At 37.6% G+C, this 144,179-nt stretch overlaps 1 protein-coding gene and 1 long non-coding RNA gene across 3 annotated transcripts; one reads left to right on the plus strand and one right to left on the minus strand.

Annotated features, from left to right (window-relative positions):
* Positions 1–18,805: 18,805 nt before the first annotated feature.
* lrfn1 (leucine rich repeat and fibronectin type III domain containing 1) lies at positions 18,806–103,343 on the plus strand. The gene is made up of 3 exons (XM_065282005.2): positions 18,806–18,895; positions 84,980–86,372; positions 100,166–103,343. Exons 2-3 carry the CDS (start codon positions 85,000–85,002, stop codon positions 101,061–101,063), a joined length of 2,271 nt encoding a protein of 756 aa, XP_065138077.1. The 5' UTR covers positions 18,806–18,895; positions 84,980–84,999; the 3' UTR covers positions 101,064–103,343.
* LOC135771789 (uncharacterized) lies at positions 65,808–66,133 on the minus strand. 2 transcript variants are annotated; one of them, XR_012337142.1, is made up of 2 exons: positions 65,990–66,133; positions 65,808–65,953 (listed from the first exon to the last, which is right to left on the minus strand). It is a non-coding gene; the product is annotated as an uncharacterized lncRNA (long non-coding RNA). The 2 variants fall into 2 exon arrangements; XR_012337143.1 differs by having other exon boundaries at positions 65,986–66,133.
* Positions 103,344–144,179: the final 40,836 nt, after the last annotated feature.

The raw sequence follows: 144,179 nt of genomic DNA on the forward strand, positions 1-144,179 counted from the left end.
TTAAACTTTCGTTTACAAAGACGTGAAACTCACCGAGTGGTCAGGGGTGTTCACTGATATGCTCACACAAAAATCGCTCCAAAAGACGCATTCCAACAGGTTTTATCGTAGTTTTTACCAACTCCATTGACTGTATTAGACGTCCTGTGAGGTACGGTATTACTCCGCGCCGGGAACTTTGTTTCTATTCTTGCAATTGGCAAAGGCGGATTAGCGCCACCACCTGGGCTGGAGTGTTTATTATTCAAGCTCTAAGCGGAAGAATGTACGGGTGTGAGGCGTTTGGGGAAATAGGTCCACAAGTTAACAACGAATGCTAAAACATCTGTTGGAAAGCATCTTTTGCAGCGATTTTTGTGTGAGCATATCAGTGAACACCCCTGACCACTCGGTGAGTTTCACGTCTTTGTAAACGAAAGTTTAATGCATTTTAGGAAGGATTGTTCCAGTGCACCTATAAACCCATTGTAGAGGTCTGAGCTGAAACACAAACACGCGAAAATTCTCAGGGCAGCCGAAAATGTCGAAATTTCAGTCAAAACCATTCTATTTGACCATAAACAATCTGAAAACAGGGCTTTAAGTCTAAAATACCGAACTTGTCCTTTAAATAAAGTTTGTCCTGTTTTTAAATAGTAGCATATTTGCTTTCTAGTTCTTCTCTGAAGATCTTATGTTTTGCTCCAGTGTTAAAGGAATTATTGTGAAATGGTTTGGTTTTGACAGACACGCACACACATCTCGGCAGTGTAGTAAATGTTTTTCTCCTGTAGATTTGGCCCTGCAGGTTTGTCCTGCTGTTATTTCTCAATCTGTCACCTGAATGATGAGTGAAGTACATGTTTTTCAGAGTCGGTGGAAAATGCCAGTTCAACCCAGACGACCGTGTTTGAGCACAATGTTGTTCCTGTAGCCTTGTTGGAAGAGCATTAGCAGCATTAGCAGCACAAAAGGCTTTAGGTTCGATCCCCAGGGAATACACACAGTGAAAAATATATAGATCGAATGTACTGTAGTCGATTTGGATAAAGGTGTCTTCAAAATGCATAAAATGTAAATGCAAAGGTCAGATTTGTTCCAGATGTTCCTGGTCAAAATTTTTTGTTCCTGGACAAAACATTTTAGGTCATGGGTTCGAACCCAGAGTACAGATACTTCCCTTGTAATGCACTGTAAGTTGTATAAATCTAATTTAATGTAACCTGAGTCAGTCTAGTGCAAAAACTGTGTTACCAGTCGGAGAAGACAGAAGATTTGAAGAAAAACAAACTAAATGATCAGAACAAGCTGATATGAGAAACCTGTTAAGAATACTAAATTATGTACATTTAAAACTATATGTAAATATATCTGTTATGATTGGCTTATATCTATGTCCTAGCATTCTTTAGGATGTTGCTATGTAAATGTGGATGGTCCCGATGTCATAATCATGAAGATTTGTGACTCTTGACCACAAAATTATAAAGGTCAATTTGAGATTAAGATACATCATCCAAAAGTTGAATAAATAAGCTTTCCTTTGATGTATGGTTTGTCCTGATAGGACAGTAGTTGTCCAAGATACAACTATTTACCTTTAGCTCTTTCCTCGCCATCAACGAGTTATCTCGCCATTAAAAAATGCAATTTGTATTAATGACGCTCAGAAGCAACGTGGGATTATGGTATTTGGTCTTTAACTTAAACGCTGATGGCCATCAATCAGATGGGAACGAGAAATCATGTTAACCCATGAGGTAAAGTTTTCAAGTTTTATAAATGTTGTGTTTGATGACATTGATTTATTTCATTATGTAAGGTTTTATGTAATTTTCAAAACGCAATTGTTAGTCATAGATGTAACAGTATTAGTCAAATACAATGGTGTGTTAACACAGCACAGAATTAAGTGTTCAGATAAACAAATTTACCATAAACAAGCAAGTGGCCCGACAGACGCTATTACTTCCACATTTGTCCACGACACTGTTGTCATGTGATTTTTACATCAGTAAAGGCGGTAACAAAGGGTTACTTCGATATTTTAGTCATTTACAGGCGACTGCACTGCCCTGTGTCTCTGTTTAGGGCAGGGATTTTCTCATAATTTACAAGTTACAAGAAAACATTATAGATATTGTTAGCAATCAGCTGGACAAAATATATAACACTGGACTACTGTTTTTTGGATATTTTACTGCAAATATCTTACAAATTGTACCTTTAAAGGTGCTCTAAGCGAATTCACGCGTTTTAGACCATAAAACATTTTTTGTTACATACAGCAAACATCTCCTCACTATCTGCTTGCTACCTGACCGCTGATCAAACTGTAAAAAAACGCGATCTCTGTAGACAGCCCAGCCTCCACAAACTTCAATATAAACACAGTGGCCAAACCTGCACCACGAAACAAAACAAAGTGTTCCAGCCAATAAACGACAAGAAGGATTTGGGGGTGGGGGTTTGGGCACGTTCATGAAAGCATGGAAGGGAGGGGGAGAAGTTAGCTACGCTCCATTTGTTTGAAAACAGTTCAAGCATCAACAAAAAGTGACGTCTCACAGATTCGCTTAGAGCGCCTTTAAGAGAGATTACGCTTTAATGACGAGTTTATACGGTAAACTGTAATTCCACTATTATCCACTAGATGGCTAAATGTATAAAAACTGAAGCAAGAAACCAATTTAATTAATTTTAAACTCCGTGTATGTTTTGATAATCGTTCTGAATCTGATCACTAACAAAATTCCTTTACAAAAATGCAATTCTTTCAACTTTTTGCAATGTAGATAGGTATAAATGTTTTTTCACGTTTTGTTTGTTTGAAAGCAGAGGGTCTGTTCTTTCATTTGATATATTTGTATGTTTATATCAACCCATTCTCACCAAAAAGCGTACAAATGACACGCAGTGTGATTATCGTGCAATAGATACGCCAAATTCCGATTTTGCGTGCATATGATACGCCAGTCCTTCCCATTCACTTTTATGGTGAATCGTTTCGTGACGTTTTATTTATTGTTTTCTCATTTGTTTTCTGTTTTTTTTACCATTTTCGCTTGGGTTTAGGGTTAGAACAACTTTTTGTTATATAAAAATTACATCCTAACCCAAACCCCAACTCTAACCCCAACTCCAAGCGACCATGGCTTAAATATAGATAAAAACTTAGAGAAACCTGTATATTAAATAACCTGCTTAAACAAATGTGAAATCTAACCCTAAACCCAAGCGAAAATGATTTAAAAAACAGAAAACAAATGAGAAAACAATAAATAAAACGTCACGAAACGATTCGCCATATAAGTGAATGGGAAGGACTGGCGTATCATAGGCACGCAAAATCGGAATTTGGCGTATCTATTGCACGATAATCACACTGCGTGTCATTTGTACGCATCTTGGTGAGAACGGGTTGGTTTATATATTTATAGAAGAAAATTTTCCTGGAAGGCATTTTGTGAAACTTTTGTGAAAATTACAAAAAAACCTGGCGGGGGAATAAAAGTTAATTAAAAGGAGTTAAAGTCTCCAAATGAAGTCCTTAGCAACTGCATTCCCTCACAAAAATAGTTTTTATTTATTTACAGTAGGAAATGTACAAAATATCTTCATGTAACATGATCTTTACATGATATCCTAATGATTTTGGCATTAAAGAAAAATCTATAGTTTTGACTCATGCAATGTATTGTTGGCTATTGCTATAATTATACCCATGTGACAATGGTCCAGGGTCACATTTATGTCCTGTTTTGCTGTTTACTTAAGTTTAATTGTCTGAACAGACCAGACTTAGAGTTCTTTTATTGCAAAAATCCAATAATAATCCTGTTTTACATCATTTGACCCAGTTTGCTTTGTTTTCAAGGTTATCTACCTGTATCTTTCTATTATAAGCTTGTGTAGAATGCATGTAAGAGACAAACAGAGAGGAATGAAGAATAAATCTATAATGCAGATGTAAAACGCCGCTCCTGGTGCATTATGGGATGTGATTTGCATACAGTACAGCTCAGCAGATTACGACTCTACAGACAGTAATGATCCGACAAGAGCTACTTTATCCAAGAGACTAAACTCCTTGTGGAAATACAGTGTTTTTAATCTTGGCAATATTCATCTTGTTAAACTCTGTGTGTCATGTTTGTCCTCTGTGTGTGTGTCAGAGAGAGACGAATTGGCGGTAATAAAGTTGTTACCATTATAAGAGTTTTACTCATGAATATTAACTGGGTGGCATGACATTCAGACAATAGTCCTATATGATATGATGCTTGCATACAGTAGCAAAAGTGTTATGCCAGAGTTAGCAATAAAGCTAGTTTGCATCAGTACCTGAGCAAGATGTTTTATAATTTTATTTAACAACTTGAACTACAATATACAAAGAGAAAAATAAACAAGAGAAATGGAAAACAATCACAATTTCATTAAATTCATCATAGTCACAGATTCCTAACCATAGTAAGATGTGTATATGAGAGAGATGTTTGTGAAGTCTGTTGTGGATTTAGCAGCATTAAATAGTTATTTTAAGTTAAGTAAGTATGGAGCTAGAAGAGTCTCAATTAAGATAAATGCACACACTACATTCACATATGCACACACAGGATTCATAAATACACACACAGGATACACAAATGCGCACAAAATTCACAAAGGCAGACACACAATTTAAGAAGCACAGAAGATTCACAAATGCACACAAAATTCACAAATGCACACAAAATTCATAAATACACAATCAATTCAGAAATGCAAACAACATTTACAAATGCACTCAAGATTCACAAATGCACAGGACAAGATTCAGAAATGTATTTCTGATGCACACACAAATATATCTTGATTTACAAACTGCATTTGTAAATGTTGTTTGCATTTCTGAATTGGTTGTGTAGTTATGAATTTTGTGTGCATTTGTGAATCTTCTGTGCTTCTTAAATTTTGTGTCTGCATATGTGAATTTTGTGTGCATTTGTGTATCCTGCGTGTGTATTTATGAATCCTGTGTGTGCATATGTGAATGTAGTGTGTGCATTTATCTTTATTGAGACTCTTCTAGCTCCATAAGTAAGATTCACTTTAATGTCTGAGATTCGCCACCACAGTTATTAAAACACAAACACACCACATCATGAGTTCAGATGGCATTGAAGAACACAGCGTAATCCTGCGGAGATTACACACATAATCTGGAGGAAATGACAAAAGCATCTTTAAGTGAGCGTGTGGGCTAATCCACGGCTTAAAAATGTTTTTTTTATGGGAATAAATTGTGGCTGATGTTCATGAGTTGGGCTTAATGTGTTTATCTTTCCTAAAAAGGATCTTTAAAAAATGTTGATGCTCTTCCAAGACGAACTGCGAGGATGCGATGGAGAATTGTTGTTTTTAATTTGTCCGCCGCTGCCAAAAGACAAAAATAAACCACGCACAGATGAGAGCTGCTGTACAGTGAAATGACACTGTGTTTACTGTGTAGGACTGTCGCAAGGCAGTAAAATGCAACACTGCAATGAGAGAGAGACAGAGAAAGAGGGTGTAGTCTTGTAAAAACAGGTCACACTAATGTTCCCTGTAATAGGCTTTATGCCCAGATGCACTACTTCCTGAACTTCAGCCAGCTCCTTGTTTCCTGTCTGCCATTATTGGACAAACTGATTAATACAGGTGTGCCTGATTATTGTTGTTGTGACTACTGAGGTCAGGCACACCCGGATTAATCAGTTTGTCCAATAATGGCAGACAGGAAACATGGAGCTGGCTGAAGTTCAGGAAGTAGTGCAGCTGGGCATAAAGCCTATTGTTGTTCTTGCTGAACTTCTATTGGTCAGATCCCCTGGTCATCTGAGTAAAAATCCCAGGAACCGACCTGTTCAGTTACTTTCTCTATTAAAACTAGATTATTTCGTTTTCTCATGCCAGTGTGAAAAGTAAAGTTTTGTATTCGTGAGGAGTTTATGGAAGAATGGCACTTTGGGAAGGGGAAGCCACATAAACGCTCGCTCTGGATAACGAGAAAATGACGTTGTTTTTCATTGCTCGGTTCCTCAAGTGTATTTTAGTGGGCCATAGTATGAGACACAATTGTGCAACTCCCTTTTTTATCTTCGATGGGAATTGAGGATAGGGACGATTATTTCCAATTGAAATTCGCCCTATGTCCTCCTGTATGTTTAAAAGCAGTCAGTATTATGATCTTTCAAAGAGAATTTAAAAATCAATTGACATTAATAGAACTGCAAACCATTTGGTGAATGGATTAGATTTGTATTTAAATGGTTTCGATTCAGTTTCGATTACTTATCAATTTCATTGTTTTGCAGACTGGAATCTCTTTAAATATCAATGCTGGTAACTGAAACCCTCCTACTACTGTATATCACTGAAATACACATTTACATTAACAGTATGGACACACAGTTGTTTGATACTTATAACTTTAACTCCGAGTAACAAATATTGTTACAAGAAATTGTAACACTTTACTTGAAGGTGTGTTCATAAGACTGACATGACACATTTATTATCATGACATGAGAACATGAAGGAGATTTTATGCACATTTATGACAACTGTCATTAAGTGTCATTCGTTCAATTATGTCATTTTTATTGCAAAGATGACATTGTTTGAGATGTCTTTATAATGTCAACTTGACATTAACCAATACATCATAACTTGTCATGACAACTTGACATTACCAAGACAACACAAAAATACTTTGCTGCCTTAAAATTGTTTGTTAAATCAACTCAGATTTAAGGGTCATGTAAACTCAACTTAATTTTATAAGTTATAACAACTCACCTGTAGTTATAACAACTCATCTCTAGTCAAGATAAATAATAGTAAGTTGAAATGACTTGTAAATCCGAGTTCATTCAACAAAAAATTTTAAGGCAGCAAAGTATTTTTACATTGCACTTTTTACCAGTGATACAAATTGAATTTGTCATTAAAATGTCATTAAGTGTTAAAACTCTTTCATATAGTTTTATAACAGCATCATTAATATTTTTCTTGACCTCAACTACAGTGGTAAAAATATAATAAATGTCATTAAGTGTTAATACTCTGTCATATAGTTTTATAACCGCATAATGAATATTTTTCTTGACCTTAACTACAGTGGTGCAAATATAATTTGTCATTAAATATAGTGTTAAAAGTGTTAATACTCATGAACGCCATGAAAATTCTTCAGTTCATTATATTTTTTTAAGTTTCCATGTGTTTAATGGATAAAATCAATCATTCAATAATAATAATAATCAATACTAATAATTCAAATGGATAAAATTAGTTTTTATTTCATTTGGAGACAGATTCACCTAAAATGTATTGAAAACAGTTCAGTAATCGGTTAAGTCATGCAGCGTTGGGTCCATATTGCTGCAAAGTTAATCATATTAAATTAAATTGATAAAAGTTTTTTTTTTAGTTGTCAGAAAGTGACAGAACCCTCTGTGTGAGGAAGAGCAAGTTCTGTTAGTTGTCAGTTTTATAATATATATTGTGCACATATATAAAGTTAAGTATAATCTTTTGACATGTCTATTGTATTTTGTTAAGATATTTGAAATTATTTGACAGTATTAACACTTAATGACATTTAAATAACAGTTTAATGTAATGTTAACCTATAAAGCTATGTAGTTTCTTAAGTTTGATATTAATTCTGCTATGTCATGTTTATGACAGATTTATGACAAGTTATGATGTATTGCTTTATGTCAAGTTTTTAACAAAGACAATTCAAACGATGTCATCTTTGAATTAAAAATGACATAATTGAACAAATGACACTTAATGACAGACGCCATGAATGTGCATAAAATCTCCTTTATGTTCATGACACATGTCATGTCATGATTATGAAGGTGTCATGTCAGTCTTATGAACACCCCTTCAAATAAAGTGTTACCCAAGAAATCATAAACATGTGCATGTAGTCTACACAAGGTCCACAAACTAAACAATGCACAATATTGTAAAAAGAAAAAAAAAACATTGTAAAGTGCAACAGTGAAATTTATTAATAACTTAAAAGATGTTTACAAAAATCATAACATATTAAAACATGATCATAAAGCCTGAACATTGCATATGAAACAATAAGTCAACCTCATATTTCGATATCTTCAGGATGAACATACAGATAATAAAGATTCACATCCTCTGCATTAAAGCATGCACATAAAGAATCAATTCAGGGATTTCTCAAATCAAGTATTTGTAGATATATCTGATAATCAATATTTTTTCACCCAGCCGACATTACGATACGTTTTGATACTAGCAATGTTTTAACATACAAACAAACTTGTTTTCATTGCAGATGTTTCTTGTGTCTCCTTTCACCTGTGATTTTGTCTGTGTTATGCTGTAGGTGTTTTAACTCTTGTTTAGTGAATTACTTGAGATGTTTCTCATTTGTAAGTCACTTTGGATAAAAGCACCTTCTGAATGAGTAAATATAAAGGGAAATATTGATGTCTCACCTTATCCACAGAGTTATTTTGGTCCAGTAAAATGAGCTTCTTTTCCCAGTCATTGATTGGTCGCGACAGACGGACGGTCTATTCCTCTGTTGTGTAAGTTGTCCAGTGTGGTTTACAGTAATAGTATGCTTTGAGTAAGTTGGTTTTAATAATGCAGTCATCAGAGACGTCAAAGTAGAGAGATGTGACACACAAGTCTCCTGTAGATGTGAACATAATGGCCATCACCTTACAAATCTACAAAGTGACATGCATTCAGCTGAACAACGCACAGGTCAGATTTCATGCTTCTGCATTAATCCCTGACAAATAAATCATTCATGTGGGTTTTATAGCGACGGACGGCAATAAATAATACAGTCCTGATGTGATACAGAGCTGTTATGGACGTAGTAAGGCGAGACGCTAGAAGCAAATGTGTGCTAGAACTAATGCACCTGACACGTGTCTTTCTGTGTGAAGGGGCACTCAATGAATTATGGGTAATGTGCATGTGAGTATTCTGCACAGAACAGTTCATTCATCATGTCCCGTCAGATGTGACTAGTTTTTTAGTATAGCACAGACTACTTATTTAAAACAATTATTGTTAAAGTAGATGAATCTTTTTTAAACTTTGTGTAAAGTCATTTCAGAGAATTGTTTCTAAATACATTATAAATGTATTGCTGAAACGGGTTACAAAGACTGTGAACTAGTACTGAATTGTGGACCTACAGTACACCGCTAAACAGTTTTTCCACATTTCTGTATTCAGGATTATTTGGGCGGGGCTAAACCGGTGACTAGATGATGCACTGGAGCCACCGCGCAAGGCAACGCCCCTAACGCAATTGCAAGCATCCATTCAGGTTGTAGCTATGTTTGGTTAAAATTCAAAGACACAGATGCTTTCTCGTGAGTGTGGGTGTGGTTTCAGAAAAGTGGGTGAGTGGGCGTGGTTTCAGCAAAGATAACAGACACGCCCCCAGCCGGGAGCAGAGAATAATAATGTGCATGAGAGTTAAACCCTAGTTTTAGTTTGGATGGATCTCATTCACTAAGCATGCTAACGCACAAATTTGTGCGTGAAATGTGTGTCTGTACATTTAAATCATGATTCAACAAAAACTTAAGTACTAAATTTCTTCTAAATATATGAAAAAAAGGCAAGAACAAGTTGTGTATATAATAATGTAATATATCATTTGATATTAGGGCAGTAACGATTAATCGTGCACATGCACGTTTTCCCAATGAATGAATTTTAATAAATTATGGTGAAATCCCGGCACATCCAAAAGCCAGAGGGCGCTCTCGTGCAGAAACTCCAATTCTGCCACAGAAAAAGTAGCATCACAAACACTATTCCAGGAAATGCCTATAAGAATATTTTTATCACCTCTCTTCAAATTGTAGGTATTTTCATATATATATTTTTTATTGAATGATTTTGTTTAGCGAGTGTTGCTTTTTCAAATGCACGTTATAAATGACTCTGACTCATAATGATTTTGTAAGGGATAATGTAGAGGCAGCCGGTAGTTATCGGGAAATAAGCCCAGACAGTGTGATCACGCGAAGCAGAGGGTCTTGTATCACACTGAAGGGGCTTATTTCCCGATAACTACCGGCTGCCTCTACATTATCCCGCTTATTACACGGCTACTTGCCACATAAGAAAAAAAACTGGACATGAATATGAATTTGAAACATTTTATTGGCATATTTGTTTTAAATTAACATTTTTTTCCTTCCGCGAAACTTTGCACAGATGCATAAAATGATCGTAATACCTTATTAAGATCCTCTGCTTCATACTTGTCTGTCTCCATTTTTTCTCTTTTAGACAGTCTTTGAGAAGTTTTAATGCCCATTCTGTATTTTTTGTGTGTTGGCTTCGTAGCTGTCATGCTCTATTTTGTCAAGTTCAGTCTCAGTAAGCTCTCTGTGTCTTGTCGTTGTTCGTTCTTCTATCCACTGTTTAAATGTTTAGTTTTTTCCGTACATGTTAAAATTAATGTCAAATTTTCCATTCTTAATTGTGGTTGTCCAGTGTTTGTCACAAGATGGCGCCAAACAGTAATCTTTATTGGCGCGGAGCGATTTTAATCGTACAAGTAGTACCGGCTATGCGTTATTACTTTGGAGCGGTTATTATTTGAAAAGAACGAACCTGCAAATGTCTCAACTGACCAATCAGAATCAAGCATTCCAGAGAGCCGTGTAATAAAAATTGATAAAGACTTCTTACTGACCAAAACGCCGTTGTACACACACAAGCTTTGCATGAAACACAAAATCGCACCCTTGCGATTCAGAATAGATTTCAGACAGGTATTTTTAATAGGACCCATGATTTATCATTACAACCCCTGTTTGATAAATAATATTTACTCATATTTTTATTATTATATTATTTCTACACATATAAGGATTTATTTTATAATAAAAAGACATTAAACTTTTTGTGAAAATCATGAAAAATGCTGGCGGGGAAAGAGTTAATGTGAATGTAACGAGACGTTCAAACGTCAATCATTTGATCCTTCGTTATCGCATCCCATATTTCATGGTCTTGATCTTCTGAAATTGATTGTGTGTGTGCGTGCGCGCGTGTGTGTGGTTAAACCCTAATTGTACTTCTATACTTCTTCTCTTTGATGTCAGCAGTTTTCTCTCCAGAAAGGTTTGGGTGAGGAGGTGGCCGGGGTTTCTGAAGAACACATAGGCTCTGTAGGGAATGAAATATTACTACAGTACGCTGCACAGTATGCATTAAATACCCAGAAGACCTACCTGTATACATAGCTCAAATGTGCAGTGTACAGCTAGAGTACCCTGTAAGGAATACTATATCCCACAATGCAATGTGAATTTGAACTTGTCATTGCTAAGCTGTAAAATAACTGATGTCGACCTGTTATTTTAAAGCATTGCAAAATACATAATTTTATACATGATCAAAAGAAGCAGATAGCAGTTTTTAGTGTTTAATATGGAAGGAATAATTAACTACCGGCCGTTGAATTATTCAAAAATAATAATATAATAATTTTCAAATAATTCAACGGCTCATTGTCCATTATTGCGCTTAAACCACGATTACCAAAGACATTGCTCTGGTGGTTATTTTAAGACATATGACAGGTCAGGTGTGCGTTTATCGAAAAATAATGCATGCCTCAAAGGGGAACTTTAACAATGTAACTTAAAAGGTAACACGATGTAACCTTGCTCTCACTTGTGGTTTCCAGTTTCAATTTGCAGTTTCAAAGTGGCTGGATGCTATGGTGCATTGAAATAAGTAAGGAATAATTGACAACAGGCCATTGAATTATAAAACAATATGAATTTGAATATTTTTGAATAATTCAAAGGACATTTCTTTTGTGGTTATTTTAAGACATTTGAGAGGTTAAGTGTGCGTTTTACATAAAAATAATGGAACATTTCTCTGTCAATCAGAATAAAGCATTCAACAGTAACCTTTGTATAAAGTTTAGTATTTGTCAGTGACATTATGTGGTACTGTAGCAGTGGTTCAAAGATTTTTATATAATATCTAAAAAAAAGGGGTATATCCTTAGATTTCTATTAATTGTTTTCACTGCACATTCCAGTCATCTTTAAATGTGGTTCAGATGATCTTCAGACCATGTCAAGTTGGATCTTTGATATTTAGGGCCTGAGCACACCGGGGTGTGAGGACCCTATTGTTCTTATTTTTCTTTTTCTTCTCCGACTTCAGCGGGACTTTAGAGGGCCTAAACATACTCGAAAACTCATGAAATTTTGCACAGATGTCAAGAGTGATGAAAATTTACATGTGGTGTAGGCTTTAGAATTAGGCGTGGGAAAATGGCTCTATAGCGCCACCTACAAATTTTCAACGAAGCAGCCCTCGGACTGTGTTTGACGTACAATTAAGAAATTCGGTACGCTTCTGTAGCATGACAAGACCTACAAAAAAGTCTCTTGGAGCGAAGCCGTAAACCAAACAGGAAGTCAGCTATTTGGAGTTATTTTTGTGATTTGGGCGCAGTTTTTGTCATTTCCAGGCGTCATACTTTAACTAACTCCTCCTACAGTTTTCGTCGGATCATCTTCATATTTGGTGAGTGTCATCTTAAGGCCTTTGTGATGCTAAATTGCGAAGGATTTGACTCTACATAAAAATTTGTGCCGGTTCCGGCTTGACAAAGTTTGATGTTTTCCAATGAAACAGGAAGTTGCTGGAACTCATGCATACAATGTCCGATCTGTCCCAAATTTCACATGATTGCTAAGAGTCCTGACCTGAACACATCTACATGTCAATAGTCACTTATGGTTATAGCGCCACCAGCTGGCAACAGGAAGTGACATGTTTACACTGATTATGCAATGTCTGATCTTTCCCTAACTTCACATGATTAATAAGAGTCGCTCTTTGGTCATATATTGTTTGTTTTCTGTTGGATTTAAATGATACACAGGATTAAAGGAAGATATTTAATCAGAAAACGGAGTAGGCTACGTGGATTGTTTTGTCGGACGGACACAGAGCGAGTGGATTGTTTGTTCGGATACGGAGAGACTGAAACTAAAACTAAAAGCGAGCTCACACATACTATGGAGTTTTAACACGGGTGTACAATCGCGGATCGTTCTCTTCCATGAAGCCGATGTAAACATCTAAGAATATATGAACATTTCTTAGATTTATTACCTTTGTGGACTACAAATGCAAGTTGATGTCATACTGCGATTGCTTGGTGAAGATAATTTACAAACATGAGAACGGATGGATTATGACTTTTTTTAAGGTATGTTGTCCCGTTTAGATTTTTTATGTTCATTCTATATGCACTGTCAGCTATGATGAAGTGTAATTAATCATTGCGCCGCCAACTACTGTCCTGCGACGTCAGATATGTCTTGTCTATTTTTTACAAAATAGAGTAACGCGAGTAACGAACTTATTTAAATTTCAGTAATTGTAATTGCGTTACTTGATTTAAAAAAATACTTTGTTACATGCTCGTTACTGCTAAAAGTAGTGGAGTTACAGTTACAGTTACTTTGTAACGCGTTACTCCCATCACTGATAGTCACTTATGATGCCAATAGTCAGTTATGGTCATAGCGCCACCAGCTGGTAACAGGAAGTAACATGTTTACAATGATAAGGCAATGTAGGATTTGTCCCAAACTTCACATGATTGATAAGAGTCCTGGACTGAACACATCTACGTGCCAATATTTACATGTAGTCACTCATACTCACACACACTCGCTCACTCTCTCTCTCTCTCTCTCTCTCTCTCTCTCTCTCTCTCTCTCATGCTATCTTACACGATGCTACCTCTCTGTCATTTGTAATTAGCAATAGGAAATGTGACACATTTGTCACACATGTCATGTGTGCGAGGGCCCTTCCATCACTGCTTGCAGTTTTAATTTTAACTATTTTTCTTTTACACAAGAACAGAAATTGATAACAGAGCTGTGGATAGAAGCTGTAACTTTATGACTCTGCTGATCAAAAGTTGTTGAAAACATTTAAGTGATAATCTTAAAATGCATTTCTGCTGTCGTCTGTTTTTCTGGATTCTGCTCAAGTTGCTGTGCATCTTCCGACTCGTAAATGCTGCCTGCAGCTTTATTTTCCTCTACAGAGGGGAACGTTTGCATTTTTACCCTCCGAATCTCAGAGATATTCTCTCTAATCCAGTAAAAGCAGATTTTCAAGTGTCCCGGCTGTAGGCTGCAGCTCTGGGGAGATTTATAAGCGGCACACACAAAAAAGGTTTGCCCTTTATTGGAAGAGCTGGATAAGAGAGTATAATGTGATGATTTGAGGAGAGTTTAGAGGATTTAAGCAGAAGAAATGCATTCACAAGTGTATGAGAGAGACTTTGATAAGCTGAAACAGCATTTGTAGACATTGTAGTGGTTATCTTGCTTGCCCAGAGGCGCACATGTGTGTGTGTTTGTGTCTTACAGTTACATTTACTGTACATTTGTGACCCAGTCTGTGAAAACTCATCTAAAGTTATTTTATTTGTGGTTTTCTACATCAAATCATCCTACATAATGTAAATAACTTTCTGTAACGATATAATTTTGATATTTTAATGTTGATGTCAATCGTTGAAATTAACTTTAATAATCCAAATCTCATCATTAGATTATGAGACTTTAAACTACATTTCACAGTTTACCAGTTCATTTTAGATCAGGGAAAAACATTTTTGTAACACATTACAATAAGGTTGCAACTAAAATGTTTTTGATGTAAATTTGTGTTTGTTGTAGTTCAAGAAAAGAGATTTACGTTGGAGACGGTAACTCGCATCATCGTTTACTTTAGGGTTTGTGCCTTTTGCATATTTTTAACATGTACTAATACACACTTACACACCAAAGGAAATGTAATATCCTGAATCGGACCATAGGTGTTCTTTCAGAAAATAAATAGCCAACAGAGCAGTACGATCAAACCCGAATGACCACTTAAGATCGGTAGAGCAGATTATTTGAAGTATACGCTGTGTTCTTTCGGCAGGGTTACGTCCTCTCCATCAGTCTTAATGTGGACAGGCTGATGACTTTAAGATCACAGTCTGGCAGGATGATAAATGTCAGATCAAACACTGATCTGCTGACATTTCACCCTCCGAACAGATCCGGAGAAAGATTTCCTCCAAAATATCCAGCACTCGGGTTGAACAGAATGAAAAATGTCTCTGTTTCCCCGAGCAAGACTCATTGTACAGCGGGGTGCTGTTACAGACGATGAGCCATTTCCACACATTCAGAGTCAGAGATGAGCGCGCTAAACATATCACTTCAGAGAAAGCACGGTTATGCATTTTGCATGGCATGGTTGAACGGATGCTTTCGGCATATGTACAGAATGCACAATGAGTTTCAGGTGAGAGAAAAGACAGAGAGCTGTTTGAATATAACTGAGAGTTTAATGTGAGATGAAAAGCTCTATACACACACATATATCATTTTATCACAATCAGTGTTAGCAGTTTGTCTGTGTTCATCATTAATGTCTCGTATCACTTTACGTAATGACACTCAGTAAATAAATCATCCTTAAAGTGTGTTTATCTTGATGCTGTGAGGTTTTCTGTCTGACGTGAAATCTCCATCAAATCATCTTCATACATAGATATGTACACTAGATGTCACCTTGGCTGTGGCAGTTCATTGGGAGCCCCGCATCAGCGTCATTGTTGGTAATGGTGTAACGGAAATAAAATCACCATAAATCGCCATGAATGCGATTTTCTTGGTTTTCGTTTGGTTCGTTTCAACAGACAGATATGTATTTAGCATTGAGTCCAGAAGTTTTGATATTATAAAAATCTACTTTTTCTAACTGTAATGAATAGTGCTAGTAGGCCTAACATCGATACGCAGCACAAAAGTCCGATATCGTCCATGAATTCGAAGTACAGGCGGAGATAGCAGCGTTACCTATAATTAATGCTTTAATAAAGCCTACAGTATAATACAAATAGTGTATTAACTATTTAAAAGAAAACATTTGCATAAAAAAGTGTTCCTGATGAGGTTTTCTGTTAATCTGTAATACCGCTATTATCCACTAGATGGTGCACTTACCCAATTTATAAAAAACTAACGCAAAAAAATTTACTAATTTTAAACTCTGTGTATGTTTTGATAATCGTTCACAAAATTCCTTAAAAAAAAAAAAAATGCAGAGAAGAAAAGTTCGCACACAGTAATCCAAATAATGTCCAACATTTATTCTGTGCCATTATTTGGATTACTGTGTGCGGACTTTTCTTCTCTGCATTGATCTAATTTTTTGGAGTTACGCACTGGAGTTACCACTGTATTGGACTAGAGGCGGGGACGCCATCCCTTCACACGTTCAAAAAAAAAAGAAATCAAATATTTCAGCTTTTTGTATGTATTTTTTTTTAAGAAAAATACCCATATATAGGAGTTTATAAGCAGAGAAAAAATATAGATAGGAAGAAATGTTTTTGTCCCGTTTTGTTTGTTTGTTTGTGGGTTTATTGTTTGTTGGAAAGCAGAGGGTCTGTTCTTTCATTTGATATATTTGTATGTTTATATATTTTTTGAAAAAAATTCCTGGAAGGCAGTTTGTGAAACTTTTGTGAAAATCACCAAAAAATGCTGGCGGACAACTTTTCAAAAAATGGCTGGTGGGGAATGAGTTAATATCAAAGCCATGCAACACATTTAAATTTCTACAAAATAACACTATTGTATCAAACAGGTTATTGCACAAAATAATAATTTTTAATAAATAGCTGACTGGTAATGAGAAGCATGTGTGTGAAGTGATTTAGCAAAATAACATTGCCGTATTTGTTCATATTGGTGTTTTCTATATTCGCTTGTATCGCTTAGAGATATATGAACACAGTCAGATACACACCAATAAAATTATACTAATAATAATACTAGATATTATATACTGCACTTTTTAACTCATTCCCCGCCATTGACAAGTTATCTCGTTAATTAATAAGAGAAAACATTTGCATAAATAAAACGTGTTCCTGATGAGTTTCTAAGGTAATTTGTAATACCGCAATTACCAACTAATTTGTCACAAAAGGTGGCGCAATAGATGACATTTTACCCAATTTATAAAAAAATGAAGCAAAAAATAATTTTTTTATACAGCTTTTTGCAAAACAAAATTATTTTTGAAGAAAAATATGCATATTTAACCTCCTAAGACCCGAGCTTTGATTTGTATTTTTTATTTTTTTATTTCTACCAGCTATTTTGGGGTTAGGAAGAACCAATAAATACAATAACCAAATATTTTTCTTTAAACATGAAGCAGTGTAATTGTCGTATGTCGACGTATGTGGACATCCAGGTTATAGGAGTTTATAAACAGAAAAAAAATAAAGATAAGATGATACTTTTTTCCCGTATTGTTTGTTTGTTTATTGCTTGTTTAGAAGCAGAGGGTCTGTGCTTGATATATTTTTATTTTTATTAATTTTCCTGGAAAACATTTTGTAAAACTTTTGTGAAAATCACAAAAAATGCTGACGGGCAACTTTTCAAAAAATGGCTGGCGGGGAATGAGTTAAGAGGACAGCCATTTAGTAGGGGTGTCCAATAGGGATGCACTAAATGTTCAGCAAACAAAAATAGCAAAAAAGCATCTTTGTGTGCTTTCACACTGTCGACATGTTTGCTGCATTTGTAAAGCATGCACGCCTCTCGCTCCACACTGGTTGCAATTTGATCCCGTCATGATTTTTTTTTTGTGTGTGTAAAATGTATGTGGTCTTTTGACTCCACAGCTATTTTCTGCCAAGTACTTTTGATTGCTCAACATTTGGTGCATCCCTAGTGGCTGAAATCATAGTTGACATTATCGAGTGCACTTCAATCCCATAATACTCCACAATAGCAAGTGAACATCTGATGGTCACTCAACAGCTATGCCCACTATCTTTTTGCTGTGAATTGTGTGCCAAATGAATTCTAGTGTCTTGACACAAAATGTCACCCGTACCACTCCCACTGCGCTCAGTGTCCGAATTCACTCATTTATTTCAGTCACTCCTTTAAGTTGACTATATTAGCGGATGGTAAATAAGGGTATAGGGGGCTATTTCAGACACATTGGTTCTGATGTAGAGGTGAAGTTGCTGTGAACATGTTGCTATGGAGGATGCTGAGGTGTTCTGGTTGGTTGCTAGGGTGTTGTTATGCAGTTGCTAGGATGTTAACTAGGAGGAAGTGTTGTTAAAATGATTGACACTCAATATTAGTAATCGTGATGAGCATAAATAATAATTATAATAATGAATGGACCCCAATGTCCTCAAAACTCTGTGTCAATGTTTTGAAATTGTCGTCATCTTTCCATTTTGGTCTTTGCTTTGTGGATCGGTAATGAAATATGAATGCGATGTGTACTGAAAGATATTTCCCCATCACAGCTAATGTATTGCATTATAGTTTAGTGATATAAAAACACTTAGTAATGATGAATGTTTATCAAAGAACCTAATGTAGACAATGATACAGCATCACACAACACGCCCGACAGTTCAGTAATGCCATCTGTTCTGCCCTTCTCTCTTCTTATCCATTTGTCCTCTTCTATTTTTTTCTCTCTTCCCCATTTTCTGCATCCCTATATTCTTGTCTCATTCAGCTACCACAAACAAACTGTGATAAAAGCAGAGATTTAATTGAGATTGTCCTTTTTTTCTTGTTATATTCGAGTCTAAGAAACAATTATATGCACTGAAAACCTTTCTCTCGCTCTCTCTCTCTCTCTCTCTCTTTGTTGTCATGGCTACAGGTGGCATCACTCCAGTTACCCAGAAGACCTTGAAAAGACAAGAGATGGCCTTTTGAGATGACTGACACTGGAACAGACTTCATATCTGGTGAGAGTGTCAGCCGTTCACAATAACACACATCCTCTTTCTCTCACGCTTCTGTTTTTCAGACACTGTGAATATGACATCTGTTGTCCTTTGCTATGGGAGTTCTGGGAAATAAGGGATCGATTTGTGCAGTCAGAAGCAACAACAACACACACATATGCAATATCCAAACCTAATAACATGTAATAGAAAGTTGACCTCATACAGATTAATGACATCCCAGCAGATGATGTGGCTGTGCAGAAAGGTCTGATGTTTTGAGTCTGATGTTTTCCTGTAAGGAAGGTTGATAGCTATGACATCATGGTTGACCTCTTTATCATCTCTAATGCATTACGCCTTTAAGGCCTAATCGCTCAAGCGCATAGTATCTGAGCTGCGCCTATAGTAAATAATAACCTACAGGGTGGTGTGGATATCTGACACAGATTGATCAGTGCACAGCTTTCTTGCATGACTCAGTGGATCCAGGAATGGTTTGTTTGTACTAAACGAAGTTGACTAGCACAGTTTAATTCCAACCTAATGGCATCAGTTATTGCTAATATCAGTCCCTCCAGAAAAACGCGATTATGCGATCGCATGATTCAAAGCATGATCTGCCAAAGTCCGCATATTTTGCAGTATAAATTGCAGATTTCCATGCACAAAATATGTGGGGCTTGCATGATTTCGTAATCCCCACATTTTCGTAGCAAAAATCACATATATCTTAAGTTTAAGTTTAAAATGTTGCATTTACTTCACATAAGCGCAGCCATGTCCCCTGTTGCCATGGGAACGTTATCATCATTCAAAAGCTGCAAACAGTTTTTGCAAGTTCCCCGTAATTTTTGCAAGTTCCTGTAATTTTTACAAGTTCCCCACAATTTTTGCAAGTTCACGCAATTTTTGCAAGTTCCTGCAATTTTTACAAGTTCCTCGCATTTTTTGCAAGTTCACACAGTTTTTGCAAGTTCCCTGCAATTTTTGCAAGCTCCCCTCAATGTTTGCAAGTTCCCGCAATGTTTGCAAGTTCCCGCAATGTTTGCAAGTTCCCGCAATGTTTGCAAGTTCCCCGCAATTTTTACAAATTCCACGCCTTTTTTGCAAGTTCACACAATTTTTCGCAAGTTCCCCGCAATTTTTGCAAGTTCCCCTCAATTTTTCGCAAGTTCCCGCAATGTTTGCAAGTTCCTGCAATGTTTGCAAGTTCCCGCAATGTTTGCAAGTTCCCCGCAATTTTTACAAATTCCACGCCTTTTTTGCAAGTTCACACAATTTTGCAAGTTCCCCGCAATTTTTACAAGTTCCCCTCAATTTTTCGCAAGTTCCCGCAATGTTTGCAAATTCCTGCAATGTTTGCAAGTTCCCGCAATGTTTGCAAGTTCCCGCAATGTTTGCAAGTTCCCCGCAATTTTTACAAATTCCACGCCTTTTTTGCAAGTTCACACAATTTTTGCAAGTTCCCTGCAATTTTTGCAAGTTCCCCTCAATTTTTGCAAGTTCCTGCAATTTTTGCAAGTTCCCCTAAATTTTTCGCAAGTTCCCGCAATGTTTGCAAGTTCCCGCAATGTTTGCAAGTTCCCCGCAATTTTTACAAATTCCACGCCTTTTTTTGCAAGTTCCTGCAATTTTTACAAGTTCCCCGCATTTTTTGCAAGTTCACACAGTTTTTGCAAGTTCCTGCAATTTTTGCAAGTTCCCCTCAATTTTTACAAATTCCACGCCTTTTTTGCAAGTTCACACAATTTTTGCAGGTTCCCCGCAATTTTTGCAAGTTCCCCGCAATTTTTACAAATTCCACGCCTTTTTTGCAAGTTCCTGTAATTTTTACAAGTTCCCCGCATTTTTTGCAAGTTCACACAGTTTTTGCAAGTTCCCGCAATGTTTGCAAGTTCCCCGCAATTTTTACAAATTCCACGCCTTTTTGCAAGTTCACACAATTTTTGCAGGTTCCCCGCAATTTTTGCAAGTTCCCCGCAATTTTTGCAAGTTCCCCGCAATTTTTGCAAGTTCCTGTAATTTTTACAAGTTCCCCGCAATTTTTGCAAGTTCACGCAATTTTTGCAAGTTCCTGCAATTTTTAAAAGTTCCTCGCATTTTTTGCAAGTTCACACAGTTTTTGCAAGTTCCCCTCAATTTTTGCAAGTTCCTGCAATTTTTGCAAGTTCCCGCAATGTTTGCAAGTTCCCGCAATGTTTGCAAGTTCCCGCAATGTTTGCAAGTTCCCGCAATGTTTGCAAGTTCCCCGCAATTTTTACAAATTCCACGCCTTTTTTGCAAGTTCACACAATTTTTGCAAGTTCCCCGCAATTTTTGCAAGTTCCCCTCAATTTTTCGCAAGTTCCCGCAATGTTTGCAAGTTCCTGCAATGTTTGCAAGTTCCCGCAATGTTTGCAAGTTCCCCGCAATTTTTACAAATTCCACGCCTTTTTTGCAAGTTCACACAATTTTTGCAAGTTCCCTGCAATTTTTGCAAGTTCCCCTCAATTTTTACAAATTCCACGCCTTTTTTGCAAGTTCACACAATTTTTGCAGGTTCCCCGCAATTTTTGCAAGTTCCCCGCAATTTTTACAAATTCCACGCCTTTTTTGCAAGTTCCTGTAATTTTTACAAGTTCCCCGCATTTTTTGCAAGTTCACACAGTTTTTGCAAGTTCCCGCAATGTTTGCAAGTTCCCCGCAATTTTTGCAAGTTCCCCGCAATTTTTACAAATTCCACGCCTTTTTGCAAGTTCACACAATTTTTGCAGGTTCCCCGCAATTTTTGCAAGTTCCCCGCAATTTTTGCAAGTTCCTGTAATTTTTACAAGTTCCCCGCAATTTTTGCAAGTTCCCGCAATGTTTGCAAGTTCCCCGCAATTTTTACAAATTCCACGCCTTTTTGCAAGTTCACACAATTTTTGCAGGTTCCCCGCAATTTTTGCAAGTTCCCCGCAATTTTTGCAAGTTCCCCGCAATTTTTGCAAGTTCACGCAATTTTTGCAAGTTCCTGCAATTTTTGCAGGTTCCCCGCAATTTTTGCAAGTTCCCCGCAATTTTTGCAGGTTCCCCGCAATTTTTGCAAGTTCCCCGCAATTTTTGCAAGTTCCTGTAATTTTTACAAGTTCCCCGCAATTTTTGCAAGTTCCCGCAATGTTTGCAAGTTCCCCGCAATTTTTACAAATTCCACGCCTTTTTGCAAGTTCACACAATTTTTGCAGGTTCCCCGCAATTTTTGCAAGTTCCCCGCAATTTTTGCAAGTTCCCCGCAATTTTTGCAAGTTCACGCAATTTTTGCAAGTTCCTGCAATTTTTAAAAGTTCCTCGCATTTTTTGCAAGTTCACACAGTTTTTGCAAGTTCCCCTCAATTTTTGCAAGTTCCTGCAATTTTTGCAAGTTCCCCTCAATTTTTCGCAAGTTCCCGCAATGTTTGCAAGTTCCCGCAATGTTTGCAAGTTCCCGCAATGTTTGCAAGTTCCCCGCAATTTTTACAAATTCCACGCCTTTTTTGCAAGTTCACACAATTTTTGCAGGTTCCCCGCAATTTTTACAAGTTCCCCTCAATTTTTGCAAGTTCCCGCAATGTTTGCAAGTTCCTGCAATGTTTGCAAGTTCCCGCAATGTTTGCAAGTTCCCCGCAATTTTTACAAATTCCACGCCTTTTTTGCAAGTTCACACAATTTTTTTGCAAGTTCCCCGCAATTTTTGCAAGTTCCCCTCAATTTTTGCAAGTTCCTGCAATTTTTGCAAGTTCCTGCAATTTTTGCAAGTTCCAGCAATTTTTACAAGTTCCCACAATTTCAGCGCATAAAATTGCATAAATATCACGTATATTCCATTGCATTATTTAAGAAAAAGTTCCGCAAGATCAAGGATTTTTGCACGCAACAATCACCAATAAAACTGTTTTAAAAAAGTTTTTCTGGAAGGACTGTAATTTAATCCAACATGCTAAAATGACTTTCTTTCAAATTTAGACTTTTGTCGAGGGACTTTATATAAATCATACAAATTTTCTATATCATGTGTGTAATGAGTTTTACAGATTTCAAGATAAGTTTGGCAGGGTTCATTATACAGTTTAAAGGCATACATAACATTTATTGAGTTCATGCAAGGTCTCCTGATTTGATTTTAAGTTGGTGGTCCATTGTCTGCCAAGATTCTCTAGCAGATTAACACACCATCATAATCTTCATCAATAAATGATCCGGAATTACTTTAACAAATTGTACTGCATTAGCTCTTTTATACATCAGTGCGGTCTTTATCTTGTGTTATCAGTGATCGTGGCTAATGCCTTTAAAGTACCTCTACCTCTAGGTTTCTCTCATCTGTTAGATGATGTTGTTGTATAGGCGGACAGACGTTTGTCCGCTTCCTACGCCAGTCATGAAGAATTCATCACCCGCTTCGACATACAACAGCTTATTGTATTATTCATAGCGAAGGCTAACGGGTTTATTCTGTACAATTTCACTGCAAGGTTGTCATCAAGGTGATGGATATAATCATATATGTGCATTTATAATGAGCTTCATTAAAAGATGCCAGAAGTTGCACACTTCACAAATAAGTGGTTGTATTGATAGAGCCTTTGTTCATCGTTGAGTGCCATTCTCTGTGTGCACAGAAACTTTTACTGTACCGTCTACTAGTGTTGGGCATTATGCCCCATTTTGAGAGTGTGCTATCGTCAGCATGTGAGATCGCCGATACACAATGGTATTGGGGGCGGGGCAATAGTTTACTTATTTATTTATTTGTTAATTTTTTACTCATTTATGACAAAGGCACTTGATTGGTGGACAAAAAGAAGCAGATTTACTCTAAGGGCCACATTGTCATGACCGCAACCTTCTTAAAACTGATGCAATTAATGGGAGCGCATCTAACAGCATGCAAGAGCTGCGTGTATTACAAGCTCATGTGCGAGCCGAGGAAGAGTCAAAGTAATGCACATTACAAGTTCAGGTGCTAGAAGCAGTCCATGCCGCCGTAGCTATGGGTGGGCCCTGTCAGCTAGGCCCACCCACCTGCCTATCCAGTAAGGCCTATTAGTTATCCTAATGAGTAAATTATGTTGCAATCATCACTATACTTGACCTTTAAAATAAATCATATATTTTTTAAACTCTTGTTTGCTATTATGAGAAGGAATAAGTTAATTTTGTAATTAGTAGTGCAATAAATAGCGCATTTCGAACAGCCTCCTCGCCCTCCCCCACCCCACATCATAGATATGAACACCCGGTTTAAGGCTGACACATACAGAATAATGAGAGCTGCCGCTCCTTCATTGTCTTATTCAAAGACCTTCGGTGAGAAGACTTTATTACAGCTTGCTGGTCCACCCTTTATCATCACTGTTGAGGATTCTGAACATGAAGTGTTGGTTCAGCAGCTAAAAAAAGAAAAGTCTTTCCAGATAACATTTGCGCTCAATTTTGCGCCCATGAGCCTTCTGGTCTGAAATCGAGGTGTGATCAGGCGCATTGTTGGCGCGTTGCTATTTTGAGGCAAATAAAATAGACTACGCCACTGACCAACTAAAACCTGCTCTAAAGTCAATGGAGCAATATTGCTTTTGTTATTTAATGAGCGCGTTAGTAATATGCGCCTATAAACGGGACGACAACGCGCATTTGCTTGTCACATGGATGCGCAGCAGCACACAAACGTTTAAAATATGAAAAATCAAAGGATTAAAATGTTAAAATGTTTAAAAAGATTATTATTGAATGCTTGGACATAAATGAGGACCGATTATGAGACGTTAGAAGGCTTAAAGAGCTGCGTCACCTGTAGTCTGGTAAGTAATTAAATGTTTTGCTTTAAACAAATGCAATTATTGCATTTTTGTAAAAAAATGTTAATGCTACCCCACATATTTATTATTTTTGATGACGTTGTACCTAAGGATATGATGAGATGATAACCATTTTTATGTTATGCTTACATTTCAAAACACCCACGGTGCTGTTCTAGTGCTGAAACGGCATGTTTGTAAATTATCTCCTGTTTGTTACAAATAAACTATTTTTGAAGTACAAACCTTATATAACTTACATATTTGTAAATTTTTCTTTGAGATTACACTGATCATGAAGGCTCCCCTTAGTTTTTTAGTTTAACAATTCTGCCAAAATAGGAAATTGGGATGGCACCAGCGCAACTGGCTTTTAAAGGGGATGAGACTCTTATTGGTTTATTGCACATTGCGCTTAGATTGTTAAAATAGGGCTCATACAGGCTTTTGTTCTTATTAAACGGTATTGAAGCTGGTGTAGTTGTGTGTTTGTATATTTTGATAACAGATTCATTTTTGGCTAGGCCCACCTGATTTTCTCTGGGGCCACCCACATTGTGAATCCTGGCTACGCTAGTGCCACGCGCGTTCACGTCCGAGCAAGAGTACTGGTGCATTAAGTGACCAGGTGCACCAAGTGAAGCCCAAAAACCCGCAGAGGTGTGGCACTCTTGCAGTGGACGTTTTGACGTACAAAGAAATGCAGCGCTCTTGCAGTTAATGTTTGGACATGCAGAAAAGTACAGCACTCTTGCAGTGAATGTTTTGATGTGTATAGAAAAATAGCACTCTTGATGTGAATGTTTTGATGTGCAAAGAAATGCAGCACTCTTGCAGTTAATGTTCTGACATGGGGAGAAATGAAGAAATATTGTAGTAAATGTTCTGACATGCAGAAAAGTGCAGCACTCTTGCAGTGAATGTTGTAATGTGGAAAGAAATGCAGCACTTTTGCAGTGAATGTTCTGACATGCAGAGAATGCAACACTTTTGCAGTTAATGTTCTGACATGCAGAGAAATCCAGCAGTTTTGCAGTTAATGTTCTGACATGCAGAGAAATCCAGCAGTTTTGCAGTTAATGTTCTGACATGCAGAGAAATGCAGCACTCTTGCAGTGAATGTTTTAATGTAGAAAGAAATGCAACACTTTTGCAGTGAATGTTTTGATGTGTATAGAAAAGCAGCACTCTTGCAGTAAATGTTCTGACATGCAGAAAAGTGCAGCACTCTTGCAGTGAATGTTGTAATGTGGAAAGAAATGCAGCACTTTTGCAGTGAATGTTCTGACATGCAGAGAATGCAACACTTTTGCAGTTAATGTTCTGACATGCAGAGAAATCCAGCAGTTTTGCAGTTAATGTTCTGACATGCAGAGAAATCCAGCAGTTTTGCAGTTAATGTTCTGACATGCAGAGAAATGCAGCACTCTTGCAGTGAATGTTTTAATGTAGAAAGAAATGCAACACTTTTGCAGTGAATGTTTTGATGTGTATAGAAAAGCAGCACTCTTTCTGTGAATGTTTTGATTTGCAAAGAAATGCAGCACTCTTGCAGTTAATGTTCTGACATGCAGAGAATGCAACACTTTTGCAGTTAATGTTCTGACATGCAGAGAAATGCAGCACTCTTGCAGTTAATGTTCTGACATGCAGAGAAATACAGCACTCTTGCAGTGAATGTTTTAATGTAGAAAGAAATGCAACACTTTTGCAGTGAATGTTCTGACATGCATAGAAATGCAGCGCTCTTGCAGTTAATGTTCTGACATGCAGAAAAGTATAGCACTATTGCAGTTAATGTTCTGACATGCAGAGAAATGCAGCACTCTTGCAGTTAATGTTTTGATTTGCAAAGAAATGCAGCACTCTTGCAGTTAATGTTCTGACATGCAGAAAAGTATAGCACTATTGCAGTTAATGTTCTGACATGCAGAGAAATGCAGCACTCTTGCAGTTAATGTTTTGATGTGCAAAGAAATGCAGCACTCTTGCAGTTAATGTTCTGACATGCAGAGAATGCAACACTTTTGCAGTTAATGTTCTGACATGCAGAGAAATGTAGCACTCTTGCAGTAAATGTTCTGACATACATAGAAATGCAGCGCTCTTGCAGTTAATGTTCTGACATGCAGAAAAGTATAGCACTATTGCAGTTAATGTTCTGACATGCAGAGAAATGCAGAACTCTTGCAGTTAATGTTTTGATGTGCAAAGAAATGCAGCACTCTTGCAGTTAATGTTCTGACATGCAGAGAATGCAACACTTTTGCAGTTAATGTTCTGACATGCAGAGAAATCCAGCAGTTTTGCAGTTAATGTTCTGACATGCAGAGAAATGCAGCACTCTTGCAGTGAATGTTTTAATGTAGAAAGAAATGCAACACTTTTGCAGTGAATGTTCTGACATGCAGAGAAATACAGCACTCTTGCAGTAAATGTTCTGACATGCATAGAAATGCAGCGCTCTTGCAGTTAATGTTCTGACATGCAGAAAAGTATAGCACTATTGCAGTTAATGTTCTGACATGCAGAGAAATGCAGCACTCTTGCAGTTAATGTTTTGATGTGCAAAGAAATGCAGCACTCTTGCAGTTGATGTTCTGACATGCAGAGAATGCAACACTTTTGCAGTTAATGTTCTGACATGCATAGAAATGCAGCACTCTTGCGGTAAATGTTCTGACATGCAGAAAAATACAGCACTATTGCAGTGAATGTTGTAATGTGGAAAGAAATGCAACACTCCTGCAGTGGACATTTTGATGTTCAAAGAAATGCAGCACTTTTGCAGTTAATGTTCTGACATGCAGAGAAATGCAGCACTCTTGCAGTGAATGTTTTAATGTAGAAAGAAATGCAGCACTCTTGCAGTTAATGTTCTGACATGCAGAGAAATCCAGCAGTTTTGCAGTTAATGTTCTGACATGCATAGAAATGCAGCACTCTTGCGGTAAATGTTCTGACATGCAGAAAAGTACAGCACTATTGCAGTGAATGTTGTAATGTGGAAAGAAATGCAACACTCCTGCAGTGGACATTTTGATGTTCAAAGAAATGCAGCACTCTTGCAGTTAATGTTCTGACATGCAGAGAAATGCAGCACTCTTGCTGTAAATGTTCTGACATGCAGAAAAGTACAGCACTACTGCAGTGAATGTTTTGATGTGTATAGAAAAGCAGCACTCTTGCTGTGAATGTTTTGATTTGCAAAGAAATGCAGCACTCTTGCAGTTAATGTTCTGACATGCAGAGAATGCAACACTTTTGCAGTTAATGATCTGACATGCAGAGAAATCCAGCAGTTTTGCAGTTAATGTTCTGACATGCAGAGAAATGCAGCACTCTTGCAGTGAATGTTTTAATGTAGAAAGAAATGCAGCACTCTTGCAGTAAATGTTTTGATGTGTATAGAAAAGCAGCACTCTTGCTGTGAATGTTTTGATTTGCAAAGAAATGCAGCACTCTTGCAGTTAATGTTCTGACATGCAGAGAAATGCAGCACTCTTGCAGTAAATGTTCTGACATGCATAGAAATTCAGCGCTCTTGCAGTTAATGTTCTGACATGCAGAGAAATAGAGCACTCTTGCAGTTAATGTTCTGACATGCAGAAAAGTATAGCACTATTGCAGTTAATGTTCTGACATGCAGAGAAATGCAGAACTCTTGCAGTTAATGTTTTGATGTGCAAAGAAATGCAGCACTCTTGCAGTTAATGTTCTGACATGCAGAGAATGCAACACTTTTGCAGTTAATGTTCTGACATGCAGAGAAATCCAGCAGTTTTGCAGTTAATGTTCTGACATGCAGAGAAATGCAGCACTCTTGCAGTGAATGTTTTAATGTAGAAAGAAATGCAACACTTTTGCAGTGAATGTTCTGACATACATAGAAATGCAGCGCTCTTGCAGTTAATGTTCTGACATGCAGAAAAGTATAGCACTATTGCAGTTAATGTTCTGACATGCAGAGAAATGCAGCACTCTTGCAGTTAATGTTTTGATGTGCAAAGAAATGCAGCACTCTTGCAGTTAATGTTCTGACATGCAGAAAAGTATAGCACTATTGCAGTTAATGTTCTGACATGCAGAGAAATGCAGCACTCTTGCAGTTAATGTTTTGATGTGCAAAGAAATGCAGCACTCTTGCAGTTAATGTTCTGACATGCAGAGAATGCAACACTTTTGCAGTTAATGTTCTGACATGCAGAGAAATGCAGCACTCTTGCAGTAAATTTTCTGACATGCATAGAAATGCAGCACTCTTGCAGTTAATGTTCTGACATGCAGAAAAGTATAGCACTATTGCAGTTAATGTTCTGACATGCAGAGAAATGCAGAACTCTTGCAGTTAATGTTTTGATGTGCAAAGAAATGCAGCACTCTTGCAGTTAATGTTCTGACATGCAGAGAATGCAACACTTTTGCAGTTAATGTTCTGACATGCAGAGAAATCCAGCAGTTTTGCAGTTAATGTTCTGACATGCAGAGAAATGCAGCACTCTTGCAGTGAATGTTTTAATGTAGAAAGAAATGCAACACTTTTGCAGTGAATGTTCTGACATGCAGAGAAATACAGCACTCTTGCAGTAAATGTTCTGACATGCATAGAAATGCAGCGCTCTTGCAGTTAATGTTCTGACATGCAGAAAAGTATAGCACTATTGCAGTTAATGTTCTGACATGCAGAGAAATGCAGCACTCTTGCAGTTAATGTTTTGATGTGCAAAGAAATGCAGCACTCTTGCAGTTAATGTTCTGACATGCAGAGAATGCAACACTTTTGCAGTTAATGTTCTGACATGCATAGAAATGCAGCACTCTTGCGGTAAATGTTCTGACATGCAGAAAAGTACAGCACTATTGCAGCGAATGTTGTAATGTGGAAAGAAATGCAACACTCCTGCAGTGGACATTTTGATGTTCAAAGAAATGCAGCACTTTTGCAGTTAATGTTCTGACATGCAGAGAAATGCAGCACTCTTGCAGTGAATGTTTTAATGTAGAAAGAAATGCAGCACTCTTGCAGTTAATGTTCTGACATGCATAGAAATCCAGCAGTTTTGCAGTTAATGTTCTGACATGCATAGAAATGCAGCACTCTTGCGGTAAATGTTCTGACATGCAGAAAAGTACAGCACTATTGCAGTGAATGTTGTAATGTGGAAAGAAATGCAACACTCCTGCAGTGGACATTTTGATGTTCAAAGAAATGCAGCACTCTTGCAGTTAATGTTCTGACATGCAGAGAAATGCAGCACTCTTGCTGTAAATGTTCTGACATGCAGAAACGTACAGCACTACTGCAGTGGATGTTTTGATGTTTATAGAAAAGCAGCACTCTTGCTGTGAATGTTTTGATGTGCAAAGAAATGCAACACTTTTGCAGTTAATGTTCTGACATGCAGAGAAATGCAGCACTCTTGCAGTGAATGTTTTAATGTAGAAAGAAATGCAGCACTCTTGCAGTTAATGTTCTGACATGCATAGAAATCCAGCAGTTTTGCAGTTAATGTTCTGACATGCATAGAAATGCAGCACTCTTGCGGTAAATGTTCTGACATGCAGAAAAGTACAGCACTATTGCAGTGAATGTTGTAATGTGGAAAGAAATGCAACACTCCTGCAGTGGACATTTTGATGTTCAAAGAAATGCAGCACTCTTGCAGTTAATGTTCTGACATGCAGAGAAATGCAGCACTCTTGCTGTAAATGTCCTGACATGCAGAAACGTACAGCACTACTGCAGTGAATGTTTTGATGTTTATAGAAAAGCAGCACTCTTGCTGTGAATGTTTTGATGTGCAAAGAAATGCTGCACTCTTGCAGTTAATGTTCTGACATGCAGAGAATGCAACACTTTTGCAGTTAATGATCTGACATGCAGAGAAATCCAGCAGTTTTGCAGTTAATGTTCTGACATGCAGAGAAATGCAGCACTCTTGCAGTGAATGTTTTAATGTAGAAAGAAATGCAACACTCTTGCAGTTAATGTTCTGACATGCAGAGAAATGCAGCACTCTTGCAGTTAATGTTCTGACATGCAGAGAATGCAACACTTTTGCAGTTAATGTTTTGACATGCAGAGAATGCAACACTTTTGCAGTTAATGTTCTGACATGCAGAGAAATGCAGCACTCTTGCAGTAAATGTTCTGACATGCATAGAAATGCAGCGCTCTTGCAGTTAATGTTCTGACATGCAGAAAAGTATAGCACTATTGCAGTTAATGTTCTGACATGCAGAGAAATGCAGAACTCTTGCAGTTAATGTTTTGATGTGCAAAGAAATGCAGCACTCTTGCAGTTAATGTTCTGACATGCAGAGAATGCAACACTTTTGCAGTTAATGTTCTGACATGCAGAGAAATCCAGCAGTTTTGCAGTTAATGTTCTGACATGCAGAGAAATGCAGCACTCTTGCAGTGAATGTTATAATGTAGAAAGAAATGCTACACTTTTGCAGTGAATGTTCTGACATGCAGAGAAATACAGCACTCTTGCAGTAAATGTTCTGACATGCATAGAAATGCAGCGCTCTTGCAGTTAATGTTCTGACATGCAGAAAAGTATAGCACTATTGCAGTTAATGTTCTGACATGCAGAGAAATGCAGCACTCTTGCAGTTAATGTTTTGATGTGCAAAGAAATGCAGCACTCTTGCAGTTAATGTTCTGACATGCAGAGAATGCAACACTTTTGCAGTTAATGTTTTGACATGCATAGAAATGCAGCACTCTTGCGGTAAATGTTCTGACATACAGAAAAGTACAGCACTATTGCAGTGAATGTTGTAATGTGGAAAGAAATGCAACACTCCTGCAGTGGACATTTTGATGTTCAAAGAAATGCTGCACTTTTGCAGTTAATGTTCTGACATGCAGAGAAATGCAGCACTCTTGCAGTGAATGTTTTAATGTAGAAAGAAATGCAGCACTCTTGCAGTTAATGTTCTGACATGCAGAGAATGCAACACTTTTGCAGTTAATGTTCTGACATGCAGAGAAATCCAGCAGTTTTGCAGTTAATGTTCTGACATGCAGAGAAATGCAGCACTCTTGCAGTTAATGTTCTGACATGCATAGAAATGCAGCGCTCTTGCAGTTAATGTTCTGACATGCAGAAAAGTATAGCACTATTGCAGTTAATGTTCTGACATGCAGAGAAATGCAGCACTCTTGCAGTGAATGTTTTAATGTAGAAAGAAATGCAACACTTTTGCAGTGAATGTTCTGACATGCAGAGAAATGCAGCACTCTTGCAGTAAATGTTCTGACATGCAGAAAAGTATAGCACTATTGCAGTTAATGTTCTGACATGCAGAGAATGCAACACTTTTGCAGTTAATGTTCTGACATGCAGAGAATGCAACACTTTTGCAGTTAATGTTCTGACATGCAGAGAATGCAACACTTTTGCAGTTAATGTTCTGACATGCAGAGAAATGCAGCACTCTTGCAGTGAATGTTTTAATGTAGAAAGAAATGCAGCACTCTTGCAGTAAATGTTCTGACATGCAGAGAAGTGCAACACTCTTGCAGTGAATGTTCTGACATGCAGAGAAGTGCAGCACTCTCGCAGTTAATGTTTTGACCTGCAGAAAAGTGCAGCACTCTTGTAGTTGATGTTCTGATATGCAGAGAAATGCAGCACTCTTGCAGTTAATGTTTTAAATATGAGACCAAGCAGTTGATTGATATCATGGCTAAAAGCTTTTTTATGCTGCAGTGCCAAGGCTCATTTTGTAGTAGCCATTTTCTCCGTGTTGACTTTTATTCTATGAGTTCATCAGCTCCATTAGACTCAAATGGCAGCCAGAAGAGTACAGAATACTTTAATTATGATATCTGTACAAGATAAACAAAGAAAATGGAAGGGATGCCTGTCTATATAAAACTGACTACAATGAAGCTGAGGTGATCTGAGGCGTCTCCATGGCATTGATTGTGATGATGTTCCCAACGGCCTCCAGACTCTTGCTTCAGGTCTTTAGGTATAACTCAGGTTCTTTCTTCACTGTCACTGTTTCCAGTGTTTGACTTCAACGCTTCATTTCTAGCTGCCACTCAAACTAAACATTACATTTTTTAGATGAGATCATTATATCAATCAAATCACATCAAATGTTGAAGAACTTGTTGTTTTTTCCAGCAGTAATAAACAACAGATCTCATCAGTGCGTCATTAATTTCATTTAACCTGTCAGTGTGGTTTCTAGTGTTTGTGATTAGCCATACCCAGGACTCTCTGTGTCTCCGCCCTGCAGGCGTCACGCCTCTAAACCCTTCATCCTCATTACAAGACTATCAAAATTAACTGTGCATGCACAAATGACTAATTATAGCCGCCTGATTCACATCATCTGAAAGATCTCAAAGCTTTTCTTTGTCAAGAAAGTTGCAAGAAAACGATAACCTCCAAGTAATGTGCATGTGAACTTTTGTGCTGGCATTTGTCTTTATTGTGTCTGTTTATAGTCATTGTCTCTCTCTCACGTCATACTGAACATTTGCTTGATATACAGTACTGTAGTAACCTTGAACAACCTCTCCTAACTTTAGTTTAATTATTTATCAAGATGATAATCAATATTTTATAAAGACTTCTTATGGAGCAATTATGAGACAATTTACAACGTATCCTTACAAATGCATTACCTGCCCTTGGCTATAGAGATGTTGTCACTGTTCTCTAAATTGGAGGTCTCGTCTCTTTATCATGGGTGTGTGTTTCCTGCTTAAAACAGCCAATGAAACTCAAGGTCAGTTGTGAGGAGCGTGAGGAAGGTGAGTTTATTGTCCAACACGTGCAGATTAGTCTGATAGAAACACGTGTAAGCCGTGTCATGTAGGCAGGAGTGCAGGTGTGTGCCAAAAAAAACAAAACAAAAAAAATGTGCAGTTTATGCTAAACAGATACAGAAACATCGTGCTCCTGCATGTAAAAAAAACACATTGCGTTAGCACAGCAAAAGGCCATGTGTTCGAACCCGGGGAATACACACACAGATATAAAATGTCTACTTTATAAAATCTCATTGGACAAAAGCATCTGCAAAAACATAGATGTAAATGCATACTGTAGACATAATTTTCCTAAACACTGGTTTCACCTATTTCTTGTAGATTTGTCACATTATGGTTTCACAGAAACATATGGCTGTAACAGTCAAGCGAATGTATATTTGCTTAAAACAGACCTGATGTGCCCTTAACTGCTTTACAAATCCACTGACGAGGTTAAAATCTCAACATTCATTCCTGCATGTCATTTAACAGGTTTTATTTCACACCGTTGCTGATTCTTACCGTGGTATTTCATCATGCGGGCGGCTGATGCTGACTGTGTGTTCAGGAGGAGGCCGAGCTCACTTTCCAAATGTCATGTGTTAACAAACCCAAAACAAATGTGTTAAATGTGCAGCGAGTTCACGCTTACAGACTCATAGATGATTACAGCGTTCTTCACCAGCTGTCGCCGTCGTCTGATTACATCAATGACGGGCGATCACCGAAAGTGCAGTTGAGCAAAGATGCACAACTACAGATAAGGAGGCGGAGCTGCTTTTCTAGGTTGGATGATCTGCCAATTATGTGTTACGGATTCCTGCGCGTTGGAGTTTGCTTCATGTAAGCAGAAAGTTACATCACTTTCAGGATACTGAATGAAAGTATTTTACTAAGATCGGAAATGACTTTGCACAGTCTTTTACCTACACTACAGAAATTGCTGGGTTGTTTTAGTCCAGGGATTTTCAATTTTTTTTGACAGCCGAACACTCATATTTACTTATTTACTTGAAGCACCTCCTGAAATGTTAAGTAAATGTTTTAATAATTTAATAGCACATTTGCATGCTAAACTTTAAAATAACTTATTAACTTATAAACTTATTTTTCATCTGTTTTAAAGTTTTAATGAGTAGTAGTTGTTATTATTAGACCATCATTTTGTGATTTTCTTTTATTGCTACATAAAACGTATCTATTCATTTTGCATGAGTTTTCTGATATAGTGTAGTGTTGTGTAATGGTCGCTACATGCAGAATAAACAAACTAAATATATAATTTTGTTAGTAAGTGTTTTATTTAGATTATTAATAAAAAAAATGGTGGTGGGCAATGATTAATCGCGATTAAGTGCATGGAAAATAAGAGTTTGCATAATATATATATATATATATATATATATGTGTGTGTGTGTGTGCGCGCGTGCGTGCGTGCATGTGTGCGTGCGTGTGTGTGTGTGTGTGTGTGTGTGTGTGTGTGTGTGTGTGTGTGTGTGTGTGTGTTTTGAGTGTAATTATTATGTATATTTAATAGTGCTGGGAAAATATTAATCCTGATTAATCACACACAAAATAAAAGTGTTGTTTTTGCATAATATATGGGTGTGCGCTGTGTGTAATTATTATGTATATATAAATACACACACAATTATGTATGTATTTAAGAAACAATATATATTTATTTATATTTTTATATATTAGATATTAACAATAAAAATGGATATATAAATACAAATGTTCTGAAATGTATATATGTATGTATATGTGTGTGTTTAAATATTAGGGCTGGGCATAGATTAATCTAGATTAATCTCATACAAAATAAAAGTAATTTTTTTGCATAATATATGAGTTTGTGCTGTGTGTAAATATTATGTATATTTCAACACACAAACATACACATATATACATTTAAGAAATGTTTAATTTATATATAGTTTTTTTATTTATATATAATATAGAATTTATAAAAATATAAATAAATGTATATGCATATGTAAATGTTTCTTAAATACATACATGAATGTGTGTGTATTTATATGATATATTAGACAAAAATGCACTTTTATTTTGTATGTGATTAATCGCGATTAATCTTTTCCCAGCACTAATATTTAAACACAATACATTTCAGATTTTTTTATATATTTTAATATATAGTTTTTATATATTATTTCTTATATATCAATGTTTTTAATTTATATATAATAAAAACATTTAAAAATAGAAATAAATATATATATATACACATTAGTGCTGGGAAAAGATTAAACGTGATTAATCGCTTACAAAATAAAAGTTATTTTTTGTATATTATATGTGTGTGTGCTGTGTGTAATTATTATGTATATTTAAACACACTCACATACATATATACATTTCAGAACATTTTTTTTGTATATAATTAAAAAAAAAATATATATATATATATATATAAATATATATACACATGTAAATGTTTCTTAAATGCATACATGAATGTGTGTGTATTTATATATATAATAATTACACACAGCACACACTCACATATGTGACCCGTCACGGAAACCAGGGACGCAAGTCGGCAGCACAAGTTTCGAGAAAATGAGAAACAAAGTTTTTTTTTCAAAATTTGTGATTTTCGTTTTATTGCAGAATCTGTTAGTTGAGATCACGAAGAAGCCTCTCCATGTTTGAGATAGTAGTTTTTGTATATTTAAAAGCGTACATTTTGCGGTTAAAATAGGCTTGTTTTTCCGGAGATTCTAGCGTGCAGCGGGGGGCGTCATTGTCTGTGTGTATATTTACATACTGTATAAGCTTTTGTTTTCGCCTCCGCCCCCAAAGGGAACAGCGTGACTACTAAATAAGGATAGTTCGCCCAAAAATGAAAATAATGTCATAAATGACTCACCCTTATGTCGTTCTAAACTCGGATGACCTCCGTTCATTTTCGGAACACAGTTTAAGATGTTTTATCGTTAGATTTAGTCCGAGAGCTTTCCCCTTCATTGAAAATCTATGTATGGTTTCCATGTCCAGAAAGTTAATAAAAACATCATCAAAGTAGTCCATGTGACATCAGTGGGTCAGTAAGATTGTGTTGATGCATCGAAAATACAGTTTGGTCCAAAAATAGCAGAATTACGACTTTATTCAGCATTGTCTTCTCTTCCGGCTCGAGCGTGAAGTCACGTGACTGTAGTGACGCGCTGCCCTGTATCTCAGACATGTTTGCTAAGTTTTTTTTTTCAAACTTATAGCGTGCGTCTCCCCAGACTGTAAAGCTCGGGCGCACAAAACAAAAGAAAAATAAAAGAAGCTGGGGCGGAACAAATAACAGTCAGCCGCATCGTACGTCAGCCGCGTCACTGACTTTATGCGGTGCCGCAGTAGGATGACGTCAAAGTACCGCGAGAGCGCTTCAAGAAATCTTACGGAGTAGTTTAATTTCGACTCGCTCTCGCGGTACTTTGACGTCATCTCTATGTCAGTTCTTGCAGCGCAGCATGAGTCCAAACACACAGAAGTTACACAGATATCGTTGTATTCTTCATATAATTGGCTACATGTTTTGTCTATCAATATTTTCCACGAAGTCATTGGCTGATGGAGGAACGAGCGAGCCATTGGTAACATCTCTAAAGGATGTCACGTTTTCGACGGCGCTGTTTGGATGATCTATTATACTACTTCCCTATTTTAAATACAAACTTTGAAGGCGGGTTCATGTGTTTAAAGAAGTGTAAGCTCATATACCCTTACATGTTACGATTTAAATAGTCTTCAGATTGTATATTATATTGTATTACCAGACATTCATGCGAAATCTGATGTAAACAATCTATATTTCACGGATTATACGCATTTGTGGACAAAATGGTCATTGGATAATCTGAAACAGACTGGATTCGACTTGTGATCCCCACAAAGGTAAAAAGAGTCATGTTTATTTTTGCGTGTTGTCATTTGGTCATAAAATACTACATATGATGCTAGAACATCTCAAAAAGGGTTTTACAGGGGGCATGGCTTAGCTAAATGAGATGTAAATGAGCCCTATTGTCTCCCCCAGCTGAAAAGAAGAGTCCCTTTCGTCTCGATTTTCTCTGTTTGAGTATTTCTGAGTTCCTATATTCAAATGGCCACAACTTCTCCAAATCTTATCAAATTTCCATGTGTCACACATCGTTGGAAAGCTTAGAAACTGCACTTTCAGAATATGTGAACAACTCAAAATGCCCAGATCCGACTTGTGTCCCTACTTTCCGTGACTGGTCACATATTATGCTAAAAATCACTTTTATTTTGTATGCGATTAATTGCGATTAATCTTATCCCAGCTCTAATTTACATATAAAAGTTTCTTAAATACATATATAATGTGTGTGTGTTTATATATACATAACAATTACACCCAGCCCAAACTCATATATTATCCAAAAACTCGCTTTTATTTTGTATGTGATTAATCAGAATTAATTGTTGCCCAACACTAATTTATTTACATTTTATGACTTAATTAAAGTAATTTATTGCTTTACATTAACTCACCAACCCCTTGCAATTTCTCCATGAACCACCAGGGAAACCCATATTGGAAACCCATATTTATTGGGTTAAATATTGACAAACTCAAACGCTGGGTTTAAATTAAAGTATCTTGGGTTGTTTTGGTTGGTTCAAATATAGACAACACTTGGTTGATTTAAACTAACAATTGGGTTTGTCCATATTTTACCCAATACATGGGTTAAAAACAACCAAGCCATTTTAAGAGTATGTGAATGATGTACACACATGTTGTCTTTGCATGCTATTTTAGAAATGGTGAATGATTTTAAAATATTCTTTATACAAAATAAAAGTGCTTCATGACGCCATAGAAGAACTATTTTTTGGCTAAAACATTTTGGCTAGTATTGTAGTACTCTAGTCCGGTCTCGAGACCCATTTCTGCTTTCTGGACTCGTCTTGGACTTGTTCCTTCAAAGACTCGGTCTTGACTCTGTCTCGGACCACAGTGGGAGGAGAAGGACTCATAATTTCAGACCGAGTCCTCGAGATCAACGCATTTTTTATGTTCATATAAAAAAACACACAACACATTAATAATAAACACAATAATAATAAAATGCAATGTTGACAGGCATTATTTAAAAATGACATCCCATGGTGCAAAGATACTGCCATCAGAGCCGTTTATTTATCTCTAGAAAAATAGGCAGAAGATGATGCATGTGGTAAGGATTTTTATAATGAAAGTAAAAGCATAGTCCACATTAAGACGTTAAGACTGCTCCTCTAAACAATTCCCAATCTAGCTTAGTCTGTTGATTATTAACTGGGGTGATATTAAATTATGAATATGAAAACTCCTAAAGGACTTGGTCGCGACTCAGACTTGCTTCCTCAAAGACTCGGTCTTGACTTGGACTCGACTGTATTTGAAAACCCACGAACTCGGTCTCGACCCTTCAAAAACTATGTCTTGACTCGGACTCTGCATAGGTGGTCTTGTCCCCATCACTAAGTTTGGCTTTAATGTTAAAGGGATAGTTCACCCAAAATGACAATTTCATCATAAATCACTTACCCCTGTGCCGTACTAAACCACCAAGTCCTTTGATTGTCTTCAGAACACATTTTTAGATATTTTTGATGAAAACCAGGAGGCTTGATTTTCACAATCAAGCCCAGAAAAGAATGAAAAACATTGCCAAAAGGTCCAGACGCCGTCAGTCGTTCAATAATAATATGATGAAGTGGCGAGAACACTTCTGTGTGCAAACAAAAAACAACACAAACGAGTTTATTCAACAATTTGTTCTTCTCTTTGGTCCTTCAGTGTGCGTTCACGAGTAGACTACAGCACATTCTGTTGACGTAATTGCCAAGTTTTTTTATTTTTTTTATTTAAGTCATTAAGCAAACATTGTAAACAATACTTATGCAGCCCGTATAAATGCACAAATTACTTATCAGCGTCTTCTGTCTTTGCAGCTCACATCAGAAGCACGCGCCAGAACACTTCTGATTCATAACAGTTTTTTTTTTTGTAAAAAGGATTAGATTATAAAAGGTATGAAGAAACGGGTCTTTAAATAACCTTTGTCTGTATGTTTATTTCAGGAACCAATAATGTTTCCTCTATGGCATCGCTTTAAACCTTTTAAGCACCTTTATATTGAAGAGTGACGGCTTCGCTCACCACAGAACGAAAAGCAGGAAAACTGTAGATAATGATGAGATAACCACAGAGATGGTTAAGAATATTAACATTCTGACTCATCCAATTGGTGTGAGGTCACAGATGGCCTGGGGTCGGCCACGGTGGCCGTTTGTAGTTTAAATCTGCAGACGTGTGAGGCCATCCTGGGTCCCGGCTGAAATATGCCTGACGTCCAGGATCCTTTGTGCTGTTCGTTCTATTTAAAGTGCCCTGTTTTATCTCGGTGATTTGCATGAGTCTGAATATGTCAGCGCTTAAGGAGAGAAAGATAAAAGGGCAGCGAGACAGCTCAGATGTTTCTCATGTGGATTATACTTAAAGGTGCCAAAGAATGCATTGAAATGGCCTATGATTACCTTATTTGAAAGGGTCATGAATAATAATGTTGAGCTCTGCTCTGATTGGATGTTTCACACAGCAGCTCCTTTCAGTAGCTCTGTGTGTGTGTGTAAACAGATGTTATGTTTGAGTCTGTATTAGACGAAAAATAATCAATTGTTTGGAGATTATTAATGGATGTTTCTGAGAGGTAAGTTTGTGTTTTTATGGACCTGCAAAACGTAACTGTAACTTCAATAGTAAAACTTCAGCCTAAATGTTAGCATAAAGCATTAACTAGCATATAGCGCTAACTCAGCAGTTAAACTTTGTTTTTAGCATTGTAACAACATTATGATTGATTTAATGTGTAATTTAATGTTGGAGGCTGTACGACTGTACGTCACATTTGGTGTTATGTTGAGAGTGGCTTGTTTTCAGCTCTTTTGCATGCACAAGGTTTACATAAAATCCTAGCTGTCTACACCGAGCATTTTGGAACATCATAGACACATTCCCTCTGCAGAAACCGTTCCAAACCATGGGCATCATAATTGCGCCGCAAATGTTTTTTAAAGCAGCATCGGATGCATCATCTGCAATCCCAGAATGCTTTGCAACGAGATCATTTGTCAAGCTCTTTTTAATTGAATTGTTAGTTTATGTACCATGTGAAGTTTTTTGCCTATGAAGAGCATTTCACAGCGCATCAGTTAGGAGGTTCTGTTTCAGTGAATTTTAAGGACGCTTTAATTAGAAGTTGTTTGTCAGCCAGGCTGTTAGGACCAGATTTTATCCGGCTCAGTCCAACAAATCTCCACACCTTTGATGAAACCGTAAAACACACAATAACTTGGGATAAGAGCAGAGAACAATGCTGTGGATGCAGAGTAGCTGATAATTGGAACGGGAGCAATGCTGCTGTTTATTTATTTACAGATTTACAGAAAGAGACACATAAAACCTTCGGCCAGTATAAACTTTACCTGAATATAGGCAGTTCTGGATGTCAGTGGTGCATCGTGATGCTGTAAATGGTTGCTATGGTGTTGCTAAGGTGTTCTGTGTGGTTGTTTCCACGTTGCTTTGTGGTTGCTGTACTGTTCTTGATCATTGGTATATTGATACTTATAAGTTCAAGTGTTTTTCCATGTGATGTAATTCACCGGATGAAAATCAAATTTTTAATCATTAACACTCGAGTTTTTAATATGAGCAGTACCACACACACAAACACACATACATGCTGAAGTTTATGTATCCAAGTTTTCCTGTAGGAAAGGCAACCGGAAGGTCATGTGAAGTTTGGATGTGTGTGGGGACAGATGTCTCGACTGATTTGAATTAAATTAACAGTGAAAAGATTGAAAAACAGGCAGATGTGTGAGCAGTGAAGCGGTTACTTCAGAGGAAAAAAATATCTCCTAAGTTTATTTAATTTTAGAAAATCTTTAGTGAGACACATGGTCTATGTTTCTTCAGTAAAAATAATGTAAAAATATAAAGTTGATCATCTTTGAGTTAAGTCCTTTGCTATTTTCTGTCATCTCTGTGCATAATTATGTGCGACACAAAGTCAGCAGTAAATACAGACATACAGTAGTTCTGTACATTCATAAACAAACTATATTATCAATATTATCTGTGGATTTGATCTGTAGGCGGTTGAAATAATGAGAAACCAAACAGTTCAGTAAACTTTTGTAAATTACTTCTCAACCACAAAGAATGAATGTTAGCTGGTTTTAAACAGTTTCCAGTTTTTAAAAGCTGATCTTTAGCTGGTTTTGCAGTACTGTAGTTTGTTAGGTTTGTTAGTTTGTGATGTCAATAACCATTTGTCAATGGTGATGTATGATGTCATTATAATTTCTTAGAATATATATATATATTAAAGGGGTCATAGCATGAAAATCTGACTTTTTCCATGTTTAAGTGCTATAATTGGCTCCCTAGAAAATGTGAAAAAATATCAACTTAGTTTTGGTAAACCATTTTTTGCAAGCACATGAAAAAAATAAGTTGTTCAGATTCTGACTGTTTTGTGAGGTACAGTAGGTAGCAAGGCCAATTACAATAATACCACCCCTTAATCTGCACTATCCAACCACAGCACTGCCATTTAGTGCAGAGAGAGAGCGAGAGAGAGAAAATTGACAGCACAATTGAATTTCATCATTGTGATCAGTGTTTGCATTTTATCAGCTCATTTTTGCTCGAACCCAAAAAATGGTAATTTGAACATGCTCATAATAAATTATCTGTGCGGTATTTTGAGGTAAAACTTCACATAAGCCCTTTGGGGACACCAAAGACTTATTTTACATCTTAAAAAAATCTCATAATATGACCCCTTTAAAAATTAAGGACTTATGAAGTGCTTTTTAATACTATAAATAATACTTCATGAAGTCACTGGGTACCATTATGTAAATACCTTCCTTATTAAGCCTCAAATCACTTTTATTAATAACAGCCAACTGCTGCTATATAAACACTTAAGCACAGTCAGGATTCAGGATTTTGGTTTTAGTTGAACATCTGGTGATTGAGAAGATGGTGATAAAATAGTTATTTTAATAAGAATGTCTCCTCTTTTTGATTTCATCAGCCTATTACATAAAGAAAAATTGCTAGCACCTTATTTTTTATTTACACAAGTATCGCATTTGCTTGTTACCTTAATTTTGGTTAAAGTGTGGGACAGTAAATACTTAAAAGTGTCATTTTGCGGTACTTTTTACACTCTTAGATGTCATAATGTTCTGGGAGTGGAATGTGTGATGTCCTAATGAACTTTCAGTACAAAATGTGTTTTCAAAGTGTTCTGGCAGTGGAATGTGTGATGTCATAATCTTCTGGCAGTGGAATGTGTGATGTCATAATCTTCTGGCAGTGGAATGTGTGATGTCATCAGGCTTGTGCACAATTCAGAATTGAACTGAGAATGAGTTCTGAATTCCAGTTCAATTCTTGAATTTGATTTGAATTTGAATTGATGTCAAAAACAGGATCTAGAATTACAATTTGAATTTTGAATTAAAGGAAGCAGAATTGGAATTCAATAGAAATTCTAAGAAGTTCATATACATATTATACAGTAAGTGAAGTGTTAAAAATGAAGCTTTACAGTATATGTCTCAGATATGATTGCATTACAGATTCTATAAATTATATTAGTTTGAAATACTAAGTACAGATTACATTAACAGGAAATGTTTCCCCCCAGCAATTAATGTTAAAAACTCTAGTCACATAACAAATAATTAAGTTAGATTTTTTTTGTAATTGTAATTTTGTGGAACACAATGGAACATGACTTCATTTCCCAGAATGCTTTACTTTAACCAAGTATTTAAAATGGTTGCCAAACAATTTTCCAAAGTAACTTTCTGTCACGGTGATCCGTGTCATGTTTTGTTTGTGTCTCCGATTACGTCACCTGGACAATTCACGGACTGATTCATCACACCTGTTCCCTGTTAAGTGTTGTGTATTTATACTGCTGTCTGTTTCTCACCTGTCGCCGGATCATTGTCATTGTCGCCGTTCCACGTCTGTTCCTGTTGTTCTCTGTATTGGATGTTCCTGTGTTGCTGTTTTACTCCTCGTGTTTTGTTTCTGTTCGTTTTATATTAAATGTTATTTATTTCATGTGAACCCTGCGAGTGCGTCCTGATTCCTGTTCCCAGTCATGACACTTTCATAACAATGAATGTATGTGAGATTCTTTTTGTTCTGTGACTGTGGAACTCCTTTGAATTGCCATGAATTTAATTCCACTTCCTTTCATTCCAATTCCAATTCAACTTCCTGTAGGGCGGAGTCAATTCAATTCAAATTCCAATTCATGAATTGAATGGAGGCCAATTCTGAAATTCTGAATTGTGCACAAGCCTGGATGTCATAATGACCTTTAAGTACAAAATGTGTTGTCGAAGTGTTCTGGCAGTGGAATGTGTGATGTCATAATCTTCTGGCAGTGAAATGTGTGATGTCATAATGACCTTTAAGTACAAAATGTGTTGTCATAATGTTCTGGCAGTTGAATGTGTGATGTCATAATGAACTTTCAGTACAAAATGTGTTGTCAAAGTGTTCTGGCAGTGAAATGTCTGATGTCATAATCTTCTGGCAGTGGAATGTGTGATGTCATAATGAGCTTTAAGTAGAAAATGTGTTGTCATAATGTTCTGGCAGTCGAATGTGTGATGTCATTATGAACTTTCAGTACAAAATGTGTTGTCAAAGTGTTCTGGCAGTGAAATGTGTGATGTCATAATGTTCTGGCAGTGAAATGTGTGAATTAATAATGCTCTTGCATTGGAATGCATGCTAATAGCATCCAAGTTGGAAAGGAGTTTGGGTGAACAGATGAACTTCGTGTGTTAATAACTCAAAAAAGCATTTTACTAGAAATAATGTTTCACAGGTGTCTGAATCCACTGGGCATAAAAGACTTTGAGGACAAAAGTGTTCAGTCAGTGACTATAAATCATTTGGCTGCCGTATTCCTCGTTTTAGGGACAAGCAAAAAGATGTAGTGGGTCAGGTTCATCGCATAGTGAAGCGACAAGCGGATGATTCATCTCGACACATCATCATTCAGTTTCTGATACGGTTGTACTATGAGATCATCTGGAGAGAAGCCAAAAACTGCATCTGCATTCAAGCGATCATGAAGTCTCTAACCAGGATGGATAATGTTGACCTCTGGTCTGAGCTTTAAGTGTTGAAGGGGATAAAATATGTTTTTAACAGGCCTTCGCTTACATAGCAGAATCATAAAGAGTTGTCTTACATCCCTCTTAGCCAACTTAATATATATGAGTCTTTATTTCACCCTTGCTCAGGTTTGCCCTGTTTGTCACATTGCCAGAAGCTTTTATGATGTAGTGAACACATTTCTTTCCTATTCACTTAATAAAATGAATTGTGAAACATTAAACCTCTAGGCAGCTTTAAAATGGATTTGTTGTTATTTTTATTTGCATTTTTCAGAATTTCCATATCCATGACATTCAGCTCCTCTGTCGCTATCATTAGCCGCGGGCGTCCTGAGTCAGCTCGGTCTGTTGTACAAGGCTCAGAGCCAATCAGATTCCTCATCAAAACTCCACAGGACACCAGCTAAAGACGGATCGCAACAGAGGGGTGCAGTATTAAAGTAGCTCCTTTCTGCTGTATGTGAGATTAGCTCAGCCCTGCATCTCTCCAAGCGTCCTCATTAACAGAAGGTAAATTACAGCTCGCCTGAGAGTAAAGAATCATTTCTGGGGTAGTGCATTTTGGGTCACTGTTCTTGTATTAAACAGAAATAAGACCACTTATTGCTTTTACTTGCACTTGCAAGGACTGTGAGGTGGTAAATTAAACTTGAAAAGGGAACACTATTATAGTTCAGTAATATTGTGTATGAACTACATTTAGGGTCTTGGGGTGTAAAGCAGTGGTGTGCCTGATGTTGTATTCAATTTGCAGTACAGTGTGGTAGGAAGATTTATGATGTTTATAAGCCTTTGGCTGTGGGAGTGTGTGATGTTTCAGTAGGCTACACTTTTTTTTAGAAATGGGAAGGAGTGATGTCAAAAGGCTTTGGTAGTTAGATTGTATGATGGCACATTTTTTTAGCCGTGACTGTGAACCCAGTTTAGTAGAGGAAGTGTGTGATGTCAGACATGCACTTTTAAAAATAAAGGTGCTTCACAGCGATGCCATAGAAGAAACTTTTTTGATTCCACGAAAAAGTGTGTGATTGTGTGATGTCACGTGTTTGGTTGTGGGAGTGTGTGATGTCACACATGTTTGGCTGCAGGATTGTATGATGTCACACTTGTTTGGCTGAGGTAGTGTGTGATGTCATACGTTAGGCTGTGGGAGTGTGTGATGTCACACATGTTTGGGTGTGGGAATTTGTGATGTCACATGTTTGGCTGTGGGAGTGTGTGATGTCACACATGTTTGGCTGTTAGAGTGTGTGATGTCACAAATGTTTGGCTGTGGGAGTGTGTGATGTCACACTTGTTTGGCTGTTAGAGTGTGTGATGTCACACTTGTCTGGATGTGGGAGTGTGTGATGTCACACATGTTTGGCTGTGGGAATGTGTGATGTCACACATGTTTGGCTGTAGAGTGTGTGATGTCACACATGTTTGGCTGTGGGAATGTGTGATGTCACACATCTTTGGCTGTAGAGTGTGTGATGTCACACATGTTTGGCTGTGTGAGTGTGTGATGTCACATGTTTGGCTGTAGAGTGTGAGTGTGTGAGTGTGTGATGTCACGTGTTTGGCTGTGTGAGTGTGGGATGTCACACATGTTTGGCTGTGTGAGTGTGTGATGTCACATGTTTGGCTGTAGAGTGTGTGATAAAACAACATGTTTGGCTGTGTGAGTGTGTGATGTCAAACATGTTTGGCTGCTGGAGTATGTGATGTCACACATGTTTGGCTGTGTGAGTGTGTAATGTCACACATGTTTGGCTGCTGCAGTGTATGATGTCATACAAGTTTGGCGGCAGGATTGTGTGATGTTACACATGTTTGGCTGTGGGAGTATGTGATGTTACACATGTTTGGCTGCAGGAGTTAAGGCAGGGAGCTACACTGCGACCAAAATGGTCGCATATGCGACCTTTTGAACTGCCGTTGCGACCCTAATTTTTAATGGGTCGCAAATGTGCTACCTAATGTTTTAGACAATATGCTATGATTTACTATGAGCATTTATTAAAACAGAAATGTGGATCTTAAGAATACGTTTTATAACATGCTCTGAGCCATCAACACGTTGGCTTCATTTTGCGTGAAAGCACGTCGTGTCTCTCCCTATCAGTGTGCGTTTGCGTGCTCAGCTGTTTCTCAATGAATTGGATGGGACGCGACGCAAGCGCAGTGTCTTCCTTGTTTCTGAACTTGAGCAGAGGTCTTTCTTCACTGAGGACGCGGGACTCGTATGGTTCCGGGTTTATATTTTAAATGGTCTGTCGGGTCCGGTTAGGTCCTAGTTTAATTACTTTGGGTCCCAAGTCTGATTAATGTTGTGTTTATAACCCGAGTCGATCGGAAAACGTCCATGAGCGCTAACATTACCGCGCTAAAGCTCGAGTGCAGTTTCAGCGTGCCTTTGGTTTCTATGGCGATCAGGCGATGGTTCTTGTTACGACCACGCGCTGCATTTTCTTTCTCACATTTTTTTTAATAATCGTATTATTAATTAACCATATATTTTCTAAAACCATATCCATATTAAGTTTGGACAGAGATTGTAGCAGAAAGCAATGCTAATGTCAAGCCAATTGCACTGAACGAGCAAAGCAATGTAAAGTCTGTCACCGGGACAGCAAGTAGACTTTTAAATCTGAAATAATGAGTGGATTAAGCTTTTTAAATCGGCAAGAGAGAAATAGAAAGATAGAGCAGAAGCAGTAAAAGTGCCTATCTAATAGAAATTATTACCATTATAACATCAGTCACATTTATAATCTATAGACCTGCACTGTTTATTAATATACTATACATTGTATTGTATTATATTGAGTTTGATAAAAGGGGTCTAATTGCTTCATATATCAGTGCAAAAACAGTAAGTGTTTTCGTGGTGCTTTGACAAACAGTGTCAGCTTTGTTAATGGCAAAGAAAGTTTGGGGTGGTTAGATTGATGAAATATAATGTGAAATTAATATTAATTTTCAATGAATCAAAGTATTGTGTTGTGTCACACATTATTAGTTCTACATCACATGTATAGTAGACCATTATTTGTCAGTGGGTAATAATTGCCCTTTTCACCGGCTACCACCACCAAGTAAATTTCAGATCTATGGGAAACACTGCAACGTTTAAGAAAACAAGGCGGCATGTGGTTTAAAAGATGGCAAGTAAAATAAAAAGCATATCTGTATGCAATTTCATTATTGTTCATTATTATCCAGAGCGCCTTAATATAACTTGAAAAAAATATGTGCGACCAAATCATATTTTGCGCCAGTAACTGAAAAAGTTGGTAGCGCAAGTGCCACCAGTGGAAAAGGTTAGTGTAGTTCCCTGTAAGGTCATGTTTGATCTCAGAGACAGCAAATCGATGTGTCTAACATTAGAAATCTTTTCTCAGATGGATGGTCTGAAGGTTTATTTACACTATAAGCTGTGGATGTGATGTGTGTTACATTAGTGTAAATAATATTCTTCTTCTCCGAACTCATAGGAAAACATCAATGATAGGCTCTAACTTTATAATTTAATAAAAGTAAATGTCAAGAGTTTAAAAAAATGATTTAATGATGTTTCAGTTTCTCTTCTGTGCTCTTAAAGTTAAAATGCAGACAAATATTACTAGTCATTTGTTTTAATTATTAATGAGTGTTTAACAAATGCACAAAGTCATTAGAGTCATTTTAAGTTTATTTGGCTCTAGTGTTTACTTTGTTTTTCTCCTTTTAAAAATGTCATTAAATGGAGTGAGATATAATAAAGCAAATATGTTTTTATGAAGTCATTACTAGCAGATGTCGGGCTGCCTGTGCTTCAGAATCTAACCTACAGAATCATACAGTTTTTAAATGACAAAATATTTCCTTTTCTGGCAATTGTGCTGCTTTATTACTCTGTATTTTAGTCTTTATTGGCCATAGTTACGGACATTGAAGGAGAAATTAAAGAGCAGAGCTTTTCACCACTTCAGGATATCTTCATCCTAAACTCGGTTTTAATCCATTCACTCAGCTCTTTGGTCCCAGAAAATATCCGTAAAATTGGCAGAGAGGCTTCTGTGTGAACACAAACGCATGTTCTGGGATCGCTCCCGGAAAGAGGACCTATTAAAATTCCCAAAAAGATTACTGTGTGAACAATGCCGAAAGGGGCGTGCCGTAGTGAGGATGCACGTGTCCTCGCAACATGAAGTTATGATACATCTTTTTAAAATGAGGGATTTACATGCAGATTAAACTTCATGATTAGAAATGCGCTCTTATAAGCTTATAATAAACAAAAATGCACTTGCGTCATCGCAACAAGAAATATCAATCAGCTTTTTAAAATGAGGGGTTTAAATGCACATTAACATTCACAATGAGAAATATCTGCAAACTGGAATGAAGCAGAGATCAGCTCATCAAATATCTAATCTGAAGCTGAGATCATTCAGCATAATAAAACAGTGTCACGCACTCCTTTATAATCTTATCATAAACAAAAATGCATGCAAGTGATTTCTGGAGAGAGAAATAACGGATAATAAGCAAACTTTAGATGCTGCAGAGAAAAAACCTACCAAGTGCAATGCTTTAAAGATGCCACATGCCTTTACGGGATCTTTACGGCATTTGTGTGCATCCACACACAGATTCCAGAAAATCATTGGCAGTGTGTGAATGAACAAATCCCGGATGCATTTTCCGTGTATTTTCCGTAATGTCTGCGTGAAAAGGGGTTTAGTAATTGAAATGTGAGGTTATCACTGTACTGTACCCAAGGTTATGAATCCTACTTTGAAGCAGGTTTAATCCTGCATTGTGTGCCAAATGCATGCTGTGTTAAACAATGAGGCTTTAAAATGTTACAACACAATGCTTGGAATCCAAAAACATAAATGCACAGAAACTCTGTGTGCCATCGTTTTCTTTTTTTCAAGGAAAAGTAAAAATATAATGTCAAATGGTGATGGAAAAAACATTGTCTCAGGAGTCTTAAAACAGCCAGGAGGATTTGTCTGGTGACATTTTCTTCTCACCGATGTAGATGTGTGAGACATGAAGTTATTTAAAGAGTTTGTGCTTTATTTATGTTGCAAATATGCAAATTAGCCAGGGTTAAATAATGTACACTGTGAAACATCAAATTATGAATACAGAGGCCTATTTCTTGGGAAACATGAAACTGGTGTAAAAATTTCCTTTAAAAACTCTTTTGACGTATTGTATAAGATACTAGATAGAGAAATGTTTATCTGCATCAGCTGTATATCATCAAAGCGTTTTGAAAGACTGAATTGGTCTGTGAAGTTTTGTTGAAGTTACAGTAATGTATATGCAATCTGTCAGAGATTCAGGGAGCTGTTGTGACATCACTTCCTCTCTTTGTCTACTGTAGTGACGATATGAAATGTTTTTGAATTAGGCTGTGTTGGAGGAGAAAGTTAAAATCCTCTTCTGTGACTTTGGTTTCTGACTTTTGCCTAAAGGAAACGTTCATAAGAACAAAACAAAAACCACGAAGAAGCTCTTTTCTCCCCAGGCATTTCCTAGAAGTCCTTTCAGAAGTCATTGGAGGTTTTCTAGATCTTATTGCATCTCTTGCTATTGATTATACATTGAACATACCTGTTATACCTGTTGATGAGTTAATGTCCATGTTATTAGTCAGTACTTGACATGATATAAAATGCAAAATAGCAATGTGTGAGCAAAATCTCATTCATTAATGTATTTAACCTTTATAAATCCCTTGGGGTCAATCTTACCCCCAAGCCACTTTTCTTTGGTTAAAAAACGTGGTTCCCTTCATCTCAGTGGAATAAGATTTTGTGACTTATCTAGACCAGTGATTCTCAAACTTTTTCAACGTGCGGCCCCCCTTGTGTATGTTGCATTCCTTTGCGGACCCCCAAAGAAAATTTATGACAAATGTGTTCTAAAACTCAACATTTTAATGAAACAAAACATATTAAATTATACAAAGTATTGCTTCTGGTTAGTAGACTTTTTTTTTAGGTTTCATTTCACAGAATTCATGATAAATTAACGTATTTTATAAAATGTCATAAAACCGGGGCCCCCATGGCACCATCTCGCGGCCCCCCACTTTGAGAACCACTGATCTAGACTATCTGTCAATATTCATATAAAAACCTGGCCTTGACTCGGTCGTCCCAAAGATGTGTAAAAAAATTAACAAAAGGGGCCCTTTGGGGGTAAAAATGACTCCAACTGAAAATGAATGGGAAATGCAAAAAAAATTTAAATTTTTATTTGTCAAAATAACATCAATGCATCTAGAATAAATCTGAAAATGTCAACACAGAAAAGAAGGCTTATTACTAGTGCACAAATGCAATATAGAAAAGACATGCTCAATTACACACAAACACGCAAAGGTTTGACTGCCACAGAGCATTTTTTTACAGAATTTGGAAAAAAAACAGCCACAGATGTAAACAAAGATGTAAATTAATGGGCTCTTATGCTCACACAGGTGCATGCGCACACACACATGCACACACGCACGCACAAACACACACACACAGGCTCACACACAAAGTCATGGTAAAACTTACACACACATAAAGACACAAACACACAGAGACAAAACAGACATTTCAAAATGCATCAAAAACTACAAAAAATCTACTATTTGAAATAATATTTATTTTTAATGTCCTCTCTAATGTTTATTTGAACATAAATTCACAAAATGCATCACTAAAGTGGTGATGTGAGCAGTTGGCTACATTCAGTGAAATGAATGGGTCTCTATCGGCCTCTGCTGGTCAAAATGATTTAATTCCTTAACTGTAATTCTTTTATGTTTTTTTCAAAACATCTGATGACCAAATTTAACCACATAGATCAATATCTAGATTTAAGATTTCAAATTAAGATCTTAATTTATATGAATTTTTCACAAAAAATTATATTTTACAGGCAAGAAAATGGTGTAGTTGAGATATTTAGTTGTAAACAGGTACAAAAGTACTTCATATCTCCCTAAACACAGCATTAATGTATAGATAAGAAGTACACAAAAAATATAATATATTATTTGTATCATTAAAAATGTATATATTTTTGGGGTCATTTTTACCCCCAAGGAACTCTAACGTATACAGGAAAATTGGGGCTTATGAGGGTTAACTCGAATCCTTTCAAAACAGATCCGTGACTCCAAGATTAAGGAATAATTTATATGGTTCAGCAAAGGTCAAAACTCAGTGGCTCAAATTGCTCCTGAAAAACTACCCTACCCATAATCCCTAGAGGCAGCTGTTACCATGAAAACGGGAAATGCAGAACCGTCTGTTCAAGCGTATTGATTTGTGTCAATATTAAATATCATATAGGCGTCATCACAGTGAGCAATGAAAAATCATTCAGATTTGCAATCCAGTCCAACTCATTTGAGTCCGAGTAGGATGACTTGAATAAGTTGGACTCTACTACAACACTGCAAGCATGTTTTTGGGTCTCTTTACAGTGAGTGTTGGTTTGTGTATGTTGACACGTGTGTATTATTTATAGATTGACATGCTTTTCACACTCTTTTTACGCTCACGAGAGCAGAACTGAACTCGTGTAGGACTCCCTGCTAAGATCACGTCAGTATCTCTTCACATCTTCCTCTCCGTGCGATCAGACAGATGTTGTCAACAATGCACTACACACGAATATGAACAACATGTGACAGATACGTTTTCAGGATCGTTCTGTATGTCAGTTTACGAAGAAGAGACATTCTGGTTTCCACCGCATGATATATTTTATACAGACCAGTCAGAATATATGTTACAGTACATAAATATAACAGGAAGATGTGTTGATGCAGGACAGGGTGCTAAAGATGCGGTTGCTAGGTTGCAGTGAGTTACACATCAAATACTTTCTTCACTAACCCGACAGTAATGCTGATGCTTGCCATAGCGAACACCATCGAACACGACCCTTTGAAATCATCCCAGCATAGAAAACCCATTATAATGGACCTGCTATGTTTACATACCCATAATGCGACGTGAAATGCGCTTTTTAAAGCCAGAAAGCTTCACATCTCGTATAAAAGCACTTCTCTGCAGCGGGCGACACGAGGAGGAAAGCGCTGTGTGTTCTGCTCATTATTGTAAATGTAAAAGAGGGATGAGTTTGTTCTGTCTTTGACATGAAACCTCGCATCTGTGAGGGGTCGCGAATAATGCAAAGAAAGAAACATCTGAAGTTCTGTGTTAGGTCATTTCTGACATTGGAATGGCGACGCGTCCTGGTGTTAAATTTCATAGCCGTGGTTTCTGGATGAGAGGAGTAGCTTATTAAAGTGCTCATTACAGATGGGGGAATGATTCATCTGGTTAAATTTACCGTCATAATAGCCCGTGACTGATGAATTAGACCGCACTCGGACACAAACTCCCACATTCCCCAGAGGAGCCGTCTGTTTACCAAGGCGCATGAATGGGAAAAAAATCGTCCAGGAAATTTAAATTGCAAACGGCTCTCTTTCTGTTTTAGGATAGCAGTCATCTGTGTGGGCTGCGAGTCAGAATAACCGGAGGCTTTTAAAGAAATCCAGCCGGCGTTTATACTTTAAAAGCGTGAAGAGTGACACGAGTCGCCAATAATTGTGCAAATTTCCAAGCTTAACCATAAAAGCGAATTACATTTTCTTGCCTTCTGTCTAATGAGTATTTTCACTTTTTCATGTCCGTCTGCCTCTAATGAGCTTTTAAAGCGGTTGCCAGATATCACAGGTTTTTGCATATCATAATGACAGTCTGTCGAATGCCTGAATGTGAGATAATGGAAATGTTATAAAAGAAGGAAGGCCTGATGGTTTAATTATATATAAAGCGTGGTAGTGATAGGACTAGTCACAAAAAATGCCACACCTATTTAAGGATGTAAATGATAAGATATGATATTGATATGATGTTTGCCGATACCTTGTGATTTTTACCTTGTGAAATTTGTGGTATGGTTTCGATTCGATTCTGGGGTATATTGATCGATTTATCTAGCAGACAAAGTTTTCTGCATCTGTCTTTTCACTGTTGCCACCATTTTGCTTTGCATCGCAATCTGATGCACAGTTTGTCAGTAAACAAAAATCTGTGCTTTGAAAACGCATTCACAGAAGTTGTGTGAAAAAGTAAACAGTGCCAAAATAAAAGGAATCTTATATCAATATTTTGCATGCGGCATCGATACATTGCATCGTTAGACATTTGATCAAAGCATTATCCATACTGATATATTGTTACACTCCTAACACATATCATAACAAATTTACTAGCCATGAATATTTATATATTTGGCTATGAAAGTGTAATGCCTTTTGACAATCAGACTTTTTGCACTAAAGATATATTTGTTTTTGCATTTTTTAATTGTGATGGCAAAAGAAAAACTTGTAATAAGACCAGGGCTTAAAATTGCGACCAATTTGGTTGCATATGCTGCTGAAATTAAATCGGCGCCACTTCAAAATTTGTTTGGGAACATTTTTGCGAGTGCAAATATTTGTTGTGGTGAGACCTGTTTTAATTTCTTTACGAAACATTTGCATATACTGTGGAATAATTAGCGACCGTCTCCTACAGACCAATGAAACTTTACTGTTTTAGCATCCGAGGACATAAATACATGAAGTTCATATTTAGAGCTACTGTAAGAGTTCATGCGGATTTCATTGTTTCATTGAGAAATGCGATCGTCAAATACATTCTGACAACCCAAAAATAAAAGTCTGTTAAACATAATGAAGTTTACGGAAATATATTACTATTGTATAGTAAAATCTATTTATAAAAAAATTATTTTAGATATTTAAGTAATATAATCACACTCGTACTTTTACTTTCATTTTAAATTTCAAACAAATTATTTGCTATGCAGCACTTTGACAAAAAATAAAAATGCAATGTTTGGATAAAAATTAATTGGTTTATTTTTTTTATTAAAACTTTATTCCAGACTCCGTGTCCATCAAAAATGATGATGTCATCCGTTTAGTCGCATCCGACCCTCTGCGATTCTAAGGGCCTTCTCTCGCCATCTTCTTTTCTATCCTGGACTTGTTCTTTAAGTTTTTCTATGGGTTTGATGATCATGCCTGCAAGCGACATCTCCGGCTTGATGCACTTCTTTGTTGGTGACCATTGCAGTCCATGGAGTCTGCCAAAATACATGAAATCCATCAAAAATACAACACTACAAACAAATACAACAATAACAAATTAAAAAATCAAATAAAAATACAGCAAAGGACAACAAATATTTCCAAAAAAAAAAATTTAATATTAAAAAGGCAATTAGTCAAATGCTTCCTCATAAAATCTTGGGTCAGATGGCACCTTAATGATAGTGTTCTGTGATGTATCCAGCCTACGAGTAAATTTATACATCAAGTTCCTCATTAGCGCTGGAAGGGATTGTACTCTTGTCTTACAGAATAACTCACTAGCACTACTCCACCACGGTTCAGTATGATTCTCACAAAAAAAAGATCTGAAATTATCTCATCAGCATATTTGCTTAAGCATATAACATATGGCGCTGCCTATACATATCCTCATCATCACTTAAATCATCATTAATTGCATGTCCCAAATATTTGGTTTTAGTGCATGTGCACAACACTTGCTCAGATAAATACAAATCTGGAAACTGGAGGTCTCTGCGTTCTTTAATTCTACATATCATTGCAACACTCTTTTTCGCATTATATTGCATCATACCTTTACCCATAATCTGAGCATATATTTAATAACTGTTGAAAACCCACACATAAGGTGATTCACTAAGGAGTTACTAACCATACATCCAGTCTAACAGTTATTTAGATCTTCTGACAGGTCATTCACATAAATATTAAAGAGAGCTGGTGAGAGTAGACTTCCTTGTCGTACTCCGTTGCTCACTTAAAAATGGTCTGACACACAACCACCCAATGTATCTGCATATTTTGATTTGAATACCAGGACACCAGAATTCTCAAAAGGCACCCCTCTTTGTTGAAGTTTATTAAAGCAACACCAAAGAGTTTTTTTTTTACCTTAAAATAACGTTTCCAAAAAAGTTTCAGTGGTTCATCCACTCAAAACAGGGTGAATGGCACTTTCACATTCGCTTTGCAGCCCTCTATCGGCCAAAACCGCACTAAAGAAGTTTCCAACTGTCGGGTAGCGGTCCTGTAGTTCGAGTGAAAACTACAAAAACTTGCTTTACGGCAGACCTACAATCCAATCAGAGCCAGCTATGCTGCAGTATTTACGACAGTGGTAATGAACAATAACGCTTCTAACCTGTAGGGGGAGCAAAGAGCAATAAGTCTTTAGTGTTGCTTTAAACAACTTTTGATGATTGACTTGATCAAATGCTTTGGAGGCATCAATAAAGCCAAGTATTACAGTGGAGTTTAGGGTTGTGCCTATAGACATTAGCATCGTGTATCAATGATCATCAGACATATCGCCAATAGCAGGCTTTCATGACGATAGTTGCCGATGATTATTATTATTATCATCATAGTTTCATATTAATATGCACATTGCGTGCTTTTCCTCGCATGAGAGGGTTTGTAGGCTTCACTATGCATGAGAGAGCTTTTAATGCAAGCAGATTCCTTCTTGCACGCATCTGGACGCGCTTTTTTGACTCTTGCTCGGACCTGAATATGCGCGGCATGGACTCCTTAGCACCTGAATTTATAATGCGCATGACTCTGACTGTTCCTTGCACATGAGCTTGTAATACGTGTGGCTCTGATATTTCCTTGACCTAGAGAGGTTGTTAGGAGCGCAGGGGTTTAAAACCAGCGAGGACATGCCATGCAAGACATTTTATAACGTAATGACACGCTTGGATTAATCGCATCAGTTTAAATTAGGTTGCCGACATGACAGTGTTGCCCTTGATTCTTTTTTTTCCACCAATCAAGTGACTTGTCATAAATAAGTAAAAAATTAACAAATAAATAAATGAGTAAACTATCCCGTAAATCTGTCTGACGCACCCACTGCTAGCTTAGCATAGCACAAAGACTGGAACTAAATAACTATATAAATCACAACATATAAATAGGAAAAGGATGGTGTTATTTTGTCACTTATTGGAAGCAGTAAGCTAGCTGGAGCCATTTACTTCCAGTCTTTGTGCTAATGCTAAGGCTAGCCGGTGGGTGCGTCAGACAGAGTTACGTGACGCATGGAGATGAAAAGGGTGACTTATCTAACTCTGGGGGATACTATGAATAAGCTAAAGTCCCAAAAAGTCGGTGTGTTCCTTCAAAACCAAATTGATTTTCTGTGTTCCCAAGATAAGTTGATATCTGATCTAAAATAATTCTCTCCAAATCTTTAGATATAATGCTGGCTAAAGCAATTGGTATATAATTTTGCAAACTACTTTGCTTTCCACCCTTATCCTTAATAACAGGTGACAGGGTTTCTGTCAAAATAGTTGTTGGTTGCAGCCCATGTGATATAAAACCAGTAAAGCAGAGTGCATGAAAAACTGCAAACCTAGGGCTTTTTCCCAACTGTTCAGATGTAATTTGATCTGCACCCCCATCTTTGAGCTGTATTATTGCATGATACACCTCATTTCTGGTAACTCTCCCTATATCTAACCCTGAGATTTCGTCAATTTTAATTGTCTCACTCTTTATACAATCAAATATAATAGAATAATGTTGTCTGCAATATTCTCATCTTCAGAAACCCCTTCTATCGAGTATGGTAGTGTTACATTACTTCTATTAATTGATCTTACATCCTTCCAGAATTCATTCACATCATTGCAAAATAAATTTTCCGCCATGGAATCAGCTCTCATCTCTTGCTCATGTTTACAAATAAATCGAATTGCATATTTATACCTGGCATTGGCTAACTTTTTCTGAACTAGTTATGGTCCTTGACTTGGCCTACCAGCTATATCCCATGCCTTAAATGATTTCATTGCTTCTTTATGGTATACAGAAACATACTTTTTCCATCCAGGCTTATTAGACCGTGTCAAACATGGTCTACTCACCTCATGCAATGATCCCACAATATCTTTATACATAGAGCACAAAGCAATACCAAGAGAGGGGTTATTACAATTCATATCTGCACACCATATCACATCAATGGGTAAAACTACCTTATTCAGCAGAGAATCAGTTTCTCTACAATATGCTTTAATATCTTCATCTGATAGTTTACACCAATTTATTTTTGAAACACCAGCCCTCTTACACATATGGTTCATCATAGGCAAGCTTTCAAAATTAACAGTCATTAAAAAAGGTACATGATGCCCCATATAAGATTTTAATAGTCTGTATCGTATCATGGGCCTCCGCTGTACTAATACAATGATCAAGCCAATGATCAACTTTTATTTGATTGTTTTAGAAAAGATTACATTTTATGAATGCAGTTTATTAAACGTGCTGTTTGATAAATGCTACCTAATAAAAAAGTTAATTTCTAGCCCTGAGACTATACAAGTACAGGGGTTGTGTGAAGTAAGTTTAAATGTTTATGCTGAGCATCATTTTAATAGTTATCCAATATGTAAAGGATTACACAATATATTGCAGAACATGGGGGCATAGTATATCAGGAATAGTACCGTATTTTCCGGACTATAAGTCACACTTTTTTCTTAGTTTGGCTGTTCCTGCGACTTTGTGACATGGTGCATTATCCTGCTGGAAGTAGCCATCAGAGGATGGGTACATTGTGCTCATAAAGGGATGGACATGGTCAGAAACAATGCTCAGGTAGGCCGTGGCATTTAAATGATGCCCAATTGGCAGTTATAAGGGGCCTAAAGTGTGCCAAGAAAACATCCCCCACACCATTACACCACCACCACCAAACATGCAAAGTGGTAACAAGGCATGATGGATCCATGTTCTCATTCTGTTTACACCAAATTCTGACTACCATCTGAATGTCTCAACAGAAATCGAGACTCATCAGACCAGGCAACATTTGTCCAGTCTTCAACTGTCCAATTTTCGTGAGCTCGTGCAACTTTTTTCCTATTTGTAGTGGAGATGAGTGGTACCCGGTGGGGTCTTCTGCTGTTGTAGCCCATCCGCCTTAAGGTTGTGCGTGTTGTGGCTTCACAAATGCTTTGCTGCATACCTCGGTTGTAACGAGTGGTTATTTCAGTCAAAGTTGCTCTTCTATCAGCTTGAATCAGTTGGCCCATTCTCCTCTGACCTCTAGCATCAACAAGATATTTCCACCCACAGGACTGCCTCATACTGGATGTTTTTCCCTTTTCACACCATTCTTTGTAAACCCTAGAAATGGTTGTGCATGAAAATCACAGTAACTGAGCAGATTGTGAAATACTCAGACCGGCCCATCTGGCACCAACAACCATGCCACGCTCAAAATTGCTTAAATCACCTTTCTTTCCCATTCTGACATTCAGTTTGGAGTTCAGGAGATTGTCTTGACCAGGACCACACCCCTTAATGCATTGAAGCAACTGCCATGTGATTGGTTGATTAGATAATTGCATTAATGAGAAATTAAACAGGTTTTCGTAATTGTCCTTTAAGTGAGTGTATATACAGTAGCAGGAAAAAGTCCCTGACCGCAAAATCATGCAGCCCTTATAGATGTGTGAATATTGTCTGTTTTTACCTCAGATGTTACATTATGTGTTTCTGTGCCAATGATACAAGTTCATGTATATTACATGGATTTGTTGATTTAACTTTAAAAAATGATCAAGCGGCCACAATAGCGCCTGGATAAACAAGATTATGTGAAAATAACAGAGGGAGGTTGTGTAGATAATCAGCAGTTGATTCGACACGCCCCCCCCCCCCCCCCCCCGAACAACACCAGCATGATAATATGTTGATTTCAATCTCTGTTCAATCTCAACGCTGCACTTTGATGTTAATGGCTGATATTTTACATAAGACAAACGGCTCTTAAATCAGCAGGCGACGGCGTACGCGCTCACCTGCTCTTGTCGCTGTTTAGAGGACTGGTGAATATTCAATACCTATCTCATCTCCATCAAGAGCTCCATTTCTCTTTCAGCCTAATGAAATTCACAGACCTACATTCTTCTGCTGAGTTGCCTTGGAAACAAGTTCTTTAGGCATTTATTTTTTCCTTGTTACCGGAGATCCAGCGGATCAATTGAGCGAGTCTTCCGAGACGAAGACGGGAGACGCTCCAGTACACAATCTCTGAGAAAAGACATTTGTGTCCCAGTTAGGACTTGAATATACACACACAATTATACCTCAGTCAGTAGAAGATTGGGATTCGGTTATTAAACTCATAGAGCATTACACAAATTGATTAAAGATGCCATTTACAAGCAATGCAGCAGAAACTATCACATATATCAATACCTCTATATGCACACGTTTGCTTTGGCAATTGGATTTAGTAATTCAAACGAAATGAACCTGTTCATTAGCACAAAGAGGGTTGATTTCTTTCCTGTTGACTTAAAACACTTTTCGGAACTTGATGTGACTTCATCAAAACATTTCTTAGACAAATGTCACAGTAGGACTGTTTATATAAACTATTAAAGGCAAGAAAATGAGGAAGAAAGGAGAAAAGGGAATCTGTCCTGTTTGCTGTGATCTAACGCATCTTTTCTGGCCTGATTTCTGACTCTTGACAGCGTATGAACTTCAACTTATTGATGCTTTTAGCTTTAATGTGAGTGTTTATCATTGCCTGTGTGATGTCACATGCTCAGATGTTATATTGAAGGCCAGAGCTGATATTCTCAATGTGTCCGAAACCTGCAAAGATATTAAATTATGTACCAGAAAAATGCACTTATAGAGTAAAGTGATTCACAGTGACATCCAAAGCTTGCCAAAAGATTTATAAATGTAATTTGTCGACGCTGTTCAACAGACTGCATGGTGGAAGCTATCAATTTTCTATTTCTGTACTGAATCGAATCTCTGGAAACACACAATTGTTTTGCTTTTCTTTAAACCCCGAGGGAATTTTCTCCATCAACCGTCATCAAAAGTAAAACTCTTTATGGCAGATCAGAGAACATAAACTGTGATGTACCATATTTGTTTTTTATATTACTCGTTCTTTCGTGTCAGATATATCAGATTTGATTCTTTTTAAACTATTTACTGTTTCCTCTGACTTTCAGTTATTTGTCACAAAGGATCCAAAATTAGATGCTGTGCTCCTGTTGTGTGGCTGTTCAATTGGGAATTGAGTATTTCACTTTTTTTTATAAAAACAGATATTACAGCATGAAATGTTGCTGTTTCTACAAAGGTATAAGTAAAAAAATTAAATGCAAAAGCTGCTAAACCAATTTTGACCGAATGCTCTTGGCAAGTATTAGGCTATAAAATAATTTTGCTTTAAAGGGGACATTTTACAAGACTTTTTTAAAAAGTCAAATAAATATGTATGTAAAGTTTTAGCTCAAAATATTATAACGATAGTTTATTATAGCATGTTAAAATTGACACTGTAGGTGTGAGCAAAAATGTGTTGTTTTGGGTTTGTCATTTTAAATTGCAGTGCTGTGGTTGGATAGTGCAGATTAAGGGGCGGTATTATCCCCTTCTGACATCACAAGGGGAGCCAAATTTCAATGACCTATATTTTCCACACCTTGCAGAGAATGGTTTAGCAAAACTTAGTTACTGGGTTGATCTTTTTCACATTTTCTAGATTGATAAAAGCACTGGGGACCCAATTATAGCACTTAAACATGAAAAAAGTCAGATTTTCATGATATGTCCCCTTTAAATCTGCTAAATCACAGCGTAGGGTTTAAGGCCAGATTGATCTCAAATATAATACACTTCAGAAAGACAGAAAGAAAACTTTACTTTCTGGTTGTGCTTCTTAAATCAGTTCAGGAAGGAGCATTATGATTGGTGGATGAAAAGGTCAATGCAATTGGCTAAGTAGGACATTCTCCAAAAAAGATACGTATGAATCGCAGCCTGGCAGGAACGTCTCAAATGTCCCACACAAATGCAAAGCAATCCACACACATGACATTTTGGAAATGCATAAATTGCATGTGCATGATACATATTTGTGAAAGCATTTGAAATATATTCAGGTGAGATATATTTGAGAAATATTTTTGCTTTGCTTGTGTGTTTATGAACTGCATTTTGAATTTATGAATCTGATTTATGAATGTGAATTGTGCTGCGCATTTATGAGTTATATTCTGCAAATTTATAGTATTTGAGAGCAATCTGGCCTTATATTCAGGCTATTCAGAAATACCGCTTTTCTGGCAGAATTCGTTAAACATCACAATGATTTTTTTTTTGCAAAGTCCTTTGATTTGAACAAAAGTTGAATTAGATGAGCAATGGAGCATGTGTTTCAGATTACACTGTCAGGCTGCAATTTTTTTACCCGGTTAAAGGAGGTTTACTTGAATATATCAGATATTGAACACATTTTTGAGTAAAAAGCTTTATTCAGAAATAATGGTGAAGAGAGAATGGAGACTTTTTTTTAGAAGTATAGATTTGTTTTCTCAAAAAGCTTGCATGCACTTTGCAAGCTTGATTTTTTGAAAGAAATGATTTAAACAACCTGGTCTCATGGGAAATACGTACCTCTGCACACTTTTTTGCAGCGCCAAAAATATGTACCAATAGGCACGTATTGCTACAGTTTTGAAAAACAAACGTCCACTGGGGTCGCTAAAGAGAAGAACTCCATGTGACATTACATTAGGAGTTGCATTTCATTACATCGCGAGATTTAACAACGCATTGGTAAGTTAAGTGTCTTTAATTTGATATAAAGTTTATTACTCTATATAAATCAGGTTAAAAGTGTTCAATTCAATCGCTGTTTTATATCTGTCAGTTCTGCTTAGGCTTATTGTATCTCAAAATGATTTTAAATCAGCACATCGTAACTAAAACGATTAAATGCCATCCTCAGCTTTAACGTGACGCAGATTCGATCAGTTAATATTAGGATAAAGGTAACGCGATACGCGTCGATTTTACCATGCTTTACCACAGTACAAGTTTATTTCGGCTACTGCGTGGTAAAACCCGAATACGCGTCGAATTTACCATGCTTTACCACAGTAACAGTTTATTTCGGCTACTGCGTGGTAAAACTCGAATACGCGTCGAATTTACCATGCTTTACCACAGTAACAGTTTATTTCGGCTACTGCGTGGTAAAACCCGAATACGCGTCGAAATTACCATGCTTTACCACAGTAACAGTGTATTTCGGCTACTGCGTGGTAAAACCCTAATACGCGTCGAATTTACCATGCTTTACCACAGTAACAGTTTATTTCGGCTACTGCGTGGTAAAACTCGAATACGCGTCGAATTTACCATGCTTTACCACAGTAACAGTTTATTTCGGCTACTGCGTGGTAAAACCCGATACGCGTCTAGTTTACCATGCTTTACCACGGTAACAGTATACTCTCACCTCAGCCCCCCCCCTCCCAGAATGTTTTAGATGTCTTCATATATAAAACACCTCCCATACGAAAATAACCCATGGTTTTATTGTGGTAAAAGTGTAGTAACCATGTTTTTTTGGTGTATTGATTACTATGAGCAAAACCATGGTTTTACTACAATAACCATGGTTAAACTATGGTTTTTGAAAACCATGGTAACTACAAAATAACCATGGTTTTGACAAACACCTGATTCCACTCATCAGTCTTGTTCCAGAATGTTTAAAACGTTCCTTAATTAACACACTTACAAGCTAATGAACTGAATCAGCCCTTACAAAATTTAACCATGGTTTTACTACAGTTAAAACCAAAAAAACATGGTTACTGTAGTAACTACAATAACCATGGTTTAATTATGGTTTTTGAAAACCATGGTAACTACAAAATAACCATGGTTTTGACAACCATGGTTTTCAAAAACCATAGTTAAACCATGGTTCTTGTAGTTACTACAGTAACCATGTTTTTTTTTAACTGTAGTAAAACCATGGTTAATTTTTGTAAGGGCTGATTCAGTTCATTAGCTTGTTAGTGTGTTAATTAAGGAACATTTTAAACATTCTGGAACAAGACTGATGAGTGGAATCAGGTGTTTCATATAAGGAGACATTTAAAACATTTTGGGAGGTGGACCTTGAGGACTGAAGTTGGGAACCACTGACCTAAAGGATTATTAGGAACACCTGTTCAATTTCTCATTTATGCAGTTATCTAATCAACCAATCACATGGCAGTTGCTTCAATGCATTTAGGGGTGTGGTCCTGGTCAAGACAATCTCCTGAACTCCAAACTGAATGTCAGAATGGGAAAGAAAGGTGTGGTGTTTAATCAGACCCAGCGCGCACAAAAAACACGCGCGAGTGAGAGATACGAGCACGCGAACACTATTCGAGCGCGAAAAAGCAGAACACAATTGTGTAAAGCATCCTTGCGAGAGCGCACCTCCGCTCAGCGCGCACAAATGCAGTCACGCGAGCAAGGGCTTGGATGAGCTTTTGCTCGATTCTGACTCTCTCTATGCTCTCACAGCTGCACCACACACGCTCGCTCGATCAATATGACTTTTGGGTCTTTGGGGGCGGGACATTGACTGATGTCTTCGTGCCTATGATTGGTTGGTTGATTTAATCAGTGATTTGCATAATCTTCTGTTCTCAATTCGTATCCAGTCAATCTAGGTAGAGAAGACACGTTTTAATAGGACCCTTATGTCGGAGCCAACCCTATCTCAGCGAATTCGTAATAATTCAAACGATTTAACCAAGTGGCTAAATCGTATAAAATCATACGAGCTGGCTCGTACGAAATCGTACGATTAGTTCATCGCATTTAACACAGCCCTGTGTCGCAGGGATTTTGTGCTAATTAATACGAATATATTAAATCGTACTATACCATACGATTTTGTTCATCGCATTCAAGAAGCGTGACCCGTAGCCAGAAAAAAACCTCTGGGTGTGCATCTGAAAATCTGCGTGTGTCACAGGCAGGCAAGATAACCAGAAACGCTGGGGAATTCAGGTGCTGTAATCGACTCATCTCGTTATAGATCAAGATAATTTATGAAGATCTTTAAACGAAGGATTGGAATATCAGATAGTTGACATGGTAAGCAAGTTAGTTAATATTTTTAATTAAAAAAAAGGAAAAAACGAAATAAAACGAATAGCATACATTATTGTTGTTGCGGTGTGTCATGTGACAATCATGACCCGTCGCCATGGACACAAGGGGTCAGATAAAATATTTGTAACTTGCGTGTGAAAGGTTTATTTTAAATATATATATATATTCTAAGTAAACAACAAAATTGAAACTATAAATAAATATTCTGCATCCATTTTAGGTGTGCCACTCTGGGTGGCTCCGGCACACTCGTGGCTACGCCCTGCCGTGACCCAAATCTCATTCGCACATCATCGCGAAATTTATCATCAATTTACAAATGTCATCACATCTCGGTGAGTATACCATAAAGTGTATGTTTGTTCGATTTTAAATTCATTATATGTGTTAATCCAGATCGGCTTCTAAATGTTCTCTGAATTGTATTGGTCATCTATATTACATTCTTTCTTTTTGTTCAAAATAAGTTCAACACAACACATAATCAAGCAGTGGGTGAAAAGCTAGTCACGTTATGTTAGTCACCATTAACATAACGTGACAGATCCTCGATCATTTTATTATATTCATATTTTTGGAATTAACTACCAATGTACTTCTACTGTGGTATTTTGTGTTTATAGTACACAAATCGTACCATGTTTTTACCGCAGTTAGTCTACTTCTACTGTGGTGTTTTGTAGTACAGTAACAGCAAACCTTATGCTTTTACCACAGTAGTTCAGCCCTTTTATACATGGTAAAAAACAGTAACAACAACACCGTGCTTTTAATACATTTGATGTACAATTCAGAAATCTTTAGACATTTGGATCTTTCTTTTTGGTCAGTTTTATTCTTTTGCCGTTTTATTTATTTATTTATCTTATTATATAGTCTTATGATAGTGGGCGGATCTTGGGTAAATAGTTGTAAATAGTTATATACATACAATGTTTAGTAAATAAAGAATTTAAAAAATAGCCAAAATTTGTAATTCACAATTTTTTTTGTCTTGCAGTTTCTTCACATACATCTCATACTCCTCCATCTACACGCTCCACAACATTTAAACCAACGGCTCTTTTAAGAGCCATCACTTGCAAAAGCTTTCCTACTCACTCACTCACTCACTCACTCACTCACTCACTCACTCACTCTCTCTCCTACTCACTCACTCACTCACTCACTCACTCACTCACTCACTCTCTCTCCTACTCACTCACTCACTCACTCACTCACTCACTCACTCACTCACTCACTCACTCACCCTCCAACTCACTCACTCACTCTCCTATAGGGATGTGCAAAAAAATCGTCTGCGATTCTCATGCGTGTTTCATCAGTAAAGCCAGTTTCGTGATTAGAAGTAAATCGCCATCAGCTGCTTTCAGATGGAGCGGCATTAATTACACAGACCCGTAGTTCACCGAGAAGATAGGCAAAATTGCATCGATTATCGGAGTCGATTTTCTTTGATTTTGAACCAGATTTTGCCTAGCTTCTCGTTGAACTACGGGTCTGTGTAATATATGCCGCTCCATCTGAAAGCAGCTGATGGCGTTTTACTTCTAATCACGGAACCGGCATTACTGATGAAACACGCATGAGAATCACAGACGATTTTTTTGCATAGCCCTACTCTCCTACGCACTCACACACACACTCACTCTCCCCCTCTCTCTGTTTGTCCCTCTTTCAATTTGCTTTGCCTATTTCTCTTTGCATTCTTTCTTTTCTTTAATATGGCATCTTCAGGTTTTGACCAGTTATGCCAGGAAGCTGCAACTATTTCAAAACATCTTGACATGAAAGCTGACAATGCTGAACTTGAAGCAGCTACCAGGGAGGCTGAAGAAATTCTACAAATGTTCAATCCTCCACTGGTAATGTTAATTACATTTCAGTTTCCTTCTTCATTTGGTTAATTTTTTATTTACACTTAAGTTGCTTTAATAAATGTATATTTTTATCTGTTCATAGATTTCCAAGTCCTTACTTTCAATCACTTTTAGCATTTTATTTTAACATGTTTATTTCCATTTTTTTTTCAGCTGAAAAAGAAGACCAAACGAGCGATTTCCTGGACTCAACAGACACAGTGAACTTTGAACTGCATTTCAAAGGTAATATTGGTTATATAAAATATCCGTATATCCACATAAATGGACTCAGGTCCGTAATAGTGCCAATATAAATAATATAGTTTTATAAAATTGATTGTTGTCTGTTGTTACATCTGTAGCCAGCTTCTCAGCCGCAACACCGAGAACCAGAGTTGAGGTCAATGTACTGCTGAGAAAAGTGCAAGATCTGTTTAACCAAAAATATAGTAAGCATATGTTCAAACACTTTTTAAGTCTTGATAACCTAATATACCTTAATGTATCCATGGCATTATTATCAAATCAATAACTTATTTGTGTCCATCAACCATACGATTATGACACATTACCAAAATGACTGTTTACAGCCGGTACACTGGCTATTAACAGGATGGGAGAGTCACAATTTTCCGACTGTGTTACAATGTGTAAAATGTACATGCATGTGTTTGCCCGTGTCTTTCAGAGGATGCCGGAGGTACTGGAAGGCTCCCCTACCAGTCCCTGGTAAATCAAGGCATGACAGTTAAAGTTGCAGGACAGCCTCAAAAAGCCATCCTATTATGGAAGGAAGCAGTTGGAGGGCATTTTCATTTGAAATCAGTAAGTGAGATTAACAGTGGTTTTGTTTCTCCACCTGTGTTTCGGCAGATCACTTGGCTCTATGCAAAGTGGAAAAAATAAGTTAACTAAACAATAATACGGGCCTACATTTGAGTCTTTGTATAGTGCAGCACTGGGTGGGTTAAGTTTTGACCCACAATAAGTAAATATTGGATAGAACAAATGCTGGATTGTTGTTATGCAACCATGGGGTATAATAACCCAGCAGTTGGGTTAAAACAACCCAGCATTGGGTCAATATTAACCCAGTAGTGTGTTCTGTCCAATATTTACCCAACATGCGTAAAAAAATAACCCAGATATTTTTAGACTGTGGGCCACTATATTTCTCCATGTCTCCCCAACCAGTCGAGGCAAATGGCTGCCCATTCTGAACCATGGTTCTGCTCGAGTTTGCTGCATATTAAAAGGAAGTTGCCATTGCACTCTCAGAAAAAAGGTATAAAAGTTGTACTTTTTTGTCACTGGTACACTACCTTTTGAAAAGGTCCTAAAATGTACCATTTAGGTACAGATATGTACCTATGAGGTACCAGCATGTAGCTTGGTGGTACCAATGTATACCTTTTAGGTACAAAAGTGTACTTTTTGAAAAGGTAGTGCCCCAATGTCAACTTTTGTATCTTCATGTACCTTTTTTCTGAGAGTTTGTAGCCTAATAATATAAAGAGTACAGTATGGTCTAGACCTACTCTGTTTGAAAAGTGCTGTGAGGAACTTTGTTATGAATTGGCACTTTAAAAATTAAATGTAATTCAATTGAAACAGATTCAGGTTATAGATTCTGTATGTGTCTATGACAGTTTGTAAGGGATGTAACACTATTTCTTAGTTGCAGTTTCCTCATTACAGTGGACACATTTTCTAAAAAGGCACCTCTCCAGAATATCCTATAGCTGCTTAGTTGAATTTGAATAGTGATTGTGATGGCCCTTGGCAACAGTTGAATTTTATCTATAAAATTATATTTCTTCATTTATACTGCTGTGTGATGCAGAAAGACCAGTTATTTGTTATGCTTCTAAGTGTTTCTTTTTTTCCCTATACATTAATTAGATGCAGCACAATGCAACTCCACTGACAAAGCAGAAGGAATGTCAGAGGCGATGGACGCAGAAGGTACGCTGAGTTGTTTTTATTTTATCTTTAAATAAATATATTAAACTTTTAAATATATTAAACTTAAGAAGCATAGTTTACTAGATATGTAATTGTGGTCATTACACTGTACATTTCACCACTATACACATTATTAAAACAATAATCAAATCAAAAGATGAAATCTGTGTGTGATAGTTTAACATCTTCAAATCAACAGACACAGCAGATGTTGCCCAGAAATTTTAGAGGCTATGTGTGAAAATGGTATTTCTTTTCATTGTAATACAATTTGAATGGTATTGCTTAAGTTCAAGCTTAATTAAAACTACTCTTCTGAAAAGTCTGCCATTGACATTGGACACAAAGAGAAAAGCTCACTTGTTTGAAAATTACAATTTAGATATACAATACTTATTAAGGTGACATTTAACATCTTTTATAGACCATTTTGCAAGATGTAAACAACACTGGTCCAGAAGCACGTCCTGTATCAGTTTTTTAACACAGCATAAACGTTGGGATAAAATACAACCAACAGGACATATAAAACTTAATCAAAAAGTTAAAGAAAAATGTTTAAGATGTTTTCTTTATGTGTGAAATAAAGAAAACCGTTACAAACTGAAACAGGAAGTTGCTTACATCTTGCAATGATAATTTTACACTTTGAATTGGCTGTTGATATTTAGATGCAAACAATGAATGGTACTGTATCTGTATTTGACCTACAATTTACTAATTAACTATTGACAGTATAAATGTTGACACATTGCATTATGAATTTGTAATTTAGATTCAAATGTTGTATTAAGAAAGTTGTTATTATGTTTTATGTTCTACAGAGCTGGAAGAAAAGTCCTCAGAAACAGCCACTACTGTAGCTATCGTGATGACTGCAGATTAAGGTATCTTTTCAAATTGTGCTGATTTTTATGTCCCATTGTGAATAATAAGCTCTTCCTTATAGTAGACCAGGCCAAGTAGACCTGGTTTGGAGGCAGCAACATGAATAAAAACAGTTAGTTTCAACAGATTACAATACTTTAACAAGAACAGATATTGGAACAGAACCATAGACCAAAACATTTAAAAAGGGAAACAATCCACTACACAGTGACACATTGTGACAAATCAGCCTCCAAATCTTTCATTTAGGATCTAACAGCATTAAACTAGATTCACTTTGTAAGTCTTTCAACGGGCAGTTTCCAGGCAGAACGTGCAGAATATATAAACAAAGTTCTGTACATACATTTGGGACCTAATGTATAAAAACATTTTAAAGGGTGTTGTCCAGGACATTGTCTTAAATTACAAACAGAGATAGAAGGTGAGCACACCAACAATTGCTTTTAAAATGATGATGTTCCTGTGTACAAGCCTATGAATGGCTAGAACAGGCCAACCTACGACTGTATGAGTTATGGCATTACAGTTAGTAATGCTAAAGCTGAAGAATAAAGTGCTGGTGAGATTTTTTAAAATTGAGTTACACTTCTGAATCATGTTTGATTTACATACATTTCTGAAATGGAAAACCCAGAGTTTTCCTTGTTTCCGCTTTCTGAAATGTGCCCCAGGAATTCTTCTTTGTTGACCTGCTTGTATCTTATGATTGAGCGTCAGCAATACCCACATTTTAATTTGGCAATAGAATATTGAATAAACTGCCTTTGAAATGTTACTTAAAATATGCTCCTGAGTATTAATTCAACTAACTGGCTTGACTTAAATATATTTGTTTTGATAGATGGAGGCCATTTGTGCTGTGTCTGCCGCGTCCTTTTCGATGACAGGAAGAAAAATGCTTCAAAGAAGTGGCGTTCATGGTCACAGTGCACAGTGTGCCAATCATGGTCACACACTGCATGTGGTTTTAAAAAAACATGTGCCTTAAATGCCAGTGTAAAGACACCATGCAAACAGCCTGTAGCGCTGCATCAGTGATAGGAAACATGCTAGTTACACAAGATGTTTTATGTTTTAACTTTGAGTTGTTTTTACTTTGTTCATGACCCCATCCCTACAAACACACACACACACACATTTTTTTTAATTTTTATGTATTAGGTGCCATTTAATCTTTTTCATGCAAATGTATTGTAATGATTACACTTATAATAAAACATATTTTTCATTCACTCTTTATTGTTGTCATTTGTTGGCACCATAAGTGTGGTCCCTTTACCTGGGACATGTGGGGACCAATTAATATCTATTGTACTGAATTTAGTCCACAGGTTGTAAATGATAAGTAGCCTATTGTTTCATATTTTATCAATGGTTCGGTAGGTTGGGTGTTGGCAAAGACCTCGCCATACTTTTCAATACAGTGAGTCAAAGTTCGATTTCATGTTATGATTAAATAGTTTACATAACTTTCACTTCTTTTTGCAGTCTTGCTGTCACTGAGAGGTATTTGGCAAATTGGATATTGAAAAGTTGGTTTATGTCAGAGCAGTAGTGATACTTGTGAAAACTTTGATATACAACTGAACAGTACAATTTAAACAACTTTAAATACAATGGTTGCTATAAAGGATGATGGGGATAATGATGTTATGTGTATCTGCTTTATCAAAGTGATTTTCCTCCATCACACAGATGAAGTTGAAGCAAATCTCTATTACCACATTTAATGTTATGAAAAGAACCATCATGACAGAAATATATATTTATATATGAATTGAAAGTAATACAAAAAAAATTGAGACCAGAAACCCATCATGAGTTAAAAAACTGGCTATGCTCAGTTGTAAGGAATTTTTTGGAATGATTAAGTAATTTCACATTTTGTGTTTTAAATTAAAGTGACAACACAAGTAACAAAATTTGGTGTTCCAATAATAAAACTGATTGTGTTGTTTTAACACATCTGTTTTTAAAGTGTATGTATTACTCTACAGAATGCTGTACCATTCATTAACAAAGTTTTAAATAATATATACTGTATACTACACTTTACTATAGTATTGGTATTTACTATAAATTACTTTAGTACTTTTTATGTGTGCAGAATTTTTATGACTGGACACACCTGATCCACATACATTTACGATATAGTTTGCATACTGCTCAGGCCTGTCTTTCTGCTTAGAAAGACGGAACATGAAACAATACATAGGCTTCCTATACTATACACATAGCTGAAGCATTCAGTTTCTCAAAGTGTTTGGAAGGAGGGGAATGGTACTCTAATGGATAAACTAAATAGGCCTGTTTACAATTTTTAGTTGAGCTCAAAAGAAAACATCTAAACAAAAATAAATAGGCTACAAAAGATGCAAGAGAGCAAACATTATGTACATTATGTAGCAAACATTGTGTATAATGTTTGCTAATCTGGGTATTGACAACCAATAGGCCTAATAATAATCTACTAGCCTACAATCAGAGACGACTACCCATCAGACTATGATCTTATTTATTAATGGTATGTTTTAATTATCATAGCAGCATTGACATAAATAGATAGTATATGCATAGAAGCCCAAACAGAAATGCACAGTTTGTGTGTGTGGCCAGCAGGTATTCATCAAGGTGTGGGGTCTGTTTACACAGCCAGAAACAAACAAACAGCTTTATTTTATCTAACCGTAACCTTATTGAGCCTTCAAAGTGCTCTCTGAAACTACACCTGAGATGGCTTGTGTACTTGAAATGAGAACATGAAAAGTTTGTTATAGAGCTAAGCCAAATACATCGTTAGAAAGATCTTGACCTGCAGAATAACATATGTCAGTATAAAGAATCTACATGGCTCCTGCTTTGAAATACGGACCTTTAAAACATCACCTTGGTGCATTTTTGAATGCTTATAATTAGGCAACAAAAGGGGCTTTAGACATGGGACAAACTCTTAATGAGAGCTGACCTCAGTTATAATGTCAATATAGTCAACAACTTGGGACTCTATCTATCAAATATGGTTAAAATTTATTTAAACCTATTTAACATTTAAATATTTAAAATCTGATTGCATAAGTGTGTTAACAATCCCCTAAACACCTTGTACTCTCAACTCACTATTTACAACCTCCAATTATAAGAAAAACACAAATGTTTTAAAAAACTACAATTCCCTACATGTGTGCAATGCAGCTTGATACAAATCAACACTAAAATTGTAGTTTTTCTGGTTTGCAAAGTAGGGCTGTAAAAACATATATCTACTGAATATATAAACACCTAGTTCAGACAAACTATTAATTATGCTGCATCTAGATGATCTACGTTAAGAAAATGTAAAAAAGTTGTTTGTTTAAGATATTTTAGCAGAAACAGTGTTTTTTGCTAGATGGGATACAGCTACGCGCTTTAGGGTTAAGTTTGGGGTAGAATTCGGATGTAAACAGCGGATCTGTCTAGATGTGATACAACTTGTCTTAAATCGCGTGAAATGTTTGGTTTAGGGTTAGGTTTTGGGGATAGGATTAGGATAATAACAGCGCTCATCCGCGAGATTTTGCTGTTGCTGTATCCCTTCTAGCCACAACACCGAAACAGCAGAACACGCAAACCCCGCCTTCAACACAATGCACTTCTGTAACCTTCTGCTACCAAAAAACTCATTTCTCAAAATCGAATTAGAAATTGTTCAAAATGATTATATTGTTGAGTTATCAAGTTTTTGTTTTCTGTAGGAAAATGTTGAATGTCATTTAAAAAGAAAACACGTCATGCAACCAACGTGGTTTCAATAATAGCAGCCAAGCAACCACCATAGCAACGAACTATATAATACTAAATGTAATATAATGGGAAGAAAAAAGTATTAATCCACATCAACTTAGTTCGGGAGAATTTCAAGCCAATATGGTTATGTAAGAACCTACTGTATGTGGCAGTCTTGTGGATTATGACTGTGAAATCATTGTATAAGTAATTTATTAAGTTAATCACTATTCATTCACCTCTAAAGTGTGCTGTGACAATTGCTGAAATCATGACTATAACTCATTGTGGAAAACATTTTATTTTTTACAAACTTTTACAGTATTTGTTTCAAAGGATTCAAGATTCAATACTTTGTCATTTCAACTTAGCACACAAAAACAAAACACCTTACACACATTTGTACATTACAGTAAATAAGTAACATCACAATGGTAAACACACAATTTTGTCCTCACACAGACTAGTGTGATTATGTGTGCTTAAAAACAGTACCTACGGTTTAAAATAAATCAGACCTAGTAAAACATCATGTTTGCACAAGTAAGGCGAGCATTATATTACACCACCATAAAGGTTTCTATGATATGCTGCAACATATACTATACATTTACATCATTCTTTTTACAGAATACAATATCAGACTAGAAATTAAAAAAAATATCTGTAGTGCTAGTTCAAGTCTCAAGTCTCAATTTATTTATAAAGCACGATTAAAAACAACTCCACTTGACCAATGAACTGTACAATGAGATAATGACTAATTAAAAAAAACACAAATATACAAACCACATCAACATCAGACAACAAATATCATCACGAGTCATAGGCCTTAGTAAAAAAGTATGTTTTTAACTTAGATTTAAAAATATGTAATGTTGGGGATATTCTTATATGAAGCGGTAAAGTGTTCCAAAGTTTAGGTGCGGCTATGGCAAAAGCTCGGTCACCCCTAGATTTTAATTTGGACTTTGGAACAGTTAACAGATTCTGGTTGGCAGACCGAAGAGTTCTTTCTGGACGATATTCACCCAACAAATCCGAGAGGTAGAGGGGAGCGAGTCCATTTAACGATTTAAAAACTAGCAAAAGCACTTTAAAATCAATTCTACACTGTACCCGAAGCCAATGTAAAGACATTAGCACAGGAGAAATATGTTCGTATTTACGAACGCCGGTTAACAGCCGCGCAGCGGAATTTTGAACCATTTGTAATCTCGCTATTAACGAGCTATTTATTCCCACATACAGCGCATTACAATAATCAATTCTGGACGAAATAAAAGCGTGGGTTGCAATTTCTAAGTGTTTAAAAGAAAGAAAGGTCTTCACTTTAGCCAGCATTCTTAATTGGTAAAAACTCGCTTTTACAACTGCATTTATTTGCCTATCAAATTTTAGTGCACTATCGAAAAATACACCTAAGTTTTTTACACTTGATTTGACCGAAGAAGATAAAATACCAGAATTTCCAAAAGAATTTTCCAGAACATCGGGCGAGCCAAACACAATGATCTCCGTAGTTATCATATTTATCCACATTGTCATTATCACTCTTATCATTGTATACCAGTGTCTGTATGCTTGGCATGGGGAGGGCCTGACACAAGTGGGGGTTGTCTGCAGGAACAAAGTCTGATACATGTGGGTGAAACATCACAATGGCTTGATGTAGTTTTCTTTCCAGCTGTTGGAAGCGTTGAATGAGTCTTCATATGTAAGGCATCAATCCCTCGCCTCCTCGAAACATCATCTTCTTCAATCTAGAAAACAAAATGCTATGTTATGTTACCAGGTGGTTTCTAATATGATTTGCAGGTAGTTAGTTTGTCAGATGGTTACTAGAGTGACTGCTGTGTGGTTACTAGGGTAAAGTAATTATACTTACAGTGTCATCAAAGCAGAAGTAGACATGCCAAGAGGGATCACATGATTCCTGAAAATCAATTGTCGCAGGTAAGAAGCTCATCTGCGGTGACCATTGAATGCTGTTGTATTCTTTTATTGCCTGTCTCAGTCTATTGCTGGAGCTGGCTACCTGCTTGGAGAGTCTAATGGCAATGCCCTGCCCATCTGAAGCAAAGCTAGGAAACAAGCATGCAGAAAAATGAATGTATTAGTTTGTATTATAGTCCTTTTTAAGTTCAAACCTAATGTCATATTGTATCTACTTATCCACTTATAGCACTATACATGGATATATTCTTCTCAGGTGGAGGAGGACTGCTCTCTCTCCCTTGATTCAGTTCTAGCCTTGAAGTTGGACTCTGAGCTCACGGTCCACATCTTTAAGGGTAGACTGGAAGTTTGAATCAGACTCTTGCCATCTTCTCCCAATACGGTATTTTTTCTCAATGTTCAGCAGAGTCCTCAATTCTAATATCTACACATTACAAAAAGTACAGCACAAAAGTTCAGTAGCTAGCAAGCAGAAAGCATTACCGTGGTACACCTGACCAAACATATGTTACAAGTAAGGCCTTGGCGGTAATAGATTACTAATTACACCACATGACGATTTGCAATAATGCTGCAATATTTTTTATTTATAACCACTGTGGTGGCAGTTTCCTTCAAAACTATGCCATTACTATAATCACACGTTGAAGCACATCAGCAAGGCACTTAAAGGAAAACACCACCGTTTTTCAATATTTTACTACAGGGCTATTCAGATCTTACCCTGGAGGGCCAGAGCACTGCATAGTTAAGCTCCAACCCTGATCAAACACACCTGAGCAAGCTAATCAAGGTCTTCATGATCACTAGAAAATCACAGGTGGTTAATGGTACATAAACTCTGTAGTGCTCCAGCACTCCAGTGTAAGATTTGAATAGCCCTGTTTTACTATGTTCTTACCTCAACTTAGACGAATTAATACATAACTATATTTTTTCAATGCGCGCACTGTTAATCTTTGTACAGTGCCTTGTGAATGTATTAGCGTTTAGCCTAGCCCCATTCATTCATATGGCTCCAAACAGGGATGAATTTAGAAGCCACCAAAAACTTTCAGGTATTTAGACGAGTAAGTATGGTGGCACAAAATAAAACTTTTGTGTGGCGCCATAGGAATGAATGGGGCTAGGCTAAATGCCAACACATTCACGAAGTGCTTAACAAAGACTAAAAGTGCATGCATTGAATAAAGATAAGTATGTATTAATTCATCTAAGTTGAGCTAAGAACATAGTAAAATATTGAAAAACGGAGGTGTTTTCCTTTAAAGACGTCTGTAATTACCAAAGTCTTACATAAAAACATTAAACTCTTACTTGAACTTGTAGAACTGAATCAGTCTGATGATGTAGTCACTTTTCCATCTACAGACAGAGTCTCTGAAGAAAAGACAACATTACTACCACAGTACCACTGTAATAAAGTAATTAATTTCATGTTACTTCTGTTTCTTTGTTAATAGTATTCATGACATTCTTACAGTATTTAAGACTTTAACTTCAGTTCCTTACTTATTGGTTTCTGTTGGGCTAGCTTTTTTCCATCTCTCCATGTCTCCTTCAGAAATCAACACTATACAACAACAATAACAGAAAACAAGACACACATCAATCCTAAATACTCTTGTGCAAAATGCACTTATAAATGGAATGTAATATTCTCCCATCTACAACTAATTGTTACCTGCTTCTTATGTGCATTGTTTACCTGGTGCCTCTCTGATGACAGATGAGATATCTTCTTGAGCAATATTTTCTCTGCTTTGTCTACTCTTTGCAGGAGCTGCACCTCTGAAAAGATGAAAAGACAGTTTAATCTACTTATAGTATGCTTACCATTTTGTGTGTGATTGACTTCACTCCAGAAAATATAAAATGTATAAACAGTGAACCACCAGCACAGAATTTTGAAAGGTTATACAGCAGTAGACACACCTAGGTCAGTTGATTTCCTCCGTCCATAATGCAAAAGGGCATCAGTCAGTAGGTCAAGGCGATGAGATGGAGTCATCTCCTTTGTGACTCTGGAAAATCTTTGGAGGAAAGACCACAGCCTTTCCATTCCTTCCCCATCTGTGAGCCCAAACCCATCAAGCCATCTGGTACTGTACTTGATCTATGATTAAAGCAAAGTGGTAAAATATCACATACTGTATACTGACACGAAGCATGATCCTACTGCTTATAGTGATCTTATAGTTATCATAGTATTTGCAGGTTTTGGAGGCACCAATTTCTTTGTAGCAAGCACTACACTGGCGTGTTCTGGATCCAGGTGCCTTGTGTGTGTCAGTGTGTAAGTTGGCGAGTGAGTGAGTGAGTGAGTGAGTGAGTAGGAGAGTGAGTGAGTGAGTGAGTGGGAGATATTTTTTTTTATTCTTTATTTACTAAACATTGTATGTATATAACTATTTACAACAAACCCCAAGATCCGCCCACTATCATAAGACTTTATAATAAAATAAATAAATAAAACGCCAATAGAATAAAACTGACCAAAAAGAAAGATCTAAATGTCTAAAGATTTCTGAATTGTACCACAAATGTATTAAAAGCACGGTGTTGTTGTTACTGTTTTTACTATGTATAAAAAGGCTGAACTACTGTGGTAAAAGCATAAGGTTTGCTGTTACTGTACTACAAAATACCACAGTAGAAGTAGACTAACTGCGGTAAAAACCTGGTACGATTTGTGTACTATGAACACAAAATACCACAGTAGAAGTACATTGGTAGTTAATTCCAAAAATATGAATATAATAAAATGATCGAGGATCTGTCACGTTATGTTAATGGTGACTAACATAACGTGACTAGCTTTTCACCCACTGCTTGATTATGTGTTGTGTTGAACTTATTTTGAACAAAAAGAAATTATGTAATATAGATGACCAATACAATTCAGAGAACATTTAGAAGCCGATCTGGATTAACACATATAATGAATTTAAAATCAAACATACATATTTATACTTTATGGTATACTCACCGAGATGTGATGACATTTGTAAATTGATGATAAATTTCGCGATGATGTGCGAATGAGATTTGGGTCACGGCGGGGCGTAGCCACGAGTGTGCCAGAGCCACCCAGAGTGGCACACCTAAAATGGATGCAGAATATTTATTTATAGTTTCAATTTTGTTGTTTACTTAGAATATATATATATATTTAAAATAAAGCTTTCACACGCAAGTTACAAATATTTTATCTGACCCCTTGTGTCCATGGCGACGGGTCATGATTGTCACGTGACACACCGCAACAACAATAATGTATGCTATTCGTTTTATTTCGTTTTTTCCTTTTTTTTTAATTAAAAATATTAACTAACTTGCTTACCATGTCAACTATCTGATATTCCAATCCTTCGTTTAAAGATCTTCATAAATTATCTTGATCTATAACGAGATGAGTCGATTACAGCACCTGAATTCCCCAGCGTTTCTGGTTATCTTGCCTGCCTGTGACACACGCAGATTTTCAGATGCACACCCAGAGGTTTTTTTCTGGCTACGGGTCACGCTTCTTGAATGCGATGAACAAAATCGTATGGTATAGTACGATTTAATATATTCGTATTAATTAGCACGAAATCCCTGCGACACAGAGGGCTGTGTTAAATGCGATGAACTAATCGTACGATTTCGTACGAGCCAGCTCATATGATTTCATACGATTTAGCCATTTGGTTAAATCGTTTGAATTATTACGAATTCGCTGTGAGATAGGGTTGGCTCCGACATAAGGGTCCTATTAAAACGTGTCTTCTCTACCTAGATTGACTGGATACGAATTGAGAACAGAAGATTATGCAAATCACTGATTAAATCAACCAACCAATCATAGGCACGAAGACATCAGTCAATGTCCCGCCCCCAAAGACCCAAAAGTCATATTGATCGAGCGAGCGTGTGTGGTGCAGCTGTGAGAGCATAGAGAGAGTCAGAATCGAGCAAAAGCTCATCCAAGCCCTTGCTCGCGTGACTGCATTTGTGCGCGCTGAGCGGAGGTGCGCTCTCGCAAGGATGCTTTACACAATTGTGTTCTGCTTTTTCGCGCTCGAATAGTGTTCGCGTGCTCGTATCTCTCACTCGCGCGTGGTTTTTGTGCGCGCGGGGTCTGATTAAACACCACACCTTTCTTTCCCATTCTGACATTCAGTTTGGAGTTCAGGAGATTGTCTTGACCAGGACCACACTAGTGTTGGGCGATATGCCCCATTTTGAGATCGTCCTATCGTCAGCCTGTGAGATCGGCGATACACGATAGTATCGGGGGGCGGGGCAGTAGTTTACTCATTTATTTATTTGTTCATTTATGACAAGACTTGATTGGTGGAAAAAAGATCAAGAGCAACACCGTCATGAATGCATCTTTCTTAAAACTAATGGCATTAATCTGAGCGCGTCATTAAAGCCCAGACGCTCTTTGCGTGCCAGAGAGCGAGAACAGGACATGCGCTGGTTTTAACCCTCTGCGCGCTAACAACCTCTCTAGTGCAAGGAAATGTCAGAGATAGGGCTGCTCAATTATGGGAAAAATCATAATCCTGATTTTTAACACGATTACTTAATGACTGTAAAAACATGCACCTGCGCAGACACAAGCAGCGCACATAAAAATAATTAAATGCATTTGTTTAGTGCTGTTGCAGAAGGTTACACGTGTCAAGCAGTGGTGCTCTCAGAGGTGCCTTTTTAAACACCTTTTTTTTGCCTTTTTTTAACTGGTCCAGCGGAACACAATCATATTTTAAACACGAGGGATGTATTGCTAAAACTCCTTGAAAAGCATATCATAAACAGGATTACTATCTGACTTCAAGTTCAGACAGAGCGCAGCTCTCTGCACGTAAGCGAGAGTGGCGCCAATATGCAGCAGGTTATATTTTAAACAAAAGGAATAGTTTGCCTCAGCTCGCATGAAACGCATTAAACTGCACAAATACATAAGGATTACTACTTCAGTTTATGTTTAGACTTCGGACAGATGCGAGAGCGCGTGCATGTGAGACAGAGGGAAGCGTAGCTGCTCATCCACGCGCTGGATTTAGGTGCTAGAACGAGTCCGAGACGCGCGCATTAAGTGCATCTGCGTGCAAGAAGGAACTCTCTCTCTACAAGCTCTCCGCGTAAAGTGAAGCACAAACCCTCATGCGAGGAAAAGCATGCAAAACTATGATGATGATGATAATAACAACCATTCGCCAACTATCGTCATGACTATCGCCATGAAAGCCTGCCATTGGCGATATGTCGGACGATCGTCGATACACGATACTATCGTCTATCGGCACAACACTAGACCACACCCCTAAATGCATTGAAGCAACTGCCATGTGATTGGTTGATTAGATAACTGCATAAATGAGAAATTGAACAGGTGTTCCTAATAATCCTTTAGGTCAGTGGTTCCCAACTTCAGTCCTCAAGGTCCACCTCCCAAAATGTTTTAAATGTCTCCTTATATGAAACACCTGATTCCACTCATCAGTCTTGTTCCAGAATGTTTAAAATGTTCCTTAATTAACACACTAACAAGCTAATGAACTGAATCAGCCCTTACAAAAATTAACCATGGTTTTACTACAGTTAAAAAAAAACATGGTTACTGTAGTAACTACAAGAACCATGGTTTAACTATGGTTTTTGAAAACCATGGTTGTCAAAACCATGGTTATTTTGTAGTTACCATGGTTTTCAAAAACCATAATTAAACCATGGTTATTGTAGTTACTACAGTAACCATGTTTTTTTGGTTTTAACTGTAGTAAAACCATGGTTAAATTTTGTAAGGGCTGATTCAGTTCATTAGCTTGTAAGTGTGTTAATTAAGGAACGTTTTAAACATTCTGGAACAAGACTGATGAGTGGAATCAGGTGTTTGTCAAAACCATGGTTATTTTGTAGTTACCATGGTTTTCAAAAACCATAGTTTAACCATGGTTATTGTAGTAAAACCATGGTTTTGCTCATAGTAATCAATACACCAAAAAAACATGGTTACTACACTTTTACCACAATAAAACCATGGGTTATTTTCGTATGGGAGGTGTTTTATATATGAAGACATCTAAAACATTCTGGGAGGGGGGGGCTGAGGTGAGAGTATACTGTTACCGTGGTAAAGCATGGTAAACTAGACGCGTATCGGGTTTTACCACGCAGTAGCCGAAATAAACTGTTACTGTGGTAAAGCATGGTAAATTCGACGCGTATTCGAGTTTTACCACGCAGTAGCCGAAATAAACTGTTACTGTGGTAAAGCATGGTAAATTCGACGCGTATTAGGGTTTTACCACGCAGTAGCCGAAATACACTGTTACTGTGGTAAAGCATGGTAATTTCGACGCGTATTCGGGTTTTACCACGCAGTAGCCGAAATAAACTGTTACTGTGGTAAAGCATGGTAAATTCGACGCGTATTAGGGTTTTACCACGCAGTAGCCGAAATACACTGTTACTGTGGTAAAGCATGGTAATTTCGACGCGTATTCGGGTTTTACCACGCAGTAGCCGAAATAAACTGTTACTGTGGTAAAGCATGGTAAATTCGACGCGTATTCGAGTTTTACCACGCAGTAGCCGAAATAAACTGTTACTGTGGTAAAGCATGGTAAATTCGACGCGTATTCGGGTTTTACCACGCAGTAGCCGAAATAAACTTGTACTGTGGTAAAGCATGGTAAAATCGACGCGTATCGCGTTACCTTTATCCTAATATTAACTGATCGAATCTGCGTCACGTTAAAGCTGAGGATGGCATTTAATCGTTTTAGTTACGATGTGCTGATTTAAAATCATTTTGAGATACAATAAGCCTAAGCAGAACTGACAGATATAAAACAGCGATTGAATTGAACACTTTTAACCTGATTTATATAGAGTAATAAACTTTATATCAAATTAAAGACACTTAACTTACCAATGCGTTGTTAAATCTCGCGATGTAATGAAATGCAACTCCTAATGTAATGTCACATGGAGTTCTTCTCTTTAGCGACCCCAGTGGACGTTTGTTTTTCAAAACTGTAGCAATACGTGCCTATTGGTACATATTTTTGGCGCTGCAAAAAAGTGTGCAGAGGTACGTATTTCCCATGAGACCAGGTTGGATTTAAACAGCAATAAAATGACTAAAGCAACATTTGTGTAAATAAGGCATTTCAATGACTGACTTATAACGTTTTCATTGGCATTAAAGTGAAATTATTGAACGTAAACATGGCAGACGCACTTAGAGGGTTTTGCATCTGAGCTATTCAAGTGTTTAGTTTGCTTGTTTACACGCTTGTAAACTTTTTGATACTTGAAAGAGGATTTTATGAGTATCTTTTATGTATCATATATCATATTATATTATACCCTGCATCATTAAATCTGACATTTTGATGTGTAAACTCATATAAACATCTGTGAACTGCTCACGAGCTGCTTGGGTCTTGAAACAAAAGGGAGGAAAGTGCAGAAAAGGCAAAAAAACACATCGCTATGTTTGGGAAATGAGGCGTAAGATTCGGTCTGACTGGACACCTCAGTAAACATGAAGAGATTATGGAGGAGATGATCGTGTCTTCCTCAGGCAGAGCACCGGTGAAGGGTTAAAGGTTTGATTCGGCTTTTGTGCTTTCGACACAAGCAGCATTTTATATTTTTTTTCCTCCCGGCCTTTTAGCGTGTGAGCTGAATCTGTGAGCACAGAAATCAATACAGCTAAATGGGGATCAAGAGAGAGAATATCAGACGCATCAAACACGGGCCATCACACCACATCAAAAACTGATGGATGTGGATCAGAGGCCATTTTATTCCTCCCATGTCACTCCAGGTTTATTGCCACAATTTATATTCCAATTAGGACGCTCATACAACTGTCTAATTTTCCGGCAGTTCAGAATGGGTCCGGAGTGTACAAAGCTATTACTCAAATTCCACGGCTCGTGATTATGAGTTATGAGAGGGAGAGAGGACTGTGTCCGTGTAAACCTCGGTCTGTATTGTGTGTATTTATTGGAATTAAAAGCATAGCAAGGTCAAGGATATGCTTTAATTTTCTGAGAGCGGCGCAAATTTGAGGTTTTCTTTTTCCTTGACTTACATAAAAGGTTAGGAAGACTTTAAATTAGTTATAGAAAGACTTTTTGGGGTCAGCGACATTTACCACACAAAGTTAACATAAAATCAAAGTTTACCCAGTTGACGTTATTTATAAATTGGTACACTCTTAAAAAGGTCATTTGAGGTCATGTAAATAACATTGTGAGTGTTTGGTGTGATGCACATTATTTTCCACATACCGTACATTATTGTTACTCGATTTTTACAAAGCTCATCATTTTGAAAAGCAAGGTGTGCACTGATTGGCCGAATACCTTAAGCTTGGCCCCTTACCATATTTGGAATATCAGCTACCAAATTACAGCGTCTCCACGACATGGCGGCAACAATACTACAGCGAGAATAAAAGTTCAAATAAGGCTGCGTCCGAAATTGCATACTTTGATAGTAGGTAGCTACTGAATTAGATGAAGTATCTACTCATCGACCGTTAAAACAGTAGGTACTATAAAGTATAAATATGGATAGATTGAATGAATTCGGGCGTACTACATCCGCCATGTTGATACATCACGTGATATATGTCATTATAAAAAGAAGTTAGTCATTAAAGGTGCAGTGTGCAACTTTTAGAAGTTCTGTCTCTTGAGAGATTTGCAATATAATATACAAAACTATATTGTTAGGGGTGAAAAAAGACCTTTCATAATGAACCGTTATGTTTTTATTATCTTAGAATGAGTTTTAACTACATACACCGCGGGTCCCCTTACATGGAAGTCACCATTTTGTGCCACCATGTTTCTACAACAGCCCTTAATGGACAAACTTTCTTTACTAAGTTGTCTGTGGCGGCTATCGAAGCTTCTCTATGCGTTTCGGTGAACGGTTGACTGAGCCGTTTGTTGCAATTCACAACCTCACCACTAGATGTTGCTAAAAACACTGCACCTTTAAAGGATGTTAAACAAGCTCAATTGAAAGGACAGCTGTTTAAAGGCATTGTGCGTGATTTTTGAATAAAACTTTGGAAATGGAGTTGGGCTGACTGCAAAACACACTTGTAGCCAATCAGCAATAATGGGTGTGTCTACTAACCGACATCGTTGCCTGGGTTGCGTATGTGTGGGGCGGGTCTATCAAAAGAAGGTCCAGGTTCTTTTGGGGGAGGGTGTGTTTGTTTAGGTGATTTCAAATGTTAACATTGGCTTTCAGAGATCATGCACCCTGCCTTTAATGTATGTATTAGAAATTGAATAGAGACACATTACCACTTTCGGGCATTTTTGAATAAAACTAAGTCTCTTCATCTTCTTCTTCGTTGGATAACTCCTCTCCTAGGGGCTCACGAAGTAGTAAATGGTCCATCAAATGAACACTTCCCGGAAGTAGTAGGTCATCCGGGTACTTTTCACCTACTGTTTTTCAAAAAATAGTCTATAAATTTGGACATAATACTTGCCTCGCCCATGCTTTTTGCCTACTATTTAGTATTTGAAGTAGGCGGTTTCAGATGCAGCCACAGTAAAATATTTCCTGGTTGAATTTCCAGTTTCTCTTCAAACTGTGAGAACTTATGAAATGTTATTTGTTGCTTTTCACGTTGACCCTAAACATCACAACTGTTTGAAGCCTGAGGTCTGATGTGTCTCTGTTTTGTTTTTGCAGGATCTGGAAGCTGATGTATCATGGAGAGGCTTGTGATTTGTGTGTTGGTGTTTGGTGCGCTGGTGAAGGCTCAGCATTGCCCGGGTCGATGCATCTGTCAGACCATCTCACCCACACTCACCCTACTGTGTGCTAAGACTGGGCTTCTGTTCGTGCCGCCGACCATCGACCGCAAGACCGTAGAGCTTCGCCTGACCGACAATTTCATCACGGCCGTCCGGAGGAAAGACTTTATGAACATGACGAGTCTGGTGCATCTTACGTTGTCACGCAACACCATCAGCCAGATCGCTCCGCACGCTTTTGTGGGACTTAAATCTTTGAGGGCGTTGCACATGGACGGAAACCGCCTGACGGTCATTTACAGCGATCAGCTGAAGGGTTTGATCAACCTCAGACACCTTATACTGGGCAATAATCAGATTCACATGGTGGAAGTGTCCTCTTTCGACGAGTTTGTTTCCACCATAGAGGACTTAGATTTGTCCTACAACAACCTGAGGACATTGCCATGGGAGGCTATAGCCAGGATGACAAATATAAACACATTAACCCTGGATCACAATCTAATCGATCACATCGGAGCAGGGACCTTTACGCTACTCACCAAGTTAGTACGGTTGGATATGACATCAAACCGCTTGCAGAAGTTGCCTCCCGATACTCTCTTCCAGCATGCCCAGGTGCTGTCCGACCCAAAGATGTCCAGTTCATCCAAGCTGACCGTGAGCTTCGGCGGCAACCCTCTTCACTGTAACTGTGAGCTGCTCTGGTTGCGTCGCTTGACCAGGGAAGACGATCTGGAGACATGCGCTTCTCCGGAACATCTGATGGATAAATACTTCTGGTCTATCCAGGAGGAGGAGTTCATATGTGAGCCCCCTCTGATCACCAAACACCAGGTGACCAAATCCTACGTCATGGAAGGTCAGGGGATCACATTGAAGTGTAAAGCGATGGGCGACCCTGAACCCGCAATACACTGGCGCTTTCCGGATGGCAAACTGGTACACAATAATTCTCGTACAATTCTGTATGAAAATGGCACTCTGGACATCCTGATAACCACCCTGAAGGACAGCGGGGCTTTTAACTGCGTTGCATCTAATGCAGCCGGGATCGCGACGGCCGCCGTGGAGGTCACCATGATTCCGTTACCGCTGTTCGTGAATAACACGGGACACATGAAGGAGGCGGACCCGGGCCTCTCTGACATCACAACCTCCACCAAATCTGGCAACAATGACACAAAGTCCCAGAACAAAAGGGTCATGGTTGAGGATCTAACTTCCAATTCGGCTGTGATCCACTGGCCATCGGAACGTCACATTCCTGGCATCAGAATGTATCAGATCCAGTACAACAGCACCATAGACGACACACTAGTGTACAGGTGAGAGACAATTTATGTTTTAGATGTGAGTTGATTTTTGAAGTGAACGAACGGAAGTGAAATGTTAATTTTTTTGATGGATAAAGTATGTTTGGAGTTGCATTGGATTGAAATTTCATTTAAAGTCTGTATGAAAGGTCTTTAAAGGGGTTTGATCTGGTATTACTCATAGTTTGCTCTTTCATAGCTCATGAGATTTGATAGAGTTCTTAGTTGTTTCATTTAAAGCCACAATGTGTACATTTTTTGTAAAATATTCAAAAACCACTTGCACAGTGTGATAAATTTAATGCAGTTGTGTACTTATCCCGACTTACCCCTTATAATGTTATCCCGAAAGTTAAATCCAGATAAATCGGGAATAGCTGGATGGAGCCAGGTTTCGGTCAGAATCATCACACAGCAGTTCCAGACAAAGTTGCTAGTTTCAATCTGCAGTTCTAGGTCATCCATTTTGTTGACGATAGATCTTACGTTTGTAACGTGGATGCTTCTTTAGCCTCGCTACCAGGCCGCATCGACATCCTCGCTTCTGTTTCCTGTCCCTACGCCATCTATGCCGCCTTCCGGAGCCGATAACAATCCAAGGAGATCCCAACGTCCTCGATACCTCGATCGGTATGTTGTTAGTACGTTGGAAATAATCCTTTATTGGCACACTGCTCTGTAAGCCGATGCTGATCAGGTTTGTGCGACTATATACACGTTGTTCTTGACGAAATTCTCCATACGTCCATATTATGTCATTAACCTTCGCGATTGTTATTGTGAAATAGCGACTTCTAGTGGTGAACATCCTACATGTTGTGGCTTTAAGTATCAAGTCTGAGATGTTCTTCTAAATTTACATTGGAGAAATAAAATAGAAACAAATGCAAGTGGTAAGATTGGCTTTTGATCTCAATTTGTGACATTTATCTCAAGATCTCTCCTGAAAATCTTACTGTGCGTTCATACCAGACCGTATGAAGCGAATAAATTGCGCTGTTCGAACATACAGTGGTTGGACGCTACAACATTTTGAGTTACCTTGCTTCATTTGTGCGTGAAATTAAGATACTACATTTGCCGGCTTTAGTGAGCTTGTAGTTTCAATATGCACATATATATCTCAAATTGAGGAAAGAGCGTTGGCTAAAAGATTGGCCAACCTCCTCACTCCCTTTCTTCCAAGCAAGATCAGTTTTATTCCTGTTTCTATGAAAGTACGAAGATGTGTCTTCCAGCTCCGTGTGTCCACATACAGCAATGATGATTTTGTTCCTCTTTTTTTTATTTTGGTATTTCTGCCTCCGCTCGCTACATCGTTATCACGTCACTAGTAGAGCAAGCTCCTGATTGGTTAAAACCCGAAATACACTGCAGGATTTTTTTCACTCCTATAAGATCATTACCTTACCACACTGTGCGACAAGGATCGTTTAAACTTTGGTACGACAAGCATTTAGACTGTTTGATGATAACACGGAGGCTTCGACGGCTGCGTCACACATTACCGCAACCAGCATGTGCTAGTGTTAAACAAATACCAGTATGCACGTCGTATCAGCAAACACACTAAGCGTTGATCATGCTGAATTTCTGACACTGTCAGGAAACTATCATAGGCTATCTTTAGTCTTTGAAGCTCTCTCACTGTACAAAATAGGACCACCGATGAAGAGCCACGGTCACAGAAATTGTGACGATTATTTCACGATAGCAATCCAACATCTGGGACAGCCAAAAATCATGCAGTGTATCCTGGGCATAATGCGGTGCGAATATCCGTCAGTTTATGTCATTCAAGCTGTAGGATGTCTATCGCGTTTTTGCATTTACTTAACATGTAAATTACTCGCGTTTAACGCTTCATTCGTGTCTGGTATGAACACAGCATTATTAAGACATTTTTATTAAGACATTTTTTTTTCTGGGTCTTTCCAATCAAAAATATCTGAGACACAAGATATTTTTTTTCTTTTCCTGGTGACGTTCACATTTACACTGGCAGTAAGAATAGATGACACCACAGAATGTCTCTGTGATATATTGAGATCTACAGTATTTTCCCCTGACACCCGAGCGGCCCTTCGGCCCTCGAGACAACACATAATGAAGTTTAACGTTTGTGTCGGCCGCACAGCGAGCTGCAGTAAAACACTTCTGACATTCAGTGCTGCATGCAGAGCTTCACCACAGGACACAGACGCATTACTCTGTAAGAATCTGCATGTGATAAGAGCCACCCGGCTTTTAAACACAACACTTTCATCTTACCTATAAAAAAACACGCAACCCAGGCTGCATTAGACGCTTACATAGCCACAAACTGAAATGGGTTTCCTTTCTCAATAAACCATATGCTATGCCAATAAAAAAGAAATAAGCGACTGCTTTTAGGCATAAACAGTCATTTCCAGAAGAAGCCATGGAGGTTTTAAGGTGAATTGGCTGTGGTTTATTGTTAAACAGCTTTTGTGTTTGTGAGTTGAGATTGAAGGGAATGATTTGTCCACAGTCCACAAACAATGTTAGAAATTTCCTCAAGCACTTTCCACGAATAGGGTCCAAAACATTACAGGGACACTTTCCATGTTTTTTTCAGTGAGAATTACAGCGTTTATTAGATACAGTAAAATATTATTTACCGTGAATGTGTATGAACTCATTTAAAATCTAAATCTTAAAGGTTGAGATGTAAAGATGATGAAAGAAAAACAAGCAATTTTTTAAATTACGAAACATATGTTTATTAATAACCACATTTTCTGTAGAAATGACTTAATCATCGTCAGCTGTTTGCCAGTAACTTACTGTAGATATAAATGGATGTTATTTACCGGTTTGTTTAAAGTTGAATGAACATTAAACATTAACAAGTCTTTAACTTACAGGATAAAACTTAAAAGCCTTATGCAAAGCTTTCTGGGAAACAAAGTCTGAAGGAAAAAACAGATAAATGTTGATGAGGATGTTTGGTTCCCAGAATGCTTTGCATGAGATTGTTAGTTTAGTTTTATTATGTAAAGATAAAGACTTGTTAATGTTTAATGTTCATTAACTTTAAACAAACTGTTGGCAGTAAATAACATCAATTTTAATCTACAGTAAGTTACTGGCAAAACAGCTGCATAACTACAGCAACATTACAGCAGCATTTTTATTTGGGGTTTTACACTTTTTTAAATGTCTGCCGTAGTATCAGGGTATCATATTATGTTTAGTTTGATCATTATTTTCTGAAAGTTAACCATTTCCTTTTTTAAGATATTTTTGCGAAAAGCAATAATATTTTCACACATCCGGTCGAGCACAAAGATTTCAAACAGACTGAAGGAAACATAGACGGCCAGATGGTGAACCGTAACAAATTTACATGATAACAGGTTGGTTAAAGATCAGCTGAATTATTGATAACCCCAAAGACTCTTAAAGCTACAAAGAAGCAGATCTCTCAGTTTGAGGTTTAAAGGTCAGACCGAGTCAATGTTAAAAGCACAGATTAAGTTGATATTAAGCCGGTCTGTCATTTCTGTCACCTTTCAAAGCATTACTGACCAATGTCATCTTATGAAGAAATGTCCAGATCATATTTCATCCCAAAATTTGGATTTCAGGAAAATATCGACAATAATCTCTTTAAATTATCTTTTGAAAGGCTTAATATTTTAACAAAATAACATTTTTAGGTTTTGTAGATTTTTAAATATGTTTTCACTCACAAATAAAAGCATCATTGCTAGGCAGATGTCTGTGTTAACTGATCTCGGTTCAGATGTTGATGAGATTTAGCCTGCAGGCTTCATGTCATGTTTTGTATCAGTGTTTGTGTGAGATGGACTTCAGGATGTCATCCAGATAAAATCCATCATCATCATCTGCTGTGACAGACAAACGTCTCGGTTATGGATGTAACCCTCGTTCCCTGAAGGTATAATAGGGAACGACTTCACGTCAATGGCCGACGAAATTTGGAATTGCGAGTTCCCAATTCGTCAGTCATCATCGTGACGGTACACAAGTATAGTGTAGTTATTTATGATTCTGTAAACTCACACACATCTGTAGCTGCATGAAATAAAAATACTGCGTGAGTGTTTGAACTGAGAATTGATTTCTAGTGACCGTCTGTGAGAAAACTTCAGACGCTCTTTAAATGCCACAGCGCTTTTATAGACATCAAAAGAAAGGATATAAACCAATAAATCTGCTGATATATCATCTCTACAGAGATCAAACTAAAGATTTAAATCATATGTTGTTGCTTAAGCTGCTTTTCGCAAATTAAACATTTATGAGGAAAACTTAAAGGAATAGTTCACCCAAAATAAACATGCTTTCATCCTTTACTCACCCCTTTGATGCTACAAACCTGTATTAATTTCTTTGTTCTGCTCAACACAAAGGAAGATATTTGTAATGAAGCAGAAAACAGGAGCATCAATGACTTCCACAGTAGGAAAATTATAATACTATTGAAGTCAATGGTGCTCAAAATCTGCTTGATTACAAACATCACTCAAAATATCTTCCTTTGTGTTTAGTAAACTATATTTAACAGAATTGTAATTTTTTTTTATCCAAAATTTGGCATGAGATTTTAAGTTTAAAGAGCACCTATTTCATTTCTAAAAAAACAAGGTTATTTTGTGTATTTGGTATAATAAAATGTGTTTGTGTGGTTTATGGTTCAAAAAACACATTATTTTCCACATACCATATATTTTGTAGCTCCAGACTTCACTCTCTTCCTAAAACGCACGGATTTGAAAAGCTCTGTGTCCCTGATTGGCCAGCTAAGTACGTTGTGATTGGCCTGAATACCTCTGACATCAGCCGGAAATGTGACAGTCCTTACTAGGGCTGTCACTTTTTATTCGATATTCGAATATTCATTCGAACATGACGTGAAATATCCGTATTCGAACTATAAATAAACCATCCGGTTTTTTAAATGCCATGTGCAGCGCATCACCTCGTAATAGGAAGGAGGCTGAGAGTGAGACCGACGACGGCAACTGTGCGCAAGAGAGGGAATCAAATGGGACCAAAATGAACCTCATGTGCATGTCAAGATAGAATTATAGTTTGTATATAAAATGACATATTGTTTATAGTGTTAAATATTATAGCAGAATAAAAAGCTTGTGTTAATACGTTCGCATTATGAAATTAGCATGTATGAAGATAATTTCATAATTTTTACAACACAATGTAAACTTTATATTAAACAACAACAGCATTTGTCTTGTAAACGGATTTGAAATGATCATGTGCTGACTGTTGTGCGTCACATTGACGACAAGTGAGATCTGCTTAACTCAGCGGTAAGTTTCATTTCATCTCAAGTATCAAAGGGTTTGTGCTCTCTATCATTGAAAACGGGCAAGCAAACAGCACGCGCAGGGTTAATGTACTTGTGAATGACGGCTCACAAACGCGCGGGATATAGGCTTCGTATGTGTGCTTGTTTTCAATGACAGTTCTGGTCACAAACACGCTCAAGCGCGGGATATGTGTGCTTGTCAATGATGGGTATTAAATCCGCGGAATTCTGCCGAAATCTGCGGGGGCGAATTCTGTTTGGGTCTGCCTATATACTCCTGCTGCTATTTAAGTTGTCACGTTATTGTTTGTAAGTATTCTGAATCATTTTTTATATATATATACGTTTGTTATTCATAAGTTGATAACCTGCTGTTTCAAACATTAAGTAAAAAAGTAATCCAGGCAACCCTGTTTATGACTGTCACTGTTAATCAATTTGTGATTGAATCTCCATTACGGAGGGTTTTTGATGCGCGTGGGGCGCCTAGATATTCGAATATATTCGGATACATTGCATGATATTCGAAATCCGTTCGAATTTGATTTTTTTTTAAAGTGACAGCCCTACTCCTTACCATGTTTAAAAGATTCGATCACAATGCAATGCTAACAGGAGTTAACTTACTGGCTGAGGAATTATGATAATGTCGGTCTTGTCTTCTAGAGGTCTACACGGAAGACCCGAGACCCGAAGACCCGGGACCCGTACGGGTTCGGGTCTATATTTTAAATGATCAGCCGGGTCCGGGTCGGGTCTCAATCTATTACTTAAGGTCCCGGGTCTGTTTAACATTGTGGGTAATACCCGAGGTCAATCGGACTCGGAGAACACACACTCACATTTAAATAAAATATTTCAAAATTAGCAACAAAAACTTAGATGCACTGTCGCATACATTTTTTCTATGACGCTAAAATTGCGTTAAAAAGTTTATATTTGGTTGCTCCAACCAGGCAGCTAACGCGCATGTGCTCTTTTAATGTGTCTCTGGCTACCAGTCAGGAGCTTCTGCAGTGAGACACAATGACTTTACCTTTGACAATTGGCTCTTTTATTTAGAAGGCGGGACCTATTCCGCCATACCGCGCATTTTTGCACTGACTTCTCTAATTTTTATAATAATATTATAAATTGACCGTCTTGCTGTTATATCTAAAGTTTTCGCGACTCAAAGAGCACAGAGATGATAGCAAAGAAGCAAAGCTAACGAAAGCAGCCATGGCACTGAACGAGCAATCGTTATTCCAAATGGGCAAATATTATTAAGCAAGTTGACCCGATGTAAAACTGCGTTATTAAGCAACATTACTGTAAAGTGGACTTTAAAAGCTGGAATAAGCATTAAACATTTCAATCGTCAAGAGAGGAATAACATGGATGGAACTTTCTTGGAAATAAGGATTGTGCATCACACAGACAGGTACAAGGAGGGAGAAGACAAACTTCTATGGGTAAGACAAAAAGTTTAATTTTCGCTACTTGTTTATTGACTTATTAATAACATTTAGCCAAGAATATTTGCCGGTCGGGTCTGTGTCTTCCCGGACGGGTTCGGGTCCACATTTTAAATAATAGACGGGTCTTCGTCGGATCCGGGTCCAGCTTTTAAATAATAGACGGGTCCGGGTCGGGTCCGGGTCCAGCTTTCAAAACAACAGACGGGTCCGGTCGGTTCAGTGTAGCACATTTGCGGGTCTGATCGGGTTCGGGTAGGAATTTTTGGACCAGTGTAGACCTCTAGTGTCTACATCACCAATTCCAGGAAGTAAACTGTTGCCTACAATCCGTGTGTTTGTTGTAGTCCAAGAAAAGAGATTAACGTTGGAGACGAAAACTTGCGTGATCGTTTCTTTGGGGTTTGTACTTTTTGCATATCGTTTACATTTACTAATACACACTTACACACAAAGGATATATAAAAACATGAATCGTAAAATAGGTGCTCTTTAAGTAATTTTAAATCAATGCATTATTGAGTAAACTCAATATAAAAATGTTCTCACATTTAATTCACTTTCTGAAGCAATTCAAATTGTTTAGAGAGTTACAGTAAAATGAATAGTGCAATATATTAGGGTATAAAATGATATTTGTTTTAAACTTCTTCTCGACAGGTAACAGTGATTATTCTTTCTTTGGGGAATAATTATTGTTGTACTGTTATTCAAGTATATTGACGTTGTTTTTGTACCTGTAGTTGTAAGGCAGTGACCAGTCTGCTACATGCTAGTTGAAATGGGAGTAGCTTCGACTGGTTTAACGTTTTAACGTCTTATTTGTTTATTATCATCATTTCACATAATGAATGTGTCACGCGACACAGCATATGCCGGTGGTAAACAAACACTCGTGTTCAAATATTCGTGCACGAGTTTTGGAAGGCGTTCCCTAGAAATGAGCTGTGAAGGAGGGAGGCTGTTCTTACGCATGCGCTCATTTAAAAAATCGTTTTGGATTCTCAGTCGGCGAAAAACATCCTCTTTTGCGCCTTTAAGAAATGTACTTTCATGCCTTTAAAGGACAAGTTCGGTATTTTAGACTTAAAGCCCTGTTTTCAGATTGTTTATGGTCAAATAGAATGGTTTTGACTGAAATTTCGACATTTTCGGCTGCCCTGAGAATTTTCGCGTGTTTGTGTTTCAGCTCAGACCTCTACAATGGGTTTAATGGTGCACTGGAACAATCCTTCCTAAAATGCATTAAACTTTCGTTTACAAAGACGTGAAACTCACCGAGTGGTCAGGGGTGTTCACTGATATGCTCACACAAAAATCGCTGCAAAAGATGCTTTCCGACAGCTGTTTTAGCATTCGTTGTTAACTTGTGGACCTATTTCCCCAAACGCCTCACACCCGTACATTCTTCCGCTTAGAGCTTGAATAATAAACACTCCAGCCCAGGTGGTGGCGCTAATCCGCCTTTGCCAATTGCAAGAATAGAAACAAAGTTCCCGGCGCGGAGTAATACCGTACCTCACAGGACGTCTAATACAGTCAATGGAGTTGGTAAAAACTACGATAAAACCTGTTGGAATGCGTCTTTTGGAGCGATTTTTGTGTGAGCATACCAGTGAACACCCCTGACCACTCGGTGAGTTTCACGTCTTTGTAAACGAAAGTTTAATGCATTTTAGGAAGGATTGTTCCAGTGCACCATTTAACCCATTATAGAGGTCTGAGCTGAAACACAAACACGCGAAAATTCTCAGGGCAGCCGAAAATGTCGAAATTTCAGTCAAAACCATTCTATTTGACCATAAACAATCTGAAAACAGGGCTTTAAGTCTAAAATACCGAACTTGTCCTTTAAGACGCTCTTTGTCCAGTATCTTAACAAAAATAAAACCTTTCACAAATTAAAAGCAAAACGTTTTCTGACATTAAGAGAAAAGATATAACTAAAATGGCTGTTTTACAATTACGCTGTGCCCCGCTCTTCCCTATTTACTGTGTCAAATTCCCACAGAGAATGCACAAATGAGACAAATTAGATGAGTTCTCACGAGCTAATCTACTGTAAGTTAATATGACCATCTGCAGGTTTCAGATCAGTCTATTTAAAAACAGACACGAATGCCAGTGGTTCTTCTAGCTCAGTTTTTCCTTTATTATTGTACAGTCGTTTATATTTCTGCCGTTTTCTTATTCACCTGCATTTGATTTGTTTCCCTGATGGTCTCTACATGAATAATGTTGTTTATATATCCCGGTTATTACATCTCTCTTTCTGCTTGTTATTCTGTTATTTTTGGATGCGTTTTATTATTTGTGTTTATATTGCCTGGCTCTGCAAGATGACCTTGGGTTCCAGAAAGGCGCTATATAAAATAAACATATTATTATAATAGGAGATGTTTTTTGCCAATATATTTCATAAGATAGCCTGAGTTGTTGTTTTTGTTTTCGGCTGTGCTGTCATTGGCCACCTTTGGTGAAGGTCTCGATGTCATGACTAATCATAATGTCATTGTCCTGTCACTCCAGTCTAATTAGTCACATGATATTAACGGCTCGGGTGATTGGCTCATAATAAAGCTGTCTGTAGTGTTAATCACAAAATCTAGTGTGGCCATCTGGCGTTTAGAGTATTCATATATTCTCATTCATGTAAATGTCAAATGTAAACTTCATCAGGAGTACCACAATAATAACAACAAGGTTTTTATACAGCCGAGGTGTTTGTTTATTGAGTCTTAGTGTAGGAGGACAGTAACAGATGAAGGGAAGTCTAAAACAAGCGTGCAATATGTTAGAGGGATTTAAATAAAATGAAACTCTATAAATGCATCCATATGTTTACTTCGGTGAAGAGCCTTTATTCCAAGTTATGACAAATGATTCATCAAACTCATAAAAGATCTGATATCAATGTAATGCTCCCATCTACCCATAATGCATCTCTCCTTCTCACCCTGAGCTCTCTATAAGTGAATGTCAGAGCATTTTAGTCGCCCCACCTTTAACCTTTGACCTCTAGCTGTAAGCACACCATAACTTATACAGTAATGACAGAGCGGTTTGTCACAGCGACCCGTGACCTCCGGCACGTCTCACGATCACTAAAAGCGTCTCGGTTCACAGGACCTAGCTCAGATCAGCGGGTCGAGCTCTGTGCCGGGGTGAAGAGAGGCGTAAATCAAACTTGACGTTTCATTTAAAGCCTGTTTCTGAAGTCCTGCGTCTGTACCGGTCCCAGAGCAAAACCCGAGTAAATGAATGTCACACAACAGGACCAGACCGCTTCAGTTAGGAAAGATGACAGCATATAAAGCAGTAACATACTGTTCATTTGTGCAGTATCAAATGAGTTATAGGTCTGAATTATAAAAAGGTTTTATAAGGTAGATGATTATAAAAGCATGCATAGACCTCACACACACCAGATCCATTTAATTCTGTATAATGTAAATGTAAGACAGTGCTGCTGGATTCAGTCCAATGCATTATATCTTATTCTGTATTTACTCTCTTCTTATTACAAACCCAGACATTTCAGTCTTGGGCGGAATACAAAGGAAAAATGTCATTTTACATATTCTTATTTGAAAAGATATGTATAATATTAAAAATTATTTCATATTTTCATATGTAAATAATAATAATAAACAATAAGAATTGTCTTCTTACCTTACTATGATTCACTACGGTAAGCTTTTTTAATAATTATTAAGCTGAGCTGTCAGGTCACAATTTAGGAAATTCACTTGTCATATCTATGCCTACATTTCTGCATTGCCTAAAATACATCGCTGTATGATAGATTGTCAACTTGAGGTTGTTTTGTCTCTTTTAATGCTGGCTTTTTAAAAGTTACGAAGCAGACACGTACACAATTGGAAACCTGCCCGTCTTTGTTAAAGGGAAATTCCGCCTTGAAATGATCCTAGGGTTAATAACAAACGTGTACCGAGTTCGACCGTTCACTGGAGTTTGTTTTCATGTTAGTCTAACGTGACCAGTGTTATTGCTAAACGCAAATTAGCATGTTATGGTAGCCTTCGGGGCATCAGTGCATTAAAAACGAAATCGCTATGTCTATACTACTAATAATGCTCAAAATAACCCCACACTTACACTGTAGCACAATGAGGGTCTCTATATGTAAACCGAAGCATTGAGAACTTTGCAAGTGTACAGGCAGTTTATTAAAAATAAACACTTACCGTTCACGTCTGGATCACATATCCATGCGGGCGCCATTTTGGGAAAACTAAACTCTCGCGTGAAACGTTGTTGCCCGTTGTTGTGGAACAGGTGTTGTGCTTTCACGCGAGAGTTCAGTTTTCCCAAGATGGCGCCCGCATGGATATGTGATCCAGACGTGAACGGTAAGTGTTTGTTTTTAATAAACTGCCTGTACACTTGCAAAGTTCTCAATGCTTCGGTTTACATATAGAGACCCTCATTATGCTACAGTGTAAGTGTGGGGTTATTTTGAGCATTATTAGTAGTATAGACATAGCGATTTCGTTTTTAATGCACTGATGCCCCGAAGGCTACCATAACATGCTAATTTGCGTTTAGCAATAACACTGGTCACGTTAGACTAACATGAAAACAAACTCCAGTGAACGGTCGAACTCGGTACACGTTTGTTATTAACCCTAGGATCATTTCAAGGCGGAATTTCCCTTTAAGTCGATTTGTGACGTTTTGTACTTATTTATGGTCATATGCATGTTTAAGCAACTTATGGTGTCTACATACTGATGTATTTTGATCCTTCATTACCATCCCTTTTGTAAATCCCCACTATGCTTTCTGTAAACAACAAGGGTTTTTTGACATACCTTGACCGAACACGATCAATCCTGACAGCAAAGATATCAATGCAGAGGCTTCATGGATTTTTGAGCCAAGTGGATTTTGCATGCAACCTCAAAATCAATAAAGCATCGTTTCATCTGTTACGTTTTTTTTTAGTAATATGTTTTCAATGCAATTAAATTCTACTTGCATTGCATTAAAGGTTTCTTTTTATGCTCTGTTATTGCACTGTTAATCAAAACAGCCAATTAAAGACGTGACAGATGAGCGCATCAATGTAACATTTAAATAAGTTGTTTGTGTGAAAGTGCATTTCTTCACTCAGTTTTCAAGACTTTTCTAAGATGTTAAATAAATCTTTGGTGTCCCCAGAGCACATAATGTGAAGTTTTAGCTCAAAATACCATATAAATAATTTATTATAACATGTTCAAGTTGTCACTTTGTAGGTGTGTGCAAAAATGTGCCGTTTGGGTGTGTCCTTTAAAATGCAAATGAGCTGATGAAATGCAAACACTGATCACAATGATGGTGGTTTGTTGAAATTGAAACTTAATTGTGCTGTGAAGTATTTTCTCTGTCTCTCCCTCTTTGCACTAAATGGCAGTGCTGTGGTTAGATAGTGCAGATTAAGGGGTGGTATTATTAAATTAAGAGCGCCTTATGACATCACAGGTGGAGTCAAATTTCAACAACCTGCAAAATTTTTTTTAACCTGCTTGCAGAGAATGGTTTACCAAAACCAAGTTACTGGGTTGATCTTTTTCACATGTTCTAGGTTGAAACACTGGGGACCCAATCATAGCACTTAAACATAGAAAAAGTCAGATTTTCATGCCATGGCCCCTTTAACTCTTTCCCCGTCAGCCATTTTTAGAAAAGATCCCCGACAGCATTTTTTGTGATTTTCACAAAAGTTTCACCCAACGCCTTCCAGGAAAATTTTCTTCTAAAAATATATAAAAATACAAATATAACAAATGAAAGAACAGACCCTCTCAAACAAACAATAAACAAACAAACAAAACAAGAAAAAAGTTTAATCCTATCTATATTTTTTCTCTGCTTATAAACTCTTAAATATGGGTATTTTTATACACGTTTTTCAGCAAAAAGATGAAATAAGTGCATTTTTGTGAAGGAATTTTGTTAGAGATCAGATTCAGAATGATTATCAAAACATACACAGAGTTTAAAATTAGTAAATAACATTTTGGCTTCAGTTTTTTTTTCATAAATTGGGTGCGCAATCTAGATGGATAATCACAGTATTGCAGATTAACATAAAAATTAATCAGGAACAATGTTTTCTCTTAATTGATGAAAATAGCAATAAATTCACTTCTAAACACTTCTTAACTTTTTTGTCCATCCATGAAAATATGGCATATAAAAAGATTTGAATGTTTTCTATTAATGGGCATTAATAATTTTGATTACAGTATAAAGTGTGCACACTGTGGCCCCTTAAAAAAAATTGGTGCATGACACCCCTGCGTCACAGTCACAAAACATGAAATGAAGAATATATGCCAATAATGTTTGTCAGTATTGTCTGCGTTGTAACCTTGAATGAACCTGCAAACAGAGAAAAAACAAGCTTCTTTAGTGGACACTCCAACCAAAAGATGCAGCGATATGTAAGAGCGATGTATTTTAGGTTATGCAAAATTTTCTGCAGGTCATTTAGGTGCACATGAAAGAACACAGATAATAATGACCAAAACAATTTAAGACACGCTTATACCGGAAAATTGAGGTGTGCAACCTTAATAAAGGGTGTTGTGTGATTTGATAGAAATACTTTCCTACTATAAATTTTGTGTCTGAAAGGGAAACTCCTACAAATGCATATGCAATAATATCCAGTCTAGTAAATCCTGACAGTAGTTTTTAATAGCAAAGGAGGCGTTTGCACTGATGCAAGCTGTTAATCTGGCCCCTTATATTTTTTTTTTAAACTGATCTGTGTTAATGTGCAGCGTGCATGACGTGTGTGTACTTGGTAATTATTATTTCTCCACAAAACATGGAAACCAGAATGTGTATGTGATGGTATATATCTATTATATCTTTAGGTATACAGTAGTTGACACTACATTTTTCAAGTTCTCCCTGAACACTAATGCTGGATAGAATATGTGTGTATCGGATATTACATTCCTGCCTTAAACTTTCCTCACTGATCTTGTGTTTCTTTGTGTTTATCTCTGCAGAATGATTCCCTCTTCGAGTAAGACATTTAAGATCAACGATCTGGCTGCCGGTCGAGAATACGAGCTGTGCGTGTTGGCCGTTTATGACGATGGCATCACGTCTCTGACGGCAACGCGTGTGGTGGGCTGCGTTCAGTTCCACACGGCGGCCGAGGCCGGTCAGTGCCGCTTCATTCACAGTCAATTCCTCGGTGGAACCATGATCATCATCATCGGTGGAATTATCGTGGCGTCTGTCCTTGTCTTCATCATCATACTCATGATCCGGTACAAGGCCTACAGCGGTACAGACGGCGCTAAAGCCAAAGCGCGAACCGGATCCGCCGCGCACGTCCAGTCGCAGACAAACGGGAGTCAGGGGCGAACAGGCCGCTCCAGCTCGAAGCAGCGTTCGCAGCCGGGTGAAGAAAGGCCGTGCCGTGATGAATCACCCGCAAACACGGACTGCAAGGCGTTGGTCCTGCTAAAGATGGAGGAGACCAAGGAGGAGCTCAAGGTGGAACTGCCACCCATCTGCTCGGAAAAAGCGCCGCCCTCCAGGCGAGCCAGCTTGGGCGGGCCGCCCTCCGACGACACCCAGACGGACAGCAGCCTCACAGGCTCCACCATGTCCCTGTGCCTGATCGGGCCCAACGCCGGCCCAGCCGAAGCCCCACGCCTCAAGGACAAGAAGGGGGCGTTGGCAAACATGGGGTTGCTGCCCAGCGAGCTGGCCCGGACTCGGCACAGGTTCTCCTTCGACGGAGACTACGCTCTGTTCCAGAGCAACAGTTACCCGCGACGGGCCCGAACCCGCAGGCACAAATCCACCACTCATCTGAACGCTGACGTATCGCCGCCCTGCAGTCGTAGGGTGACGTTTAGCAGTACGGAGTGGATGTTGGAGAGTACGGTGTGACGGACCAATGGCACACACGCATGCGTACACACACAGGACATCCCAGTGAAACTAAGGCATGTCTACACACAGATGTAGATGTGTATACATATAGACGTTGTTGGGGTCACACATTGATCTCTACATGCCGTTAAAAACAAATTATGACAATGTAGCTCTGTTGTAAAACCTGGTGAGCTGCCTAAATAGACGGCATTTGAAGCAAATCGTGTTCTTGACTTCAAAAGCTGCGTCCTGACAAACTCTATACGATAATTCCTGCGGCTGCGTGTGTCTTATGTTCAATGAAGACAGTTGTGAGTGAAAAATAAACAATTGCAATATAGTGGGTGATTGAAATGTATCGATGCACTTAAAAATCATTCAAAAGTAAAACGTGTTACGAAAAAGTGGAATCAGCTATTAAAGCAATAGTTGCATAAAATTGCGCAAATTGACATAGCAAATAAAAAATACGCCCAGTGGAAGCACAGCAATTTCGCATAAATTTCCATATATCGCTAAAACTTTGTATGCTCAGGTGAGGCGTTTTTTTCTGAGAATTCGAAAAAGAATATATCGCAAAACTGTTTTACACAGGTCACCTGATAAAAGTGCGTAAATGTCAAATGAGTAAAATTAAAGTATTTTGACGTCATTTGTATGTCTGTCAGCTCTGCACCATATGAAGTCAAACACACCCATTGCCATGGTTTTTGGAATGACTTATCGCGTGACAATAAAAATGACGCTTTAGTCGCATGACATTGGTTAATGGAAACCCTGTCATTTCGCAATAGTTTTTTGTTGATATTTGCAAAATAACGCTAACGTTTTACGCAAATCTCTAATGGAAACGTAGCTAATGAAAAGCTGCAAACCCATCTCAAAGCTTTTTTATTATAAAAATAATATGAGTCGGATTTCTTTATTAATATTTTCGATAATTTATTATTAGCCTATTTATCTATGTCGCTTATTTTATGTAAATTTCCAACTTTGTTAGTTTTGATAAAGCAGTTGTGGTGCTTGTTGTTATAACTTCAATCCATGACTTTATTTCTCCGTTCCAAACTTTATGTTTAAAACATTTAGTGGTTTAACATTTGCCGAACAATCTGCCGATAAGCTTTCTTGCATCCAAAGAAAGAGATTCAGGCAGCTCACAAAGTTTTGAAACAGAGCTCACCTTGTGTCATATTAAAGAGCACAGTCCGACCTCGCCCTGCTTCCTCCTGCGGTCCTAAAGAGAGTCGGTTACCTTGCCCTTTCAACTACTGCAGCGGTGCCTTATCTAACAGATGGACCGGTGGAGGATGCTGCTACCTGTGGTCCAACATTCACCTGTGTCCCATCAGCTCTGGGTTACATCTATCACTCGCTCTGGTTTTGTTGGTTTTTATATGCTATGTGATGCCAAGGGTGCAACAAAGAGGAAGTGACTGAATGTGTTTTCCTCCGTTGAAAGACAAAACGATGATCAAAATAAACTCATGAAGGTGAGACGTGTGCGTGTGTGTGCGCGTGTGTGTGTCCAAAACTTTCAAAGACTTTTGCACAGAAGACACGAGACATATACGGATTCGTATTGCACCAGTCTATACAACAATAACAACTAAAAACATTTACGAAATAGATCTATACAAATAACCTTTGCTTTTCCAGGAAGAACGGAGCGGGTTTTGTATAAAGACATTTACCGGCAGATGCAGGACTGTTTCTGGGCAATTTTGTGACTGTATCATTTTGTATCTGGCTGGTCTAGATAAAAAAAGACAGAACGAAAAAGACAATGACGACAACAGCAACGACAGATACATATATAAATATATTAAAATCTCTCAGTGTATGTGTTATAAATATATAAGCGAGTCATAGTTGACATGACTTTTTACGAAACATTTGGAGTGTTGGCGTACGGTTTTTACATTAAAAACCACTGTCATCACAAATTCCCACCTTTAGAGTATAAAAGTTTGGATCATTTATGCCTCGCAAAAGGGGATTAAATTTTTTGTGTGGGTTGACTGTACCATGTGTTTTGTCTTTTTTATTCAAGTTTGTTGAAGTTTGTATATGTTTCTTGCTTGTAAAATTACAGTTACAGAAAAACACGCTAACTTTTGCAGCATCTGCGAATCTGATGAACATCCTGTTATGATTTTTCTCTTGCACTTGAAAACATTTACTCTGTCAAATAGCCATCGCACCATAAAACATGGCAGCACACAGCAACATCCAAGGATTTTCCTTAGGCTTCATCAAAGCTTTTACTGTGCGCTCACGTGAGACGCGAATGAAGCAAATAAATCTTGCTATTCGTGCATAGTTGGTCTCTTAAAAATCAGACACTAATACACTTTTATATATATTATATATAAGTGTATTAGTGTCTGAATTTTAAGAGACCAACTATGCATATATATATATATTGAGTACCACAACTGAGTAAAGAGAATTTTTTACATCGTATCAGATTGTCCGACTTCCTCATTCCCTTTTCTTCCAAGCAAGATCCTTTTTATAATTTTTCCTATTAAGAACAGCTCAATGATTTTGTCCACCATTGTTGTTTTATATTTCTGCCTCAGCTCGCTACATCAAAATCACGTCATCTACTCAAGCAAGATTCTGATTGGTTAATGTGGCACGAATATCCGCCAAAGTTTGATTTTCAACTTCCACAAAACGCTCAATTTGCGGGAATTGCGTTTTTGCATTAACTTAACATGTAAATCACGCATGCTTAATTGTTTTTTAAGCGCATTTACATGCACAGTCTTACTCAGATTATGTTTAATAAACTGATAACGTTAAAGGTCATGTAAACGCATAAAATAGTTTTATTTCATAAAAAAGCACATAAAAAGGTAAAGCAAAAAATGATCCGGTAGATTTCTGCCCAATTTCCACGATTTTTCAACTTGCGCGTCAAACACACGATACGCTTAATTTGCGCAAATTGCATCTTTGCATTGACTTAACATGTAAATCACTCACGCTTATTGCTTTATTCACATCTATTGTGAATGCAACATTAGAAGAACTATGCTTTATTCATTGTTTTTTAAGCGCATTTACATGCACAGTCGTACTCAGCTTATGTTTAATAAACTGATAACGTTTAAGGTCATGTAAACGCATAAAATAGTTTTCTTTCAGAAAAAAGCACATAAACAGCGAAAGCAAAAAATGATCCGGTAGATTTCTGCCCAATTTCCAAGATTTCACATTACATGTAGCGACCTTAACTGGCTTTCTCACAGTTTTGTTCATGTGCACATGCAACGCTATCTAATGGCAATTTTTACGTATTTTAGGCACAACCCATTCTCATAAAATGTGTATTAATAGCACGCAGTGTAATGCTGCGTTCAGACCAGCAGCGGTAGAGGCGTCAAGCGCGAGTGATTTCAGTGACGCGCATCTGGAGGTCTCGCGGCGCGAAAAAGGCGCTTAGCGCGGCACGGGAGACGAGATTCCGCCTCATTTGCGTGTCTAATTCGTGCGAATGGCACGAATTGAGCGTTGCCATGGGAAGCACGCGAGTTGAAAAATTTGAACCTTGGCGGAAAGAAACGCTGCGTTAACCAATCAGGAGCTTGCTCTAGTAGTGACGTGATTACAGAAAGCCGCATATATAGGTTACAGAGTCGCAGAAGCCCCTCCAATAACAAGAATTTCCGTGTGAATGTCTCGATGACTAAAATTTTACACGCGAATGAAGCGAGTAAACTCAAATTGTTTAAGCGGCAAACTAGACGCGATTTTGACGCCTCAAACACGGCTGGTGTGAACCCACGGTAAAAAGTCGTGCAATACATACAACAAATTTTAATTTTGTGTACACTTCCCGCTCACTTAATATTATAAAATTATAACTTAATATGATTTACTTTTGCCCCTGTTACATTTGGGTTAGTGGTTTTGTTTGGTTTTTATGATAATTATAAGTTTTTGTATGATTCACTTTATACAAATTCATAGGTATTAGCCAGTTCATAAAATAGGTACAAATATGAAATGTCTCTGCATGTAAAAGATAAACGTCACAGACAGAAGTAAGTTTAGATTAAAGCATAAAAGTCTGCTCTTGACTGCAAAAAACTGTGAAAACTATAAAATTTAAATCTTGTGTTATTTACAGGTTCAGCATACATGAGAGGAGAAACAGTATATCTTTAGACAGATTTCCCACTGACTTTTTAAATGACTGTGTGGGCTGTAGGCGGTGACATCACTGACAAATCTACAAATCTTGCATAAATGCAGTTTTCTCCGTAGCTGGTTTATTGATTTGCATGTAAACAGACTCATTTTCAATGTAAGACTCATATGCCCCAACAAAGACAAAGCTGTTTATGGTCCATAACCTGATGAGATGTATTTTTCTAGTAATCCAGTTTTTAATTAAAGTTTAACTCATGTGCTGTTGCTTAAGGGAATGATGGTTTTTCTCTTAAGCAGACAGTGATGAACCAGCGAGCACACATCTGAACATGCAGCGCGAGACACAAACACAATTTGCCAATCCATTAACATGATAATGATTCTTTTGACAGTTATGTCCCTAATTATCATTTAATGGCACTAAAAAGCAACTTGGAATGAAAGTGTTTGTTCATTGAAGAGATGCATTTATCATGCAGAGAGTTTTCAGACATTGCATTGGCTTTTAATAATACAAATGCTGCCAGGACATTCTATGAGTTGTCAATTTTTGAGTCGCACTAATTTATTTTGAACAAATCTAATGAAAAACTATGCGTTTCCTCCTTTATAATGAGAAAGGGTACTTAATGATTTTTCTGTATTAAAAAGAATCCTTTAAAATGTTTGTTTATCCCAGAATGAAATTGTTGTTAATTACTCACCCTTGTGTCGTTTCAATCCCGTAAGACCTTCATTCATCTTTATAACACGAGGAAAGATATTTTTAATGAAATCCGAGAGCTTTCTGAGTCCCCATAGACATCAACTCACAACTTTCAAGGTGTGCAGCCCATTTTCATGAAATGCATATAGAGCTGGGTAACACAAGATATTCGGGCTGAATTTGGGCCGATTTTCTCTCTTACGACAATCCTAGGTAGAGTCCCGATCATCTTCGTATTTGCACCAATTATCTTAACAGATTTTCCTGTGGTGTGTGGTGCTTTAAGAGCGTCTTTAAGAGCAGTTGTGTGGTGCAAGCCCAAAGGACAAACGCACACAAACACTGTAGATGGCATGTGAAACGAAACGATACCCGATCAGAAAGCGAGCAGATGAAAGATAAAACCAGAGATGTAAGAAAGCAGTCCGTTGTATTAATGACATTTCTCGTTATTTCCCATGTTTGTTTACATGTTTGTGAAGTCACGTTTGGACGAGAGAAACATCGTGAGATCTACGTGACATTTCCTGTGTTCTCAGCTGAGACTCTCATTGTTTGTAAAGTTAATGGTGCACGGTGTGCTGTCATGATCACATATTGCCAGTCTACACACTATAGGAACAAACGTGTTAAATCGTCGATTTATTTCATCATGTTTATGGTCTCGCACATTTTGAAAATCTGATAAGATTTAAAAAATATTTTGGTGTGTACCCGGCTCAAATAGCACGCAATGTGAAAAGTTGTGCAATACATACAGCAAATTCAAATTTTGCATGCATATGATACGCCAGTCCTTTCCTGTTCACTTAATATGGCACATCTTTTCATGTTATTTTATGTATTGGTTTCTTTTTTGTAGTTTTTTTACCATTGTCGTTTGCAAGTCTTTTGTTTGCTCAGCTGTCAATCAATCCATCTCGCATACGGCCCCTCTAAACAACAAGTGTCTTACAATTTCTAAATCAATATATTGTTTTATGTGAATGAGTAGGCAGAATGATTTTCACTCTAGACCACTAGATTCTGTTTAGAAAAGTCTTGTTAAAACATGTTTAGTATGGGTTTTGTGGACTTATATCAGCGACTTGAAAATTTTGCTTTTTTAAAAACCATGCATTAACATTATTCTCTCAAAAATACAAACATGTACATACATGTTATGAGACACTTGCCATGAATATGTTTAGAGCATCTGAAAAAAGACCAAATGTAAGAGCATGTCACAACCTCTGCCAGTGTCCCAAAATGGTCGGACCCCAGAGGGTTAAGGAAAGAACAACTTTTTGTTACATGAAATGACATCCAAACCCCATTCTAACCCCAAGTCATAGCGACCATGGTTTAAAAATGGACAAAAACATGAAAAAACCTATTTATTAAATAACATCCTAAAGCAAATCCAAAATCTAAAGGGCGATTTATAGTCGTGCGTAGGTCCTACGGCGTAGCAGCGACGGCGTAGGTTCCGCGTCGGTTTTCATTTATACTTGTGCGTCGCCGTCCGCGTCGACGTGCAAACACACGCGAAACCGCTGGTTGGCAGTAATCACGCGTGTAACCACAGTAGCAGCAGAAGTCGTCACAGAAGAAGAAGCTAAGCAAGTAAACCCACAAACGAAGAAGAAATAGCAACTTGTTGTGTATAATTTGAGAAGACCAGCAATGATGGAAGTAAATAAACAGCGACTTATGTTTCAGTTTGAGTTAAATCACTCCTCAACTTGGCTCACCTTTGTTTTCACCGTCTCAAACGGAAATACCTATGACGCAGTTTTTTTACCTGACGGGAGGGGTTCTGGTGGACCAATCACAGCGCTTACGGTCCGCGTAGAGCCGACGCGCTGTTAGAAATTTTGTGAGGTGCGAGTCAGGCTACGCAGAGCTACGCACAGGCTACGGATAGCCTACGCCGTAGCTACGCCGTAGGACCTACGCACGACTATAAATCGCCCTTAACCCCAAACCCAAGCGACAATGGTTGAAACCAGTCAATTTTTTTATTATTGAGATAAATAAATAAGATAAATAAATACGCTTTCCATTCATGTGGTTTGTTAGATAGTGTCAGAGACTGACTTCATGAGCACAAAAACATTCCGTTTCGCTTCATAAAATTCATGAAGATTAAACCGCTGTAGTGACATTGACTATTTTATCAATGACTTTTGTGAGCCTTGAAAGTTGTGAGTTGTGTTGTCAGATATCTCTTAGATTTATTCAAAAATATCTTCATTTTGTTTGTACGGGTGTGAAACGACATGAGGGTGAGTAATTAATGACAAAATTGTATTCTGGCATGAACGAATGCTTTAAATTCATTAAACTTTCCCATGGGCGTCGGAAGCCAAATAAATGTGGGTGGGTCCAAAACAGTTACTGGAGTAGATCCAATTTTCTTGTATTCTGGTGCCTTTTAATTAAACAATTGCTTTTATAGCCTACAAACTTTGTTTACCTTGTTTTGTTGTCACGGCCCAGAGTGCATGGCAGGCGAAAGTAGTGAAATGAAATTTATATGGACTCTAAATGAGGCAAGTGGATTTAAGGAAGCAGCAGCGTGGACGTCAAGGCTGCAGCTAAAATGCAGAACGGAGTTTGATTTATTATGGCATTCTTCTAGTGGAATGGATTTGCGCTCTGACAAGTGAACAGAAATATGTGCTAAATTAGAAAAAAAGGTGAGTGGGTCCAATATCGTGGGTCTTGTCCCACCCACATATATTGGTTACGACGCCCCTGAACTGTCCTGAGATGGTTTGGTTTCATGAACGACAATGAATAATGTATATTGTACTAAAGGTCATTGGCTCTTTAGTTTTAACCTTTGCATTATTAATGCATTAGATGTAATCTACAGAAGTACAGTATGTGCATTACTGAGACCTGATGATGCAGAGATGCATATGAATAAAACATATAGCTGAGGAATTGCATTGCAAAAAAAAAACTTTCTTAATTAGTATTTTTGTCTTGTTTTCAGCACAAATATCTAAAAATACTTAAATTAAGATGCATTTTCTTGACAAGCAAAATGACCCAAGAAAATAAGTCTAGTTTTTAGACCAAGAATATCAAATTAAGTTATTTTGTGCATAAAACAAGCAAAATGTTCAATATTTTTTTGCTTACCCCATTGGCAGATTTTTTTTGCTTGGTTTATGCGAAAAATCACTTAAATTTGATATTTTTGGCTTATTTTCTTGGGTCGTTTTGCTTATGAAGAAATGCATCTTAATTCAAGTATTTTTAGATATTTTTACTGAAAACAAGACAAAAATACTAAGAATTTTTGGTAACACTTTAGTATGGGGAACACTTATTGATTATTAATTATGACTTTTGCCTTAGTAAACTCCCAATTTACTGCTAATTAATAGCTAATAAGGTAGTTGTTGTAGACGTTAGGTTTAGGTATTGGATTGGGTTAAGGGATGTAAAATATGGTCATGCAGAACAAGGCATTAATATGTCCTTTATAAGCACTAATAAACCGCTAATATGTGGGCTAATAAGACACTAGTTAAAAGTGAGAAATGGTCCCTATACCAAAGTGTTACCGAATTTTTTTTCTTGAAAATATTTTTTTTGCAGTGCAGTACATTTGTTGTGATGGACTTCGCATCGAGCGCCTTTGAAAAAGGAAGTCACAGGCCACCACTGTCTAGTTTGAAAAACATACATTTTTGTTTGTTAAAACAAGCGAAAAAATCTGCTAATGAGGTAAGAAAAAAAGGCTTTTAACTTTTTCTTAAACACTTAATTCAAGAAAAAAATCAAGAAAAAAATGTCTTATACCATTGGCAAATCTTTTTGCTTGTTTTAAGCACAAATTGAATAATTTTATCTAAACACTATAGACTTTCTTAAGCCATTTCGCTCATTTAAATCTTGATTTTAAAAAATTAGATATTTGTACTGAAAACAAGACAAAAATACTAGGTTTTTGCAGAGTACAGTACAAATTTAATTAGTGTTAAAAACATTAGTTTATTAACATGTACATTCATTAACTTTAATGAAATAAATGAAATCAAAGTAAATGAAACCTCAATGAATTCACCCTTAAATCGATGAATGCTATTTACCATTATTTAAACGGATGTGTGTCTCAGATGATAAACTCTCGATCATTGAGCTAATCGTCTGAAGACAGATGCAGGTTTATATTCTCTTGAGAAACCCTGTGTTTAGCTGCTGTGTGTTTAATAGGCGTATAAGCTCTATAAATACATACAGTAATATACAGACGATGTTTATATTCATCTGTCATCCTGCAGCTGTACATGTATGTGACTATAACGCTGTGTTTTACCGCAGTAAAGGTCACATGATGACTGCAGTTTCAGCATCATTCTGGTAACTCCTGTGTGTGCACTTCTGGATTAATGAGCCACAGTTAAACCCTCCTGTAGTAAAGAAGATGAATGTACAAACCAGGCAAAATCAAAGACTTCCAGGTTAGTCAACCCAGTACTGGTTCAGTCTACAATAAATAAGAAATTAAACATTAAATGTCTTAATGGATAACTAAAATGAATCTGTATACTGAAGATTGAAGAACTCTAGCTTATAAATGACAATGAAATTCGATTTCCTTGTGATGTCACTTGATCACACATACTGTACATTACAAATTCATCTGCACTACCTGCTCAAAATTTATTTTAAAAAATATGCCACGTCTTATATTCACATACACACTCACAGGAATGTAAACATATGTAAAATTAATATGAAAGAGACGTGTATTGGATCGCTTGGATAACAGATATTATTTTTCTTAATATTTCAGTCATATAAGATTAAAGTCCTATCCACTTGAAAGATGCAATACAGATAATGCTAAAATCACAATTATATTTCTGACCAACAATAACTTAACTTTTGTTTCGTAAGCTCAAAATGCACTTAAACACCTTTTATTGAAGTCATTTCAGCTACTGCGCATGTGCACAAGTTGGCAACCACAGAAACACAGTTCTTGTCAATGGATAATTTTTTTAACTGGAAGGTGGGACTTCTGTCACCAAAGTGGCCGTTGCATAGCGTTGCACTGTCCCTATTTATAGTAATAGCAGTGCCCAATCTTGTGCCAATTATTTTTATATTGCAGAATGATAGTTATGATATTGCACATTAGTAGATGATAATGGACCGCTGTGTCTATATGAGATGTTGTAATGGCTTTGAGATAAAAACTGTTGCCAAGGATGTGGGTGATGTTCAGGGTGTGGCTTTGGTTATGCAGAGGGGATTCTAGGAGTTTTATTACCGTCTTGTTAATATTCTGCAATCTCAAATAACTTTTTTGGTAAACTTTAGGCAACAATTTATAGTATGTGAACACTGTGTATTTTGGATTTTTTATAAATCATTCTGCACTACGGGTATTGGCCTCGTACACACTGCAAACTTTGTGCAACCACAGGGACACTTCACTTTTTTTGAAAATATGCTCATTTTCCAGCTCCCCTAGAGTTAAATACATGTATTAGATTTTTACCCGTTTTGGAATCCATTCAGCTGATCTCTGGGTCTGGCAGTTCCACTTTTAGCATAGCTTAGCACAATCCATTGAATCTGATTAGACCATTAGCATCATGCTCAAAAATAACCAAAACGTTTCAATATTTTTCCTATTAAAACTTGATTTTATCAATTTTTATTCCACGTTTATACAAGCGTTTTGGGGGGGAAATCTGCATTCATATGGTGACCTTCTTCCTTGTTCTCCCAGGTCTCATCCAAAGCCGTCTGGTTTGCCTCCGACGAATACGTTGGTCAGACGTATGGAAATATTCCGACATGTTTGTTATTTTCCTGAACTGGCGCATGCCTGTGACGTAAACGCTTATGTGACGAGAGCCACCGTGAGCAGACTTTTGCGTATTACCCTTTAGATGGGAATTTGACGGTAGAGCGTTTTTAAGATTTCCACTCTGGAGCGTGGTTTCACTTTTTTGCGATTTTAAGCCTCAAAACACTTTGGGCGTGTAAACAAAAGGCACATCCGATAAAATATTTTACGTTTTCACCCTTGAACGTTCTCGTGTAAACAGGGCCTAAGACAGACGGAAAATTAAAATGTTGTGATTTTTTTTGTGATATGTCTAGAAACTATACTCTCATTCTGGCGTAATAATCAAGGACTTTGCTGCTGTAACATGGCTGCAGGAGGCGCAATGATATTACGCAGCAGCCAAAAATAGTCCTCTGCCCTTGAAAGGTACCAAGGGGACTATTTTCGGGCAGTGTGTAATAGCATTGCGCCTCCTGCAGCCATGCTATGCTAAAAGTGGTACCGCCAGACCCAGAGATCAGCTGAATGGATTCCGGTAAAAATCAAATGTTAAACTCTATGAGAGCTGGAAAATGAGCAGATTTTCAAAAAAAGTGCATTGTCCCTTTAAATGCTGGAGTGAATCTTCAAATGAATGTTCCATGTTTGTACGGAAAAAAAGACTCACTCCCAAAAATGTGATGATTGACACATAGATAACCATACCAACCTTCTGCCGTCTCGCGTGCTTATCATTCACAGCTTTTGACTTAAAGGGACAATAAGTAGGATTTTCCCCCATCTAGTGGTGAAATTGTATTTTACATTCAAACGAATAGTGCTCTCTAGCGCCTCGCTTTTCCAAATGCGTGTTGCAACTACGGTAGAAAAGTCAGATCACTGGCAGAGGTCATTTGACACCAACGAGGACATATTTATGAATAAAGACATACATTTTGATTAATAAAACACTTAAAACCCTACTTACTATCCCTTTAAGTGTTATGTTTTGCAATAAACCTCCGTGTTGGCATTGTGCGTTGTACGCATTTGTGAGGCTGCTCCATAGACAGATTGTGGTCTTGCAGTGTTGCCAGGTCCTCGTCTTTTTCGTACTTGCATACCGTTGTGGCACTTAACCGTTAATGGCTTTTAACTAACAAATTGATACGTTTTTCGTGTTATTAAAGTGAGAAGTTGCCGATCCCAATATTTTTACATTTGAAGTAAAGCATTTGGGTTTTTTTGTTTGGTGTTTATCATTGGATTTTTCTTGTTCATTGTTTTTCTCTGTGTAAGATAGTTAGTAAACGTTCGCCTCTTTGTCACTTTTTCTGGACCGTGCATACAGAAGACTTGTTCCCCTTCTAGGCATTTATTTTTTCAGAAGAAAGACCTGTCATGTCCATGATGCACGTTTAATCAACAACTAGTTGTTCAGTTGGGTTATATACAAACTATGCAGAGTTTCTGTAAATGCGGTTATCACTTCTTGTATTTCGCCAGAGTTAATTTGTTTGTAGAATGCGGTTGTCACTTCCGAAAACTGTGTGTGTACAGAACAGGATTAAGCATTAACAGATGAAGTGCCAACTGAATTTACAGTATACACATGTGTACATTGTCTGACCTGACACACTGATCTATTTCACTTGTGTTTTCTGTATTAAATACAATTTGTAGCTAAATATAATCCACATACTGTAGAACGAAACCTTATTGATTGATTTTTGTACATCATCACAATGACCCATTTCCAAGAGATATTTCCCCCAAATTTGTCACTATAAAGGGATTGTAGAAATCCATGTGACTTCTAAAGGCGTAAAGTGATGACCAGACAAAAAGTTTTTTATTCACTTAAAAATCTCCTCTTAGCCAAAACTCACATTATAGTTTTGTGCAGAGTTTAAATCAGCTTGATGATGAGTAAAGATGACAGAATTGTTTCTTTTCGCTTCCTGCTGATGTCCTTTAGACTTCAATTTATTAATGCGTATGTTGCTGTAAACCTTTTCATTTACTGTATTTACGAGCGGTGTGACCTGCGGCACCGACTGCTCTGTTCCACCAGACTTCATCACTGATTACCCAGCATGCATTGCCCTCAAACCCTCATTACAGCAATATAACAGCTCCTTTCCCAACCTTGTAGGAAAGACAGTCAATCAGCCACAGAATATACATCAACATGAAAGAGCGTTCGGCCCGCTGGCAACCGGTGGAAAGTCCTGCCTGATTTTATTAATTCTCCTGTTAGAGGTGAAAATGTCAGCTGAGAAACAAAAGATCAATGTGTTTAAACTCATTGTTGGGTTAAAAATAACCCAGCACTTTTTATAAGTTGTAGAAATCATATTGTACAGGTTTAACCAATATGGTGTGAAACAAAAAATTGAAAATTAAAGGTTGATGTATGGATTTATTTTATATCATGAAATAGTTCATGCATTAATGAGATGTTTGATGACACAAGGTCAAAGCAAAAGCTTTTCTTTCTCTCAGAAAAACACGTTTGTCTTGCCTCTTGTTTACTTTAGTTTTGCGTTTCATGTGGAGCTGCTAAAGTCAAGCTGGTTTGACATCATTAAAACCTGAAATTTCACAACGTGTTTTGTGCTGTAAATCTGGAGTGATAGCTGAAAATGAGATTGAACGACACCTCCAGGCTTTATGCTCCTCTTGTTTAGAGATGGAGATAAGTCAAGTTTAATGTCGTTAGAGGACACATGTGTTTATCACTCAGTGTTTGTGTTTGTTTATGTTGTGCAACTTCACCTTGAGAATAAGAAGTCTCTCATTAATGCTGAATCACAGTCAGATCTAAAGTACGATATCGCTCAGGGCAGATTCATTTACATCTCTGTTTTTTCTTCAGCAGTTTGCCCATAAACATCTCAATAACCTTCATCTCTCAGGACATTACCCAGCATTAAAGCTTTATCAGTAGAGAGGTAAAATGTCTTTTCTCTTCACAAGGCATTACAGTTATGGCTGTTGGTTATGTCTCATTTATCAAACGTGTTGTTTCTATTTACAGCAACACACACACACACACACACAAAACTGTGAGGGCTTTCCAGAGGTTTAACTTGCTCAAGGTCACAAAGATTAAAAGGTTTTTAACTTAACACACTCTCTTAAAGCAATGTTTGTAGTTCCTAGAAGTAAAAAAATGTGAATGCATTGCATTATGAATGACATCTTTTCAGATGAAGCCAAGTGTGAAACCCAGCTAGGGGACTCTAATGCAGGGTTCACACCAGACGCGGTAGAGGCGGCAAGCGCGAGTGATTTACATGTTAAGTCAATGCAAAGACGCGATTAGGCATTCTGCGGCACTGTGCATGCGGTAAGCGCGGTGCGAATGGCGCGGAACGCGCGGAAGGTGCGGCAAAAAACACGAGTTGAAATATCTGAACTTTGCCGGAATTCTGCCCCGCCTTAACCAATCAGGACCTTGCTGAAGAAGTGATGTGATTACAGGAAGCGAGCAGAGTCCGCGTGAATGTCTCGAATGACTAGAATTTCACACGCTGCTTTCACGCGCGAATGAAGCGAGTGAACTCAAATGTTCAAACATCCAACTATGCGCGAATAGCACGTCTTTGCCGCCTCTACCGTGGCTGGTGGGAATGCACCATAATGCAGGGTTCACACCAGATGCAGAGGAGGCAAGGGTGAGTGATTTACATGTAAAGTCAGTGCATAGACGTGATTAGGCGTTCTGCGGCGTGGTACTCGTGAATGGCATGGAATGCACAGATGGTGCGGAACGTGCGAAAGGAGTGTTGCCACGGGAAACGCGAGAGTTGAAAAATCTGAATGTCGGCTGATTTCCACGCCGCATTAACTAATCAGGACCTTGCTGTAGTAGTGACGTGATTACAGGAAGCGAGCGGAGTCTCAGCGGAGTCTCAGCGGAGTTGCAGAAGCCCCTCCAATGACGTGAATGTCTGTGTTAATGTCTTGAATGACTGAGTTTACACGCTTCATTTGCGCATGAAAACCACGTGTAAACTCAGATGTTCAAGTGTCCAACTATGCGCGAATAGCGTGTTTTTGCCGCCTCTACCGTGGGTGGTGTGAATCCACCATTTTGCAAAGTACACATCAAATGCGGGGCATCAGGTTACTCGCTCTAGATTACTTGTGGAATTTAGCTTCGTGTCATGCAAATTTTTTGCTCGAGATCAATATTTTCAACTTGGGTGAAGACGCGTTTGAGGCTCATTTCTCCACGCGAGGACGTGTCTGATTGCGTCTTTGCATTGACTTTGTATTTAATCTTGTATGCAAATCGTTGAACTCGCATCTGGCGCTTTTCCATTGCATAGTACCCCACGGTTTAGTTTAGTTTGGGTCGGGTCAGCTCACCTCACTTTGGCGTGGTTAGCTTTTCCATCAAGTTTAGTATCACTTCGGAGTGGGAGGGATTATAGGCGTGTCGTTATATTTACGCTGCCTACTGCTGTGACATCATACACGTGAGAGCGTTGTTGTACATTCCCATACATTCATTTATTTCTCAGTCTGCCACAAAATTAAAATTGGCCACCACAAATAGATGTTTGCACATCGCGTTTATAACTACCTCTGTCTCACATGACAGTTTCTGTTCAAACACCCGTGGCGTCAGTCGACGACGCTCCGTTGAGCCTCATTCAAATTGCATTAAGCATATATAATACGGACGTGCACGTCGCGAATGTGCCGCCACAAACTGCAAGTCTGGAAAAAACTGTTATGGTGTCCCGGATTCTCAACCTGCGGATGTTTTTCATCGCTAAAAGGGTGTTTGGAAACTTATAGCAGAACACAGATAACAACATGTTTGCTTGAGACAGCGCAAGCTAGCAGTAAGCTAAAGCTAATATTTACATTATAGCGATGACGTGACGATTCTCTCAGACCAATCAGTGATCTACAGTGTTTTCGCGTCACGTTTGGTATCAGCTCGGGTCGCTTGGAACCCCAACCGAGGTGGTACGAAAAAAGTATCGGGTACTATGTACTGCACCCAATGGAAAAGCTCCCAAAAGTAAGCTGACCCGACCCAAACTAAACTAAACCGTGGGGTACTATGCAATGGAAAAGCGCCATAAGGCTACGTTCACACTACAGGCAAAACGTTTTTGCCAAAATGTCACCCATATCTGATTTTCTTATGACAGTCTGAACAGCACAATATTTTTCAAATCAGACCCAGCCCACTTTCATATGTGACCAGTCACGGAAAGTAGGGACACAAGTCGGCAGCGCAAGTTTCGAGATAATGAGCAACAAAGTGTTTATTTTCAAAATTTGTGATATGGTCCTAAATTGGATACATATCTGATGTATCACAATGTGACTTCAGACTGAACAGCAATGCCACATTTCTTCCGACTTTTATGTCATTGAAATGCAACAGATGTCAATTCTGTGCTGGAGGAGGTAGGAAGATAATGTCGTGACTTTTTCTGCTCATGCAGGTCATTTCAGGGCCGTATACGGTTCACACATGAGACTGATGGCAGTCGCATTTAAATAATAATGTGAACAACAGTGCAAGAAAATGTAGAACTGAGCATTAAGAGTTGCAGTGTCAACTAATCCTAAGAATCAAAAAAGACTGAAAAAATTAAATTAGCTTTAAAATACGTAAATAAATATTTAAAATATGTTAACTAGCACAAGTTGACTTTAGGTAACGTACTGTATTGAATATAGGTGTGAAGAAGGATAGGAGTTGTCTGAGGATAGTCTGTAAAGTTTATCTGGATTGTTCTGTGTCATTAGCAGAACTTTAGATCAGATACATGTCTGATAAAATCGCAGAATGAATGTGAACACAAACCGCAGGGCTGAACTGGAGATAAGTGTGTATTAAAGCAGATCAAAGCCATGCCCATGAATGTTTTCTAAAGATGAACCCTAAGGGGTTTGGCTTAAACATAGACCCTTTAAATCTGATTTTATACAGACAAATAAACGCCTCCTTTAACATCAGAGATGAAATGTTAGATATAAATACAGTTCAATGCCTAAAAGTTGAATCCATTAATATAATGTTAATCTCAGGTGTTGTCTATGTAGGGCGTTCCACATGATCAGAGGCGTCATGCCCATTCAAACTGAGAGGGCACGTGCCCCCTTGTTTTTTTTGTTTTTTTTTAGCCAAATGGATTTTGCATGCAACCTCAAAATCAACGAAGCGTCTATTAATCTGTTATTTGACTTTTAATCTGTTTAATATGCACAATATTATCAATTACTCACTGCATCCTTGTCACTTTTCGTCTGCTCTCGAAACTGCTAGCTTAAAAACTTGTGTTACATTTAGAGGTTCTGCAGTCATGAGAAGAGATACAACAGTATAGCTGTTTTTTGAATGACAAAATGAACATGGCGCTGAGAAACCAGACAAATATCCAAGTCTGCAGTTTTCTGCATAGCTGATTTATTGATTTGCATGTAAACATGTTTCTATACTAAGCAGATTTTTGATATATATCCACTTATTCTGTGCATGTGCACTCATTGTGACGGCTTCATCATAATATTAAATAAGAGAGACGGTCCATATCTCTGTCTAGTTAACACCCTCTGTCATGTGTGAAATATATGATCTCATTTGTAGGAGTGAATAGATTTTGTTCCTCACACATTACGGCTCTGTTCTGTTCCTGCTTGTCTGAACTGGAAGTGACCCGACTGTTCACACTGCTTTATAAAAGTGATTTGATTTTCACATCTGAGATTTAGGACCGACTGTCATCTGAGAGTCGCTCTATTTATAGACACACAAAACACATTCATGATGACATCTGGGTGTGATGCAGTGAAACATCTGTTTTATTCATATTCATACACAAGACAATACACTTTATTTATTTATTTTTGCTGCCTTCAATTTTGACTTTACAAGTCTTATATTTTTTAACGAATCCAGTCGCGTATAAATAGCATGAAGTGTGAAAATCATGCAATACATGTATGATATGCCAGTCCTTCTCATTTACTTAAACGGCACATCTTTTCTGTCGTTTTATTAATTGGTTTCTCAATTTTTTATTTTTATTTTTTACCCTTTTTTGCTTTGGGTTTAGGGTTAGTACAACTTTTTGTTATATAAAAATGACATCCTAATGCAAACCCCAATTCTAACCCCAACTCTAGCGACCGTGGCTTAAATATAAACAAAAACATGGAGAAACAAATAACCTCATTAAGCAAATCTGAAATCTAACCCTAAACCCAAGCGAAAATGGTATAAAAAACTGAAAAAAAAAAAAATGGAGAAAACAATAAAAAATAACAAAAAAGCTCTGTTTAAATAAATAGGATGGACTGGCGTTTCATATGCCCGCCAAATTGGGGTATGTACTGCACAATTTTTACACTTCGTGCCATTTATACGCATCTACATGAGACTGGTTAGGAACTAACTTATTATTAGTTTTACATTATTTTATTTAAATTTATTTTTACAAGTTACAGCCATAAATTAATAAAAATATGAAATTATAATGACTTCTGAAGCCAGTTGGATTTTTTAAAATAATTTATAGATTACCTAAAAAAACTTACTTCAGTTGGTAACACCTAAAAAGTTGGTAAAATTTTATGTAAAATATTTAGGGTGAAAAAACTTTTAATAAAAAGTTTTACTTATTTTATATTATATATAAAGTCAGAAAAGTTACGTTTTAAAAATTAATAAACTTTCTATTTTTAGGTATTACCAAATGAAGAAATTTTTTGAGTTGATCCAACTTTTGCGTTTTATGGGAGCGAGCGACTGATGAACGTGACCCATGCCAAATGCCGCCAAGCTCACAAAAATTGGTTTGTTTATATGTTATTTTTAATATGATATGCATGTAATATTTTACCTGAGTTAAACAATCTTGCAGAAATTAAATTTCATGCATGGGTTATTAATTGGCCATTACATAACTCTGACTTAGGGCGTTTTCACATTAGCACTTTTGGTGCGCACCCGGGTTCGATTGACATCAGAGTTCGGTACATTTGGATGATGTGAACGCTGTCTTCCGAACTCGGGTGCGCACCCGCGAAACGTACTCGAGTCCGCTTAAAAAGGGTGGTCTGGGGTCCGGTTCATGTGAACTCCAGATCGGTTCGCTGCTAATGTGAGTGCAATCATACCAAATCGCGGAAGTGAACCACTGTTAATTACGTATTATATGGAATTTCCCACCAAAACAGACGTGTGTTTGTGTGCGTGCACTTACCTTGACAACAAAATGCATAGAATGGTTGCTTGACTTTTTTTCTTATTTTTTTTAAACCTTTGGTTTTGTTTTCAAAGAAATAATACAGAAACGCACTTGCGTCTGTCTGCCCCAAACATAGTCGTTTTGATGACAACGGGCTGTCCACCGACGTCAATTTTGCGGAGGCATTCAGAAATCATCGCTGCGTCCCAAATCGCCTACTTCCATACTATATAGTAGGCAAAGAGTACGAGAAGTAGTGCTTTTCGCCTACTATATAGTATGGAATTATGCGGTTTGGGACGCAGCCCATCTCTTGTCGTCTTCTCGTTTACAGCGGTTACCAAGCAACATGAGAACGCGCCGGCTGCAGCTTGATGATGCAAACGTACCACGGATCGGATGCAAAAATAATATGTGAACACAGTCCATGGGGGCATGGGGAGGGGGGAGCAATCGAACTCGGGTTCGGACCAGGCAATCACACCAAATGTGAAACCGTCCTTAAATTCTTTTTTTTTTAAATGTTAATGTTTTGCTCATATTTTAGATTAAAAATTCTTTAATGTCACATGCTCATCATGAGACACATGTTTTTTAACATCTCAGGTGATTGGCTTAAACAATTTCACTGTGAAAACCGAGGGCTGTGAGCAGGTCTTGTTTTCCAGCTGAGCATTGAGATGACTGTGAAGCTTGTGGATGCTCTCTCCAAATATTATACACTTGGTTTTGATTGCAGAAAATCTGCCTGTCTAAACAAGGTCTGAATCTGTTCTCAGGTCAGCAGTCTAACAGCGCTGCGTCTTATTTCATCTTCTCAGCAGGACCTGGACACCTCAGGGTCCTGTTACCCATAGCCAGCACAGCATGAAGGAGAGAGAGAGGATCTCCTAAAGGCTCTCTCTCTCTCTCTCTCTCTCTCTCTCAGTCTGCTGGTAGTCACTAATATAAGTCAGTCATGTTCTTTCTCAGCCAATAGGAACGTTCATCATCTGCCTCGCTCGCTCATTTTCAAGAGCCATTAACTTTTGTTGCAATACGCAAGTTTCTGGCCGCAATAAAAAAACGCATTAAACATGCATGACGTGTAATTCTTTTCGTTTTGAGCAGCGAGTTGGAAACGGAGAACATGAGGCATCGCAATGTGTTCTGACTCACAGAAGCAGAGATTTGTTTCAGCGTCTGAGCAAAAGGGAATGGCTGGCAGCTTAAACAACACGTTTATGGTCATTTTCCTAATGTGCCAGGCAGATGGGTCACGTTCATCAGTCGCTCGCTCCCGGCGTACAAACCAGACAGTCTGTATACAGGGAGAATTATCTTTGTTTCTCTTTGAATTACACGAGATGGGGGGGTTGTTTTTTTTGGGGGGAGGCTGTTTGTTTGTCGTGCCCTACTTTAATAACTAGCCTATACTATTCTGTTTGCACAACAGCCCACTGGGAAGTTTCTCTTGAAAAATCGACCAAATTTGATTCTTTCTTCTTCGTCATTTCCATGTTTTCCCACTCTTATTTTTTTAAGTAGCATTGTATTTTTATTCAGTGCACCAATTTTACTTCAAGAGTCCTTGAGATGCTGAATGTTTGTCATGTGTTGAGCCTCGAGAGCCCTGGTGGATTGGATTGTTTTTCGCAGAAGTGGCTGTTTCACAGCTATGGAGACTAAATCAAGTTTTCTGTTGTTTGTATTTGTGACTTTGTATCACATGTTTCTTCTGATTCGATTATTGACGTACAGCAGTATTACTGTTAATAGCATTCTGCCAATAATTTGCTCTTTTTGCTGAGGATTGTTTAAGTTCATGTGACCAGATTTAAGATCTTGAAGCACGTTTAAGGGCGTTTTCACATTAGCACTTTTGGTGCGCACCCGTGTTCGATAGACATCAGACTTTGTTACATTTGGATGATGTGAACGCTGTCTTCCGAAATCGGGTGCGCACCCGCGAAACGTACTCGAGTCCGCTTAAAAAGGGTGGTCTGGGGTTCGTTTCATGTGAACTCCAGATCGGTTCGCTGTTAATGTGAGTGCAATCGTACCAAATCGTGGAAGTGAACCACTGTTAATTACGTATTATATGTAATGTCCCACCAAAACAGACGTGTGTGTTTGTGTGCGTGCACTTACCTTGACAACAAAATGCATAGAATGCTTGCTTGACAATGTTCTTATTTTTTTAAACCTTTGGTTTTGTTTTCAAAGAAATAATACAGAAACGCACTTGCGTCTGTCTGCCCCAAACATACTAAAGTCGTTTTGATGACAACGGTCTGTCCGCCAACGTCAATTTTTGCGGAGGCATTCAGAAATCATCTCTCTGCTTGAAGTTCGTCAATCACGCTTGTCGTCTTCTCGTTTACAGCGGTTGCCAAGCAACATGAGAACGCGCGGGCTGCAGCTTGATGATGCAAGCGTAGTGCGGTTCGGATGCAAAAATAATATGTGAACACAGTCCATGGGGGCATGGGGAGGGGGGAGCAATCGAACTCGGGTTCTGACCAGGCAATCGCACCAAATGTGAAACCGTCCTAAGATTCTAAAGGGCTGTTCACATTATAACGATAACTATAACGTTAACTTTAACGATAAATATATTAGCGTCCACATTATAACGATGACTTTATCGTCGCTGCCCGATGAACTCACGTATGTAAAAAAAAAAACGTATTTCAAAAGCAGTTGAATGTAGTGTTGTCATACTTGGTACGGCATCTTTACAAGTAACCAAATCCTTGCCAGTGTAATAATATAAACCACATTTGTCCAAAATTGAGTTTAAATGGACACACGTGCATATTTTACAGTAACGGTGGTCGATACGCGTTCTTCCGATCATTTATTAGAATGGCCAAGTCGCGTTTCATATTGACAGATGAATACGCTCAGTTTATTAATAGCTTACGTCTTAGTTTATTTAATACGCTTAGTTTATTAAATATTAATTATACATTTATTAAATGTCTCATACAAACTATGATGGGACAATGAATCAACACACTGACATGGTAATGCTAGACAGATACTTTGTTTGCACAGTCCCACCGTAATTTTGTCACTCCTAGACGTACGTCTGGCGTCAGGGGAGAAACGTTTACCTCGATGAAGGAAAGTCATTGTCTCACCAGGCTATGTTTATTCGGCTATCCAGTGATGAAACTTCACGAGACCGGCGAGATGCTTCCACAGGGCAGGAAATACGCGGCGTGATTGACAGCTTTGACACCAAATGGATATACGTGAAAATCAGATGACATGATTTCTCAACTTTTTATTGGCCATTTAGATATGTGAAGCATATTGTATACGGAAATGAACCTGGTCATTCAATTTGTCAAAAAAATCTCAAAATCTGCAAAATGCACATACGTGGTTTTCATCGGACGGCGACGTTATGCTAATTCACTCATACAAATCACTTGCCTTTAATGGCATTAACTAATATTGAATATAACTTGTAATGAAAACTTTTGCAATTGTTTACATGTCTCTGTGTGGGTAATTTTATGTTATGGACCTCAGCGATGAGCTCCACTGCCATTTCAAGTGCGTGTGCACTTGAAGTATAAATAGATTTGATTGGCTGTCAATGGTTTATCGTTCATCAGGTGGAAAAAAATTGCCCAGAAAGTTATACCAACGATATCGTTCATTGTATCATAACCGCCCCCTTTCTGTCGCTTTCCACACATCTCCTATTGAAAATGAACTAGACACTTGGGATTGCTACATACCATGTGAAAAGTCTCAACTTTATTCCTCTACAGGAGAAACATTTTGAATTATAAATCTTATTTACGTTCTTTCCCATGAATGCCAAAAAATAAACGAACTAAAATATGTAAACTAAATCTGTCCTTTGTGCTTTCAATGCATTCCGAAAAGAAATTTTATGACACACGTGGATTTGCCACTTTATTACTAAAGTAAATATTTATTATCGCCGCTCTTGCTCAGACAAAATATCGGAGGCCTGCGGCGTTCATTACAACAGCTTGCTCATAAATATATTTACAGGATTTGCACAGTAAAAATCTTTCTTAATAAGAATTTCCATTTCCCAACAAGCCAATATGATGTGTTATTCTGAAAGCCGTGTCTTATTTCATAACTGTTCCATCTCTATCCCTGTGGAAGTGGATTCATCGGACACTGGGAATGAATGAGAGAGCAGTTTGTTATTGGTTCAGGTCCAAATGGACTCGGATCGATAGGCTGAAGTGTACAGACCTGCATACAGAGATCCTGACACACACTTAACCCCAACACCAAAACATTAATACTCACCTGTCAGGGTCCAGGTCACGTTTCATTGGGCATCAGCTATTTTTATGCATTAGTGTGCATTTATAGTAGTGTTTAATATTCAATTTATCTGTTTTAAACAATAAATTGTCGTTGTCACATAGAGGCTTCTCATTTTCTCTTACCCTCCTTCCGAGAGAGATGTGCAGCATGAATCTCTATGGCAACGGCTGTGACAAAAAATTACCTCCCTCCTGAACATGGAGAAGAGAATGAGGAAAAAATGCTGCGTTCATCACACACGCGCACACACACACTAAGTGACAGAAACATCAGCAAAAGACCTGCATATAATCATCTGCTCTATAATCATGTCTTCATTCAGAAAAGCTGTGATGGCTTTCAGGAAACTGAAGCTAACAGTTAAATAACACGTGTCATTTCAGACACATCAGTCAGTGTGCAGTGGATTGTGGGAGATTTACTGAAACACAAGTAGACACATCTAAGGAGCTTTAGACCAGAACACGAAGGACAACATCCTGTAAAGACAAAGACTTGTTAACTTGTTCATTTCACTTTGAACAAACTGTTGCATAACATACATTTACATCTACAGTAAGTTACAGCTACGAAACAACAGCAATTTTTTCCCTACTGAGCATCTCTATATATCCCAATGGAAACACTTTCTTTATGTTCATATTTATTCATTATTCATAGCATAGCGTCTATTACATTAACTGGCAATTTATGGTCACAGAAAATTTGATCACTTACCGTGACCATGTCACAGAATTTAGCTTTTTTCCGTGTCACTCCCACGGATTTCTTGTGTCATTTTATGTATTGTTTTCTCATTGTTCAAGTCTTTGTCGCTTGGGGTTAGTGTTAGATTTGGGGTTTGCGTTAGGATGTACTTTTATGTTAGCATGTACTTTTATGTATTGGTTTCTACATGTCTTTCTTCTGCTTTTAAAACTATTCTCGCCTGGAGTTGGGGTTAGAGTTGGGGTTTGGGTTAGGATGTCTAAAAATGTAACAGAAAGTGATTCTAACCCCAACCCCAAGCGACAAAGGTAAGAAAATAGGAAAAAACTATGAGAAAACAATACATAAAATGACACGAGAAATCCGTGGGAGTGACACAGAAAAGACATCCATAATCCCATCACGGAAAAAAAATGAATTCCGTGAAACGGTAATGGATAAAGTGATCGAATTTTCTGTGACTATAACACGGATTTTCGTGAGATCAGGTTGGTCATTAAAGGTGCCAAAGAATGCATTTTAATAATTTGTTAAATTGTTCATCTGATATCTACATAGAAGGTAACTTTGTGACCTTATAGACAGTTTCATTGGACGCATGTGCTTACACATTACGCAATTACGCATCTGGTCAGAATTTTACTTCCGTAAAACTTTTTTAAGGCTAAACTGAACTCTTAAACAAATACCTTGTCGAAAATAACAAATGTTTTGGTTTCCTAGATAGTCTACGTGCTGTTTATTTTGCTTGTTATATAAATAAACTACTTTAAAAGGACGTTGTTGTTATTTATTCTTAGCGGAGTTCACCGGAAGTTACGTGTTGACCACGAACACCGCTTGTTTATGTTGTTACTGCTAAAACCATTCATTAAGTTCAAAAATTATCTAGAGACGGTTTTACAACATGTCCATTACAACCTTAGGATTTGCCTTTAGAATGAAATTGTCTATTATTACCTTATTTGAAAGGGTCATGAATAATAATGTTGAGCTCTGCTCTGATTGGCTGTTTCTCAGAGCAGCTCCTTCAGTAGCTTTGTGTGTATGTAAACAGACCTTATGTTTGAGTCTTCAACAGATGAAGATACAGATTTTGAGGAATAATCAATTGTTTGGAGATTGTTAATGGACATTTCTAAGTGGTAAGTTTGTGTTTTTCAGTATGGACCTTCAAAACATAACTGTAACGTCAATAGTAGAACTTCAGCCTACACGCTAGCATATAGCATTAACTAGCATATAGAGCTAACTTAGCAGTCACAACTTTGTTTTTAGCATTGTAACAACATTGTAATTAATAATGTGTAATTTAATGTTGGGGGCGTACATCTCAACCGTGACATCAACAGTCGGTGTTATGTTGAGATTGGCCTGTTTTCCAGCGGTCTTTTGCATACAGGAGGTTTACATAAGAATACAAAAAAACATGTTTGAGGCTCACAATATGTCATTACCATATACAAAACTCTTATTATTCATCTCTGCCTAGATAAATACAGTTTTACATTCTACGCCACCTTTAAGTCCAGACTGCAGAAGTGCATGCTGGGAATCAAATCAGTGGCGTTTTGTGCAAAATAAAATGAGGCGCAGATGACTCCCAGCTTCTTGAGGAGTACATACACAGGTCACGATGGGTAGATGGAGGTGCTCATTTTTATTATAAACTCATTTCTGTGTGTCATTGCCTCAGATATTACCGATAATGTGTCTGACCTCCTCTACTGGTGCTAAATTTCAATCGCTTTCTGAGATTTTTTCCTGGAATATTGCTGTGTTAAACTGCAGTTCTGTGTATTGTGGGTAAAAATGTACATTCTGTGGCATTAAAAATTCATTTTCAAACATAGATTGCATCGAATGTGGTTTAATTCTGGGTTTATGTTTCTCAGGTTTTTAAGTTTCCATAAGATGACGGTGGACTACAGAAACTCACTGTCTGTGATATTTACACTGTAAAGCCCTTTTCACACAGACTTTAGGGAAAATACACAGAAAATGATTCCGGGATTTGTCTCTCCCCATGCACTCCTTTATAGTCTTATCATAAACAAAACAGCACACGCATTTCTCATCATAAATGTAAATCCCTATTTTTAAAGAGCTGAACCATAACTTCATGTTGAGATGACATGCGTACACATTAAAAAAGCGTGTGAATGCACACACAGATTCCAGCAAATCATTGGCAGTGTGACTGAACCAAAAATCACGGACAAATCCCAGACGTATTTCCCGTGTATTTTCCGTAATGTCTGTTTGAAAAGGGCTACACAAAGCTTTCCGGGAATGTTACTAGGTCCTCTTCCTAGGAGTGATCCCAAAACATGTGTTTGTGTTCAAACAGAAGCTCCTCTGGCAATTTTATGGATATTTTCTGGGACAAGTGCTGTGTGAATGAGGTTAAAGTTGCTTTGAATAAATAACACGCAGTTACAGACAAGAAAATCTCTTCTCTGAAGAGACTAAATGTTGCATCAGAGTGACAGAATTTATGATCTTTGTTAAATCTGATGAAACATCTACAGAGGTTTGCTGGGCATGAATGCTAGCAGCTATATTTTAATGTTTTATTGATGCAGAAATCTTTTTTTATCCACCGCTTGCCGTCATTAACATTATGAGTGAATGCTGCAACTGTCACAAAACTCAACAGCTCCGCTGGGTCAAAAGAAAACAATTTCAGAGTTTCAAGAGAAAAATGCCAAAACAATTAAATTCAGTTTGTCAGCGTGAGAAGTCCAAACGACAAAATTCAGAGTTCGATTCTTGACGACAGTAAACAAGATGAGACTTCTTTCACACGTCTAATCTATTTAATCTCATCGCAAATGTGCCAAATCCCTCACTTAAATCGTTTTCACACTTTTCTCCCAGGACATCTGTTATTTTTTGGCTAATGAAATCAGTGGATAATGTATCTATCAATACTCTTCAGCATTTGTGAGGAAAACGGCAAAGTTTGATGCAAATTGAAGCTGAATGTGAGCTTTAAAACCTTTGGCTCAATTTAAATCAGATCAGGTTTATTTAACAGTGTTTCTTTTGTTCGGAGGTGTTGATGTAACACATTTGTGTGGGTCATGACTACGAGTCAGACGAACAAATCCTTTGACCATGGCCGGACTTACCTCGGCCAATAGGGGCCTCCGTGCTTGCTTGCGTTCGTTTGATTTGTTCAGTCGTTTTCATTTTTTATTTTACAGCCTATTGGTTGGTGCAGAATTGTTTGGTGCTGCATTTAATTCGTTAACATATATATGTCAGTCATCTTGGTGCTGAATATGACGCGCTGAGTTTACTGCTTTTGAAACCCATGCAAGTACAATAGCGAATACGCGAAATGCGAGTCATGAATGAGCTTTACAGATAATGAGAAAGAGCAACGCGAAAATGAAGCGCTCAGTATGAAAAAGATTACTAGAGTAGCCTATGGTCTTGTAACTCAGTTTTTTCTTGTTTGTTTGTAATCTTACGTGATACGCCGGTATACGCAGTATATCCACTAGTAATGGTCAAGGATTTCCGTATACCCATTTAAAAAAGCGTGAGGATACTTAACAGTGTGTGACAAACCTTTGACACTTTCATTCATAAATTGACATCTGAATCACTCACCATTCACATGCTGCACTTGCTACTTTGGCGGGTTTAACCTCATATACAGTCGGCTATTTGGTATTTAATGCATTTGACTTCATGCGGCACTGCGCGATCCGATCATCATATGAAATCAATTTATCACGCCGCAAAAGTGACTGTAAAGCAGACGGGTGTTTTCTAGTGGTTCAACAACAGAAAAAACAATTACATCAGAGTACCGCAAGAGCGATTCGAGAAATCACACAGAGAAGTCTGCTTTCTAATCGCTCTCGCGGTACTTTGACATCACCAAGCGGTGTTCGCAGTCTGCAGTTCACGCGACAAACAGTTTCTGTGGAGAAATAAACGAGTGAAGCAGAGCTACGAAACATAACAAAATCCGGAGAGTTAACAACGCACATATGACTATGTCAACATTTAAATCATCAGTCCAGTTTATTACTTCATCTGGAGGTGAGGATTCACTAAATCATGGCCATGTTGATGTCCTGATGCTTTTTGATATAATCCACTAGCTAGCTAGACTAACTTTCCTGTAGTTTCTCTTTCAGCATGTTTGCTTGTGCTTAACAGAATCACAGTTTAAACTTCTGAAAAGTGTTCATTTTTATATCTACGTTCAAGGTTTTAATGTATTACGTTCATATCAGACGCAAAAATTAATTAATGATCATCTTCTCCACTTTGGTTTTTGGTGTCTAATATTACATGATGGTCTTGTCATAATTATTAAATAACATCCTAAAAGCTTTACTTTTTCATTCTTAAACACTGCACCCCTTGTACGCTATTTGCAAAAAAATACACTTGTTGATTATGTTTATAACATTATATGGTGTGTAATAAGGTGAATGTTTATCAAGACTATTATTATTTTCTTAAGCTAAGTCTTACACAATGATTTTAAATGTTGTTATGGGGTATTTTTTAATGTGCATGATTAATTTGAATGTGTGACAGCCCTAAAAATACATGATTTAATTTTAGACTGGGCTTATGTTCTGCTTTAGAGATATAGGGGCAGTTTCCTAGTCAGGTCTTATCCTAGTCCCAGACTAAAATGCATGTTTGATCTGTCTTAATTTAAACACATCTTGCACTGATATATCTTAACATTGTCTCAAGACGCACACCAGTAATGTTTTTTGTAAGGTTTGTTTGTAAAAACTACTTGAATGCCCTAATAATAACCTATAGCAATAGGCCTAGTGCTGGATTAATCTAAACCCTGTGGGGAAACTTCCCTAAAATATAGTTCTATGATATATTTTTTATTTTAGGTTGTTTACTGTATGTGCACTCTCAGAAGATAATTTACACAAGCTGTCACTGGGGTGGTACCCTTTCAAATAGTACACCTTTGTACCTAAAGAGTGCATGTAATGGGAACAAATGTATATATCTGTACCTAAATAGTAAATATTAGGACCCATTTAAAGGGTACCATCCTAGTGACAGCTTTTGTACCTTTTGTTCTGAGAGTGTAGGGCCCAAAATTTATTTAAGCCCAGGGGCCTCCACCCTGGTAAGTCCTGCCCTGCCTTTGACATTCTAAAGCGATCGTATATCATGAGAAATTACATTTTTCTTGATCCTTTGTGCTATGAAAACATTCTGCGATTTTCACACGTCAAAACCTCCTCCTCGGTCAAAGGCATTTATTTATTTCATAATATCAGAAGCACGTTAAAAACATCATGTCCCACATTTAACCAGAACAGTTGTCTTCTTTTCGATGCACAATCCTGCCTGCTATCAATCTAAATGTAATTTCAGAGCTGCTGTTTCACGCTGTGTGGTCTGATGTGGGGTAATTTACAAAAATATCTTACAAACATAGTATGAACTGTGCTTTTTCTCGTCAGTCAGAAATAATGTGAAAACTATTTCTTTTTGTTTTTCATTAAAATCATTAATTTCATTTAAATCTTACAAATGTTTATAAGTTCAGCATTGCGTTATTAGTTGGATTTACATGGACAATTGTAATCAGTTTAAATGTTCAATCTGAATGAAAATGCTCCACTCAATCAGAATAAAAAGAGTCAAACGGATTAAAAATCTAATCAGTTTATGAGGGGTGGTTTATACCTTTTGTAATCCGCTCAAAGGGACATGTAAACACTTGATCGGATCGATAAATGAAACTGGGATGCTCTGCGCATGTGCAATGACGTAGAATTTTCACAATCTCCTTCCAATCCTCTATAAAGTGATTCAAGACAGTCCAGTCAGACCATGATTAATACTGTGATCCACAAACGCATGTGTTCAATTTCACATGGTATTGCTCAGTGCTGTCGGGGTGATATACTGTAGTACAAAGGAAAATTGGACTCGAGGACGGTCTCTGCAGCACCGTGTGAAGTCCAACATGCTTTTTGGGCAAACGTGAATGAGTGTTTTTGCTGCTGCTTGATAATCAGCATGGTACAAAGCTCTGTGTGTGCATTGTTTATTAATTATGTCCTTAAATAGATGCACAGCAATTTTAGAAGGATGGCTATTATGTTTCTTGAAACAACGCAAAACTATATTTGAGTAATGTGTGCATGTCAAATGATCAAATCTGATTCGAAGCTTGTGCCAAACACGCACATCAGTCTGATCACATTATTAACTCTTTCACCGCCAGCATTTTTAAAAAAAGTTGCCAGCCAGCGCCAGCGTTTTTCATGATTTTCACCAAAGTTTAATGCCTTCCAGAAAATGTTCTTCTTTAAATATATAAACATACAATATACCAAATGAAAGAACAGACCCTCTGCTTTCAAACAAAAAAAACCGTTTCATCCTACCTTTAGTGGTTCTTTTGCAATCAGCTTTTGAATATGGGTAGGTTTTTGCAAAAACACCATATTTTGAGCAAAAAGCAGAGATAATTCAATTTTTATGACGGATTTTTCATAGAGATCATATTCAGAGGGATCTTTAAAACAGACACGGACATGCAGCAGCTTGCCATAGGGCAATACTTCCGGTTTTAAAAAGTTGCGGAAGGGCGCCACCTGGTGGATAATAGCGGTATTGCGGAAAGACGGAAAATCTCGTCATTGGCGGGGAAGCGTTTTCTCTTAATTGACGAGATATCTCGTCAATGGCGGGGAAAGAGTTAAGTGTTCATGTAAACACTATGATTGGATTTATCAATCAGAATGATTTTATTCCGATTGAGGCAAAAAGTGTCAATGTGTTGTAATTGTAATCGGTTTAAGGGGGTTGAAATAAAACTTCTGTAATCCACTCAATAGGACATGTAAAGACTTCTTAATCACATTGAAAACTAAAACTGGGACATTCTGCACATGTGAAATGACATATTAATGGTGTAATCATGTATGACACACGGAAAACTGCTGTTGTTATGTTAACTCTTTCACCCCCAGCGTTTTTTAAAAAAGTTGCCCGCCAGCGTTTTTCATGATTTTCACCAAAGTTTAATGCCTTCCAGAAAATGTTCTTCTTTAAATATATAAACACACCAAATGAAAGAACAGACCCTCTGCTTTCAAACAAAAAAAACCCCGTTTTATCCTACCTTCAGTGGTTCTTTTGTAATCAGCTTTTGAATATGGGTAGGTTTCACACATTTCGAGCAAAAAGGAGAGATAATTCCATTTTTGTGACGGACTTTTCATAGAGATCTCATTCAGAGCGATCTTTAAAACAGACACGGACATGCAGCCGCTTGCCATAGGGCAATACTTCCAGGTTTAAAAAGTTGTGGTTTAAAAATAATAGCGGTATTGCGGAAAGACGGAAAATCTCGTCATTGGCGGGAAGCGTTTTCTCTTAATTGACGAGATATCTCGTCAATGGCGGTGAAAGAGTTAATGTGAGCGTCTCTTTTATCATTTTGACGCATGTGCAGCAGACACGTATTTTGACATGACGCTTGATGCACATGACACTCCGGACACATATTTTGAATTTTTGCCCCTCGGAAAAGAGAAGTCACCTGCTGCCACTGGTTGCCCCACGGTCCCATCCACAGACAACATTTTGGACACACATGAATGGGCATATCTGCTTGATAAATATAAATTTCATATGCTCATCATTTATAAATAGTGAAATATGCTTTTTAAAACACAGAAGAAAAGCAACTGTATGGAGATATTAGCTAGCATGTGCACTTTGAAACATCCGAAAACGCTGTATATACATTTGTGTGAACATATCAAGCGACCAGTTTGAGGCTTGTGACACAATAACACGCACATTAACCTGATCGCTTTATTTAGTGTTCAAATTTATTAGTCTGATTTATTTGTAATAAAAAACAATCTTTCGAGACGCTCTGAGATCTTCATTATTTTTCTGTGTCATTTCAGTTTAAACATAAGAAATTTGGATCATCTAAGTGTGACTGCACACGTCTGATATCTGTCTCTGAGAAATAGAGAGAGCAGAGGATCATGGGATTGATTGAGGATGAACTAAAAGGTGTATGTGCACGTACATGAGTGTTTTTCACGTGTTTGTGTCTGTGTGTGTTGAACCAGTGTTAGTCTTTTAATTTCAGGACTCTAAATGTATTTGTGGTCAGCAGGTTGAAAGCAGGTTTTCCTTAGCAAAAGAAAGACAGATATTGTGCAAACAGTTCATGCCAAGCAGACAATTGGCTTTGGTAAATCAGCTGTGTGGTGTTTATTGAGATGTCTAATGAATCTGTGTGAGTTGTGGGATGGATAAAGATAAAATGTCAGGTAAATCTAGCCGAGGTCATGTGACCGGCACAGTCATTAGCCACATGAGAAGAGCTCATGCATAATTCATGAGATTCTGATTAAAACTCACATCCCACTGTGACACCAGAGCCCCTCCTCTGCCTGTCGCTATGGCAACGGAAGACGTGTCACACTCATGCATTATATATGTGTTGACGGTCAGCTGACACGCTATCTCACTGCGAGCCGTATGCCGTGTGTTGACATGATCGATGGGAAAATGCAGGTGGTGAGTGTTGGATCTGACCTGACGCTCATTCATTTTATCTCTTCACTTTTTTTAAGTGTGCCAGTATGGCATTTTAATGACTACCTAGGGTAAAAATTGTGTGCAAGTAATGCACAAACACAACCGATTCATTTCTTCACTACCAGCAGCCCAATCTGGGGGAAAAACAACCCGAGTTTTATCTCATGTGAACAAACATACATCAAAAAACAGGTTACTGCAGGGAAGCCTTTTAAAGCATCTACTGTTTAAACCTGTAGTGTTGTCATGGAAACCCAAGTACCTGGTAAAGTACTGTACTCACTTTGACTGACACATAAAATGTGATACTGCTCTGTAAAGCTACACTAACCCATTCCAACAAGCATGTTTATAAAAGAAGAAACCAGTAACATGCTAAAGTAATGCTACGTACACACCAAACGCGTAGCATCGCGTTGCTCACTCTAGATTACTCGCGGGATTTAACTTTGTGTCATGCAAATTTTTGTTGCGAATGGAGTTGAATATTTTCAACTTGCACAAAGGCGCGTTTCAGGCGAAAAGCGCGTGTTTTTGTGGCAATCGCGCCGCTCAATTTTCGTAATTTGCATCGCCCCGCACGAAGACGTGTCTGATTGCATCTTTGACTTGACTTTGTATGTAATCCACTCGCGCAAATCGTTAAACTCGCGTCTGGTGTGAACCCACACTAAGATTGTATTTGTTAATATTAGTTAATGTATTTGCTAACATGAAGTAACCATGAACAATACTTTATTAATCTTAATGTTAATGCTGCTTTAACTAGCACTGAGTTGCTGTAACTTATAAAATAAAGCTTGAAGTTATATTTCACATCTATTTTATAAGAAGAAATACTAGGTTGAAAGGGCTTGTAAAGCCACATTTATTATACTTACAATTTTAATGCAAGCAGTATATTTTTACAGTATATGTTCAGTATTTTTGTAATATGTATTCTGTGAACAGTTTGGTTATTTGTTTGTAAGAAGAGATTTAATCAGAATTGCATTTTTCATAAACTGTATCCCACAATGCAAAGCGCCCGACTCTGTGACAAATACATCAGAGATAAAACTGTATATCTAATGCTTTGAGCAAAAATTTTAAAACTTTTTATTTTCTAACTTTTAAATAATAACGATTCTTTACAATTACAAGTTTGTAGTTAGATGTACAATGAAATGAGTAAATATTCTGATGCAGAACATTTAAAAATAAAGGTAGAAGAACCATTTTTGGCTGCATGAAAGAACCTTTAATATCCAAAGACTCGTTCAGTTTCAAAGAAGGCTATTGGTAGTAGAAAAAGGCCTTTGACTACAGTATAAAAATATGAGAGGGAAATTATTCTTTGAAGAACCTTTGCTGAATGCAAAGGTTGTTAGCTTGTCCAGAACCCCGCAAACTTTCATCCATTATATTGTATGACACTTGCATTTTATGTGAACGGCCCCTATCCTAATAGGATTTTGTTTCTCTTTCCCTGTCTCGTCCTCGAACCTGAGGATACTGAGACTAATGAGACTGTCCTCCAAAAAATAACGACCTCATAAGTTGTTTGTGCAAGCACGTTATTACGACGTAAAGTGACGTATTAAGGGATTAGTGTCCTCTAGTGGCTTTTACAATCTGTTGTTACATTTTAAAAGTTTTTTCATCTAACCCCACCCTCACCTTTACCCTAAACCCAACCACTTCTCAACCATATAAACACAACACGCAAGTAAAAGTACAGTCAGGTATTTATTGCATAAAACAGTATAAAAGTATTACAAACCATTCACGTTGCAAACCTTGCGAATTGTAGCCATACGATTACTTTATATGAAGAACGCACAGTCAGATCTCATTCAAACATAAACCAGCATGACATAGTTTTACAAGAGCCAATAGCGCTTCACATTTTGGCTAACCTAATGATGCGATCAGTCACGAGACACACGAGAACCAATGCCTTTTCACAATCATAGATGATGTATCATCGCTTCTTCTGGCGGCGGTTTTTGACTCGGTGTACACCGCATCGGATATTTACAGCGGATTGTCATCACTTTTGCATCTTTTCTTCAAATAAATCGATCGTTTGACCTCGGCTCTCCTGATTTTGCCAAGTAGTTGATGTCCTCAGGGCAACATTATGTTGACCCTGGGACAACTGTCAGGGATTTAAACAAGACACGAACCCAAGTGCAGACGTAGACGATAACAATGGAATTTATTAAACAAAAACAGGGAAAAACAAAACCCACAAGGGGGCAAAACAGGACAAGGTAAACACAACACTAAATTGACACTAAACTTAACATTAAACCAACAATAAACTTTTCACAACATGTAATAGACTAGACTAAGATAACTCTAAATACTCACAGGCAAATGACACGGGAATACAACAAGACGAACGTGCACAGAACAGCAAACACAAGGACAATAAATAGGGAGAAATAATGGTAAATGGACTGCATTTATATAGCGCTTTTAACAGACCTATGGCCATCCAAAGCGCTTTACAATTAGCCTCACATTCACCCATTCACTCCCACATTCATACACCGACGGCGGTGTCAGCCATGCAAGGCGCCAGCCAGCTCGTCGGGAGCAAGCTGGGGTTAGGTGTCTTGCTCAAGGACACCTCGACACTTGGTCCAGTGGAGCCGGGGATTGAACCACCAACCTTCCGGTTTGTAGACAACCTACATGAACCACTAGGCAACTGCCGCCCCTAATGATGAGGGGGCACAGCTGAAATCAATGACGAGTAAGGGAGCGGGGAAAAAGTGACAAGACAAGGAAAACACGTGGCTGGGTAAAAAACATTTGAAGCCACGTGTTCCCACACAAAACATGGTACTGTCAGAACCCTGCCACAAAGACTATAATACAAGACATGATTCTGACAGGATCCTGACAGTACCTCCCCCTTTAGGAGCGACTACCAGACGCTCCTAAGGGGAACACTAAACATGGGACATAACAGACTGACAAACAGACAAAACCACAGATTGCCCCCTTTAATTTCCCTTTTTTAGCTCAAAATAACACAGATAATTTATAATAGCATGTTAAAATTGCCACTTTGTAGGTGTGAGCAGAAATGTGACATGGCAAACTTAAAACAGAGCTGCAGATTAAGGCGCGGTATTATTATAATAAGATCCCCTTCTGACATCACAAGGGGAGCCAAATTTCAATTACCTATTTTTTATACGCTTGGAGAGAATGGTGTATTAAACCTAAGGTTCTGGGTTGATCCTTTTTATATTTTCTAGGTTGATAAAAGCACTGGGGACCCAATTATTGCACTTAAACATGAAAAAAGTCAGATTTCCATAATATGTACCCTTTCTTTTTTATTTACTATTTATAAATTCTATAAAATGTTATAATATAATATGTAATACATAATATATCATATATAGGATCAGCTATGTCTATCTCTTTCTGTCAAGGTTTTTTCCCAATACCTTTTTTTCCCACATGGGTTTTTTCAACCCCTTGGAAGTCAGCTGACATTATCTTACCTTATAACTTTCTTCTATATGTTACATTATTACTCCACTAACTAGTTTGGTTTAATCTTAGCCGATGTACTTTGCTACTTTGTTTTTCTGATTTTTCGGTTTTCTTTTGTTTTTATGAATGTAAAGCTGCTTTGAAACAATAAACAATTGTGAAAATAGTGTTTAAATAATTCATTATTCTTTAACATTGCATTGTGTGTGCGTAAGCAGTGATTTTGCAAACCCACAAACACACACACTTAGAAATAAAAATGATTTAAAGGTTCTTTACATTAATGCCGATAGACAAACCATTTTTCTCCAAGAAACCATATGGCATCATAAAGCACCATCATTTTTAAGAGTGCATATGTACTCTGTGCAGTATTATCAGTTTGTTCTGGTTCATATTTGACATAACCATATGTTATATTGTCTACATCTGTTAGCGAGTACTTTTCTTTGAAATTTTCCTGTAAGGTTTCCTGGCCATTAAACGAATCATACTAATTGAATAATTCAATATGTAATGACAGTGTTTAATGGAGGCCAGAGGAACGGCACTGAAAGTCAGACTTCTCTTCACGGACGTTAATGCAGAAGAGCTGAGTCAGGTTATGAAACACGACAGCACAGAGAAGATGATGTGTGTGAAAAACCGCAGCATGTGTTATGTAATGACCGCATGCACATTAGCTGCACGACTGCTGCTTGATGCAGAGCGGTAAAATCTGCAGTTTAGCACCTTAAGTTTTCCTATGGGTTCATTTGCGACCAATCTGAGCAAAATGAGTCACGTACGATCATACGGGCAGAGAGACGAAAGTTAATTACAGTCAAACGTGTGAACCGAGTGTGTGAATAGATTTATTATTGCCGCATATGAATATAAATTGAATTTTTGCTGAATTCAGCGAGCCTGACAGTGTAGATTTAATCACATTCACCAGATTTTCTTTACAATTTATGGCTGGCTTTTTAGGTGGGCTTTGACACTCATTCAAAACAAATGATTGTGGGGAGAGGGGTTAAATTATGATGTAACCTTACATGTACGTTCACAATGTTTGAAAAGCATTTACAGAACTATTCACTGACTGCAAAAGTTTGATTTCTAATATTTTGTGTATTTATAATTGATAAAGCAGTTCAAAGTTTGTGGGTATGAAAGAAAAATCCTGTATTAATGCACTGTAAATCACTTTGCATTGCATAAAATAATCTGCCAAATGCATTATTCTTAGTATAAAACTAAAACCTCATTAACAATTACAAAATGATCAAATAAAGCATATGGCATTATTTTTTTTTTGCCATTACATTACTATTATGCACTTATGACTGTCCAGACCTTGACATGAGCATTTAAAGGGTTAAGGTTGTGAATTTTTACCTGTGTGTAAATACTGTAGATCCTGCAACAGAAATAGTTCACCTAATGATGTAACCATAGCAACAGCAGATGACTCGACCACTTTTCATTCAATTCATGCAATCCAATAATTATCAAATGAAACTTTGACAAATAGTTCTGTTATTATGAATCATAGAGAGCCTGAGGAAGAGAGAAATCTGCGTTAGTGCATCTTTCATTTATTTATTGAAAATATATAATTATTTTCATGTATGATCAATTCAATTACCGTAATTTGAAATGGTTTTGCTTTTGAAAGTGCATGCATTAAAACTAAACGCACTGAGGTTGGCGCTGTATTTAGCAACACAATCCCATGGCAACTCGTATATATTTTATGTGGTGGCTAATTCGCACAACCATATTCATACGTTTTTGTACGATTTCCTGTTGATCCTTTAGTATTGCTGTTAGGGTAGGGTTTCATTATTGTTTAATTATACGTTTCAATTTGTACAAATTCATACAAATAAGCCAGATTCCTGTGAGATCAGGCTGGTATTAAGAGGTATACAATCTAAAATGCTAAAATTAAAGTATGATGTTGGTTTAAGATTCAAAATCAGAAGAAAATCCAACGTGATATCATGAAAATACGTGTGACAGTTTGTTTAAGACAGTTTACTCATTTACCTATGAAATGTTCACAATGTAACAAGACTACACTTTAAAACCTTTAAAACCAATTTGTAATATTTAGTTTGATTCCCATGGTACACAATTTTTTTCCCCTTTGTTGTCTTCTCCTATGCAACAGTAATGACACCAAAACACAACATAAATTCACAAAAGATGTACATTTTATTCATGCGCTGTATCCACATCTTTAAAATTCATACAATTGCAAGAAACAGATCCAAATTCAGCTCTTTATCCAGCGATTTTGATCCCAGTTCTCATCAGCGACTGTAATGCAGTGTTTACACCAGATGCGGTAGACGCAGCAAGTGTTAGTTATTTACATGTTAACTCAATGCAAAGACACGATTAGACATCCAGCGGCGCAGTACACGCGGTTCCGCGCGAATTGATCGTTGCCACGGGAAACGTGCAAGTTGAAAAATCTGAACTTTGGCGGATTTCCACGCCGTGTTGACGACTCAGGACTTTGTTGTAGTAGTGACGTAATTACAGGAAGCGAGCAGAGTGGTGGAGTCTCAGCGGATTTGCAGAAGCCCCTCCCATGACGCGAATTTCAGCGTGAATGTCTCGAATGACTAGAATTTCACGCACGAATGAAGCGACTGAACTCAAATGTTCAAGCGTCCAATTACGCGCGAATAGCGCGTTTTTGCCACCTCTACTGCGGCTGGTGGGAATGCACCATAAAAGTCAAATCTCACGTTAATTATAAATTCAAATATTGCGCCTCAAGAAGCTTTATGACACATTGATTTACAATGTGATATCAAACGTTCATTGGCTTTTGTGCTACGTACATATTTTTCGTGTCTCTGGAGACGAATGTCTTTTTCATCCTCCCATCACAAATTTCTTTCAATGGCTGTTCGTGTCTGTGGCATGACTTTCTTTATCGTGTCATTTTATATTTTGTTTTCTCACCGTTCTTTCCTATTTTAAAATCATTGTTGCTTGGGGTTTTGGGTTAGATTCAGGGTTTGCGTTAGGATGTTAATTTATGAATTGGTTTCTACATGTTTTTCATCCGCTTTTAAAACTATTCTCGTCTGGAGTTGGGGTTAGAGTTGGGGTTTGGGTTAGGAAGTTGCAGAAAGTGATTCTAACCCAAACCCCAAGCGACAATGGTCTAAAAATAGAAAACAACGATGAGAAAACAACATAAAAAATGACACGATAAAGAAAGTCATGCCACAGATACGAACAGCCATTGATAGAAATTTGTGATGGGAAGGACGAAAAAGACATTCGTCTCCAGAGACACGAAAAACTGTGGAAATTTGTGTCATCAAACACGAATAAATTAATCAAAATGTCCGTTACTATAATACGACTTACCGTGAGACTGTGTTGAATCTCTGCACTAAATGGCAGTGCAGTGGTTGGATAGTGTAGATTAAGGGGTGGTATTATCCCTTTCTGACATCACAAGGGGAGCCAAATTTAAATGACCTATTTATTAAGATGCATGTGAAAAATGTTTTACCAAAACTAAATTACTGGGTTGATCTTATTCACATTTTCTAGGTTAATAAAAGCACTGGGTACCCAATTATAGCACTTAAACATGGTTTTAAAAAAGTCACATTTTCATGGTATGTCCCCTTTAAATGGGGAATTATACAGCAATCTTAATGGTATGAAAGTATGTTTTAGGTTTTGTAGCTGTAAAAACGAAATAATACACGAAAAATCACGTAATAGAAAATGATTAAATGTTGCAAATATGTCTGCATTGTACGCTTCAGCATCTATATATGTACAAAAAAGTATGCTTGGTGTTTTTGAAAGTTACGTATTATTACTACGTATTAACATTGAGACCAGGCTGGAAAATTTCATTCCTATAGAAAAATGCATGAAAATGTAAATCCTAGTCAGCCTGGCGGTCTCAAGTTTGCGCCTGAAGAGACAGAAGTTGGGCTTGATAAAGTGATGAGCTGTATTTCTATATGTGAGCTGAACTTGGGTTTGAGTTGTTTTTCCTCTGATCCTGTTCAGATTATTATCCACACTTTTTTAAAGTTGTGTAGAGCAAAGTCATATGTAGAGATTTCTCAGATGTGATTTCTCTCAGGATTTGAAGGACGTGAAAGTGTTTTACCTGTAAGAACAGAGACGCAAGATGATAATAACCATTCATTTCCGGACGGTGTGCGTCTGCATTAGCTATGCACGCTGGTCTAACACATCTGACTGTTTGCTGCCATATCCAATAGAAACATTTGGTTAGCTTCTCTAAGCGTTTGCGACTACAGCGTATGAGGGGGAAAAGCAATTTGCTGAGAGCAGATTGAGCTGAGGAACGTATGAGAATACAGAAACACAGCAGTAATTCAGCATTCACACAATGTCAAGGGTTCAGAGAATCTGTCCTTGTACAGCGACTTCACATTGAATTGTGCTGAAATATTTCATTAGCCATTAAAGGTCACCACAAGCAAAATAATCAATATTTATCCACCATTCATGATGTCGTCGTTTGTCAAATTTGATACATTTTTTGGAAGCACAATTTGGGTAAAAAATAATCGTTTTTGTGTCTTTCCCATGCACATGAGACAAACTTTTCTGTTCAGACATCAATTATGTTCTGGTCAGACGTGTAAAGGGCAAACATTTTCACAATTTCATAAATTTACATTTTTAGTTCGGACAGCTTCAGCATTGAGAGATTTTTTAGTGAAACTGACCATTGAATGAGAAAAACTGAGGGCGTAGCTTGATTTTCTCCATTTGAAATTGATTGGATCTAGAAAAGTCTTTGATTCAGAAATGATGATTGCAGCAGATTGACAGTCGGAGGGGAGGAGTTAACTCATCATACTGATGTCATCAGAGAAGAACCACCCATTCCAATAGGGAAGTAGGCTACATTTTCAGATTTCAATTAAACATTACAAAAATATATATTTTATGTAGATAGAATCACACGAATTAATTGTTCACAAAATAACATAATATGCATTAACAAATTGTTTGGACACAGTAGTGACGTAAAGTCTTGTATGTAATGACATGCCCCTAAAATTATAAAATCATTTTAAAACAACTAAAATCTAACATTTATAAATGATGGTTGTGAATCAATATATCTTTGGTTATATGAAGATTAGATAAGATTTGTTACTGTAATGTGGTTTTAATGTGATGTGTTTATTCCTGTATATTAGGTTATGTACTGTTGTTAGGTTCGAGATATTTGTAGCATTAGCCCCAAATTGTATTCGTTAAAATTATTGTTTTTTTTTAAATGACAAAAATCATTAATATTAAGGATATTAAGATCATGATCCATAACTATATTTTGTAAATAACCTACCTTAAATATATCTCAAATGTATTTATCATTAGAAAAATACTGTATGTGTTGCTAAAGACTTAATTTGGACAACTTTAAATTAAACTTTTATTTATTTAATTTGTTTATTGGTAAACAAAGTAGGCCTAACACAGATTATCGTAATCATATGTAATTGTACATCTCTTACTTCAGTTTTGCTTATGTTTCTTGCTCCTCTATATTACGTCTTGGAAAGAAAAAATCATATTTTCGCACACACATTCAGTTACTCCATATGCAGTTCCTTACTACAGTCCAAGTGCATAAAAAAATGCTTGTGTTACTTAAAATGTTTAAACATTTTTTAATTAACTCTTTCCCTGCCAATTTCACAAAATTCCTTCCAGGAAAATTTACTTTAAAAATTATATAAATATACCAATATATCAAATGAAAGAACAGACCCTCTGCTTTCAAACAAACAATAAACAAACAAACAAACAAAACTGAAAAATAAACATTTAATCCTATCTATATTTTTTCTTTGCTTGTAAACTCTTAAAATAAGGGTATTTTCTTCAAAACTATTTTTTAACAAAAAGCTGAAAAAATAAACGGAGTATAAAATTAATAAAAAAATTGCATCAGTTTTTTTTTAAATTGGCCAAATTGGGTAGTGGATAATCGTGGAATTACAGATTAACATAAACATTTATCAGGAACATTTTTTTTTCATGCAAATGTTTTCCCTTAATTGACGAGATAACTCGTCAATGGCGGGGAAAGAGTTAAGATGCCTAACCTTACCTAAAAAATACCTATATTATTAATAATGTATACCATCATTAGACACTTTTTTTCCACTTTTCAAACTTGTTCCCCAGGTTTTTTTTAAAAATAAATGCTTTTTCGATCTGATATATGATAGTAAAGAGGAGAAGAGCGAGGTCTGCATAAAGAGGATTCAAACCAGGCTGGCTGCGCACAAGGCTGGGGTTGCGCTGGCTGCGCACAAGGCTGGGGTTGCGCTGGCTGCGCACAAGGCTGGGGTTGCGCTGATTGCGCACACGGCTGGGGTTGCGCTGACTGCGCACACGGCTGGGGTTGCGCCGACGTCTGAGTACACGCCTTTGTGCACTCTGGCGGTTTGGTCGACGGCTCTGGGCGTTCTGGCGGCTGGGTCGACGCCTCTGTGCGCTCTGGCGGTTTGGTCGACGGCTCTGGGCGTTCTGGCGGTCGCGTCGACGGCTCTGTGCGCTCTGGCGGTCGCGTCGACGGCTCTGTGCGCTCTGGCGGTCGCGTCGACGGCTCTGTGCGCTCTGGCGGTCGCGTCGACGGCTCTGTGCGCTCTGGCGGTCGCGTCGACGGCTCTGTGCGCTCTGGCGGTCGCGTCGACGGCTCTGTGCGCTCTGGCGGCCGCGTCGACGGCTCTGGGCGCTCTGGCGGCCGCGTCGACGGCTCTGGGCGCTCTGGCGGCCGCGTCAACGGCTCTGGCGGCCGCGTCGGCGGCTCTGAGCGCTCTAGCGGCCGCGTCGACGGCTCTGGGCGCTCTGGCGGCCGCGTCGACGGCTCTGGGCGCTCTGGCGGCCGCGTCGGCGGCTCTGGGCGCTCTGACGGCCGCGTCGGCGGCTCTGGGCGCTCTGGCGGCTGCGTCGGCGGCTGCGGCGACGGCTCTGGGCGTTCTGGTGGCTGAACAATCTCCCCCTTCCTCCTGTTCTTCCTTCGGGGTCGCGGAGCAGATAGAGGGTGTGGTGGAACTCTTAAGTCGGAGGAGGACCCCCCAGATGAAGACTCCCAGGAGATCCTCCTCTCACGCTTCCCTCGAAGGGAC

Source organism: Paramisgurnus dabryanus, chromosome 8, assembly GCF_030506205.2.
Source record: "Paramisgurnus dabryanus chromosome 8, PD_genome_1.1, whole genome shotgun sequence".
Taxonomy (NCBI): Eukaryota; Metazoa; Chordata; class Actinopteri; order Cypriniformes; family Cobitidae; genus Paramisgurnus; species Paramisgurnus dabryanus.

Coding starts and splice junctions, on each gene's coding strand:
- lrfn1 (XM_065282005.2), top strand. CDS start 85,000: ATGGAGAGGCTTGTGATTTGTGTGTTGGTGTTTGGTGCGCTGGTGAAG. Junction 86,373..100,165: donor GACGACACACTAGTGTACAG/GTGAGAGACAAT, acceptor TTATCTCTGCAG/AATGATTCCCTCTTCGAGTA.